A 131,703-nucleotide genomic window follows, 5' to 3' on the forward strand; every position below is an offset into this window, starting at 1 on the left:
ACAGTAGACATGGGCTCCAAAATCTTTTCCCCTCTGCACTGGTAGACATGGGCCAAAATCTTCTCTCACCCATCCCCAGAAGTAGACATGGGCTGCAGGCAAATCCATGATGGAACATATACAGTGTATCTGCCATGTGTGAATATACTGTTTTGGGGCCCGCATACAGCATAGCACGGTGGTACAGCGTGTCAAGGAGTTGATAACACACCATCACATGAGGCAAAGATAGTCAAATAACGCACTCAGCTGGCCGCAGTACACGGGAAACCAAATAATCAAACATCAAAAGCCCCCAATTCCATCGATGGTTTGCCGATGTACCGCCAATTCCATCGCATCATTGAATGTCACGGGAGCGGGATGAGAAATGAGTAGATCCTTAACAGCGTCAGACAGACCCAACAAAAACACATCTTTAAGGGCGCTATCATTCCAAGAGGTTTCACCTGCATATAGTGTAAATTTAGAGCAATAGCCCTCTACCCACTGCTGCCCCTGACGTAGAGACATGAGATGAGATACCGCCAACCCTGCATGGTGCGGCTCATCAAAAATACCTCCAAGTTCCCGAAAAAACAAATCAACTGACTGCAGGCAAGCTGGAGGAGCGGGGCCGCATCCGAAAATACAATCTACATGCCTGCTGAAAAACAAAAATCTTGCTCCTCTCCCCTGAAAATACCTCAGGAAGCGGACACTTGGGCTCAGGAATAGAAGGGGCGGCAGTAACATGCACTAACTCCCCCTGCTCCTGGGCCACAATACGACCGGACAGCTCTTGGATCACGACCACTAAAACTGACTTGCGAGGGCACTCATGGCCTCCATTGGAGAGCAATTTTAAGGACCAGTTATTATGTTACAGTATACTACCCTTGATACCCTACTTTCACTAGGGACCGAAAAAGGGACGCTGGCATACCTGGAAGAAAAGGGTAGGACACCAACAGAAAAGGCAGATGTAAATAACCAACATGAACAATACTAAGCAGAACTGAGGCAGATGGAAAAACCTGGCAGATAATAGCAAAGTATAGCAGACACGCTGACAGAAGCAGGAGACCAACAGAGGCAGACTAGCTAGCACACTGAGGGAAACCAATAACTGGCAGTGATTGCAAGTCTCTGCCCGACCTTTAAACAAAAGCCTCTGCCCAACTCCCAACAAAACATAATAACAGGGAGCTCGTGCATGGCAGCTGCACTCACAGGTGCACGCGCGCAGTGCCGCGCACCACCAGCACCACGCAGACGGACAACAAGCTGGGGGGACGCGCCCTGACCGTGGGACCCCACACACCGCCGCCCTGGGAGGACCAGCAACTGCCGCATGGTAACAGCTACGTTACTAGTGACGTAGCGTTCTCTGCCTAGCAGGGAATGCCGACTCCTATACCGCGCTATTGCCAAGATTGCTCATACACGCTGTCTCACGACAATAGTATATGAACACTCGCGGTGAGACAGCATGGATGAGCAGTCTCGACAATAGCCCAGCATTCCCTGCTAGGCAGTGAATGCTACGTCACGAGTGATGTAATGTACACTTACCTGCCAGAAGGAGAATGCTGAGAATGGATGTTCCAAAACAGGCAGAAGAGGATCTGGCTGGCTGGAGGTGATGTGACCCGGGGGACTGGAGGAGCCAGGAGAAAATCGGTGGGGAGAAAATGTGGTAAGAAGACTGATGGGGGAGGAATAGCTAAGATGTGCCCCCTGCCAGTCCATAGACAGAAAAGAAGATAGGTAGCTTAAAAGCTGCCAACTAGACCAATTATATCCAAAACATAACAATGTATAATAAAGGAGATGATCGTTCATTTTCCCTGGCTGTATACCTATAGTCTTTAGCTTATTTGGTTGAATGTGATATCTTTAAGGTTGAAAGAAATTATATAACAGAACTAAAATAATATTAACACCAAACTAACCAGTGCCTTGTGTTATATCAGTCATTGTCTCCCTATAGTAATTGATTGTACAAAGCCTGTCGGAGTAAGGCTCATACGCTGATGCCGAGTGATCCGAATGTGCCCGCTGAGGATTCTCTATAGTACCATGTTGTATGTTTAAATGGCGTGACCAAATGAATAATCTCCTGTCTGCACAGATGTGCGACAATAAACTGGCACCATTTAGAAAATAATTTATCTGTGCATTCCTCTTTATGGCGTTCTGCGTCTAGCCTATCAATGGCCAGCAACGCTTTCAGCTGGGGAATGATCTCAGATATCGCGGGGCCACTGGCTGTATCCATTTTACTAACAGGCTGCACTTCACCGCCAATAGAGATCTATGTATAATAGCAGCTTCATCCGGTCTAGATGTCTCTAAATGTAGAAGGATTGCACAGCACAATATCAATATTTGCAGAAGATGCAAAACTATTCAAAGTAATTAACACAAGAGAGGACAGAATATGGGTGCAAATGGATCTGGATAGGTTGGGGGCAGAAAAGTGTCAAATGAGGTTTAACACTGATAAATGTAAGGTTCTGCGCATGGACAGAAGAAATACATGTCACCATTACACACTAAATGGGAAACCACTGGGGAACACTGACATGGAGAAGGACTTGGGGGTTTTAGTTAACTTTAATCTTAACATGAGAAACTAGTGTCAGGCAGCTGCTGCCAAGTCAAATAGGATCATGAGGGCATCAAAAGTGTAAGGGCACATAATGAGAACATTGTTCTTCCTCTTTACAAGTCACTGCTCAGACCACACATGGAATATTGTGGCCAGTTTTGGGCTCCGGTACTCAACAAGGACATATCAGAGCTTGAGCGGGTACAAAGGCAAGCAACTAAAGTAATAAATAGAATGGGCGGACTACAATACACAGAGAGGTCATAAAAATTGGGATTATTTAGTTTAGAAAAAAGATGGCTGAGTGGTGACCTAATAACTATGTATAAATATATCAGGGAACAATACAGAGTAGAATCTGATAAAAACCTAAAAAGGATAGACTGTTTTACTTTCCAAAAACTGTCTCCCTAGATACCCCCTGAACTCAAAATGGCTCCATCATGACTGCGCCCAACCTGAAAAATTATATGACTTGTCTCAAATTTAAGTTACTGCACTATACGCAGACATGGTCCCTCAAGTCAATTTGTCAGCTGCAAACTGTCTAAAAATTCCATGTTCCTCACATAAGCATTTTCTTTGCTTCAAGGTCAAATGGCTAGGAAAACAGATAGCCTAAAAAAGTCATATGCCTCATCAGTTGCAGCATATAAGGTACTGTACAGTAGCTTTAGCGTCAGTACCGATGACTAGATGTATACCTATTTGGCTGATCCATCTGACGCAAGATTCATTAGAAAGGAGATCCTAAAAAAATCTCTGTATGTCATTAAATTTTTTTCCTGAGCCTTAGCCTCTTCAACGGTCTCAAGGAGATTGCTCCAGATAATGAAGTTGTCAAATATTCTTGTTAAAGCTGGACGTAATGGTGCCTTTCTGGGCGTATTGTCTAAAGATATGTTACTCCGCAAGTGGGAGTCTGAAAAAAAGAAGCAAATCTCCCTGCAGTTACACATCACTACTCTATGTGAATATCACAAGGTTGGTCGCATACCTAGAGGACTACGTCCACATATCCGACCGACACTTATGGCCGATAATAAAACTTTCTGTGCCAAGTTTGAAAAAATTGTAAACAAGTTCGCATTCGACATCATGATTTTGAATGTGGAGATTTTGCAACTGGAGATGGAGAAATTGCATGAGCAGATTGACCAGATTGAAAAAGAAATAATAAACATCATGTCTGAAACTGATTGGAATATTCATATTGATAGAAAGCAACACATTTTTCAACAACATCAGGAGAGTCTGGAAGATGTAAAGAGAACCAAGTGGTTCCGAGATATGGAGGACTATAGCTGAGGCCAGGTATTTAACTGGCAAAAAGTTAAAACCAGAATGAATGACTCTTATGAGTCTACATCTAAACAACGTAGACGATGGCGGCGAGCACCTCCAAGTCAGGCTCGTTTTGGTTTTTCATCTAGAGATTCCTGTTCAACTGATGAATCATGCAAAAATGACTATGAAGCAAGTGGCTCCGGGTTGTCTTCTTCCTCTTCTTTTTTAGGGCACGCAACAACGATGAGCACCAAGAGAAAGGGAGTTCCAGCTGGCGAAAGCGGAGAGGTGGGCAGAAACATCATAGGACCCTCAAGAAATCCGGGGACAATAACAACGAGAGCGACAAAGCGTCTGCCACCTCCTGACCTCAGGAAATAGCGAACTCAGAGATCATGGTAAATATCTCTTCTAAGAGGTTATCACCTATAGAGATTATGGCTTTATCTAAAGGGTTGTCATTTTGCCCTACAGTGACCATGAACTGGTTTGAACTTAACCTAGACTTGCATTGCTTCTTCAGAAGCCTTAGGTTAAAGGATTTTTTCTCGGTACAGAATTCTGGTGTGTGTACTGCTACTGTTGCGCAGACCAACTCCCGTGGGGGCTTTTCCCTGGTGGATGTTGGTCTGCACAACAAAAGCAACTTTCAACCTCCTGCATCCAATCATCATGTGGAGGTATTTGCGGATCAGGTATTAAGGGATGTGGAAAAATTGAGACATAAGATGTTAAGGCGCCCTAAAGAAAAACACCAAAATATGAGTAAATTGGAGCTGGAAGCAATCAAAAATCTATCTACTGACCAAACCCTTACAATAAAACCCGCAGATAAGGGGGGCGCGATCGTCATAATGGATGCTACTAAGTATGTTGAAGAAATCCAAAAACAACTTGGTAATATAGATGTTTATGAGAAGCTACATTTTGATCCCACAATGAAATTTCAAACACAATTGAGGATAATGTATAATGAGGCACTCATTGGTGGCATTATTGATGAAAGTATGGTGAAATTCTTTGATATTCCGCACCCAATTATACCAACATTATATGTGTTACCAAAAATACGCAAAGATTTGTTAAATCCTCCAGGACGCCCCATAGTCTCGGGGTGCAACTCTATTTTCAGCAACATTGCAAGGTTCCTTGATAGGATCTTAATAAGGTTTGCTGAAGGTGCTGGTTCGTATATCAAAGACACCACGGACTTTCTATGCAAAATTGCTCCACTAACTGTCACCAACTGTACCATACTAGCCTCATTGGACGTCACCGCATTGTACACGTCCATCGTACACTCTAAGGGACTGACAGCGGTTAGAAGCTTCCTGATGGATTCTGAGTTGCATCCGGAGTGCATTGGTTTTGCCCTGTCGCTGCTGGAGTACATCCTCGTAAACAACTATTTTGTGTTTGTGGGGGTGTACTACCGGCGGCGGCAGGGCACAGCAATGGGCTCAAATATGGCACCAAGTTATGCCAACATGTATATGCGCGCCTTCGAGGAGATGTTCGTCTATGTATCTGCCTACAGCACCCATCTTAGGTGCTGGTGGCGATACATAGACGACATCTTCCTCTTATGGGATGGGACCCTTGATGAACTACAGGAATTTCATTCCTTTCTCAATTCCATATATCCCGAACTCCAATTTACTTTGTACTATTCATATACGGAAATCCAATTTTTGGATACCCTTGTCATCAAGAGGGACAATACACTGCGTACTGATCTTTTTACGAACGTTACAGACCGCAATAGGCTCCTACAATTTGGTAATGACCATCCTCTTTCCACTATCAAATCCTTGCCGTGGAGCCAATTTCTTTGTGTGCGCCGCATCGCACACGGCGACACGGTAGATGTTAGACTACAAGAGATGATGAATAAATTTCTGAATAGGAGCTACACTGCATGCCCCAGTCAGACTGGGGTTCTTTAGAAGTGGACACATGCAGTTACAACTCCGTGTGGACCGACAGCATGGGTGGGTGCCAGGAAGCCACCGGCGGTACATAAATATATCCCATTGCAGTGCCCAGCACAGCTGATGTAACGTCAGCTGTAATGCAGGTGGGCTAAAAATTAATTTGATTACACTGTAGGCAAGGGCCCCCAAAAATTGGTGTACCAACAGTACTAATGTACCTCAGAAAAATTGCCCATGCCCAACCAAGAGGGCAGGTGAAACCCAATAATCGCTTTGGTTAATGTGGCTTAATTGGTAACTAGGCCTGGAGGCAGCCCAGTTAAAATAAAAATTGGTTGAGGTGAAAGTTTCAACGCTTTAATGAGCATTGAAACGTATAAAAATTGTTTAGAAAAATTATATGACTGAGCCTTGTGGGCCTAAGAAAAATTGCCCGTTCGTCGTGATTATGTGAGGTTTCAGGAGGAGGAGCAGGAGGAGGAGGAGGAATATTATACACAGATTGATGAAGCAAAAAGGTCCCCGTTTTTGATGGTGATAGAGAACGATGCTTCCATCCACGGGTGCAGCCTACGTATTGCTTAGGTATCGCTGCTGTCCGCTGGTGGAGAAGAGAAGTCTGGTGAAATCCAGGCTTTGTTCATCTTGAGCCTGTCAGCACTGTCGGTTGACAGGTGGGTACGCTTATCCGTGATGATTCCCCCAGCCACACTAAACACACTCTCTGACAAAACGCTAGCCGCAGGACAAGCAAGCACCTCCAGGGCATACAGCGCGCGTTCAGGCCACGTGTCCAGCTTCGACACCCAGTAGTTGTAGGGGGCAGAGGCGTCACCGAGGACGGTCGTGCGATCGGCTACGTACTCCCTGACCATCCTTTTACAGTGCTCCCGCCAACTCAGCCTTGACTGGGGAGCGGTGACACAGTCTTGCTGAGGAGCCAGAAAGCTGGCAAAGGCCTTGGATAATGGTCCCCTGCCTGCGCTGTACATGCTGCCTGATCTCTGCGCCTCCCCTGCTACCTGGACCTCGGAACTGCGCCTTCGGCCACTAGCGCTGTCGGATGGGAAGTTTACCATCAGTTTGTCCACCAGTGCCCTGTGGTATAGCATCATTCTCGAACCCCTTTCCTCTTCGGGAATGAGAGTGGAAAGGTTCTCCTTATACCGTGGGTCGAGCAGTGTGTACACCCAGTAATCCGTAGTGGCCAGAATGCATGTAACGCGAGGGTCACGAGAAAGGCATCCTAACATGAAGTCAGCCATGTGTGCCAGGGTACCTGTACGCAACACATGGCTGTCCTCACTAGGAAGATCACTTTCAGGATCCTCCTCCTCCTCTGGCCATACACGCTGAAAGGATGACAGGCAAGCAGCATGTGTACCCTCAGCAGCGGGCCAAGCTGTCTCTTCCCCCTCCTCCTCATGCTCCTCCCCCTCCTCCTCCTCAACGCGCTGAGATATAGACATGAGGGTGCTCTGACTATCCAGCGACATACTGTCTTCCCCCGCCTCTGTTTCCGAGTGCAAAGCGTCTGCCTTTATGCTTTGCAGGGAACTTCTCAAGAGGCATAGAAGAGGAATGGTGACGCTAATGATTGCAGCATCCCCGCTCAGCATCTGGGTAGACTCCTCAAAGTTTCCAAGGACCTGGCAGATGTCTGCCAACCAGGCCCACTCTTCTGTAAAGAATTGAGGAGGCTGACTCTCACTACGCCGCCCATGTTGGAGTTGGTATTCCGCAATAGCTCTACGCTGCTCATAGAGCCTGGCCAACATGTGGAGCGTAGAGTTCCACTGTGTGGGCACGTCGCACAGCAATCGGTGCACTGGCAGATGAAACCGATGTTGCAGGGTCCGCAGGGTGGCAGCGTCCGTCTTGGAGTTGCGGAAATGTGCGCTGACCCGGCGCACCTCTCCAAGCAGGTATGACAAGTGTGGGTAGCTTTTCAGAAAGCGCTGAACCACCAAATTAAAGACATGGGCCAGGCATGGCACGTGCGTGAGGCTGCCGAGCTGCAGAGTCTCCACCAGATTACGGCCGTTGTCACACACGACCATGCCCGGTTGGAGGCTCAGCGGCGCAAGCCAGCGGTCGGTCTGCTCTGTCAGACCCTGCAGCAGTTCGTGGGCCGTGTGCCTCTTCTCTCCTAAGCTGAGTAGTTTCAGCACGGCCTGCTGACGCTTGCCCACCGCTGTGCTGCCGTGCCGCGCGACACCGACTGCTGGCGACGTGCTGCTGCTGACACATCTTGATTGCGAGACAGAGGTTGCGTAGGAGGAGGAGGAGGGTGGTTTAGTGGAGGAAGCATACACCGCCGCAGATACCACCACCGAGCTGGGGCACGCAATTCGGGGGGTGGGTAGGACGTGAGCGGTCCCAGGCTCTGACTCTGTCCCAGCCTCCACTAAATTCACCCAATGTGCCGCCAGGGAGATATAGTGGCCCTGCCCGCCTGTGCTTGTCCACGTGTCTGTTTTTAAGTGGACCTTGGCAGTAACCGCGTTGGTGAGGGCGCGTACAATGTTGCGGGAGACGTGGTCGTGCAGGGCTGGGACGGCACATCGGGAAAAGTAGTGGCAACTGGGAACCGAGTAGCGCGGGGCCGCCGCCATCATGCTTTTGAAAGCCTCCGTTTCCACAAGCCTATACGGCAGCATCTCCAGGCTGATCAATTTGGCAATGTGCACGTTTAACGCTTGAGCGTGCGGGTGCGTGGCGGCGTACTTACGCTTGCGCTCAAACAGTGGCGCTAGTGACGTCTGGACGCTGCGCTGAGAGACATTGCTGGATGGGGCTGAGGACAGCGGAGGTGAGGGTGTGGGTGCAGGCCAGGAGACAGTAGTGCCTGTGTCCTCAGAGGGGGGTTGGATCTCAGTGGCAGGTCGGGGCACAGGGGGAGAGGCAGTGGTGCAAACCGGAGACGGTGAACGGCCTTCGTCCCACCTTGTGGGGTGCTTGGCCATCATATGCCTGCGCATGCTGGTGGTGGTGCCTCCCCAGCTGATCTTGGCGCGACAAAGGTTGCACACCACTGTTCGTCGGTTGTCAGGCGTGAAAAACTCTGTGAAAAACTGCCACACCGTAGAGCACCTTGACCTCTGCAGGGTGGCATGGCGCGAGGGGGCGCTTTGGGAAACAGTTGGTGGATTATTCGGTCTGGCCCTGCCTCTACCCCTGGCCACCACACTGGCTCGGCCTGTGCCCACACCCTGACTTGGGCCTCCGCGTCCTCGCCCGCGTCCACGTCCTATAGGCCTACCCCTACCCCTCAGCATGGTGTATTACCAGTAGTGCAGAAACAGAATGCTGTAATTAAATGTGCCGCTTATTGGCCTGTGGTTGGAGGCTGACTTCGCTTACGGAACGCCAGGAAATAATTTTGCGCAAGCCTGCTGTAACACTTAGCTGGCTGCGTATGAATTAGGAGGACTACTACACCCAGCACAGACCTAGAACACTGAGGACAGTCACAGGCAGCCCAAATAGATTTTTTTCCCCAAATGTTTTTGCAAAGGCACACTGCCTATATTCAATAAATAATATGTCTTCTGTCCCTGCCTCACAATATATGTGTTCTGTCCCTGCCTCACAATATATGTCTTCTGTCCCTGCCTAACCACCACTTGTGGCCCTGGAGTATTACTGCAGGGCGCAATGCTCTGCACGGCCGATATACAAAAAAAAAAAAAGTGCAACATTGCAAAAAGCAGCCTCCACAGTACTGCACACGGTTAGATGTGGCCCTAAGAAGGACCGTTGGGGTTCTTGAAGCCTAAAATACTCCTAACACTCTCCCTATAGCAACTCCACCAAGACAGCACTTTCCCTAAAGTATGTCAGAAAGCATCTGTGGCGAGCCGCGGGAGGGGCCGATTTTTATACTCGGGTGACACCTGATCTCCCCAGCCACTCACTGTAGGGGGGTGGTATAGGGCTTGAACGTCGCAGGGGGAAGTTGTAATGCCTTCCCTGTCTTTCTATTGGCCAGAAAAGCGCGCTAACGTCTCAGAGATGAAAGTGAAAGTAACTCGAACATCGCATGGTACTCGTCACGAGTAACGAGCATCTCGAACACGCTAATACTCGAACGAGTATCAAGCTCGGACGAGTACGTTCGCTCATCTCTAATTATAATATCTTATAATCATTAATATCTTCAAAAGGGTTGTTGATCAAGGGATTATTCTGATTACCAGATTCGAGTCAAACAGGGGACAACCAGGGGTCCATTGCTGTTTATTGAACACAGGAGCATAATGTCCTGGGCAGAACGCCATCCGATACAGATTTCAGCTGTACACACTCAGGATCAACTCAGTGTAACAGTAGACTGCACCAGTCACAACTTTCTCCATCCAGGGGAATGGAATCTAAATCCAATAATATTGAAACAGTACATAGATACATTCAGTCTTCCCGACATAGATGTCATGGCCCCTCAGGACAATGCCAAGTTGAAAGTCTTCTGTTCCCTCTTCCATTAGGGGCACTCATGGGCAATAGATGGATTGTAAATCACCTGGAACTATTGTATAACTTTCCCCCTCCACCACTGACTTAGAAGATAGTCAGGAAAATATTGGATAAACAGGTAGAAGCTATCCTAGTCATACTATTTTAGCCTTGCATAGCATGGTTTTCCCTCATACTTTCTCTATCAAGTAGGAGATGCAACAAGACCTGCTATCCCAGAGAGGACTGCTCAACCCAGACCTTCACAAACCTCACCTGATGGCGTGGAAGCTGAGTGGGAAAACTTAAATCAGTAAGGAATGTCAGAGTAATAAAAACATTGGTGGCCGACAGCAGAATTTGGCAAATATTCAAAACTTTCAGTACCACTGATGAAGTAGAAATGCAGTCTCTGTCAATTCAAATCTTCTAGGGGCTTAAATATAATACTTTAACCCTTTCCAATCCAATTTGTATCCTGGTTTTCCTAGAGGGCTTACTCTTTTTCTGCTGTTATACAACGGTGCTATCTGCTGGCTAAAGCCAGTATTGCATGAGGTGACACGTTGGATAGGCTCCGACAGCAGAGAGACTGGCAATATACAGTAAGAGAACCCCGACGGGCGTCTTCTAACATCGGAGCTGTACAGCCTTAAATCATAATGTTTTTAGACATCAGACAGTGGATTGGAAAAGGTTAAGGGCTCCGACCCACTAGCGATATGTTTTCTTGTGATGTGAGATCGAGTGAAAATGCAGGATTATAAAACCAATGATTTTCAATGGATTCATACTCACTTTCGATGTTTTCACTGAAGTCTTGCAGCACTAAGAAAAATCTGCGCTATCGCCCTTTGCTTCCAATGGGGCTGGCGGCAGGAGCGCTAGCCCCATTGAAGACATAGGGAGTACATTGCGCTGGATGTGAGTCTACTGAGACAAGACCTCCAAGATCTACGAGACTGGGTCACTGGTAAGGAGGACAGGATCTCTGTGCTGGACGACACCGTATCCCCAGAATTCTGAAAGCAAAAGGTGGACGACTTGGAAAATCACTCACGGCGGAATAATCTCTGTGTTGTGGGACAACCAGAACACACTGAGGGGCAGAGGCCTGAGGAGTTCATGAAACGGTATCTGCGTGAACTTTTCCCAGATGCTTACCTATCACTGGTCTTTGTGGTGGAGGGGGTCCACCGAGTGCCCATGAAACCGCCTATACCGGGTGCTCCTCCTAGACCCCTGCTTGCGAAATTGCTTAATTCCCACGATAGAAATGTGATCCTACAATCTGGCAGAAAAGGAGGCCCTCTTAGATACAACAACACTGCGATATCCATCTTCCCGGACTTTTCAGCAGACCTACAAAAGCAGAGAGCATCTTTCTTTGGGATCAGGAGGCCACTCAGAGATCTCCAGCTGCCATACTCTATGGCATATCCAGGGCGACTGCGAGTAGTAGATGGTGACAGCACCCGTTTCTTCTCCACCCTGTCTGAAGCTGAAGAGTGGCTGTCCACCAGGCGTCGACCAAGGGACTGTAATATATACTTAACTACCTTCTTCTTTCAGGCAGAGAGACTGTTATGTGCTGAGTGGACACACGTTCAAATTACCCTGTTGTACCACTGGGACTCTATGCTTAGAATATCTAATATACGCCCAACACCGGGTCGGCAGGCCCAGGTCATATATTGATGCCCGGAGATTGACGTGCTCCAGACTGTTGGGGGTCGCTGTGGGTGCCGTTCCCCTCCTCTTCCCTCCCCCTCTTTTTTTCTTCCCTCAATTTCCTCACTTTCTTTCCCCTTCTCCTTTTTCTTTTTGTGCTCTATTGCCGTGCGAAATGGTCATTCAGATAAGCTAGTGGGAAGCCCACTAGTGGGAAGACCTGGGGGTCAAGAATATTTCATAAGTTAAAGTTGGTCTCTATTTTTGTAATATTGCTAGACTAGACTTTATAAAATGAACAGAGTCCCCACCAACCAGTGTAATCGGTGCCAGGCGCACTTTTTAGTCACTTAATATGGAACTGCCCTGACGTCTATATGTACTGGAGGGAGGTCACAGAATTTCTAAGCCAGCTAATGGATATGCCAGTCCCACTCGACCCGGGCATCTGTCTGTTGGGAATTTTGGATGAGGAGAACTGGCAGTTTTATGACCGGATATTTCTTTTTAAGGTGCTGTTTCTGGCTCGCAAGGTGGATGGATAGGCATCCCCCAACACTCTCAAAGTGGCAGAACGATGTTAATTACACCCTGCCATATGAAAAGATAGTCTATAAAAATAGAAAGTGTCTGGGGAAGTTCAACAAGGTATGGGGAAGGTAGTGCGGCTTGTCAGGCACAACTCCTGGCCAGGATCTGCTTCAAGGTCTATTGAATAGGGCTGCACTTAGATATGCCCAGTAAAATGGGTGCCAACTGTCAGACCCTACTGTTATAGGAATCTAATGCACTAGTGTACTGTACTTATGTATCAAGTGTGGATAATGTGCCTATTAGAGATGAGCGAGCACGATCATTTAAGACAGATGCTCAATCGAGCATCGGTCTTGTCAAGTAACTGATTACTCGGCCGAGAACCATGCGGGGGGGGGGGGGGAATGGGGGGAAAGCGAGGGGGGGGGGAAGAGAGAGCGATCTCTCTCACTCTCCCCCCTGCCGCCCCCCCCCCCCCCTCATGGTGCTCGGTCGAGTAATCAGTTACTCGTCAAGACCGATGCTCGATCGAGCATCTGCCCTAAACGAGCGTGCTCGCTCATCTCTAGTGCCTATGTAATCTACCCCTAACTGGAAGTATTTGTGGTGTATGCAAAAGTTCTCATTCATTTGTATACTGTATGGTAAATTTTATTGTTCAATAAAACAAGTTTAAAAAACAAAAAATAGAACTGCTCTGGTCCTGGAATATATCTTCAGTCACCTCCACAAGGTTGAAGAAAAAGTATAACAAATCATATCATAGTATTTAGCTTTCCAGGCCAGCACTGTAAATTACACTTCTTCTTAGGCTGCTTTCACATCTGCAGTGGAGATTTCGTTTTCCTGCTCCTTTCAAGGAGAAGGAGAGGGCAATCCCCAGGCTGAACAGTTGTGTCTTATGACGGAACTGAACAGTGCTGAAAGGACCCCGTTAACTAATTGAGTCTATTCAGTTTCCGCTCAGCTGCCCGGTATTCTACCGGAGGAAAAACCAGTGCAGGCAGCGCTTCATGCCGGATCTGCAATGGAACCTCCGACTGGAGGTTCTAACGCAGATATGTACCCAGGCTAGTATGTGGCTCCTGTTGGCTCTGAGATACCATACATGGAGTTAGGATAGGTTCGGAGGTTTCCTTCCAACACAAAATACCGGAAGAAGAAGCGCTGCATGCAGAGTTATTACTCCCGGTTTTTTGTGCCAGATCTCTGATGGAGGTTCCAGTGCAGATGTGAAACCACCCTTAAATGGTGGCAGTGGCCTCTCTGCCGAACCCATTAAGGCACCACAAATAATGTATTGATTTTTATGCTGCCGCTATGTCTTATCTGCTGCACCATTACCGCCCCTTGTAACTTTACCCTTACAGTAATTTCCATTCATGAGTTTATGGGAGTCAGAACTATAAAAACAACCCTGGAAGTAATTAACTCTTAATAGAAATTGTACTTCTCTAGAGTTGTTGACACTGTAAAGGCGAGCTGTTTTAAACTCGATATATGTGTAAAGTCAAGTAACCCACAAGAAACATCAGCAACGTAATTCGTCTGTGACATTTTAAAGTTGGCGCTATTTTACTGTGAGCACCGAAATGTTTACTCATGTAAAGAAAGGTGTATTGAAAGCAGTGCCAGCAAAGGAAGCAAATCTGGCAAGGCAGGCATCTACCTCAAGGCATCTTGTTTAACTAGTGAATCCATCCAAGTCCTATAATATAGTAGAAATAATATTTATATCACCAGTCCTCTCATCGGCCCACAAACATCCTCCCAGCTGTAGGAGGAGAGTTCAGGAAGCATGATGCAATTTAAACCCTCCAACTTAGCTTTGAAACTGTACAAATCTACCTTTGTATTTGCTAGATATTAGGTATTTCATATTAAAAGATCCCAAAATTATTTGTTTTTTTTCTGATTTTAGAGTTTTTTTTACTATATTTCATTTATGGGAGTAGCAATTTTGTTTCAGCTGCTGCTTTGAGATGTGAATAGCAGTTCCGAAATTTGCTTTACAGTAGACACATGGACATAAAAAGTGATGACTTCTACAGGAAAGTGTTGTGTCCATGCTCAGTGACTTGTGAAGAGGTCAATTTGCAGAAATGAGAGAGGAATAAAGCTGGCCACACACATAACTTGTGTATGAGCCAAATCCACAGATTTCTACAGGAACGGCTAACCATCTAATGTACATGCAGGTATCTCAACTCTCCCGTGAGGGCAGAAGCAGAATGTACCTGTTCCGAAAAGATTACCCTTCTCTTCTCCCGTGGTGAAAGTCCCTCCAACTCGAAATACTCTGGCAATTTAGGGCTCCACCAGTAGGGGGGAGGTGTATATAGTAAATCCATCTAGTTGCACAATCTACTTAAATTTTTCCATAATTTATTAAATTAATTTTTGTATATAATCCCTTTTTTCCTCCCTTCATCCCTCTCTCACATACTGGTATTGGGAAGCTACAACCTGTCAGTTTAGAAACTAATTGACCATTCAACCCCACCCCATTTCTTTCTGTCCACCCCATGAACTGTTGCAATTGAGACGCAAAACAATATATCCAAAAATTTGGAATTGACAACCCTCCAGACTGTTTATCCCTTTGAATGGTCTCCAATTTAATCCTAGATTTCTTATTATAATATAACATAGTAACATAGTATTTTAAAATGAAAAAAGACATATGTCCAGCCAGTTAAGCCTATTACCCCTTTCATTGTTGATCCAGAGGAAGGCAAAAAAACATTGAGGTAGAAGCTAATTTTCCTCATTTTAGGGAAAAAGCTCCTTCTCGACTCCAAGTCTGGCAATCAGAATAATCACTTGTTAACAACCCTTCTGAAGTAATCAGTGACTATGATATGTAATATTGTTACACTCAAGATGGCGTCCATTATCCTCTTGGACTATTTTAGGGATGAACTCCTAAATATCATATGGAGTTTAAAAAAGTATTGTGATGGAATCCAAATCAGAGAGTTTTGAAGTATACAAAGGAGTTGTGGCATTAAAGCCATTTTAATAAGATTTCCCCTGCCAATTATTGACAATGAGAAACAATTCCAGGCCTTGACCTTATTCTCAAATTTTCGTATCATTAGAAGGACGAAACATAGTCTTGAGGCTTAGAAGATACCACAACTCCCAAACATTTGAATTTCTTCACTATTTGTAATTGCATATGTTCCAATGAATAGTCCACTGGCAAGAGATCTAAAGAAAGAATCACAGATTTCCCCCAGTAAATAGTGAGATCGGACATCTTACAAAATCTATCAAAAATGGACACAATAGGATTCATTGATCTACTCACATCCCCTGTATACAACAACAGATAATATACATATAGTGAGATACATTCCTCAATTTCTCTGTACTGCAATCCAACTATATCAGGTGATTGCCTTATCAAACCAGGCAGGGGCTTGATTGTCAAGTCAGAGGACAGGGGACACCCCTGCCTTGTTCCCCTCTCTAACACCATCTATCCAGAAATATGACCATTTACCTCACTCTTTCCCCTGGCATTGAAAACAGTATTTTAACCCTTGTCACAAATTTCTCACCAAAACCCATCCTATGAAGAACAGTCCACAAAAAATTCCTCTCAACGCTGTCAAAAGCTTTGACAGCATTGAGTGAAAAAAATAGTCCTGCTCCCACAAACTCTATGATCTGCCTCAAGATTCAGATATAACCTCCTTAAATTAATAACAGTTGATTTGTTTGGCATGAAACCATACTGATCATCATGTATTAAATGAGTCATTACTAAAAATAATCTATTCGCAAGTACCTTTGCCAAGATTTTGCATCAATTGTCAATCAAGATATTGGACGATAGAAATGAAGAAAAGACAAATCCTTTCAAAGTTTAGGAATTAAAACAATCATAACATTTCTCATTGTTGGTGGAAGTATGCCTTCATGCAATGACTCATTCAATACTGTTAATAATTTTTCTGGGATGACTTGGTGAATCCTGCACTGAGCAGGGGGTTGGACCTGATGACACTGGAGGTCCCTTCCAACTCTACCATTCTATGATTCTATTACTAAGTGTGGCAGAAGTATATCCTGGTAGCCCTTAAAAAAATTATTTGGGAGACCATCAAACCCAGGCGACTTTTCATTAAGAAGTATGGCTACTGTGTTCCTTAACACATTGAGTATCAAAAAAAGTATTTATTACCAAAGAATTATCAGGCCTTCTCAATGCTGCCCCATAAGATGGATGATTCCTGTGCCTTAATTATAGAAAGCAAAAAGTAACCCCCTGCTCCTCCTTCCTCAAAGATCTTCATAAAAAGACACATCTCAGAGGATCCACTTGTTCACAGTTAAGACTATACCACTTTCCAAATGATTTCTGCCTGATTAGTATATAGAAAAAGCATACATCTCCAGAGAGATTCAAGCTTCAGAGCATGGGAGTTCTGTAGAAACTGTTTGGGTAAGAATACAAGGAGAGAACAACAGAAAGGAGACCATTGTAGGCATTTACTAGAGGCCGCCTGGACAAGCAGAAGATATGGAGGAACTCTTTTTACATCAGATGGCCAAGCTCTCAAAAAAGCATAACATAGTGATCATGGGAGATTTTACCTATCCAGACATTGTTGGGAATCTCTCTCAGGTAAAAGTAATGGATCCAACAAATTCTTATCCGCTCTTGCTGACAACTTTATTTTCCAAAAGGTAGAAGAAAAAACAAGGTGATCTGTCATATTGGACCTAACTCTCACCAACAGAGAGGAAATGGTTGAGGAAGTAAGGGTGGCTGGGACCTTAGGAGGCAGTGATCATGGTATCCTTGAATTTTGGATAAAAAAGGGAAGGAAGACCTGAGAAGACTCAGACCTCAAGGTTGGATTTCAGAAAGGCCTGTGAGCCTGACTCCTGCACTGGGAAAAATCTTTGAACAAATTATTAAACAGTATGTATGCAAATACTTGGATGAGAATAGAGTAATTAACCAGAGTCAGCATGGGTTTGTAACAAACAAGTCATGCCAGACGAATCTAATTTCCTTTTATGGTAGAATCACTGACTGGGTTGATCAGGGAAATGCAGTGGATATAGTATATCTTGACTTTAGTAAAGCATTTGACAAAGTATCTCATGCTATAATTATTGAAAAAATGACCAAATATGGGATTGACAAGGCAACTGTTACGTGGATTTACAACTGGCTGAGTGATCGTACTCAAAGAGTGGTCATAAATGGCTGCACGTCCAAGTGGAAGAATGTATCAAGTGGGGTACCACAAGGCTCTGTCCTGAGCCCAGTGTTCAACATTATTCTCTTCATACATAGAGTGTGAGCCCTATACACTTGTATGGGCTGCATATGATACACTATCCATACACAATACATTGCATATGGGCAGCGTTTTCATACACATCCCCGCTCTGAACAGAGCGGAGAATTAAAAAAAATATCTAAAAGAATCACATTATGCGTGTAATACACGGGCATGAGCAGTGCCATACTGCCGGCAGAATGTACGTCTGCAAAAAAGGTAAACCACTGCGGGGAGACCCGCAGTGTTTTCTGCATACGCCTGCCTGCATGAGACCTTAGTCAGACCTCATCTGGAATACTATGTCTTTACCGACAAACTTTCACAAGTTAAGAAAAGAGTTACCAAGATGGTGAGCGGTCTGCAAATCATGTCCTATGAGGAATGGTTAAAGGCTTTAGGAATGTTTAGCTTGCAAAAAAGAAGGCTGAGAGGAGACTTAATAGCTGTCTATGAATATCTGAAGGGCTGTCACAGTGCAGATGGATCAGCCCTATTCTCATTTGTACAAGGAAAGACTAGAAGCAATGGAATGAAACTTAAAGGAAGGAGACACAGATTAGGTATTAGACAGTGAGGGGGATCAATGAGTGGAACAGATTGCCATGGGAGGTGGTGAGTTCTTCTTCTATGGAAGTCTTTAGAGGCTGGGCAGACATCTGTCTGGGATTATTTAGTGAATCCAACATGGAGCAGCAGATAGGACCAGATGACCCTGGAGGTCCCTTCCAACTCTACCATTCTATGATATATAGATGCTTGCTCTGCATCTAAAGCTCATCGCTGAAGGACTCCAATGACATCCCAAGATTTAGAATTATGTAAAATAATCTTCTGTATATAATGACTATGTATAAATGTCTTCAGAGAAATACAATATTAAAGCAATCCTCCGATTTCAGGACAAAATTTTGTTCTGGGATGGGAGGACGCAGTTTTACTATTTGCCATTGGTCTTCTGTGCTGATGCCCCTCTGATCCACCAGTTTTGATTCCTTGTTTCAGTTGTCCAATATGGCTGATGCAATCTTCAGACTACTTAATCCCCACAGTGTATAGGTAGTGGTTTTCTACAATGCACTTTACCTACTCTCTGGTTGGCCAGCACTACTCACATGATCAGTGCTGCGAAATCAGATAGCAGTGGACAGTCCACTAGCTAGCAAAAACATAGCAGTGGTCATCTGGACAGCTGAAAACAGGATCCTAAATTGGTGGATTGGATAGACATTGACACAGAAGAACGACAACAGGTAATATATTCTCTCCCCTTTTCATCTCTGTACAGAATTTTGTTCCGAAAGAGGGTTCTTTTAAAACAAAATGTATGAGATTCTGCAGGTTTTAAACTGGGTATTCTGAGAGTATGAATTTAGGGCGAATCTTTGTTGTTGGGTTTGTGAATAAGGCAGTTTTACCTTTAGCTACCTCTATGGCCCTGTCGCTCTAAGGATTGATGGTGTTCTTGGCAATCAGACCCCCATGATTAGTAGGTGATGGCTTACTATAGTTGTAAAACCCATTTAAAGGGCTTCAGAGGGGTCGCAGCAGCCAGACACATTGACTGCTTTTAGAAAAGGGGTTGACCAGATGGAACAACCCCCTGATAAAGCTACTATTATCCATCTGCAGCTTAGATGAATAACTCTGAGGCTAATTTCTTACGGGCAAGTGCGATATCGGGCTGGGAAATTCGGTTCAATATCACACTCGGGAATGTGCGATTTAACCACAGATGCGAGGCGTTTTTTTAAAAAAACTCTTCCCATCACTTCAGGTAAAGTAGGATCTGCAAGTGTTTTCCATTGTTTTCAATTTTTCCTGCAACTCGATGTAAGGAAAAAAAAAAAGCTCATTTAAATGAGCCCATTCAAAAGAGTGGGATTCATAATCGTGCAAGATTTGTGCGTATCGCAAAGCACAAATCTCGCATGATTTTCTCTACATTAAATATGCATTATGAACGGTTCCAACTATAAAGGTGAGTTTCTTCACTTATACGCTCTTGTACTCCATAGCTTTCAGTACTATAACCTCTTTGTCAGGGTGAATGCTAGTAATTATTAAGAAATTATAGTACTAGTGTGTCTGGTGGCACAATGCACCACACAGCTCTGCTACATGCACGTCTCACACACACAGCTCTGCTACATGCATGTCACACACAGCTCTGCTACATTGCTTTCGCATTTGAGCTGCATGTGATGTATGAACCTAAGCAGCTCGCTGAGGAGACATGTTGGCTTGTTGATTTTGCATATGAGCTGCACGTAATTTACGAACTTCAGCAGCTCGCTGAGGGTACATGTTTACTCATAGCATTCGCATATTTGCTGCAGGAGATTTACAAACTCCAGCTGGAGGCTGTGGTGAAATCATGGCTTGATGCTGTGTCATGTAAGTTGCATTAGCTTCACAGCGGTGTTGAACCCTCTGTGGTGACATATTTGCATGACAGTGAGAGTTTGTTTCAACGCCGCACAAGGGTTTACAATCAGATAAAGGTTCGGCTGGTTTTGGCGGCATTGGCACTTGAGATGACATGATATCACGTTCAGTAGACTGTGCAGATAGTGGGGAAGGACTATGCTTCAATGTTGCTGGTCAATATGCACCACCAGCTATGTATGTGGACGTTTGTGAGCTGTCTCACAACCAGGTACAAAAATCCAGACTGAGTACAGCTATATCCATAGCAACTGAGGCCACAGGGGTTTGTGGGGGATGCAGTCCGCCCATAATCCCTCATTCAGTGCACAAGGAGAATAAAGGACCTGTGATGACATCACCATCATGTAATCTGGGGCAGAGCTAAGAGACGATAACTGATTACATGATGGTGACATCATCACAGGTGCTTCAGGCTCTGCATGTAACTCACACAACACACACGGACTAACGGACAACTGGTTGTTAGCACTTTCATACATGTCAAAGTATGTCTTGAGATAGCGCCATGTGGCTTTATCCAGGCATTCATAGTGGAAAATAAAGCACCATGTGGTGCTGCTGCCTGCAAGACTTTTTTACTCACTACTTCGAGGGGTATGTCGACATGTCTGTTGGCTGCAAAGAAAGATGCTGTGTTCAGTCATAATATTCCTTGGTTCTTGCAGTTTTATTCATTGTAATGCAGGCAAAGTGCCCTTTATAGGTGCGAGCAAAAGTGTCTCGCAGGTGGCAACGCAAAGTAGCTTCATACAGGTGTTCGTAATGGCGAGTGGAGAGCCACGTGGCGCTGTCGTCTGCAACACACTTTTGCTTGCTCCTTTGAGGGGTTCTTTGACGTAACTTTTGGCCGTGAAGAAAAGCACTAAGTTGGGTTGTTAGAATTCTGTAAAAAAAGTGAAATATCCTTAGGAGTTGGGAGCAAAAATGTCTTGCAAGTGCTAGTGGTTCAATGTAGGCGTTCGTAATGGCGAATGATTCCTTGCCTAATGGAGAGCCAAGTGGCGCTTTTGCCTGTAAGACATTTTTGTTCGCTGTTCCGAGGGTTACTTTGACTGAACAAGTGCTGCTACAGAGGATGATTGACTGGATAATTGGATTCTATAAGGGATCATTTACATCAGCATTAGGGAATTCTGTTTTCCTGCTCTGTTCGAGGGACAGGAAAACGGCACCATTGGCCGAACAGCTCCACCTGATGACAGAACTAAGCAGACCCCCACTGACTATAATGGGGGTCTATTTGACTTCCGGTGAGCAGTCCGACATTTTGCTGCAGTTTATGGGACAAGATAGAATGCTTATTTTGTCCTGTCTTCTAGCGTAAATTAGTGATGGAGGTTCCGAGCAACCCCCCCCCGACGCTGATGTGTATGAACGCTAGTAGGTGTGCTTTGGGTTGGGATGTAGGATTTTATACTAATATCTCATAGATCTGTGATACTACACCAGTGTTTCACAAGTGTTGGTTTTGTTTTCATAGGGAAGTCATGGAGCGTGAAGAGTTCCTTAAGGATTTCGTTGAAGTCTACCACTTTTTGCTTTGCTTGTGGAAGGTAGCCAGCCCAGGGTACAGTAATCGATTGAAGAAGGCAGAAGCTTGGTAGTGCAATTATTTAATTTCTGTTGGCAAAAGAAGGAACTTTGGGTATAAATGATGGTAACAGCCTGCTGAAAACAATTATCATGTCTTTTATGCCACATGATTAATGATGTAAAGAAAGAAAAAAAAAACAATGGCAGATTGATGTATTTCCTATCCAGTTAAAAACGCAAAAAATGTCACTAATTGACAAAATCTACATCATCGCTATGTCCCCACCCTTAGGCCTCGTTCACATGAGCATGTTTGTGTGTGTACATAGGTGCGCATAAAACCACACGTCCACGTAAGTGCAAAAACACAGGTGAACACAAGTCCATGCCCATTGAAAGCAATGGGCTGCCGGCAACCCCTGCAGCGATTTTGGGGGAAGGGCTTTAAATAAAAACCCTTCCCAGAAAATCATCCCTGGTTTGTGTAAAAAATAAAAAAAACATATACTCACCTCTCTACCGCTGTAGGGGTCAGGCACGTCTATCCGTTTGGGTCCCAGGCACTGTAGTGAAGTTTTTTCAGCAGGCTGGGATGTAAATTTCCTGCCTGCTGAAAGGGCTGTATCTGTTTGGCTGAGCGTTTAGCCAATCACAGGCAGTGCTCAGCCATTCATTGAATGACAGCTGAGCGCTGCCTGTGATTGGTCACAGCGCCCAGCCAATCACAGGCAGTGCTTGGCCATTCATTGAATTCAATGTTCCAACCTCTGAATGAGAAATCTATGCACAAACTGCTGTATGTAAACATACCGTTAGGGTGAACCGCAGATAATAACGCAACACCAGCCCTTCTGCAAGTGTCACTGACATCTCTACTGATAAGCAATGACGTAACTGTAATTAAAAATATGTTTTGGTTACGTGCAAAATAATTCTTCCTTTTTGAACAGTAAAGTCATGCTGAATATAGAACATCCTCTGCAGAAAGAGGTCTTCATGATTCTTGCCAAGAAAGCCATGACATCACTAGATTTCACTTCAGGAATAAATTGGTTTTAGGTCGCAGTGTTTGTTCAGACATTCTAAGGACAAACAGTATGTAAGCATCACTCATAATTATCCTGTGATCTCTCAAAATGACAGCTGTCAGACCGCAGCGGAGATCCTTTTTTTCCATGGTCTGTCAAAATATATAAATCAGTTTTAGGTTAAAATTCAAAAAAAGTTAAAACTACAAAAAATTTATAAGGGGAAATAAAATGTGGAAAGATGTAGCCCACACAACGGAGCGGGGTTGTTGCACTGCAAGGACTGAGGATTGCAGTTTATAGTAAATATAATTTAAACGGACAGCAATCATAAATAAAAGACCGTACTAATGGTGATGGCAATACTCCCACTTTCCAAGCTGGATGGGAGCATAAATTGAACCACTGTTTGCAGCCTTCTGATTGGGAAGAAACACTTATTTTATGCTAAAAAAACTATTTTAGGGTGACTACCCACTAGCGTTTTTTTTTCTGCTGCGAATTTGCTCCTATTTTTTCTTCTAATTGTCAATGGGACTTCCTAATGTTAAAACCGCAACGCGACGCAACGCAACTTTGTGTTTTTAACATTAGAAAGTCCCATTGACAATTGGAAGAAAACATAGGAACAAATTCGCAGCAGAAAAAAAACGCTAGTGGGTAGTCACCGTTAGGCCTACTTCCCACGAACGGATTTCCACCGCAGAATTCCGCACCATGAATTCACCCGTCCTCACCCGCGGCATGCTCTATTTGCCGCAGGTGTACGCGCGGACGGCTTCCATTGCAGTCAATGGAAGCCGTCCGTTCACGCTATCTTCCGTTGTAGCACAGCGGAAGATAGCGTGGAAATGCTTCTCCGCCCACCGCCGGTGCGTCATATGTCGCGGCCGGCCGTGTCATGTGACACAGTGGGCATGTCACATGACGTGGCGGAGGTGGGCGGGGAAGCGTCATGCGGGAGCGAGGACGCCGGATCCGCAGGTAAGTATGGGGTCTCCTGGGGGGCGCCGTGACGGGCTCCGCCGCGGAATTTCGCGGCGGAGCCCGTCACGGCCGTGTGCAGCCGGCCTAAAGCGTAAGACACAAATTATAAAACCTTAACGAAGTAGTATCAAGTCACTGTCCTGCTCAATACCCCAAGGTTTCAGATCTTTGATGGCATTGCAACCAGGTTCGGAGTTTGACTGATTCACACATGGTCCAGAGATCTTATTTTAATGCTCTTAGACAAAAGTAGTGGATCTAATCCACCCAAAGCACAAGTGCTGCAGACAGGGGTAAACTCTCCCCCCAAAAAGTTCCAGGTCTCTCAAGTCTGAGGCCACATCGGTGAAGCTAGCTCCATGGGCAGAACTAGACAAGCATGAGATGTTCCCGACAGAACGTGTGCGGGGTGCATAAAAGCTAAAGGTATTTAATTAATAGAAGAAAATAATATTGTAACTGCTGTTCTACACTAATACAATAATACTCTTTTTTCTAAACTTCTGTGGATTACCCCTGGCCAGAATTTTAAACCAGTTTGCTATATTATGGCTGTAATTATATGAATTCCCATATGCATGTGCAACCCATTTAATTAAGGTGTACACTTTTTTGTCACACTATAGTAACGGAATCAAGCTTAAAGCAACTCCTCAGGCCTGGAGAAACAAAGATGGCCACATCGCTTCTCTGACCACCTGCTGCCGCTGTGCATAGCATGCATTGGTAGTCTAAGACACTTCATGTTGCTCTGACTGGTCAGCATTGATGCAAAGTGTACATCAGGTAGTCAGAGAAGCTGGTGTGGCCATCTTTGTTTCTCCAGGCCTGGAGGGTTGCCTTAAAGTTTAGAACTAAGCCTAGTGCATGGATACAGTAACAAAGCCAAGTTTAGTACAGAGATATAGCACCACAACTGAGCTCAGTGCATAAATAAGGAGCCAGACCCAGGTTCGGTGCATAAATATAGTACCACAACCATAGTTTTCAAATAAATACAATATGAGAACCAAGAAAACGACATAGATACAGCACCAGAACCAAGCCCAGTGAATAATTTTGGTTTCAGATCTACAACCAAGTTCAGTACATAAATGCAGTATAGTATTAAGCTTAGTGCATGAATACACAATGTCACTACTTCTCACATGCTCCCGGGTTGCGGTCGGACACGGCTGTCTGTTACATGATACAAGGCGCTCCCAAATCTCTGTGTATAGGGCTCATGCATACTCCCACTCCCTACCCTAACACAACAGGATGTACAGTTACATCTTGGGTTGCGTGGTTTAAATGGAGCCGGCTCGACAGCTGATCCCTTTCCATACAAGGCAGGTGCTGGCTTTCTGTGATAGCAGATACCCACCCGTAACAGCCGTGATCAGATGATTCGGGGCCTTAAATGGTCCCTCCGGCTATGAGATCATGGGGTGCTGTGCATTTCCCATGGCAACAGGAGGCCTTCTGAGGGCCCCCAGGGCTGCCATGAATAAATGCCTATCAAAGTGTGGCTGCGGCACCTCTTCATAGACTGCCTCTCAAAATGTGGTGTAATGTAATACTGTGGTATTGCATTATAATGTATGAGTAATCAAATGATCACAAGTTCAAGTTCGTTATGAGTAATAAAAAAAATGTAAAGATAAGTAAAAAAAGTTTTTTATTAATTATTAGAAAAAAATAAAAGGAAGTAATGTTTTTTAAAAAAAAAAAAAAAAAAAAACCCTTTTCCAATATTAATGAAAAAAAAATATTTGGTATCGCCATCGTAAAAATTTGATCTATCAAAGTAACACATTATTTGGCCCACATGGTGAATGTCGTCAGAAAAAAAAACATACAAAACCAGAATTGCCCTTTTCTTGTCACCCTGTCTCCAAATAAAAAATGTTTGAGCTCCAAAATGGTACTACCCTAGAAAAGTCGCTTCTGACACCCGAACACCAGTGTTTACTCTGGTTTAATTCCCCGATTAAAAATTATAAACGCATCCTTCGTCCTATTACCTATGGCACAACAATGACCCTACAGGGAACTCGCAAGACAATACCAGGCCCACACAAGCTTTTTCCTATGACCCCGGCCTCCCTGGTAGCCTCAATTTTAGCTAAAAAACCCTTGAAAGCACCTAAAATTTGGAATAATTTCAACTTTGACAGTTTATAACATGCTTAAAGATATAAAACCAGACACCCCTAACCAAGTTGAGACTCTCATATAAAAACGCCCACTCACTTTTCTGGAGAAGCTGGATATTTTTCAATCCACAAAAATTTTCAAACACAGTATAGCGACAAACTTAGAGACCCGCTCTGGTTTCAAACATACTTGTGCCTCCCATCCCACTCACATAAACTGACATTGAGACTTTATAAAGGCTTCTTACTACATTCCGCTCCCAATAAACCATGGTACTTTAGGGAATGGGAGAGAGACTTGAAGACCACCTTCTCCAGAGGAGACACCGTCAAAATACTTACCAACTCCAACGGATTTAGTAGAAGTGTTTGAATTCAGGAAAATTCCTATGAACTTCTAACAAGATGGTATAAGATGCCTGCTAGACTAGCTAGATTAAAACCTACGACCTCAGGCTGCTGTTGGCGTTGTGGCCTTAATAGCGGCTCTCTGCTACACATCTGGTGGGAATGCCCGATGATTACACCTTATTGGTCACAAATAGTAGAACTTATCAACAAAATATTCTCAACCCACATCAGATTATCCCAGTAAATATCCTCCTGTGGAAACCTTCCGCCTATTTGTACCCCTCTAACAAAAACCTACCAACGTTCCGGATTTCTGGTGCTAAACCCCTAATCCTGCTTATGGGGGACCTTCGTGAGGATTCCAATGCACCAGATCACATGGCCGCATTCCCGCAACGTAAAAGCGCCCGGCTGGTCCAATATAGCGCTGGGCGCTTTCACGCCGGGCAAAAAGATAGTCCTGGAACTATTTTTCCATCCGGACTACGTCAGCCACTGCATGGGTTCCTATGGGAGGCAATGACAATGACAGAACAAGGGAGGTGGGAGGGAGTTTAGCAGCGTGACTGCTAAACTCCCTCCTTCTTGTCTTCTACCCTCTGCCATCTCCCATTGCTTAGGCATCCTTTCCCCATGGAAGATGCCTAAGCAAATGGTCTCATTAGCTATTGTGACAAAGCCCCAGATAGGGTATGTTCACATAGCGTAATTCGCCACAAAAGTTTTCGCTTCAAACTCCGCATCAAATCCCGCATATTTTTGCCACAGTTTTTGGCCTGGGTCTGCACACAGAATTTGCCCTCCAAAATCCCTGTGCAGAATTCCACATCAAGACGTGGCATGTTAGTTCTTGATACGGAATCACAATTTTCTGCATCAGTATTTTGCAACTGGATTTTGCCCATTCAAAGGGCAAATTTGGTGTGGGGATCCACGCCAAAAAATGCTGTAAAAAACCACGGGCGTTACGTAATCCACCAAGTGAACATACCCTTAGGCTAACTTCACACTAGTGAGCGCGCTATGGGGCTGTGAGTCTCGCCCTTTTATGTCAAAACAGCCCCGCATCACTTCGGGGAAGAAGCAACCTTCCTGCCACAGCTGTCATGTGCGGCGGAGGATCGCAGAGGTTACTCCCATTGTTTTCAACGGTAGACCTTGCATTGTGTGCGCTTAGCATTTGGTACATTTCTGCCGCCAGAGCCATTATGCGATGTGAGAGGATGCAGAAAGATAGAACATGCTGTGATTTTTTCCTTCATCGCCTCATGGTGCCATGTAGGAAAACATCGCTCGTGTGCATGACCCCCTTCAATAGAATAAGGTTCATATTTGTGCAAGATGTGTGCATCTCGCAACGAACAAACCTTGCACGGTTTTGGCATCCATGAGAAGGCAGCCTTAGTGTGTTTTCTTGGTTCTGACGCTTTGCCTGTTTTTTGAGAATTCCATCTTCTATGCTCTCTGAGCTTGGCTCTGTATTTTGGACTCTGCTGTTGTTTGCTGCCTGCCATGAACTTTGGCTAGGACCTTGTTTACCCACCTGTGCTGCCAGCCCTGATTTCAGCTATGCCCCTGTTCAGACCTACAGGTACTGTGCCTCAGCCCAGTGCAGCATCAACAGCCACACAACCGGGACTATCTGTGTGTGTGATGGCTTGGGAACCCTGCAGCAAGGCCAGTATCCTATGTGGATGGGTTAAGCGTGAAACTCAGGTTCCCATGGTGCTGCTACTTTCGATATTCCAAAGCCAAACCGGTCTGTGGCAAGGCAGATTCACATCTGTCTGCCGGACAGTTTGCTTAGGCCATCGGTGTGTTGTTAGGACTTCCTGTCTCCATCTGCATTCTCCAGTTATCGACTGACATACTCGGCAAACCTGTCATTGGAGCACCCACTGCTGGCAATATACAGTAAGAGAACCCCGACGGATGTCTTCCGACATCAGAGCTGTACAGCCTTAAATCATAAGGTCTTCAGAGGTCAGACAGTGGATTGGAAAGGGTTAACCTCTTATCAGGCACATCTCCTCCTGATCGAGGTAGAGTATAGCCGTTATCTCTTCTGGAGACCCAATCCATGTCTGAATAAATCAAGGAGAATCTTGACAGAGGTTTCATCCTGAAGCTTTCCTCAATAGCTGACACAAGATTCTTGAAAAAAAGAAAGATGGTGCCTTGTCACCATATATATTTATTACAGAGGTTTGAATGCTGGCGCAATAATCATTGCCAAATACCCATTACCCCATATTTCTGAATTGTTTAACAGGACACAAGGGGTTTACCATTTTTACCAAGCTTGAACTCCATAGGGCATATAAACTTATTAGAATACGTGAAGAGGATGAGTGGAAAACTACATGCAATACAAGAGTTGGGCATTATGAATACCTTGTCATGTCTTTCAGTCTCTGTAATGCCCCAGCCGTGTTTTAAGAATTAGTGAGTGATGTGTTTCGATACCTGGTGTACTCCTCAGTAATTGTCTATCTATATGACATACTGATCTTTTCTAACCCCAAGAATTGGTCCTCTGAGGCTGGAGATGCCTTTGTCAAGCAGAAACAAATGTTTGCCAGTGCTCCCATCCTTTCCCACCACTTTTATCTGGAAGTCTACATTTCTTACCTGGGGGCAGAAGCCATTTTGTACCAAAAGAATTCCAAGGGTAAAAATACTACCTGTGGACGTTTTGTCCAGGTCCTTTAATGCATCAGATGACAGTCCTGAACGTCAATTCATCATAGATCCTGAAAAAAAATGTTTCTGCTAATACCGCATGCCCATACATCCAGGAAAAAAAATTGTTCCTGCTGCTCAGAATTCTTTCTTGGGGACATAACACTAAATTGACTGGACATCCAAGTTATAAATTACCCCCTACATCCAATCTCTCACCCGAAAATGTCAGTTGCACGTCAAGAACATCACAAGAACCCGCCCTTTTCTCCACTTGGACACGCTAAAAATGCTCACAGTTGCCCTCATCCACTCTCGGCTCGATTATTACAACTCACTGTTGATCGGCCTCAGCTGCACCAGACTCTACCCTCTCCAATCCATCCTGAATGTGGCAGCCAGGCTCATCTTTCTGTCCAGCCACTACTCAAATGCTTTTGCCCTGTGCTAGTCACTTCACTGATTACCTGTCAAATACAGAATCAATTTAAACTTTTCCCTCATCTCAATCCACCGCTCAGCCTGTGCCCTCCGCTCCGCTAATGAAATCCGATTAAGCGCCCCTTTAACCCGAACCTCTTATTCCCACCTCCAAGACTTCTCCAGAGCAGCACCAGTCCTCTGGAACGCACTACCCCAAACTATCCAGGCAATCCTTGACACACACAATTTCAGGTGTTGGATGTGTCGTGATGATCTGCCTTGTCTTTTGCACCAGACCCCTGTGTGTTAGGTATTGGTGTTTCCAGGGACCCTCTATAAGGGAGAGGTACTATTAGGGTGTGCTGGCTGGGATCTGTGGTTCTACATGGGTTTCCAGCAGCACAGCCCCATAGATGGGGGTTGATTGAGTTGGCTGGGTGTGGATTTCTCCAGCCATCCAATCCCCCAGGTCTGCTGCTCATATATACCAGCTCCTCTGCTAGAGGCTGCTGGCCTTTCCTCCGTTTGTTCAGTGTCCTGTTCCTGCATGTCTGGGCAGGGTGCTTGACGTGTGGTGTGAACAGTCCTGTTTAGGGTGCATGGTGTTCACTTTTGTATGCAAATGCCTGGCTTCTTGGTGCGAGCTGTGTTCAGTCCTGCTGTGTTTAATTTGTCATCTAGGTTTAGGTAGGTCCTTAGGTTCTAATACGGGGCCTTCCCTGTCGGAACAATCGCCCTGCATGTGGGCAGGTTCATGTAGAAGTTGTCTCGTTAGAGTAGGGACCCACAAAACAACGACGATCTTTGAAGTGTGCTTGCGGGCTTAAGTATCTTGGCCAAAATATGAACCAATACCTCACAATGTATCCATTTACATCTGTTTATGTGTGCAGGTATACTTGGTCGTGTTTTGGGCATTTGTCAGTCAGTGTGTTGTGTTTGTCGGTGAGTTATGCCCACTGTTTCCGAGTTCCGCCGGAGTTTTGCCAGTTCATGAGTGTGACTAGAGAAACAGAATGTACATGTACTCAGATAGGAGTGGCTAGACGTAACAACCAAGCTCGGTAGATACTGTAGATGCTCTGTGGTACTAGGACCAAGCTCAGCACAGACCAAGAAATGAATGCTCCAAAGGAGTGAGTGAAACTAGTCAGAGGCAGAATAAACAAATGCAATGCTTTACAGGTCTTCTTTGAATGGAGTCGTTGTTTTTCCCTTTTCTTTTCTCTGTCTAGCCCAGACCACTTAGACAACCTCTCTCAGTCATGGTATTGTAGAGTCTTCCTGTCCTCCTCATTTCCAGAGATCCAACATGGGGGGTCTGCAGGGGAATGGGTGAAAATTCCAGCAAGTTATTCTGAGTAGCTTGTGGAAGGCTACCAGAAACGTTTCATCCAAGTTAAACAATTTAAAGACAAGACTACTAAATGCTAACCGCATGTATGTAAACTTCTGGAAATGTTATGAAAAAACTTAAAGCTGAAATAAATCAATGTCTCTAGCATTGTTCTGATATTTCACATTTTTGAAATATAGTCATGATTCTAACTGACCAAACAGGAGGAATGTTTACTAAGCCTAAAGTGAACCTGTCACCTGCTACATGCTGCTCAAACCATGGGCATCATGAACCCAGGACAGATATGCCCATTCAGTCCATGTATGTTTTTTTCCGAAACATTGCTTCATTACAGAAAAAAACATACCTAGAAGTTTGACTTGGGGCGGAGAAGTGGGCCTCCCCAGGGTCCACCTGCCTACAGCATCAAAAGTGATAGCTCCTCTCCATGCTTGCGTATGGGAAGAGGGCTATCAGTCTTGGTCACATAGACAGGGAGATCCTGGCATGGCCACCTCTTCAACTTGGGAGCTCCGTTCCAGCTCAGTTCCAAGTCAAACTTCTAAGTATGTTTTTCTGAGACACAGCATCATTTCAGAAAAAAAATATACATAGGCTGAATGGGTATATCTGTCCTGGGTTCTTCCTGCCCCATGGTTTGGGTTCCATGAGCCTAGTGACAGGTTCCCTCTTAATACCAGGAATAGTAAAAAATTGAGTTTTAATGAATGTGGCTAAGGTGTATGTAAACTTATGACTTCAACTATATATATTAGAGGCATTGAGCCCAGTTAATAAGTAAGCAGGATATTAAAGTCAAATTATGGTGGATTAATTTGTAGTCATCAAATTCAACCTGTTAATCATAAGCAGTAATTGGACATCAGTGGCTTTACATACATAACATTTCTGTAGGGATGGTCGAGCGCTATATTTCAGAGATTTCATGTGATGTTATGTAGGCACCTACTGAGCTTTGCACAAGGTACTTTAGAAAGTACAAGAAACCTCTAGTAATAAAATAATTTATCCCAGCATTATAGAAAGTGTGTTGATGCACAAAATTACTGTTTCCTTTGACCTGTCGTGAAAGGATTGCACTTCACAGACCATTGCGTGTTATCACTGCAATCTATCATGACTATCTGTAATTCATGCAACCAGGAATTTGATGAAGGCAAGAAAGGTCAATAGCCAGACTCATGGTCGAGTTTGTCATTTTCCCCCGGCTGAAGATTTTGTGCATTATGACACAGGAATTCCTTTGGCACTATATAGGCTCCATATAGTGGATGTGCCCAACCTGTTATGTAGCTACATGGGTTGTCCAGTTTAAAAAAAACTATTTTACATATGCTATTAGAGAATTCAAAGCTAACCGGTTGGTGGGGGTGGTCACAAGCCTCAAATTTTGGCCGAAGTGGAAAGTGGTTATAAAGTGTATCTCACTTTGGAAGGTCTGTCTTGTCTAGCATTACACATAAGACCTATTGATTTAAATAGGCACAGCGTGATACTTAATTTTCCCTGTGGTGGGGCTGCAGCAAAATTGAACACTTAGGGCCCATTTACTCGCAAAGATAATCTTTCAAATTATTGAAAGATTGAAAGTTTTAGCGATATTTTTGCATAAAGTGTTAATGGACACTAAAGTTCATTAACACTTTATCATCTTCATTTGCATGCAAATGGGCCTCCACGAGCTGTTTGCAGAGCCCAGCATATGATTAATCACACGCCCAGAAGTGCAAACAGCTGCATTGTTCTAGTCGGGGCTGCCGGCAGAATACAATGTAATTTCCCGGCTTCCGTGGACAACCCAAAATTCGGTCTGTTAAGCAATACTTTATCTCTCTGTGGCTGAACGATGGATTTTAAGTTCACCTCAAAATCATCGTTCTGACGAAAAATGCACGATGCCTGCATTTACATGTAACGATTATTGCTCATTTTCGGTCATGTGAACGAATTTCGAGCGATAATTGTTCCGTGTAAATGGGTCTATACTGTGAATTTTCCCCAGATAACAACAGATGTGGTCTGCTTCATGTCAAGGGGCCCTTCTACCAAGTAGGGATTGTCTACAGCAGACAACACCTTTAGGGGGGGGGGGGGGAGTGTATAAATAACAGGGGTGCTGGGGAACATTGTACCTTTAATGTGTGGAAGTAATTGGCTAAAAGTTAAATTGTGTGTTTTCACTATATGTTAATTATTTAAGACTATTCTGCTTAACAATCATTCAATAACGGGGACTCCAAAAGGGGGCCAAAAAAATGTTCAAAGTCCTGTAAATACACATTTTTGTTACTTTCTTATTTCTATGTGTAGCTAGTGGGCAGGTTTGAAATGCATTGCAACTGGTGACATCAGACTCAGTAAGGAGGTCTGTGTAAATAGGCTAGAAAAGGCATCTGGCATAGATTGATGTAGGATAGAGAAATCATGCTCCAATGACGTTAGTAACTGAACTCTCACTGCCTTCCACTCGGCTGCTCACAAGGTAATCTCCAGGTATGCAGCAGTGGGACACAACTACCAGCACTCTACCTGCTCACTGACACAGGTAAGACATTGGCTTATTTATAACACTTTCTATATGATTGATAGAGTTATCTACAACGTCAGCAGAAAAAGGTCTCTTATGCCTGTCTGTAAATACAATTTTTTTCTCCTATATATATCTTTTAGTTGTGAGCTACATACTAATATCCATTGTATCTGTCAATTCTCTCTCTTTCCGACCCAAACACTTACAATAGGACACCTTCAACTCATGACATTTGCAAAATAAATCCAAATCTTTAAGGGTAGCTCCATCGGGGCAGTATGTTTTATCCTAGGCTACAAGGAATGACTTTAAATATCAATCCCCTACAATGCATTAATTCAAAAGTCACTAGTTCAGGATGGTTGGGTTTGCCTACTTGCTGCGATTTCAGACACTTCTGCCAGCTTCAGGCTGATATCAACTCCTCTTCTTTAAAATTCAGGACAAATAACCTTCTTTGTTGTTGCTTAAAGAGGACCTACTACCTCCCAGGTGTTGTAAAAACTGCTAATCTATACAGGTAAAAAACTTTTTCTCAACATGAGTAATTAAAAAAAATTAAGTGTTTTTTTGTACAGTAGAAATACCTTATGTAAATTGCACAACCCCTTGCAGAAGTTGGGTGGGAACTTGCTATCACTGCGGCTCCTGGCATGCTCAGTGATGGTGGCAGCATCCTCAGGGGTTCTCCCATAATCACTCCGAGATCTCACTAGTTACTGTACGATTCCGTGCCTCTGCTTAAACCAATAGCTTTAATACAGCAGCCAACATTACTGTCTGTAATGATGATCTGGACTATTAGTATTGTAGCCAGTGTGGTTTTAGGCAGAACAGCGAAATCTCGTGATAACTTGTAAGACCTCATGGCTCTGATGCAAGGAGTTTATGGGAACACCTCCGAGGAGCCAGGGACCCCACTAACCAGAAGATCACATCCAACTTCTGCAGGGAGTTGAATAATTTGCTTAGGGGCATTCCAGTGTTTAAAAAAAACAACTAAAAACGTGTTTTACTGTGTTTTTTTAAATAAATACTTTATTTATAAGTTTTCATTTTTCCAAAACAACAAGTTAAATCACAGTAATGCAAAGAAATTGACAACCTGCAACCCAAACAGTGGTACAAAATTCTCCAACTGGATTACGACAAAGTGCTAAACCTTAAAGCACATGCAATAAACTCCTGGAAGTGGGCCCATTCAGGTACTATGGTATTGCAAGTGTGAACTGCAATTATGCTTGGTCCCAAATTTTGCAACCCCTGTGAAGAGGGAAGAAGACCCTCATTAAAGGTCAATCTCCGACCAATTACTCCCCACACCTTTGCCCTTTTTAAGATGATGGATTGGCTGACTACTGACAGCCCAGCTCTTGCTCTGATCACCACACAGGTAGTGGAGAAACCTCTGATCCTGGCAATTCAACCCCTAACATGCAACAATTAATAGTAACTGCAGCAAATGAAAGGGGTGGGGGCGTTCCTTCTGTCACCCATCTACACCCCACAGTGCAATTGCAAGGTAACAATGGGTTCCCATGGCAGCTGAAAGCCTGACATTGACTTCCATGTCTGCCATGTTACTCAGTCAATTAGACCCAGTCTCCCACAGAGTCTCAGGGCTTATTCACATGTCAGTATTTTTTCATCAGTATTTTGTAAACCAAAACCAGGATCCAAAATACGGAAGAAATGCAAATCTTTCCATTATACTGTGTCTCTCTATGTTCCACTCCTGATGAAAAATACTGACGTGTGAATGAGGTCTAATAGGCTGCTGCCATAGGCTTGGTAGAATGCACTACATAAGTAATGCACTACAGTAGTCAACTGTTAGGTGGATTCACAACTGGCTGATCGGACTCAAAGAGTGGTCATAAATGGCTGCACATCCAAGTGGAAGAATGTAACAAGTGGGGTACCACAAGGTGCTGTCCTAGGCCCAGTGTTGGTCAACATTTTTAGAAATGATCTGGAGGAGGGAATTGATGGGAAACTGTTCAAATTTGCAGATGACACAAAGCTAGGAGGGATAGCTAACACTAGGGAAGAGAGAGGATTCAAAAAGATCTAGACAAGCTTGAACAATGGGCAGTGACTAACAGAATGGTATTTAACAAGGAGAAATGCAAAGTCCTACATCTGGGCAAGAAAAATGAAGAAAGCACATACAAAATGGGAGGAATTGGGCTAAGCAGCAGCCCATGTCAAAAAGACGGGTATAGTAATAGATCATAGACTGAACATGAGTCAACAATGTGATGCAGCAGCCAAAAGGGCAAACACAATTCTGGGATGTATTAAGAGAAGCATAGAGCCTAGATTACACGAGGTAATTATCCACCTCTACTCTTCCTTAGTAAGACCTCATCTGGAATACTGTGTCCAGTTCTGAGCACCCCACTTTAAAAAAGACATAGACAAGCTGGAGCAGGTTCAGAGAAGAGTTACCAAGATGGTGAGCGGTCTACAAATCATGTCCTATGAGGAACGGTTAAAGGATCTGGGAATGTTCAGCTTGCAAAAAAGAAGGCCGAGAGGAGACTTAATAGCTGTCTACAAATATCTGAAAGGCTGTCACAGTGCAGAGGGATCAGCCCTATTCTCATCTGTACAAGGAAAGACTAGAAGCAATGGGATTAAACTGAAAGGGAGGAGACACAAATTAGAGATTAGACAGCCAGGGGGATCAATGAGTGGAGCAGGTTACCACGGGAGGTGGGGAGTTCTCCTTCAATGGAAGTCTTCAAACAAAGGCTGGACAGACATCTGTCTGGGATGATTAAGTGATCCTGCACTGAGCAGAGGGTTGGACCCGATGACCATGGAGGTCCCTTCCAACTCTACCATTCTATGATTCTATGACTATTCTAGTGGTCGAATGATCGCATCTTCAAGTCCCCTTGAGGGAATAAACTCTATGGTCAAAAAAGTTCAGTAAAGTTTAATTGAATAAACAAAATCCAGTTTAAAAAAAAAACATATTTTTCCTCACAAAACACTTTTTAAATAGATAAAATACCAAAATTTTTTTTGAAAAAAAGCAGCGTATAATAGGTATTACTATGTTCATAACGACCCAGACAATATTTAGCTCACACTAGAGAGTAAAAAAGATCACTCGCAGATCTTCCACTGCGGATATCCGAAAAGCGGAATCCGACTCGTTCGTGTGAGCCCGGCGTTATGGGGCTCAGAATATGGCAACAAAATGCATTTTACATTTTTTAAAAGTAGTAAAACATAAAAAAAGCTATGGACACAGTCTCGCCATAATCATACAGACTCGTAGAATAAGGTTAATGTGTCATTTTTACCTCACCATGAACGCTGTAAGAGCAAAACCCCCTCAAATTGTAGCAATTGTTTTTTTAATTTCACCCACTTAAGAATTTTTAAAAGTTTTTCCATGCATACAATATAATACATTATATGGTACGGCTTGTCCCACGAAAGCAGGAACGATTATTACTATATCGAGGGAAAAATAAAGTTATGGCTCTTGAAAGGTGAGGTTGATAAGAACCAACACTCAAAAAAAATTATGGGGATCTTGTAAAACTGAATTTACATGGAAGACCTCCTGAAATCTAGAACTGTCTAGTGTATTGTAGCAAATGTTTTTATTATAGTAGCATTAGGCAGGGCGGTCTGGTTACCAACCATAAGCCCCAGAAAATACTGTAAAAAGTCAGAGCTAAGAAAAAAACCCTCCCTTTATATTTGCATTGTTACAACTCCATTTGTTTTCCAGTTGCAGATCACAAGAAACAGTCCAGTCTACAATGAAACGTACTTGGGCATTACATGTTCTTACAGTAATACTACTTATGGAGTCTACGTGTGGACAAGCTATAGATGATGATGAAGAAGATGCTCAAGCAGGTAGGCTCCCTCTAGTGATAAACTATATAGGTATCCGATACTATAAGGAGTGATGTCTGCTACTTTCATGAAATATTATGGAGTGCAGTCCAATAATAGGAATAATCTGGGCAAAACTGATAGACTGGGTTATGCCTAGTGCAGAGCCTGAGGAGGTGATGTAAATGTCTGAAAGTTGCTGGTTCCACTTTTAGGACTTAACTTCTCTAGGTAGTACTCCAGAAAGGAGGTGACCATGCATTCCATTGTAAATTATGGGTGTTGTGGTAACAGACCAGTATTTTCCACCTCCTATAAACTACAATGTAGAGAGCTGCATGTATAGATGGCCTTCTGTAACTCATCTAATCCTTTCTGGAGTGTCAAACAGTGGTGAAGGGTACCAATCTCCTCAAAAATGTGAGGCCCAGAGATAGATATGCAGTGTATATATTAGTATTTACTTATTCATGCTGTGTGCCACTCCTCTTCTATGTCATGGAAACTATATGTGAACAACCAGATACAGACAAATGTTTCAGTGTCCAGGTGGTTAGAGGCCACACCGAATGGCATTGGGGGCTGCATGTTGTTCACCCCTAATTCACCAGGTTTATTAGTAAATAGAAAATGTAAAAAGGAAGACAGCAGACATAAAGACCAGGAATTTGACCAACGTGTTACAAATATTATGATTCTTATCCATGCAATGGATAAAAATTAGTAATAAAATGTGGCCTAATTCTAATCTAGGTCACAATTCAACAGTTGTACCATTCATGTCTTTTATTGGGCACAGTGATTAAACATCCACAGTGTAGGGGAAAAAAAGGCAAGTGAACCTGTTTGTTAATGACTTCTCCAAGAGCTAATTGGCAAAAGGAGGTTCAATTAAAGAGATAAGACTGGACATGTGGATTATACATGTGCTTTGCATATTAAATAAAGGCAAACAAAGCCTGGTTACTGACAAACTCATTATTTTCAAAAAAGATTAGTTAGTGTTAATAGAGCCTCGATTCAAACAACTTTCATAAATTCAGTTATAGAGATGCATGAAGGAGAAAAAGGCTCTAAAAGCATTGCTAAAGATCTGGGTGTACATCAATCCACAATTATACAAATTATTTCTAATTGAAAAAAAATCAAGACTCTTTCTACTTTACCTTGGAGTGAGTGGCTTGTTAAGATAATTCCAAGAAAGAACTAACAAGAAACCCAAGATAAACAGCAAAAGACCTACAGAAGACTCTGTAAGTCTGTTGATATGTCTACTATTAGAGAGGAAAGAACAAGAATGGTGCTCATGGATGAAGACCATAAAGGAAATCACTGCTGCCGGAAAAACATTTTGCCTCAGTATGAGACCACTTGAATGTTCCACGATGATTCTTCTATGGACAGATGGGACAAAAGTGGAACTTTTTGCATAAAATGTGCAACTTTAAGTTTGGAGGAAAAAGAACCCCTGCACACCAACACCGAAACCTCATCCCAACTGTGTAGCATGGAAGAGGGAGCATCATGGTTTGGGGTGGTTTGGCTGCCTCAGGGCCTGCATGCCCTATCATCACTGAGGTAACAATGAATCCCAAAGTGTACTTGTCAGGCAGACGGATGTATTTGTGGAATCCTCATTCAAGTCAATGGGGAAAAAATGGATTTTTTTTTTTTAGTTTTATTTCAGTTTCTCTCCTTCAAAAATGGAATAGAGAGACGGAAACCCTGAACTGACCCCAACGCAGGAGTGAAAGCAGCCTAACATATACAAAATAGAAATGAGTTTTCCTCTTCTTTCGCCTTAAGAAGTTTAATGATAGGTGTAGGATCTAGCGAATTTCAGTGTTTTCTAAAAATATTTCATGAGCGAGTGTCCAGTTGTTTTTGGATGGATGAAGCCACTTATGTAGTAGGACTGCACAAAAACAAATAAGGCGCTCCAAAGCAAAAATTCTAAAAAATACTGGCAGAGGATACAAGTAGAACTTCAGCAACGGTGGACACGCTTGTCAATAGAATTACTGTTTGCTCTATTGGTTCTGGCCAGTGGCTTTCAAAATGAAATCATCTTGGGGAAATATGTTATTTTTCTTAGCACGAAAGAATACGGCCACACAAAGTAAGTACAAATGTCATGTGGTTATACCATAAATCTTGTGCTAGATTTCACATCTCATTTGTTATTTTGCCAATGTAAATATTCGGCGACATTACATTTCATATGGTTTAATTACTGTAAAATAACTAGATTTAGGCAAAATTCAAGTAGGTTCAGCTTCAGTAAACCAAGCCAATTAATTATGGTCATCGGGGAAATTTGCAGCTAATACCCCCTACAGTGGGTGTTGCAGTGGACATGTGCCACGAATGACCTAACATGTAATATATGGACACTCCAAGCCCGTCACAAAGGGGCTCCTCTTACCTACTTAGACCATACACAAATATTCTGACCATAGGACTGGAATCATTCCCAAGTAAGGTCAATCAATCTCACTTTCCCCGTACCTAACAAGCATAGAGGAACCATAACAGGAGCCCTCCATAGATGAAACATATTATTGGGAAGTGTTCAGTTTTGGGTCACATTAAGTACATTTTAGGTTACATTCTCTATAAATGAGTTGACATACATGTGTATATATGTTGACAGGTTGCCGAACTGTTATGAATGATTTGGTGTTCATCGTTGATGGGTCCTGGAGCGTAGGGTATGAAGATTTTGACACCGCAAAGAACTGGCTAATAAACATAACGAGCAGCTTCGTCGTTGGACCTGCTAACACTCAAGTGGGTGTAGTTCAATACAGTGATCGACCAAGGTTGGAATTTGACCTTGGCCAACATCGGACGAACCAAGAACTTATTAATGCCCTGAAAGACATGCAATACTTGGGAGGAAATACACAGACAGGACGAGCAATTAAATTTGCGACAGAGAACGTTTTTCCGTCTTCCCAGAGGGCTAATCTTGCCAAAAACAAAATTGCCATTGTTGTTACCGATGGCAAATCCCAGGACGAAGTGGAGGAGATTGCTGCTCAAGCCAGAGCAGCAAACATTACTATGTATGCAGTGGGAGTTGGCTCTGAAATCACCCAGTCTGAACTAGTGGCAATTGCTAATTCTCCATCCTCCGACTATGTCCTGTATGCAGATGACTACACCACCATAGACAGGATTAAGGAAGCCCTGCAGCAGAAGATATGTGAAGGTAATGTCCCACTATATCGTAGTCATTTGTGACGCTCCAAGTGCATTTACAATAAAGATTATTAAAACTAGCACACTCAATACTTTAGGATACAGAGAGGATCAAAGCATGTAGCCAATTTTTTAAATTAACATTTGGACATAATTGTTTGCGGACATAACCAAAAAGTAGGCAAATGTGGGTCTCATGTTCTGTGATATTTTGCGCCGCAGAGATATTGTTCCATATTCCCATTTGCATATTTCCCAGAGGAGCATGGATGGCCTTATAAGTCTCCTCACACCTTCTTGATGCTCTCCTTAAGGAGAACCGATACCCTTCCTGACCCTCTATAGGCATTTCACTAGCCATGCCAGAAATCTACTGCACACTGATGAGAAGCAATCACCCCGCAACAGCTGTCTGTGTATGGTTATTTTGGTTTTGGCTTATAATTTCCAGTCATTGTTACAAGGCTTGTTTAAAAAGTCTAACATTGCCTTGTAGGAATGTTGCCTTCCACTAGGTGGCACTGTGGAGGTATTGTTCCATCTTCCTATTTGCATATTTCCCAGAGGAGCATAGATGGCCTTATAAGTCTCCTCCCACATCTCCCTAAGGAGAAATGATACACTTCCTGACCCATTTTTCACCCGAAAATACTGTCAGCTAGATACTAACAGGTCAGATCTCACATACAAGGGTAAAATGTTGTATGCTCATAAGATAGGATTTGACAATTTATATGGCAACATTTGGTGATATTCCTAGTGTATATTTCACATTTGTTTGGCTTTGTAGGTTACTACATTTTGCCACATTGTTCTGGCAGTATGGCGTGTGTCCAGGCACATTGTTGCCATATATAATATATGATGGCAAACTGTTTACGTGAATTGGTTCATGACTGCATGGAGACTATGCTTCATCATACCGGTACTACATAGGATTAGTGGCTCATACTGTCTAATGTACCGCCACATTTCAGGGTCCACATCACAACCACAATATCTGCAATCACCCCTTCCCTGCAGTTCTAATGTACAGAAATTACAGCATCATAGATCGAGGCCTCATCAGTAAGTCCTCCCTCCGGCTGCAACAATATCTGATAAAGCATCATCACTGACTTCTGCTGTGCTTGTTTTAGTGTTACATTGAGCTCAGGAGAAAAAATTGGCAATATTTCAACATAGAGTTTGATCACTGATAAGGCAAAGTCTAAAGGCCCATTTAGACAGGATGAGTTTCGGGCAAACGATGCCGGACACTCGTCCCCGCAAGTACCCGCTCACATACTTTTGCACGGGAGTGAGGATCGTTGCTTCACAGCGGGGCAACTGGGGGAGATTTCACTTAACATAGCAGTTGTTCAGTTATGAACAGCCGCTATATTAGGTGAATGGAGAGGGGCGGGGGAGCCAGATGTGTTGTTTTTTTCATAGAATTGCGCATTTGCACCTCCCGTAGACTTCTACGCGCGCAATAATAGAGCATGTCTTACTTTTTTAAGTGTGTGCAAGAAAGGAAGATGAGAGCAAAGTCATTAAAATCAATGGATTCAATTCTCTGGGTACTGTGCGCACAATACGTACGCAAATACATTTATCTGAAGGAGCCCTAAGGGCAAAAACACATGGGCATATGCGCAACTACGCTCACTGGGTTGTTTTTTTTTTTAGACTACTAGAACACATCTGGCCCTTATTATGCTAAATAGACTCATGGCGAAGGTGTGTTCCGCATCCATGTGAACATGCCCTGCGTGCACAAAAAGTACGGTAAAATATACTGATACGTGCATAAAAGCGCCTTGTTCACGGTGCAAATGTGCTGTGCTGAAGTGTGTGCAATTGTGCCTATGTCCGTCTGAAGGAGCCCTAAAGTGTGTATCTGTTTCGGATTTTCCCTTCTCCGTGGAAAAACCCATCTCTATCACTAAACAATGCCCATCAGCTACTTCTAAGGCCCCCTTCACACGGATGTATTTGCACGCATGCGCCGAGAATAGAACCTTTTGATTTCACTAGGTTTGTTCACATGCACATATTTTCCCGCGCAATTTCGCACACAAAAGTCCTCATAGAAGTTAATTGGGGAAGTGCAAATGCACGCCGGCAGCTAGGGGCTTGACCAGGGCGTTACCTGCAGCTAAGGGTGCATTCACACGAACGTATATCGGCTCGGTTTTCACGCCAGGCCGATATACGTCGTCCTCATCTGCATTGGGGGGGAGGCTGGAAGAGCCAGGAGCAGGAACTGAGCTCCCACCCCCTCAGCACCCCCACTCCGCCCCCTCTGCACTATTTGCAATGAAAGGAGGCGGGACGGGGCAGGGCTAAGTTCCAAGAATTAGCCCCGCCCCGCCCCGCCTCTCCCCATTGCAAATAGTGCAGAGGGGTGGAGAGGAGGCAGAGAGGGGGTGGGAGCTCAGTTCCTGCTCCTGGCTCTTCCAGGCTCCCCCCCCCCTGCAGATGAGGACGACGTATATCGGCTTGGCGTGAAAACCGGTGGAGACAAGATGCACCATTACCGACGGGTGAAACCTTACATAAGGGTGGTTTCAGACAGCTGTAGGCGCAACTACGCTTGCCGATACAGAACATAGTTGCGCATCAACAAGGTTTTTTCTTTAACCTCATAAGCTTTTCAAACTCCGCGCCATAGCACAGGAATTTGAAAAAAATAGAGGCAAGATAGGTGCTGCCCCATCTTTCCTGCACATAGTTAATACTACATGTGGGAAAGATAGTGAAAACGAAACCACTGAAATCAGTGGTTTTGTTATGTCCTGTTATGCAGTTGTGATTATCACGGCCGCATAAGGGGCGAAAATCACGCTCGTTTGAAACCGCCCTAACTGTGCAGGAAAAAGAACACATCTGGAACTCCTTAGACTAATTGGCCATTTCAATTTATGTTTTTTTTTTCGCCGTGTGCAAATTTACATGCCTTGTGGATGCAAAAAGTACAGTAAAATATGCCAATGCTTGCACAAAAAAGCACCCTTCATTCCACAAATACGCATGCGCTCGTGTGAAGGGGGCCTGATATTTACTCCAACATTAAAAGGATAATATTTAGCAGAAGCACCCAATAAGGTCACCGTCCGCACAGCACAAGCACCTCTACTACATGTCCGTGGCTCATGTCTCACAGCTGATGTAATGCAGTTCACCTATTACTTCTATGAATGTTGAAATGCAGCTTATGTTTAACCTTCATAAGTCACGGACCTGGCGAATGCCAGACACGTCAAGAGCACAAGACATTACTGTAAAGCTGCTCTGCTGGATATATAGACTCTCACAAGTAAGCAGGTGTGACTCTGTTGGCTGCAATAAGTAAACTGGGCTTTTCTCTGTTGCAATCCCAAAAATTGGAGCAGGGCAACGGGCATTAGTTGTAATGTTGCAAGGTCTGAAATGTGGTGCAGATAGCGCCGTCCCTCCTCCTGTGTCCTTGTCTCTATGGTCTAGTTTTGTAAATTGTATCCCTATCCCTACATATATATTCCTGCACAATATGTGGGCGTTGTATACAGCACATATAAATAATACTAACATTGCATGTGAGGCCACATTACAAACATTAGTACTAATAAAAATCCCATTTCTAAAAGATCCATGGTCTACGTCAATAGCCTTATAGGCTATTATGGGTCTGTCTATGGAATATACGGACAACACACGGTCTCAAAATACAGTTGTGTGAATGGGCCCTAAAGAAGAGATGTGAATGCTTGGATAACCATTGTAAGAGTAACCTAGCAATTGTTTCTGCACATTATTCCCCAGGGTTAATATAGTTCACTAAAAAGACTCATAAAAGTGGTCAAAAGCAGAACGAGATGGCTAGAACTGGCTTATTGGGGGTGTAAAATAAACTAATGTATTGAAACATCATAAAAGACCTTGACTGGGATTTGAAACAAAATGCGATAAAAAGGCTACTTATGATAACACTGGTCAACAAATTTTCATAAAAGTCAGGTTACTGAAATAAAATTAGTCATTTCTTATCATTTTTATGTGCTCAACACAAATCTGACAGTCAAAATGCAAAATTGGCTCCATTTTTTTTGTAATCTGCAATAATTGTTTACACCACGAAATACATGCCAATAGTAATAGGCCTCCCGGTTAACACCTGTAAAGAATCAAGTCATAGACTGTCTTAGATTTCCTTGCCCGTCTCTTATACAGCTGCTCAGGACCATCTCTGGGGAGTGCCCAGCAGTAGTCAGCCAGCATGCTAGTGTCCAGCAGTAGTCAGCCAGCATGCTAGTATCCAGCAGTAGTCAGCCAGCATGGTAGTGTCCAGCAGTAGTCAGCCAGCATGCTAGTGTCCAGCAGTAGTCAGCCAGCATGCTAGTGTCCAGCAGTAGTCAGCCAGCATTGTAGTGGACCATGTTCCCTGGTATCTTTGTTCCATTGTTGCTATGCCTTGATGAAAACGTTCGCCATGTTCAGCACTAACCATACCACAGTTGTCTGGAAAGAAATTCCGATGGGGATGAAGGAAGTGGATCTTTAGAGACATATTGCAGCCAAGGTTCTGATACTGCATCAGCATGTCTTGTTCTAGTTCCTTGTAGTTTTCTGCCCTAACATTCCAGAGAAAGTTTGTAGACACTAGGAGAAAAGCATCCTATGCTTGTTCCGCATCACCCTGCAGCAAGTTGTTGGACCGGTCATTTTTGAAGAGCTTTCGAATCTGAGGACCCACAAAAACTCCCTCTTTAATCTTTGCCTCGCTAAGTCGAGGGAATTTTTCATGAAGGTATTGGAACACTGGCGAAGTCCGGTCCACAGCTTTCACGAAGTTCTTCATCAAACCTAGTTAGGGGTGGTACCAAGATTTTGTGAGCCTCGACCAGAGCTGGGTGCTAGATATTCTTCTCTAACTGCTGCATTTTGTCTGTGAGCCCATTCCTTGCGCAAGTAGTGCAATTCCTTTGCTCAGCTATCCCACTCACATAAGAAACAGGTCCTGTAAGCACATGGCTGTCTGGCTTAACCCTTTGCAATCCAATTTTGGATTGAGGGTTTCCTAGGGGGCTTTCTCTTTCTGTCATTATACAATAGCGACATCTGCTGGCTAGAGCCAGTACTGCTGTATGGGATATGCTGGAGAGGCCCCCGAAAACAGAGCGGCCAGTAATATACAGTAGAAAAACCCTGCGGGACGTCTTCCGACATCGGAGGTGTACAGCCTTCAATCAGAATGTCTGAAGATGTCAGACAGTGGATTGGAAAGGGTTAAACTGTTAGTGTAAGTGTAACTGTAAGGATGTTATTACAGTCCTACTGGATAAATTTACACGGTGAAGCACAGAAAATGAACTATATGAAATATCTTCAAGACCAGAGCCAATAAAAAATTTTCATGTTCATATTCGTGTTCAGCGCACCAAGATACTACAGATTAGGATTTAGGACCTTTTTTAAGTCAGTGACAATTTCAGTTTTGACCAGTAAATAATTGGATAATTGTTATCACTGCTTTACATTCCACTATACAATCTATGCAATAATAAACACACTTCAGAAGAGCTTAGTAACATCATATAAGTGTTTATCACTGTGTTCTTCTCCGATGCATCGCATATACAATTAGGTATACTTCATTGATAAGGCTACGATACCCCTTGAGTATTACCTGAACCAATACTCCAACACCATTGATTATGAAAACAAAGCTTTGGACTCATCTGTAGTCTTACTACACATGGCACCACTCCTATCAATGGGCTAGGCCTGATTTTGTAGCTTAGCTCAATTCACTCAAAATAGGTACACCATTGCTATCACATAAGTCCCACAAAAGTAGTATAGGCCCTAGCAGCAGGCTTACAGATATATACATATGTAAAGTGATGTGTGAAAGGAGAGAATCCAAAAAAGACTAGTTTCGAATACAACCAGTGTTGCCAACTATCCACAAAGTCCTCGAAGTTTCCAAAAATAGGGGGCTTGCATGTTCGTGAAAAAAATTAATGTGTTCGTAATATCTTTGAGGCTGGAGGTGCTTGAGCAACTCAATGTGATTGTGTTGTGTCAGTTTGAGCTTGACCGTGCATTTGGTCATCTTTGACTCTGATGGGTGTGTCAGCTGTTGGTGTACATCTGGGGCAGTTAGGGAGGGTTTTTAGTTCCCTCCTGGTTTGGGTTCTGTGCTGGTCAATTTCAGTGCAGTCTCCTTCTGCTGTGGACTGAGGACATCTCTGGATCCGGTTTCCGTGATTCTTTCAGCAGCTCTTCAGATAAGTTTAAAGATTTACTACTGAGATTTATTTTTTGAGGTTTTGGTTTACTCTTATGGTGGTTTTGCCTTTGTCATTTATCAGGGTTAGTGAGTGGCACAGGCAGGAGAGTGGATGTCTCCTTATCTGGGCAGGCCATCCACGAGTAGGTAGGGGTTGTCACCCTCTAGTTCCTCCTAGGGAAAGTTTCCCTCTTTTGTTTACTTTTTACTTATACTGCAGGGGGTTCCTGGTAGTATGGTGTGAACATTGCCAGAGAGTTTATGTGTTGGTTGGCAGTTATTGCATGCACGAAGCAGACGTGACAGATTGTTGTTCTGATTTACAGCTCATAGTAAATGCTGGTAATGCGCTTTGTAACAGTATACTGAGTTACAGACATTTATTATCTGTAGCATTCATTGTAGTTTTTCAATTCTTCTGTAAAAATGCTGTCTGCTTTGCCCATTCTGACTAATGCTGGCTCTCCTTGGAGAGTTGAGTATGCACTATAAACACTATATGGTCCATACCCAGCTGTCTGACAACAACAGATGGAAAATTAAGCACTATATTCTAACACAAGGACTTCAAACCAACTTTGAAACATGGTGGTGACCACGATTGGTCTTAGGGCTGTGCATCTGCACTAGGCACATCATCCTTCTCCAATAAAAAGAGCCATGTCAGTATTTGGCTACCTGGTGCCCGCACATAGCAGATGCCCGCTACAGCTTCCATGTTCCACACCATGCTGGCAGCTCCATATTATATCATTTTGTCTTGCTGTAGTCATGAGCGGCTTTTACCAGATAACTCTGTCAGCTCCTTTGCTTCCTTCTCTTCTTTCTTTTATGCAGGCTTCATCGATGAAAGAGAAAGTTCCTCTCCATATTATTGCTCACAACCAGCAGAAGCTGTGAGCGCTGCTTGATAACAACTTCTGACTGCTCTTGCAACTCATAGTAGAGAAAAGTATGTAGAAGTGATGCCAGTAGGCAGGGGCGTAACTATAGAGGATGTAGGGGATGTGGTTGCACCCGGGTCCAGGAGCCTTAGGGGGCCCATAAGGCCTCTCTTCTCCATATAGGAAGCCCAGTACTATGAGTAAAGCATTATAGTTGGGGGCCCCGTTCCAGGTTTTGCATTGGGGCCCAGGAGCTTCAAGTTACGCCTCTGCCAGTAGGGGATCATGGTGCATGCTGTGGAAGGGTTGAGTCATGCTGTAGCGAGAGATGTAGTGCTGTGGGAGTAGATGGTGCTGGGATGGCAGGCATGTACCGCTGAAGAGCGAGGAGAGTGGTTTAGTGGGATGGAAGGGGGACATGTAGATCTGCAAAGGAATAGTGCAATTATTTGAACAATAATCGTTCTGTGTAAAAGGAAGGGCCTTAAGGCTCTCTCCAACTTCAGGAATTCAACAGGACACCATCTAGAGCTACCACAGCTACAACAGTCCAGGTACTCTCTCTATCCACACAGGAGGCCCCAGGGAATCCCTAAGCACCCATGCTTAAGCTGCAGCCAGCCTTTTCCACAGCAGGCATCTCAGGGCTCCACTTGCAACATATGAAGACTAAAGCTCACACCCGCTTCAGCAAACGTTCAGCAGGAGGGCCTCCCACAACTTTCTTCTGCATCGTTGTGTCTCTTAAGAAGCCCATTGATGCAGCACTAGCAAGCGAGGGCATTTCTAGAATCTTAAAAGATTAGGCCGGGGATGAATGTAGGGGCCCCAATGCAAAATCTGTAACATGGCCGCTAACCATCCATGTACCATCTATAAGAAAACACCAGTTTTATATGACTGCTACCTGCACTCTCTATAGCTACACCCATGGTTCACACAATCTCCATTGCGGCCATAATAGAAACTCCCAGACATTCTAACTGCATGGTCAAACACAAAGCTCATCATACATTATACAGTAAGCATCAGTCGTCTTTTGGGTTTTCCTAATAAACCTGAGCATCAATGTCAATCAGAATAGCACTGAATGGCTGTATTGTCTTTGGAGTATATGGCAGTATGTGCTTTATTTGCATGATGAATATATAATTTGTTGTAGTCATGTATATGAGTAGGGGTAGGCACATCAAAAAAACCTTGCACAGGGCACCATCAACAAAAAGCCATCCCTGGTTGTGACAACATCATGGTTTGAGGCTGTTTGGTTGCCATAGAAAAATGATAAAAACATGAATTCAGTACTGTACCGTCAAATATTATATCATGTTATACATTTATCTAAGTGCTAATGACCACTTGTCTGTCTGTCCATGTGTGACATGTGAGTTGATCACTTGCTGGTGATGTCATTGCAGGTCCTACAGCATAATAAAGCATGCAGAGCCTGACAGCAGCCGTGTGCTTACTGGACCTGTGATGATGTCACCGTCATGTGATCAGTCACCTGGGCTTTGATCCCGGCCCCTGATGATCACATGACAGTGATGTCACAGGTCCTTCACTTTGCAGAGCTGTGCGCGTGACAGACGAAGCAGCAGAGCAGTGCGTGTGACAGGTAGAACAGCAGAGTCGTGCGCACGACAGGCAGAGCAGCAGAACCGTTCACGCGACATGCAAAGCAGCAGAGTCGTGCGCACGACAGGCAGAGCAGCAGGTGGAGCTGTATGTAGACTCAGTCACCTGTGTAGGAGGAGTCCGGGGTCACGTGACTAGGGGGTGATCAGTGTGTGCAGGACTCCGCTGTTTCGGTTATGATCTCTGTTGTGTGCGATGAAAAATGTATGTAGCAGAACTGTGTGTGTATGACGTGCATGTAGCAGAGCTGTGTGTGACACATGCATGTAGCAGAGCTATGTGTGTGACATGCTCTGTAGCAGAGCTGTGTGTGTGACACGCACATTTAGCAGAGCTGTGTGTGTGACACATGCATGTAGCAGAGCTGTGTGTGTAACATGTGCATGTAGCAGAGCTGTGTGTGTGACACACACATGTAGCACAGCTGTGTGTGTGCGCCGTGCATGTAGCAAAGCTATATGTGACATGCATGTAGCAGAGCTGTGTGTGTATAACACATGCATGTAGCAGAGCTGTGTGAGTATGTAGCAGAGCTGTGTGTGTGACATGTGTGTAGCATAGCTGTGTGTGTGATGTGCATGTAGAAGAGCTGTGTGTGTGCATGCCTTGCATGTATCAGAGCTATATGTGACATGCATGTAGCAGAGCTGTGTGTGTGTACCAGGTGCATGTAGCAGAGCTGTGTGAGTATGTAGCAGAGCTGTGTGTGTGACATGTGTGTAGCATAGCTGTGTGTATGTGACATGCATGTAGCAGAGCTTTGTGTATGTGATGTGCATGTAGCAGAGCTTTGTGTATGTGACGTGCATGTAGCAGAGCTATATATTATCTATCAAACACCCTAAAGATGTAATAACAGTGACATCATCACAGGTCCTAAACCAGCAGCCATGTGCTAACAACTCCAATGCCTTTCACTATATTATATCAGTCAGTGGCGCCACCAGAAACACTGGTACTATAATTTCCTAACAATTACTAGTTTGTAAAATGAAGCTGGGTCTTGTAATAAAACAATGACATAAGCACAAGAGTCATTCCAATAAACAGGAGGCACTTTTGATCAAAGGCAAGACTATAAACCAACAAAGATGTTTAAGCAGCATGTTCATGTAAGAAGCCCAGAAGTAGTCATATAAAGAAAACGGAAGTAAATGAAAAACTTCAACCAGAAAATGAGTCAGCTATCAGCTATCCTAAGCATTCCACCTAATTTACTGTAAATGTTGGGTTGGAGTCATTGCTGCTCAAAGGGGAAACACTAGCAGAGGTATAAGTAAGTAGAAGCTCCAAAGTCCCATTGCAAAATCTGCGGCAGGGCCCCTCAAATATCACATTTCATTTACAGTACTAGTTATTGTATATTACTGATTTTCTTATATGGGGAAAAATGCCCTGTTGGATTCCCTTATATCCGGGGCCACAGTGTGACCAACAACCCCCGCACGTGTTTTATGTTTCTACATATATCACTTTATTTATTACAGTAGGTGGAGATGTGAATGCAGATTCTGTCGAGTTTATACAGACATATGGAAAAATAAAAACATTCCACAAACATTGTAGCATTACTGTGTAGTCATATATAATTACATACGCACAAACGCTACAATTTTTCAAGAGTGTTTAGGATTTGTGTGTATATATATATATATATATATATATATATATATATATATATATATATATATATATATACTGCCTATATATTAAATACAAAGTTTCATTCAATTCCAACCACTCCTCCTAGTAAATGGATTTTTTTTTACAATCAGTATACATTCTATTGTGTATATATATGTACTGTATGGTCTTTCTTTTCATGTAAGTAAATATTTCTTCTGTGAATTCTAATAGATTTTGAAACTGTAAATTCAGCAAAACCAAATATTCCAGTATACTATTGAGGGATCGGTAGCCTTGCTTTTAAATAGGAAGCTCAGTCCATGAGTGACCTCTAGTGGTAATAATGTGGTACGTTCAGTTCAATCTCAATATTTTTCAAAAACAGATGTAAAAAGTGGATAAAATTAGACAAATGATTAATTAGAATGAATTCCTGGTTACATTTGGAAAAAGTGGAAATTAAGTTTACTCTGACAAAACGTGGATGCTATGAGCTCAGATATTTTAGTTGTACAGATCTAGCTATCCAATGACACCCAAGCTTCGGCTTCTTCACAAAAGGCATGATGCTTTCTCCTAGTACAAGATTGATTCCAACTTACCTTCCACATGTTGCAGGTTTTCAGTGTCGGAGGAAACAAAGAAGCCCCAGAGCATCACCGGGCCACCGCCATGCTTCACTGTAGGCATGGGGTTGCTTTCAGCACTGGCTTTATTCTTCCTCCTCCAGATATACTGCTGATCCATAGGCAGGAACAATTCTAGTTTTGTTTCCTCACTCCACAGAACAGAATCTCAAAACGTCTGTGGCTTATTATATGGTTTGAGCACCTTGGAGATGACTTCTCTTGCACTTTTGGGACAGTAGAGTTGTACGTCTTGGAGTTCAGGCATGAAGACCTACAGTATTTAGTATGTGGCTTACTATGCAAATGGAAACCTCAGTGCTTGCTACCAACAAATCTTGCTGCAGGTCTTTTGCAGCCACTCTAGAGTTTTTGACCACTTGCCTCCTCAGAAATCTGGCCAATGTTCTTTAAACTATGCTTCCAATGGTATCTCTAGGAGCCTTCAGTGCCTTCGCTGTCTTTTTGCATCCTTTACCTTGTTTGTGGAAGGCAATGACCTCCTAACTTTTTGAACCACTTTTTTGACTTAAAGGGGTTGTCCCGCGGCAGCAAGTGGGTCTATACACTTCTGTATGGCCATATTAATGCACTTTGTAATATACATTGTGCATTAATTATGAGCCATACAGAAGTTATAAAAAGTTTTATACTTATCTGCTCCGTTGCTGGCGTCCTCATCTCCATGGTGCCGACTAATTTTCGCCCTCCGATGGCCAAATTAGCCGCGCTTGCGCAGTCCAGGTCTTCTCCTGTTCTCTATGGGGCTCCGTGTAGCTCCGTGTAGCTCCGCCCCATCACGTGCCGATTCCAGCCAATCAGGAGGCTGGAATCGGCAGTGGACCGCACAGAAGAGCTGCGGTCCACGGAGGCAGAGGATCCCGGCGGCCATCTTCACAGGTAAGTATAGAAGTCACCGGAGCGCGGGGATTCAGGTAAGCGCTCCGGTGAGCTTTCTGTACGTCCCTGCATCGGGGTTGTCTCGCGCCGAACGGGGGGGGGGGGGGGGTTGAAAAAAAAAAAACCTGTTTCGGCGCGGGACAACCCCTTTAAGCTGCCTGTCCATGGGTGTTTTTGCCTTGCGTTCCCCGCGGTGATAAACTGGCTGCGGGGAACGCAGTGAATGCTTTCCATAGCAACGCTAGGGAAAGCACAGCCCCCCTGTCCACGAGTGGAGAATCATAGCGAATTGCTGCGATGCTCTGCGGTGAGCCTAGCTGTCAGATAGTCTCACCACGGAGATCCGTCAGCTGGCTCCTGCTCCCCAGCGTTGGCTGCCGCTGCAAACATCCACCGCCAGATATCACAACGCCCGTGGACAGGCAGCCTTAGGCCGCCTGCAGACGAGCGGGTCGGATCCGGCGGCGAGAATTCTTTCCATAGCAACCCTATGGAAAGCACAGCCCCCCTGTCCACGAGTGGAGAATCATAGCGAATTGCCGCGATGCTCCGCGGTGAGCCTAGCTGTCAGATAGTCTCACCACGGAGATCCGTCAGCTGGCTCCTGCTCCCCAGCGTTGGCTGCCGCTGCAAACATCCGCCGCGAGATATCGCAACGCCCGTGGACAGGCAGCCATAGGCCGCCTGCAGACGAGCGGGTCGGATCCGGCGGCGAGAATTCTCACCGCGGGACCCGACCTGAGCGCCTGCAGAGACGAGCGCGTACTCACCCGCGCCCGGCGGCCCCGATTCTTTCATGTGCCGGCTGCCGGGCAGCCGGCGCATGCGCAGACCGGAGCCGGCGGCCGGGTGAGTGACGTTTCTGTGCGAGTCTCTGCGAGCCCCGCACAAAAATAGGACATACCACGGTTTGTTTGTCGCGCGAGATTTCGCGTGGCCAAACCGCGGCCGTCTGCATAGGAGTGCGTATTGTAATGCACTCCTATGCAGGCTTTTAGTGGCGGAAATCCCGCGGGAAATCCCGCTGCGGGATTTCCGCCCGTGTGCAGGCGGCCTTAGTGTGACTAAATAACTACCTGTTATGTTAGTTATTTAAATTCTTCTTGTTAGATTGTTTTGGGGTTTTGCTTGTTAGTCAGTTTGGCAAATACATATAATTACGTATGGGAAGGGGTTCCTCACTTTGTTTTGTCGATGTTTATATATTAATTGTATAGCTTTAGATTACAGGGCGCCTACGGCAACAGTTTTGGTTGCCATCGGCTTTGGGTCATTTTCTTTTTTATGTATATATTTTTATTTTATTCTGTAATTTCTTTACTTATTTTTGTAACAATTTTTTTTACCATCAATGTAAATGTCCCCTATGACATCACATAAGACTTCTGGGGGTCATTTACACTGTATTTGTTTTTTATATCACATTTTCCACTGTAGCTGAAGCATCCATAGAAGCCCCAGTTACAGGGAAAAACATCCTAACAGAGCTGATCAGGGTCTGCTGGGACCCTGTAGCTTTGATGTAACAGGCGGCACCCGGCGGTCACGTGATCGCCTGGTTGCATAGTAGAAGTAATACTTCCACTTTCACTCTTTAGTACATAGCAATCATTGAGCACTACGTAGCCTGGGAAGGAGAAAACAGAAACGGTCAGCCAAAGACCTAACCTACAGGAGCAGAGGCTTTAATCCCATATCATATTTTTGCTATCAACAGGGACTAAAGCACAGGATCAAGTGCCGTATATTTACCCCGCTTGGTCCTTAACCCCTTAACACCACAGGGCATAAGTTTACTTCCTGACTGTGGGAGAATTAACACAACGAGACATAAGCTTACCCCCCTGTGGATGGGACGTGATCAGAAGCTGAGCTCGCATCATCCCGCAGTGGGAGCGTGTGGTTGCCAATAGCCGGCCTCCTGCTGCAACAGTGTGGGTACACAACAACAGCGACTCCTGCTGTTAGCCCTCTATATGCCGTGATCTATGTATGTTTTGCTCTTTTCCCCCTATTTGTATAAAAAAAGTAAAATTTATGAAAAACCCCACATATTTGGTATCCATAATAACCTATAAATTGAACACACTATTTATCCTGCACAGCAAAAAACATAAAAAAAACTGAGGCAAAAACCTTATTTTGTTCGTTTTTCCTCTCAAAAAACGCAACATTATGGGACTTTGAATGCAGCCATATAAAAATAATTTTCATTTTAAAAAGGGGGTTTATTGTGCAAAAGTGGAAAAACCTAAAAAAAATCATAATATTTTTGGTATCTTCAGAATCCTACGATGCACTAAAAAATGTATCATGTCATTTATGCTGTATGATTGATGCTGTAAAGAAAAAAATTTAAAAACAATGTCAGAATTGATGTTTTCTCTCCCTGCTCTCAAAAATAAATCATAACAGTTTTACGATACATTTGCACCCAAAAATAATACCTATAAAAACTACAGTTCGCCACACAAAAAAAAGCCCTTATACGGCCGCGTCGACAGAAAAAAAAAGGAGATAAGGCTTTTGAAAAGTGCGGATGAAAATCCCCCAAAAATCGTTGCATCCTCATGGCTAAAATAGGCCGTGTCCTTAAGGGGTTGTAGGAAGTCTGCCAGCTGCATCTAACATACAAGGGTAATCCCAATATACGGAGGCGTAACTTGAAGCTTCTGGGCCCTGGTACAAATTCTGTAACAGGGCCTCCAAGTATAATACTTTATTCATTGGACTGGGCTCCCTGTATGGAGAAGAGAGGCCTGATGGGCCCCCCGCACCCCCTGCATCCCCTATAGTTACGCCCCTGCCAATATATAATGTGCCAATGACAAATAACTTTACTTCTATTTTTTCTATGCTATCAGTTACAAAACATCCCCCTTTCAGCAGTACCAACATCTTCCCCTTCCATACTTGTAAGCACCCCACCACCCTCTCCCCCTCACCCTGATAATTGGCATCTCCTGCTCAGGAAGCTGCATTCCCAGCTTCAGCACATGTGCACTGACGTCCATTGCCTCAATGATGTCATTCTGAAGAGCTGAAGCTGAAGAGAGGTGCTGGCGCAGTTGCAAGGCGGTAGAACCCCCCCCCCCCCCCATCACTCGTGTTTGGAAGCCCCTTCACTTCGTCACACTTTGACAAAAATAACAGAAATTTCCTGCTGTGGCCCTAATACAATGTTTAAAGCTGCAGCGGGAAGACATGGATGTAAACAAGATTATATTATCAAAAAAAATTATAGTAAATAGTATAAATGGAATTTAAGAACACCTAATTAAAATTTACAATACGAAAGGAACGGTAATAACTAATGAAGCGAATCAGAAATTACAGATTATATTGCTGATCTAGCTTTTAATTATGAACTAATGTTATATTTACTAGCTTTTACAATATTGGCATTTCTCTTTGCGTTTTTGTCCTATAAAGAAGTCTATGGCAAAATGCTTCATAAAAATGCCATATCTAGAGCAGTCTGCTATAGGCCCCCGCAGAATTTCTGCCCGTGCCCGCCTGCATAGGATTGCATTAAAAAAACGCAATCCTATGAACACAGCCGCGATTTGTCTGCGTGAAAACACATGCGGAAAACAAATCGCGGCATGTTCTATATCTGACAGAAATGTCACTCCCGGGCCGCTGGCTCTGGGTGGCAGCCGGCACATCAGAGAGCCGGAGCCGCGAGAGCAGGTGAGAGCCGCACTGGTCCCTGCAGGGACGCGGGTCGGATCCTGCTGCGAGAATTCTCGTAGGGGATCCGACCCGGCCGTCTACAGGCAGTCATAGAATGTGCAGAAAAAAATACCACAATAAAAAAAACAGTTTTATAGTGTGTTTGATAACTTCCTATTAATCTACAGCTAACTTCCAGTGACACCAGTCAAAAAAAACAGTCAAAAACAATCAGGAAAAACTAACCCAAAAAGTGATACTTTTCCTAAAAACGTTATGTTACGTCCAAGTGGGACGCGCTTGATCCGTAAACCTGAAAAGCACACACAGTGCACCCAAACAGTGCTAAACAATATCGCTAACTGCACCGAAGGGAAACACTATCCCTAGTGAACCTTACCAGGGGAAGGACCTGCTTAAATGCAGGCAATCCGTCCTGACAAGGATGAACCTGACCACGTGCCTCGACCACTAGTTGACCCTACGTGGGACAGGGGAATAACACAGAAAACAAAAAGGAAAAGGATTGCAGTACTTAGCTTTAGGCCTCCTGCACACGGGCGGATTTGCAAAATCCAGAACGTAATTCTGCCTACGGATTCTGCAGCAAATCCAGCCCACAGCTGCTATAAGAAAACGCGATTTCCTGCCCAGGAGCAGAAATCAATTGTGATTTTCCACTCTCGGGATAAATCGCAGTATGCTGTGATTTTGTTCGGGCTATACACGGCTGGCTTTTATTGAAGTCAATGGAAGCTGTCCGTCCTGCGGCCATTCTGCAATTATCATTGCAGAATGGTCCCAGGAGCCGTCATTGCCATAGCAACGGCACGGCATTTTCTGAACTTGCCGACACTCTGGCTGGTACATTCACAGCAGAGGGCGGAGAGGTAAGCTGGAGTTAACAGCTGGGCAGCAGGTCGAACTCCGCTGTGGGAATCCCGCATGCCGGGTCCAATCCACCTGTGTGCAGATGGCCTTAGATGCCACAGGTCAATAGTAGATACAGAACCAACTCTGACTGTAGTCATAGTCAGAGGAAGACTGAAGAATTAACAGCAATTCAGCTGAGCATCAGGCCAGGCTAAATAGCCCAGACAATTACCCACAGGTGAGACCAAACATGTCTCACCTATTACCACTCCCACCAGAGCTAAGAGATGGAGAAACCTTTACCAAACCAGTCCCAGACTGTCAGACAGGGAGAGACCCCTGAACCGCTGCAATACCTTATCTGTGAAACCATCCTTATTCTGTTTTATGGTATTACTTTGTATTCTCTTGATGTGAAGAATTACATATGGTACTTTTAGTCAATATGTTTTCCCACAGAATCTGTGTGTCCGACTCGAATACCTGTCGCATCCAGGGATGAAAAGGGCTTTGAGCTGCTTACAGGAATGAAAATTCATAGAAAAGGTCAAAGTGCAGTCGGATCATTGACTTCAGAAAAAGCCTATCTTCTCACCCCTAAGGTTGATGTGACTGAAAATACAAGGTACTTAATCATATTAAAGATTTGTATCAATATGTATCAACTATAAGGAATACAGTATAAACTACATCAATAGTCAATAAAGACTGAACCACATAGAAAAGATTAAAGTCATTGAAAGTTCTATAAATGTTTAAAGAGTAGCTTCACTTTCAGCTAACTTTTGACATATCATGGTGGTCCCTGCTGCTTTTCGGGCTCCTTCCAGCAGCTGAAGATAGCACCATTGAACTGTATAGCAGACCTCTGAGGGGTCTGCCTTCAGCTTCCAGGAAGAGCCAAAAGCTAGCTAAGACAGCCAAGAGGGCACAGTGCTTGGGTGAGTCCTGCGGTCCTCTTGTTCTAGCGATCAGCGGAGGGTCTCACCAGCGGGACCCCCACTGATCAATACTTTTGACATGTCTCTATGACATGTCAAAAGTTAGTTGAAAGTACAGCTACTCTTTAAGAATGCTTACAGTTACAACAGCCTGCTACAGTAGTTTGGTACTGATCAAGTACCCACGTAAATGCATTCTTATCAAAGGAAATACTTGGAACTCTAGAACTCGCACCTATTTCTAGCCCCCATAGCCACCAGCGTGTCTGAATGTGGTTGCCAAGACCTACAGAAACAGCCAAGCAAGCTGTCTTATGCTGTTTCCGTAACTTCCATAGAAGTGAATGGGAATTCTGGAAATAGGATAGCAGCTATTTCTCCAACTTCTGATCACAGCCAGCCACCAAATCCAGGCAGGCTTTGAGTAGTGGGGTCCAGAACTACAGTACAGATAGGTGTGAGTCCCAGAGGTGGGACTGCATCCACCTGACTTTCATGAAACTTTGGATATACCATGAAAGTCTCGGATGGGAATAAGCCTTTAACCCTTTGCAATCCACAGTCTGACGTCTGAAGACATTATGATTTAACCCTTTCCAATCCACTGTCTGACGTCTAAAGACATTCCGATTGAAGGCTGTACAGCTCTGATGTCGGAAGACGTCCAGCAGGGTATTCTTACTGTACATTACAGGTCGCTCTGTTGTCGGGGGCCTTTTCAGCATGTCCCATACCTGTTGTATAACAGCAGAAAAAGAGTAAGCCCCCTAGGAAAACCAGGATACAAACTGTTTGGAAAGGGTTGAATATATAATATGAAAGATAGCTGTTCATATTACGAGTTTGGGTAGTGCTCTGTAGGCAACTTTAACTTTTTCCACCTCTATTCCACATGTTGGATAGAAAGTTGCTCTTTTAGATGGCGTAAAGAATCTATCCAAAGTAGCTGAAAATTATATCAAGGGCATACACTCCAACAGCAGATCATGTGCCTGTTATAAAGCACTTTGAGAGAGGCCTCAGCCCTGGTTGCTCTCATTCCCCTTTGCTACTAGGTAGCAAGAACCTACAGAGGACTCCTTTCTCCAGAGGAATTGGGTCATTAGTAAGCATGGGAGTCATAAATTGGCTCAAGGGTCATGGAAAGACCAATTCCTGACTCCCTTGCTTGCTAATGATCTAATTCCTCTGTAGTAAAGAGTCCTCTATTGGTTCTTGCTACCCAGAAGCAAAATTGATGGGACCAACCTGGGCTCAAAGTGAGAAACCAAGTCCTGGGTGAAAAGAACAGCACTATACTGTAATGGGGAGCATATGGACCTGTGCTCTGAGGTTGAATTTAATTTAATTGAATTGCTTAAATTCTGCATTTTTATGCCAAAGTACCTTCCATTTTGGCAACATAAAATACATGAATGGGTAAATATATAAGTAATGGGGTCCATATGTAATCCTCACCAATGCTGTATTTCTAGATGATACCTATAAATGAAGTGTATGACTTATTCTTTATATACTAGTATTTGTTTTACAGAGACATATTTCCAGAAGGCCTCCCTCCCTCCTACGTCTTTGTGGCAACCATCCGTTTAAAGGCTTCAGAGACAAAGGACGCCGTTGACCTGTGGAGAATATTGTCTAAAGCCGGAGAGGTCCAGGCAGCTGTGACTTTAGATGGTACAGACAGATCAGTGATCTTTACTGTCACACAAATGAATGGAAATAAGCAAGTGATAAAGTTCAAAGATTCAAAAGTAAAGGTAAAAAGTGGATGATGCTATATAAGAGATGACTGGGCTCAAATCAGGAAAAGCCATATTTCTTACTTGTACTTTGATCTTGTTCTTATTGAGCCTTGCCAGAGGAAGCCCATGTACATCAATGTCCACACATACGCTAACATAACCATGAAGAGTCAAGCCATTTACGATAAGGACATTGATAGTAATGTTAATCTGAGCCACACAATGTCTTTAAGACAAAAGTGAAGAAGGCAAGGCCGCTATGGACTGACCTGCTAGTGATAGGTCGGTCTCACACAACCAGACTTCTATTGTGGAATCCGCGATCGTCACCCGCATGGACGATCTGTAGTATTTTGGACACATTGAAAGAATAGAACATTCGCATATCTGCTAAGATGAGCACATAGTGATTGTGATTTCTGCAAGCAATTTTAGATCGTAGCATGTTCTATTCTGCAGAATCCGCGCGGACGGCTTCCATTGAAGTCAATGCAAGTCAACTAGCCCGCGGCCCATCCGCAATTGACATTTAAAAAAAAAAATCTGTACTGCGCATAACTGAGGGCTTATCCCCTTTAAACTACAGGATAAAATCTTACATCCTGGCAGGGCGGTACTTAATGCAACAGGACATAAATCTACGTCCCGCGGATGGCGCGGGATCAGAAGTGGGAGCCGGCTGTGATTGATAACCTGCCTCCCGCTGTAACAGCGGGGATTGATGAGAACACTGATCCCTCATGTTAACCCCTTACATGCCACTATCAATGTACATTGCATCATGTAAAGAATTCACAGAGGGAGTGGCACTGCTGACCCCGCCTGCCATGACCTATGATCACTATTGAAAGTAATAAGGCAATGTAATACAGAAGTACTGTAATGCAGTATCATAGCAATCATAGCTTTCATGGTACAAGTCCCCTAAAATAAATACATAAAAATACTGTAACCCCCTCCTTTTTTGCGCACTTTCCTGTTTGTATAAAAAAATTAAAACATTTGAAAAACCCCACATGTTTGGTATCATTGTATTCATCATAACCTGTACAAAAAAAAAATTGAACACACTATCCTCCACGGCAAAAGTTGTTAAAAAAAACCTACAAAACGGAAGCAAAATGCTTATTTTGTTCATTTTGACTCCCACAAAAATGAAATAAAAGTGATCAAAAAAAACGTATGTACCCCCAAATGATGCCAAATAAAACTACAGCTCATCACGCAAAGAACAAGCCCTCACGGAGTTTCATCCATGGAAAAATACAAAAGTTATTGGACTTTGAATGCAGTGATGTAACAAAAAAAATATTTTCCAGAAAAGTGGCTTTTATTGTGCAAAAGTGGAAAAAACCCCAAAATAAATAATTTTGGTATCACCGTACTTGTACCAGCCCACTGAAAAAAATGATCATGTCACTTATGCTGTGTGATTAACGCTGTAAAAAAAAAAACAATGGCACAATTGATGTGTTTTCTCTCCCTGACCCCCCCCCCCAAAAAAAAATACTAAAAGTTTTACAATACATTATATGTACCAAAAAAATGTTATCAATTAAAATAACTGTTTGCCACACCAAAACAAGCCCTCATACGGCCATGTCAACGGAAAAATAAAAAAGTTATGTCTTTTGAAAAGTGGAGATAAAAATCCCCCAAATTCCTTGTGTCCTTTGGGCCAAAATAGGCCGTGTCCTCAAGGGGTTAATGGTTAAGTAAAACTGCAGATTTTCTTTATGTATCAGTAGACATGTAGAGTAGGTGTAGACACAAAACAGTACAAATTGTTAAACAAGACTGATTGTAAATGTAGTTAGTCTGATGAATAGGTGTAATACAAAATGGTTACAAAAACATCAACACCCTGAAATACGAGTCTCTTATATTCTTGCTCAGGGATTATTTGATGAGCAGTGGCACCAGCTGAAGGTACTAGTTCGAGATAAAAGTGCAGCCCTATTTTTGGACGATTCTCTCATTGAAAGGAGATCCCTAGAAGAAATTGGACCAATATTTATCAATGGCGTTACCCAGGTTGCAAAGAAGGCGAAGTCAGATCGATCAGCTACTGTAAGTACGGTTCTAAACTAGACAATGTACTGTGTTGCTAATTACAGTGTAAGTCTGTCCTCACTTAATATGGAAATTATATATTTATGCATATTTGGTCAACCTACAGTAATAAATTAGGGAAATTAGGGGCTTATACAAAAATCATAGGACCCTAAGGCAAGGTTTCCACCAACAGATGGGGCTTGTCTAATTAAAAAGCCATAGTCTAGTAAATAGAGATGAGAGAGCGTACTCGCTAAGGCAAATTACTCGAGCGAGTATTGCCTTTTGCGAGTATCTGCCCGCTCGTCTCTAAAGATTCGGGTGCCGGTGGGGGTGAGCGGTGAGTTGCGGGAGTGAGCAGGGGGCAGCGGGGGGAGAGAGAGATCTCCTCCCCGTTCCTCCCTGCTCTCCCCCGCCGCTCTCCGCCCCCCGCCAGCACCTGAATCTTTTGAGACGAGCGGGCAGGTACTCGCAAAAGGCAATACTCGCTCGAGTAATTTGCCTTAGCGAGTAGACTCACTCATCTCTCCTAGTAAACCTTCACTTGGTTGGTCATTTGTGGGAAAGCAAGATATGATGTAAGTTAATTACATACAAAAGAACATTTACAGGTGGGACATTAATGGTCACAAGTATGGAGCACAGTAAGAACGTGAATGTAGAGCTCTAGGGGACACACATGTTAATAGATACCTGTTATCCAGGTAGTAGATCACTTTGATAATTGTGTAAGTAAAGGTCTGCTCATAATATGACTTCATTCACAAAGGAGCCCTGACAACTATGCCAGATGGATCTTGAAGAAACAAGATGGCACTGGGTTATAATGAAGTCTTGGATTCTGGCACTTTTAATGACGAGAAACCTAAAATTGTAATGTACCTTAGAGTAACTAAAGATAAAGGAAAAGTAATGAAGTCAGAAAATGAGCTAAATAAAATATGCTCGTCAATATACTGTAATTATCTCATTAGAAAACTGATTTTTTTTTTCTCCAATGAAATAATTAATGGCTGAAATCTGCTATATGCTTAGATGGAGATACAGAAACTAAGGCTGTACTGTGATCCGGAGCAGAGTGAAAGAGAGACCGCTTGTGAAATTTACTCCGTGGTGAGTGTTACATCTTAGTCTATGAAATAAGAAACGGCATATTACTGTTGTCGAGTTTTGTAAAAGCCACATGCGTATTACTTTATAATGTGGGTTCATCTATCGGTTGGCTACTATAAAAAGAGTATGGGGGGGGGGGGGGCTAATATTTTACAATAATTTTCTGCTTTAAAGTTTAAATATTAACTTTTTTTCATTTTGTCTTTCTTACCAGAATGATCCGAGGGTAAGTACAGCATGAGTAATTTATCAGAAACTGGAAACACTATGAAATCTATTTAGTGTTTAGATTTGAAATTGAATATGTACATATTTTATACATGCAATATAAATACATTGCTAATTACTTTTTAATTTTCTTAGTGCCCACTTGACAGATTGCCTATATCTGCTTGTGAGTGTCCAGAAGGTCAGCCCGGGCCTCCAGGAATTCCAGGACCAGAGGTACTCTTGTATTATTGATATGTTGCTGTAAAAATCTATACTATTAGTGATTAGTATATTATTTGAATCCCTCACTAATCCCAAGTCACACACTTTAGAAGACGGTACACTTAGAATACAGCACGCACACTCACTTATGTTTATATAGCTCTTGTCTGTAATACTTCAGATCCTTCTCTGTTTGGAAAGGACTCAGGAAGATGCAATTTATCACATCCTGTGTAATGTCTTACCGGCGCTGGATAGGAGCTGTGGGTGTAGTAGCCGTGCAAGTCAGTAGTTAAGAAAGCCAGGAGTCATTATCAGGAAATCTTGGTTGCAGTACAAATGGATGAGGCAGGTCACGTAGTCAGAGAGGAAGCCAGAAGTCATCAACGGGAAGTCTCAGTTCACAGTGCAAGGGGATGAGGTGGGTAACCGTGTCAGAGAGAAAGCCAGAAGTCAATATCAGGAGGTCTTGCAGAAATAACAGAGAAGCAGGTAATGTGGAGCTGGATTAAACCGTGCTGTGAAGCAGATTAATCACGCGCTGGTGCGTTGGCAAAGCAATGGAAGTCTAATCAAGAGCTGGGCAGAGCTACGACATGGGCTGGGTCAATAGGATTTGGGAACAAGGCAACAGGTATGCAAAGGAACTGTCCAAAGAGCTGATGGCTCAATAAGAAGGGCTACTGCGTCCTGACACCCTGATTGGGTAATCCCAAATCTACAAGCAGACTATATATGTTTTTAAATGTAACAATGTTTATCAATACAACCCTCTAATATACCTCTTCAACACATTTAACCTCTATGAAACACTGGTAATGACTAAGCCACCAGTGTTTCTGGAGGGGGGGGGGGGGGAAGAAGCTTGATGGCTCAGTGGATAGCACTGGGGTTCTAGGTCCACATCTGACTATGGATAACATCTGCATAACAGTAGCATGTTCTCATTGTGTTTATTCTTCTCCAGTATGGTAACTCAATCATTAGCACCATTGCTGGAACTGTAGGTTCAAATCTGACCAAGGGTGATGTCTGTATTGACTTTTTATGTTCTCGTTGTGTTTATTCGTCTTCTATATGCGGCAATGAAAGAACAAGTGTGCTGGCTTAGTTAATCGTGCAACTGCCTTGCAGTGCTGGAGCTGCAGGTTCAAATCTGCCCAAGGTTGATGGGTGTTTAGAGTTATTCAAAGTTGATGTTGCCCATGATGAGATTTCAACCTAGGACTCCAGCATTGTAAGACAACAGTACTGATCAACATTCTGAGCAGTCTGCGCTTTTGATCAAGTCTAAAAACTGGAACGGAGATGGAAATACAGAAATGGATTGAAACTAAAGACCTTCAATACATTTTACATTTCAGTTGGCTTAAAAAAGGAAATTTGTTCTTTCTGTCTTACTGTTCCCACTACGGAACAGCAAAACGGAAATGAAAGCGCTAGTGTGAAAAGGTCCTACCTTAGGAAAATAATGCAATATGAAAGCAAAAGAAACAGTGTACAAGTATTAAGGTATCTGTTGTAATTGAAGCACATTGTCTGAATTATTAAAAAGCATGCTCTCCATCGTTATCCAACAGGGTAAGAAAGGAGATGCAGGAGAGAATGGAGTCCCAGGAGCTGACGGAAAACCTGTGAGTATCTTCCATGTTTGTACAGTATGGCTATAGCAGGAAACTCCTACCAAAAAGACTGCTTGCGAAGATATTTGCATTATAAGCGGAATAGGGGTGGTATCACATCTGCCCCAATGGGCCCCGGCTTCCTGCTCTGTTCGGGAAGCTGGAAATGGGATTTTATGGCCAAACGGCTTCCTCTTATGACGGAACCAAACAGCCCCAAATGGACCCCATTGTCTATAATGGGGTCTATTTGGTTTCTACTAGAGATGGGCGAGTATACTCGATAAGGCAAACTACTCGAGTGAGTAGTGCCTTATTCGAGTACCTGCCCGCTCGTCTCTAAAGATTCGGCTGCCGGCGTAGGTGACAGGTGAGTTGCGGCGGGGAGCAGGGGGGAGCGGGCGGGAGAGAGAGATCTCCCCTCCATTCCTCCCTGCTCTCCCCCGCCCCCTGCCGTCACCCAAATCTTTAGAGACGAGCGAGCAGGTACTTGCATAAGGCACTACTCGCTCGAGTAGTTTGCCTTATCGAGTATACTCGCTCATCTCTAGTTTCTACTCAACTGCCCATTTCTTTACCAGAAAGAAAATAAGGGAGATGGAATAAATCCTCCACAGTGCCACCTACTGAAAGGCAGCATTCCTTCGAGTCAAAGTGGGACTTTTTATACAAGTCTTGCTACAATGACTGGGAATCAAAAGCAAAGCCAGACCCCATGTACATACAGCTGTTTCCGGGTTATTACACTGATGATGGGCAATAACCCGGAAACAGCTGTATGTACATGGGGTCTGGCTTTGCTTTTGATTCCCAGTCATTGTAGCAAGACTTGTATAAAAAGTCCCACTTTGACTCGAAGGAATGCTGCCTTTCAGTAGGTGGCACTGTGGAGGATTTATTCCATCTCCCTTATTTGCATATTACCCAGAGGAGCGTGCGTGGCCATTTGAGTCTCCTCACTTATTTATAGTATATAGTTGCTCTCCCTAAGGAGAAAAGAGCGTTTCTGACCCCTTTACCAGAAAGAAAAACGCTTCTTTTTCCAGTATTTTGAGCCAGTTCTATGATGGAGGCAGAGGCGTAACTTGAAGCTTCTGGGTCCCAATACAAAACCTGTAACAGGGCCTCCAACTATAATGCTTTATTCATAGTACTGGGCTCCCTATATGGGGAAGAGAGGCCTTATAGGACTCCTAAGGCTCCTGGGCCGGGGTGCAACCGCATCCCCTGGATCCTCTATAGTTACGCCAGTGGACAGAGGTTCCAACGCAGATGTGAAACCACTAGAGATGAGCGAATATACTCGTTTCGAGTAATTACTCGATCGAGCACCGCGATTTTCGAGTACTTCCGTACTCGGGTGAAAAGATTCGGGGGGCGCCAGGGGGCGGGGGGAGGCGTGGCGGAGCGGGGGGTAGCAGCGGGGAACAGGGGGGAGCCCTCTCTCTCTCCCTCTCCCCCCCACTCCCCGCTGCAACCCCCCCCCCCTCACCCACGGCACCCCCCGAATGTTTTCGCCCGAGTACGGAAGTACTCGAAAATCGCGGCGCTCGGGTGAAAAAGGGGCGTGGCCGAGTAGGTTCGCTCATCTCTAGAAACCACCCTAATAATTGCTGTTAGGTTATTAGAATAGTTTGAAAGAGGTAGTGAAGTGCATTGCTGTGAATGAGAATCTTGCACTATATAGATAAATCATTCTAATGTGCAAAATATTGTAGTAACTGATTTCTTCAGAACACACTTATATTTTCAGGGCTTACCAGGGTCTCAAGGGCCACCTGGCAAACTTGGAGCTGCTGGAGAGAGGGTATGTTTGTCTATAAGACCTGTATCAGAATAAATAATAACCCTTTGCTTTATATTTAGTTTGAAGGTGCAACTTAAAGCTCCTGTAAAATGTTGTACCAGCTCTGCCCAGCATGTGGGATGTATAACACCAACGTCCTCCTATGTAGTATTGGGTCCTCAGACTCCAGGGCTCAGGTGCGACTGCAACCTCTACATGATGTAGTTTAACCATGGGGTAGTAATTGGGGATGAAAAGCTGTATATTCCATTTGTATCACATCATGCATCGGACATTTTTGTAGTAGAATAAAGATTAAAATGTTTCCTAAATGAAAAAAAAAAATTTGAAACTTTTTCAAACTTTTTTGCTCAGTGAGCTTCGATGTAGTGAAATATATCTGTTCTTGCTTTGGTCTGTTTTAGGGTGCACAGGGGCATCCTGGAATAAAAGGCGATCTTGGTCCACCTGGAGCTCAAGTAAGAAGTATGAGAGTGTCCTTAGCCCTCTTTGACATGGGCCGCGCTAAAACATTGTGGCTATCTGAGCGTTAAATCGCGTGAACAAATACTAGCCGCAAGCATGTAGCGGCTAGTATTCGTGAGTATGCCCCTCCCTTTGCTGGCCGGCTCGCATAGACTCCCATAAGAGTCTATTGGGGCCTCCTGTGTTGTGCCATCAAAAGATAGGACAAGTCCTATCTTTTGAGGCGAGATAAATATCGGTGTTTAAAAAAAACGCGCTTATTGTGCTTTTATTTAACGTGCAATGTTTTTAGGTGCGTCAAAAAATCGTTCATGTAAAAGAACCCACAGGAAACCTCTGGCTCTTTTAGATGCGATTTTTTGACGCACCTACTCTGCGTCAAAATGATGCCCATGTGAAAGAGGCCTTATTATGCAGAATGATTGTATTACAACATATGTTGTGCTTAGAAATGATATTTTGTTAGGCAAAATTCAATCGACATACTCTGCTGGTCAGCGCAAAAATTTTTATGCTAAAAATATATAAAATCTATAATTTATCCATATTTTTTGGGCACAAATATAAGCTACGTATATACCAAGAACTACTAATTGCCATAGATCACTACCTATTACCGTATATACTCGAGTATTAGCCGACCCGAGTCAATAAATTTTACCACAAAAAACTGGGAAAACTTATTGACTCAAGTATAAGCCTAACTATACTCGAGTATATACTGAGTAAAAAAAAAAAAACCTCCATACTCACCTCGGGTCTGTGTCTGTGCTGCAACCTGCGTGAATTCTCCCTGCTGTCATCCCTGCCATCCTCTCTGCTCGGCTCTGTCATCTCTGTCAGCGCTGTGTAAGTAAGCGCTATGATTGGATTGAGCGCCAGCCAATCACAGCCGGCACTCGATCTAATCACAGCGCTTACTTACACAGCGCTGACGGCGGGGGATTTGAAAGCCAAGCAGGGAGATGACAGCGGGGAAAATTCTAAAGCAGCTTGCGATTGGCTGTGAATAATCAAGCGCTGGCTGTGATTGGCTAGCACTCGATCCAATCACAGCATTGACGGCGGGGGATGACAGAGCCGAGCAGAGAGGACGGAGGAGGATGACAGTGGGGAGATTTCCATCAGCTTGCCACTTCGCTCCCGGGAACATATGAATTCAAGCAGCTTGCCGTACCACCGCTGGGGACACAGACGCCGGCTGGGAGGTGAGTATGGAGGGTTTTTTTTAAATCCTTCCCTGACTCGAGTATAAGCCGAGGGGGGCTTTTTCAGCACAAAAAAATGTGCTGAAAAACTAGGCTTATACTCAAGTATATATGGTAATTACCTTACATTTACTCTGGAATAATTACTAAAATAATAATTATCCTTGATTTTTATAGGGACCACCTGGATTACTTGGCATGCCAGGCCAAATGGGAGCTAAGGTATGTAAGAAGAATGATCATTCATCAGAAATAATTGTCTTGTTTTGTTCCAGCAATCCCGGGCAAGTGTTACATCACACACCGAGCTCTGCCACATTATGCCCTGTAAGGTTTGGAGGCTAAAATGGCTTAAGTCAATGGTTTTGCTATTACCTATATACATAGCCAAAGACAGGTTTTTATTTTATTTCTTAGTCTACCCCCATTTTTTTCCTTAGGCCTTAGTCAGACGGGCGCTTTTTCACGCGATTTGCGCATGCCCATGCGTCCGGCGATTTTATAAAACCATTGCTTTGCAATGGTATCGGACACATGAGCGCTTTTTATGCGCTCGTCCGATAAATTATAGAACAAAAAATCGCAGATCGCACCTATCTGCGATCTGCGATTCCTGTTCTCTTCTCTATATGCGCTTAATGGGGCCGGCGGCAGCAGCGCTGACCCCATTGAGAACATATAGTAGACAAATCATTCTCCTCTGCAACAGCTGTAACAGCTGTGGCAGAGAAGAACGATGTTTGCCCATTGAATTCAATGGAGCCGGCAATACAGCCGGCTCCATTGAAAGCAATGGGCTGCCGGCGATCGCGGGATGAATTTTCGGGAAGGGCTTAAATATATAAGCCCTTCCCTGCAATTCATCCAGAAATGTGTAAAAATAAAAAAAATATATATACTCACCTGGTCCCGGCAGACGGAGTTCAGCTGCGGCCGGCGGCAGTTCTCTGAACTGCTCTCTGTAGTATTCAGCAGCCGGGGATTTAAAATCCCCGCCTGCTGAATGAGCTGCCTCTGATTGGTCACAGCTTCACCAATCAGAGGCAGCTCTCACTGACACCCATTCATGAATTCATGAATGGGTGTGAGTGAGAGCTGCCTCTGATGGGTCAGGCTGTGACCAATCAGAGGCAGCTCATTCAGCTCATTCAGAATACTACAGAGAGTAGTTCAGAGAACTGCCGGCCGGCCGCGCTGAACTCCGTCTGCCGGGACCGGGTGAGTATATATATTTTTTTTATTTTTACACATTTCTGGATGAATTGCAGGGAAGGGCTTATATATTTAAGCCCTTCCGGACAATTCATCGTGAGATCGCCCGCAGCGCATTGCTTTCAATTGAGCCGGCTGTATTGCCGGCTCCATTGAATTCAATGCACTGGACAGCTCCGGCCCATTTCTATTGAAACGCGGCTAGGAGCAGTTTTTTTGGGCGATTTTTCGGCGCCGGTCACGCGTTTTGTGGATGCGCATCCGTCATGCGATCCGCAAATCGCGGGAAAAAACGCCCGTGTGACTAAGGCCTCAGTTTGTGGAATAAGAGCTTTTTTCCATGACTAATATCCCTGTAATATTATTGAAGTACTGGACTCCCCAGAAACCGCCTGAATGCATAAGCACTCAATATGCTCGGCGGTTTGTCACAGTGTAGGAACGAGCTGTCAGTATGATTAGGTAAAAAAATTAGAGAACTACAATGAGGGATCTAAGACCTATAAAAGTCACCGGTCATAAAATGTAGATGACATGTTTATTCAATAGCATTACAAAGAAAAGGAATTGCGCTCACAGCTGTCTGTAATAAGGTACTGTTGCGTTTTAGGGCATAAGTACGGCGACCCACACGGACGTCACCAACACGTTAAACCTTGATGTGAATAATGTCCACACTAGACCAATATATACATGAATTAAGACACCAACACATGGGAAATACCCATGTAGGAGTAAGGCCTTAGTCAGACAGGCGATTTTTCGCGCGATTTGCGGATCGCATGACGGATGCGCATCCGCAAATCGCGTGACCGGTGCGCGCAAGTCGCCCGCAAATCGCCCGAAAATCTGCTCCTAGCCGCGTTTCATTAGAAACGGGCCGGAGCTGTCCAGCGCATTGCATTCAATGGAGACGGCAATACAGCCGTCTCCATTGAAAGCAATGCGCTGCGGGCGAGCCCGGGATGAATTGTCGGTAAGGGCTTAAATATATAAGCCCTTCCCTGCAATCCATCCTAAAATGTGTTAAAATAGAAAAAAATTGTATACTCACCTTCTCCCAGCAGCCGGAGCTCCGCGTGGCCGTCCTGCAGTGGGTGTGAAGGGGGTGTGAGTCAGACCTGCCCCCTGATTGGCTCAGCGCTGAGCCAATCAGAGGCATGCCTCACTCACACCCATTCATGAATTCATGAATGGATGTGAGTCAGACCTGCCCCTGATTGGCTCAGCGCTGAGAGGCAGCAGTCACTCACCCATTCATGAATTCATGAATGGGTGTGTGAGTGTTTTCAGCCTCTGATTGGTCAGGGCTGTGACCAATCAGAGGCAGATCATTCAGCAGGCGGGGATTTTAAAGCCCCGCCGGCTGAATAGTGCCAAGAAGCAGTTCAGGAGAACTGACAGCGGCCGTGGCTGGACTCCGGCTGCAGCGGAAAGGTGAGTATACAATTTTTTTTTATTTTAACACATTTTAGAATGAATTGCAGGGAAGGGTTCATATATTTAACCCCTTCCCGACAATTCACCCCGCACACGCCGGCAGCCCATTGCTTTCAATGGAGCGGCTGTATTGCCGGCTCCATTGAATTCAATGGGCAAACATCGTTCTTCTCTGTCACAGCTGTGGCAGAGAAGAATGATTTGTCTTCTATATGTTCTCAATGGGGTCGGTGCTGCTGCCGCCGGCCCCATTGAGCGCATATACAGAAGAGAACAGGAATCGCAGATCGCAGATAGGTGCGATCTGCGATTTTTTGTTCTATAATTTATCGGACGAGCGCATAAAAAGCGCTCATGTGTCCGATACCATTGCAAAGCAATGGTTTTATAAAATCGCCGGACGCATGCGCATGCGCAAATCGCGCGAAAAATCGCCCGTCTGACTAAGGCCTAAGAATGCTCTCCCTAACCAACTGCGACTTGGCGGGTCCTGCCTAAAAGCAGGGTAATCATTCCGGTAGGGATGGCTCCTCGTTTCGAACCTAAGAGACCTAGCCTGTCCTTAGTTGGAGGATAGGGAAGGATATATAATAGATGGCAATGCAATCTGTATGTAACATAGCTAGGCAAAGGTAAAAAGTATCAACACTGGTACGTAGCTGCAGACAACTGCTGTCACACCAGACACCTCAGGCGGGAAACTAACCAGCACCCATATAGAGGCAGGTCCAGAATAAATACATTTCCTTTGTGGGTGATTGGCTGGCCAGGGAAAACACCTTCCTGTTGGCCAATCAATCCACAGACCACTGGAGATATTGCAGCAGGGAAGAGAAGAAGGGAGAATTAAACACTGAGGGATTCCTGAGAGATAACACCTGGAACTTCTTTAGTGACAGAAAACATGGAGGGATTCCTGACAGACGACTCCTAAGGGAACCTCTGCACTGACAGGAAAGAGGCATTCATTGGTCAGTCATGCTCGGAAATGTTTTATGAGATCACTTTGTGTCACACAGAATAATCATTTTTTTAACCTTTTTTTCTTCCATATTAGGGATCAGTTGGCCCAAGGGGTCCACCTGGAACTTCAGGGATTCCAGGAAAGAAGGTACAAAATATAGAAACATTATCATTATTATTTACATAGCACCATGTTATTCTGTAGCAGTGTATAATGCTGTGAAAAAAACTAAATATATATATCCAACTTGTTGAATTCTATAAAATCACATATTCATTTAGTCAAATCAGTTTCTGGTGCATTCTGATGTTGGTAATACAATGAGGCTCATTTACATGCAAAGACAGTCTTTTAAATTATTGAAAGATTGACAGTTCTAGTTATCATTTTGCATAAACTGCTAATGGACACCAATGTCCATTAGCACTTTATCAGCTTCATTTGCATATAAATGAGCCTGTTTGCAAATCCCAGCATGTGGTCTGCACATTGCACTCAGCTGCATTGTCTTCGAAGGGGCTGCCTTGAGCTGTCAGCTGAATACAATGTAATCAGCTGCTCCTGTGGAGAACACAGCATGCGGTCCCTGTTATCTCCCTCCAGCTGAATGATGGATTTTATGCTCACCTAAAAATCATCGTTCAGCTGAAGAGTGAAAGATGAAAGCATTTACACACAACGATTATCACTCAAAAGCCATCATTTGAACGAATTTTGAGCGATAATCATTGCGTGTAAATGAGGCTTAAGCAGATCACAAAGAGCACCTCCAACTAGGACCCCCAGTGCTAAGCTGTTTTCCGTATGGAAATCTTGGAGTAAATATTTAATTTCATTGTGGTGCGATAAAAACAAATTTCTAATAAAAAGATTGAACAATACAGTGACCACTTAAATCAATAAGTTATCTGTATAAATTAGGGAAGGTCCTTCAGAGCAAAGGTCCACCCTTCATAGCCACCCTTCACTCTGGAAATGAGCTGAGAATTCTGAACAGATGATTAACCTTTGAAATTCATTATTTCCCTAATGGGGTATATGAGAATGGGTATTTGAAGCTCGACAAGGAATAGAAAAAGAAGTTTGGATTAAGTTTCTGGTGCAGGGAGATATATGCTGTGAAAGGGGACAGGCAGCTGAGAGGTTAACTCTTTCCAATCCAATTTTGGATTCAGGGTTTCCTAAAAGGTTTTCTCTTTTTGCTGTTATACAACGCTGCCATCTGCTGTCTAAAGCCTGTGTGTGTGTGCGCCAGAGAGGCTCCGGCAGCGGAGTGGCTGGCAAAAGACGATAAGAATACCCTGTCGGATGTCTTCTGACATTGGAGCTGTACAAGCTTCAATTAGAATGTAGGAAGACGTCAGAAAGTGGATTGGAAAGGGTTAAAGCTCACAGTACAAGTCTCAGACATAGAGACTATGAGATGATCCCCCTGTCTCAAGGTCAGAACCAGTTGTAGCACACATTGACATCGTATGCAAAAAGCAAGGCCGGAGCATAGTCAGGAGAAAGCCAAGATCAGGATATGGATGTAGTACACAGGTATGAGTAGAGATATACAAGGGGATAAGTGATATGTAGAATCCAGGAACAGAGGTAGATTATACACAGGCAATCAAAATAAAAGTATATCAGCCTAGAGGTAAAGACTGAACACACTAGACACTCAAGCACCAATTAAGTGCCCCAGCTGGACCTTTGAGTCATTAATAGTTAAACATTGGGGACCCACCGCTCTGGATTCCAAGCAATAAGCTGATAACCCGGCCCGTAGGGCTGGACATCATCATAGGGGACAGCAGCAGAAGTGCCATAGCTAGCTTCCCTCCTGTTGAAATCCATGGGCACCTATTACACTTCCACATCCGACCCCAGTGTCAGAGCCGGAAGTGCCATAAGTGAAATAGCTAGCTTAAGCTCCCATTGATTTCAATGGGAGTGAAGCCAGCTATGGCACTTCTGCTGTCATCCCCTATGACAATGTCTAGTCCCGCTGCATTGCCGGGGATCCTTAGTGGTGGGTCCCTGGTGATTAACTATTGATGATCTATCCTTTTGCCAGGAAAAACCCTTAACTAATATTAGTTGAAAGCAGAAGGTTGTGGTCACATGCCCAATTCACTTAGGATGCCTGTAGGGTCATAGCTGTCAATGACATCAGTAGTGCACTTCAATCACCTATGACACAATGCAACCTCCGCAAAAATATGAGAGAATGGTGTTGTGATGAGTAACAGCGTCATGTGTGACAGAATGCAAGAATAGATAATGCACTTGACATTGTATCTAGTAATTAATGGAAACCTTTGGGAGGAGAAAGGTGGAAAAGAGCCTGAGTGTTAACAATTTTGCACCATAAGTTGCTGGGCAACTGCTGAGTTATTGAGATCCAATGGAGGGATTAATAAAGAGGATGGGTATGAAGAAAGATGGAGTAATTTAGTTTGGATAGGCATTGTGCCAGCTTGATTGATGGAAGGTAAAGAGGAGGAAATTACAATAATCAGGTTGAGATGTCAGGTCTTTATCACTATTTTACTACTGGCATTGGTAATGGACAGTGTCAAGACAGCAGATGTGAACCCACTGTGCCACAAAACTAATTGGGTTGGAGGTGGATCCAGGGGGATGCACCTGGGTCTCCTGGTATTCACCCTTTAATTCTACTAATAAAGATCCGATCTTTGCTGCAGGAAACCCCAGACTATTACTTAAGAAATAGTCTCGGTTTTGTGGCAGCTGACGCAAACTGCTCAGGATTACTGTATCATAGTACTGGATAAGCAACATAGACATGGTCATAGAACAGAGTCGAGGTCAGGACAGAGGCAATTTTTGCCTATAGTCAGGGCAGGCAGCAAATAGAGTAAGTGTGGCTAATAAACAAGCTGAGGTCAGGAATGAAGAAGTTGGGAAAGTTTAATGGAACAAGCACGGATCAAAACCAAGAAACAAAGACAGGAGAACATAGCAACTTTGCTCACTAGACAGACTAATTGCTCAAGCACCTGCTAGCGAGGGAGGGTGCATAAAATAACCAGAGGCTAGTCCGGATGGCTGGGACAGAAACGCTGTCATAATTAGTATGTGAAGATGAGAGGTAAAAGAGAGAACATTACAATTTTAAAAAGAGAATCTAATAATAGAAATGTTTAAGCTCTTATATTGTCATATTTTCTTTTAATTTTCTCTTTTAGGGTAGTAAAGGGGAAAGTGGAGAAATTGGCCCTCTAGGCCTACAGGGACCACCAGTAAGTACTATGCTTAAATCGTATGCATGTTGTAGAAATACCTAATCTGCAATCCATAATACAATAATTAACATTAGCTGTAAGTAGAATATGAAATGGAACCTGTCATCAACTACAAGCACCATAAGCTAAGTTATGGTGCTTAGAGTTTAAGTGACATGGAGTCCAGAGAGCCTCTTTTCATATTCACCCGGCCCCCTGTTCGTCCAATGTCCCCCACCAAAGTCAGCACATGAACACCAGATTGACTCTTCAGAAAGCTGAGTGCTTGCAGTTCCATAGAGATCAAAGGCATTGCACATGTACAGCCTTTTAAAACGAGTTAAGCTGCTGTATGCGTACTAACTTTGTTGGGGAACACCGGATGGACCGGATGGGTATGAACAGAGGCTCCCCGAACGCTACATCGCCTAATCTATAAGCACCATAACTTAGTTTATGGTGCTCATAGCTGATAAACGGGTCCCTTTAAAAATCCATAAAATATTAGAAACACTGAGAAAGTAGAATAAATATACCAACTCATTGTGACATTCAGCAGACCTTTACAAGCTAAATGTATCAGGAGAGATGCTAACCTGCAAATACTCTAATATGAAGGGGGAGGGGGGGTAAAACACCATCTACCTTTTTACCTTTTTTTCTCTGAGGTTCCCCTATAGTGTAATACCTATGAAAGGCAGGCAGGGGTGGACCAGCGTACAGTGGGTCCATCAGAGGAAATCATCCAGGGCTCATACAGAGCCATACAGAATATCTGTAAATCCACTTTGAATGGCATTGCAAAATTTTTGCACTCTTGGTCAAACTAACAGAATATAACATTTCACAGAGACACAAAACTAAGAAAATCACTATTAGGAATGAAACATTTTTTATAAATTAAAAACCTACTTCTTGTTTTAGGGTGAACCTGGATTCCCAGGAAGAAATGGCGCTATCGGTCCAGTAGGATTAAAGGTGAGTTATGTCATATGGACTATATGTTTCATTAGCCTCCAATATGTATACTGCATATGGCATGTTAGAGGAAGTACGAAGGAGATACCAAATAAGCAGGAACTTTCTTTAGGGGTATATTTTCAAGAATACAACAGGATACAGATTAAGGCCGGGCTCACACGGCATGACATGCGTACCTGCTGCAGGTCACCAATCCCATCCATGTCAGCATGTATGCACATGTAATATGCACCAAAATGATGCATGCTGTAATTTTTCTTCGGACGAGTAATATGCATACAAAAAAAAAATGCTGGTGTGAGTCACCCAATAGAAATCAATGGGCTATTGGCATTGCATGTCTCACAGAAAATCTGATAATATGCCAGTATGAGGGCGGCCTTACCATCACTGAATGAATAGAAAGTGAAAAGGATGACATAAGGGCTGTTTTATAAAGAGTTAGGACGGCTTCCTTGGGTTCTATTCTCTGTATTGCGCAAGCAAATTCCGTGCACGCAAATATGCCCCTTTTGGAGCCGGCCTTACTTTCTACTTCTAAGCTGGCTGTTAGGAAATGCTGCCTGCAGTCTCAAATGAAACAGCTGTTCCTGCAGAAACATGTGTATATTTTTGGGGCTGGTTAGGAATCTTTATTTTCCGATTACCCCTTTCCAATCCACTGTCTGACGTCTTCGGACATTCTGATTGAAGGCTATACAACTCCGATGTCAGAAGACGTCCGGTAGAGTATTCTTACTGTATATTACTTGCCACTCTGTCGGGGGCCTCTCCAGCATGTCCCATACCGCAGTACTGGCTCTAGCCAGCAGATGGCGCTATTGTATAATGGCAGAAAGAGAAAACCCCCTAGGAAAACCCTGAATCCAAAATTGGATCGCAAAGGGTTAAAAATAGAGATGAGCGAGTATACTCGCTAAGGCACATTACTCGAGCGAGTAGTGCCTTAGCCGAGTATCTCCCCGTTTGTCTCTAAAGATTCGGGGACCGGCGCGGGTGACAGGTGAGTTGCGGCGGGGAGCGGGGTTAAGCGGGGGGGAGAGAGAGAGAGAACTCCTCCCCCTCTGTTCCTCCCCGCTCTCCCCCGCCGCTCCCTGCCGGCCCCCGAATCTTTAGAGACGAGCGGGGAGATACTCGGTAAGGCACTACTCGCTCGAGTAATGTGCCTTAGCGAGTATACTCGCTCATCTCTAGTTAAAAACAAAGCCTGTTGTGCTGTATGTTAACCCCTTAGTGACGAAGCCTGTTGTACTGTATGGTAAGAATATATCTCAAGGTCATCGGGGTTTGTAGGAATCACGCTGACACAATAATTGTTCATAATTGCTTTTTCTGATTGATCTCTTTATAAAGTTGTGAATTGTACATATTGTGGTCATTTAGAGGACGCTGATTTTTCATTCCTCTTGTATACATTTCTGATCTTTCTAATGAACATTCCTTTAAAAAAAATAAAATTACAAATATGTAGTGATTACATGAATCATAGGAAACTAATGAATATAGTTGCTGTAATGGTTGGCCATAGTGAACATGGCGGGATGGACTGATCATACAATCATTTTACATACTGTATATGTCTTATGTACTACAAGGTGTGGACAGTTATAATTAAGGAATATACAGAGTTTAACTCCTTCATCCCAACTTTCAAAAATCCTAACTCTTATTTATCTATTAATGTAGATGCTGAAGGCTTGTTGTTTTTTGCAAGACGAGTTTTATTTTTCAATGGCACTATGTAATGTACCCAGAGGCGTAACTTGACGCTCCCGGGCCCCGATGCAAAACCTGTAACAAGGCCCCAATTATAATGCTTTATTCATAGTACTGGGCTCCCTATATGGAGAAGAGAGGCCTTATGGGCCCCCTAAGGCTCCTTGCCCCGGGTGCAACCGCATCCCCTGCATCCTCTATAGTTAAGCCCCTGAATGTACCATATAATGTACTGAAAAACCTTTAAAAAGTGGAGTAAATGGGAGAAAAATGAAATCCTGCCATGTTTCTGAGGAGGTCTTGTTTTTATAGCGTACACACTGCAGCGCAAATGACACATAACTTTCTTCAATGCCTCATTTTGATTACTACAATATCAGATTAATATAATTTTCATTTTTTAAAAGCAATGCAGCCCCCCCCCCCCAAAAAAAAAAATATTTGGAAAAGAATATTATTTGATTAACATACGTTAATACGTTTTTTAATTTTCTATCTACATAGTTGTGCGAGGGCTCCTTTTTGTGGGACGTCCTGTAGTTTCTGTTGGTACCATTTTGGAGTACATACACTTTTTTAATTGCTATTTATTAAATTTTTCTTGGAGACGGGGTGACCAAAAAAAGCACAATTCCAATGTTGTGTATTTGTCTTTTCTGGCAATGATCATCATGCAGGAAAAACAATTTATTACTGTGATAGATCAGAATTTCACAGATGCAGTGATACCAACTATGGGGTGTTTTTGTTTTGATTTTTTTTATTATAAATATGGGGAAAAGGTTTTTCTTTAACATTTAATACTTTTTATTTTTTTCTAATTAATAAAACTTATTAAAACTCAATTTTACATTTTTCTTTCAATCCCCATTGGGGACTTGAACTTGCAATTGTTTAAATCGCTCAGAGAGTATAATACTATACCATTCTATTGAATTATACTGCATTCTGAGAGGCAGTCTGTTAAACCATGCCACAGGCATAGGGCTTATTCACAGGAGCGTATATCAGCTGCCGTTTTCACAGCCGGCCGATATACGCTACCATCTAAGCTGTCTTCTTTCCCTCGCCGGCTCTCTGCCTTTCTCTTCCCCTCCGGCTGCTTGCAATAACATAGTAACATAGTATGTAACATAGTAATGGGAGGGATTGGGATTGGGATGCTCTGCCCCATCCTTCCCATTGCTGGCTATGGACAAGGGGCAGGGAGGGGGCGGGAGCTTAACTCCGCCCCACCCCATTCCATTGCAAACAGCCGTAGGGTATAATTGGCAAAGTGAGTATAATCAGGGGTGGAGTGGGAAAGAAGGGAATTTTCTTTCAATCTTGTGGCTACCAACACGATTGGAAACCCTGCTTAAGAATATATTCATGATTACACTGAAGACACAAGTTTAACTTTTCATCTTATTTTTTTGTAGGGAGATAAAGGTGAACAAGGTCTGCTTGGACCAGATGGCCGCCCAGGAATGCCGGTAAAAGCATATATGTATCATCACAAATAACAGTGCCTTAAAGGAGATTCAATGATTTAAGCCAATTGTACTACATATTGTGTCTGGCTAAGCTGTCCAACACCTTGAAAAGGAAATATGATGAAAGGTAGTGTTACAGTACTAGCAGTGTGCACAGGTACGCACGGCGCGGGACTCCCTGACCCTCACCCACGCCAATGTCCCTTCCTGGAGGTAGCCCCAAAGGTGGACAGGTCCAGGCCGCCAACACTGACCCTACACTGCCTAGTGGCAGGACAGGAAGGAACCGCCGTACCTATGCAGATGACAATTTACTAGAACCGACAGGCTAGAGCAGTAACTTAGATCAGATTGCGATGTTATACAGCAATACTGCGATCTTCAGCTGTGTAATCTGTGTTGCAGCTAGAGCCGTTGTGCAACCCTAGCCTAAAGTGAGAGGTACTGTGAAATTCAAGGATGTAATGAAATGATACTGGTAGATCTTCAGCCATCTTTGCGTGTTAATCTGCCAGCTTTCTGGTCTGGGAAAAGTTGAGTGGATCTAGACTGATGTTTAAGTGTATTTCATGCCAAGCAGAGCTTATCAATATTTATTCAACTGCCTTTCACACTTGCGCCAGAGGGGACTTTGATGTAATTTGCTCCTTTGGAGACCAGCAAGGAAGCCCTTTATAATAGTAAATAACAAAATTAGTCACTTGCAGGCGATCTTATCGTCTCCCTGCCCCTCCAATACATATCTCCCAGACTTGCTGACTGCGATTTCCCACCACTGAGATGAGACAAAGAAAAAAATTAGTAACGGAGCTTATGGGGCATTCGAAGGTCCCAGCGCAGCAGCAATTATATTTTTGAGACCGTTATTTTTGAGTGCGCATTCACTCCCATCGCTGTGTGACCCTTAGAACCCTCAGAATCACATACCTGTGAAGCAAATCATCTGTCGCATATCATGTTACTATCCACAGGTAGGTAAAGTCATGGTATGAAACATGGCGACCATAACTTCCCTATTGGAGTGCCTCCTGGGGAAATATGGCAGAAATATTAAATTGGGTCTCTATCAAATGATCTGCGCATCTACTTAGCCAGACTTCGGTCATTTCATCAGGAGGATGGCAGAAGTGGGAACTGAGGGACTTTAAAACTAAAGGAAGATCATCCCCCATTGTCAGACTCAGGAGCTGCATCTAAATGTTGAACTGTCCAGTGCTCCTCGCAGCCAGGTCTACTGAAACAACTTCATAGACTGGGATTTTGTATTATTTCAGCCCTTTTTGATTTCATACTGTTTTGTGTATACTTGTATGCTCCTTGCCCTTTTGTAAAAATCTAATTTTTTATACTTTTACCTAAGCACCGCTAACCCTTTTTAGAATAAGGCTTAAAACTTTATTTAGTCAGTTTTCTTGATGCCTTAAGCAACCCCAAACCCTCAAGTGTGGTGATTTTCTGTTGATTGGTGGAAACTGAGGTGGCTGACCTGCCTGTCAGAAATGGTCAGTGGTGGCAGCGAAGTGTGTCGGGTGGCGCTGGGCTATGCAGGTAGCAAGTGCAGGATCCGGGAAGCTGGAAATAAGTTGATCATGTGGTCTGCTCCTGGGTGCCATAAGTCACGGGTTGGTGACTGTCGGACCCGTAAACCCTGACAAGCAGGTTTTATGAGCAATGATGGCATATCCTTCATTTTCTTTAAAGGGAGCCTCTCATGTCCTTTATGCTGTCCCGAGTGAGGATAGCATCAAGTAATGAAAGACATGCTAATTCCAGCAGTCTGTCACTTATGGTATAAAGTTCAGTGTTTCTTAAGAACTTACTGCTTGTTCCTGCAAGTCCCAGAAAGAGATGAGTACAGTTTATTCATGAGGTGCTGCTAGCCCGCCCACCCACCGTGATCCACAGATTTCTAGCTGTTCCACTGCATACTCAGAAAACTGCCAATCACAGATGGTGGGCGGGGCTAGCAGCACTTCATAAGTAAACCAGACTCATCTGTTGTTGGGAGCTGCAGTAACAAGCTGTAAGTTCTTAAAAACCACTACACATTACTCCACAAGTGGCAGACTGCTGTAATCAGTGTGTCTGTCACTAGTTTATGCTGCCCACATGGAGGACAGAATAAAATACAGGATCGGTTCCCTTTAAGAAACAATGTCAGTCCCATCTAATTTCTGTATTGGGAATTGCAGTTCATCCTCATTGAATTGTTGAGGCTTTCTTGCATTCCTTACAAAGCCCTGGATCTACACTGCTGCTCTATAATTAAATAACCAAATGGCCTATTGTGCTAAATATAACATTGCAGCCCCTTCATTCTAGGCATTAGTGGAGTTCCAGTGGTCTGACCTCCACCAGTTAGACCAGAATAGCATATTTAATCATTATGCAATTCATTTTTGTGGGAAAACTCCTACAAAGGATGGATGCTGACATGGCACTAGCCTCTACATCACAAAACGTGTCCTTTCAATACTCGTGTACACATTTTATTAAGATTCTACTGTACAGAAATGTGTTGGTATACAATACTTAGTGATCGTTATTTGTCTGGATACATGTCAGGTGGTCCTTTACAGTGCAATGTTATCACTCTATCAGCCTAAACAAGGTTTCACATGCAATATGTGTCTTTTTAGGGTTTTCGTGGTACTCCTGGTCTTCCTGGTGCCATAGGATTAAAGGTACTTTTTCACTATAATCAAAGTTTTAATGCTACTATAAATGATGCAGTTACCAAGTTTTTCTTAAGGACTTCTCCCCACCCCTCCAAAAATGTGTCCTCGTCTGTTATTAGAAATAGCACAAAGTGGAAGAGACGGAATAAATAGATACATCGATGAAGAACGTTGAATGTAACAGCACTCAAGCAAGCAGTAGAAGCTATAATACAACTCCTTAGGCCTCATGTCCACATACCTGCGGATGTCATTTTTCCCTGCAGGCACGGGTCCCGCGTGCAGGAAAAAATCCGGACATGCTCCATTTTCGTGCGGGTGTCCCGCGGGGACGGCTCCCGCAGGCTTCTATTGAAGCCTATGGAAGCCGTCCGGAGCCGCGGGAGACCCGTACCAGAATTAACTCCCCTGCTCCGGATGCTGCGGTTCTTCCCTTCTTTACGGCCGGATCTTCTTTCTTCGGCCCGGCGGATGTGCCCGGCGCATGCGCGCGACACGCAGCCAGCGTGCTGAGCACATCCGCTGGGCCGAAGAAAGAAGATCCGGCCGTGAAGAAGGGAAGACCTGCGCCATCCGCAGCAGGGGAGTTAATTCTTATTTTAATGTCTCATGTCCGCGGGGCAGGAGGGACCCGCTACGGATTCTACATGGAGAATCCGTAGCGGGCCTGATTTTCCCCGTGGACATGAGGCCTTAGTGTACCAAAGGTTGGATAAATAGCTGTTCTCATTAGTATATACAGTAGTTTACTGATCAGCTTATTTGAGTTCCTACACCTACATATACAAATTCTTTAATTTTCATCTTTAACCCCTTTATGACATGGCCTATTTTGGGCTTAAGGACGCAACAATTTTTGGCGGATTTTCTTCTCCGTTTATCAAAAGTCATAACTTTTTTATTTTTCCGTCGACGTGGCCGTATGAGGGCTTGTTTTTTGCGTGGCGAGCTGTAGTTTTTATCAGTGCCACTTTTGGGTACATAGACTACATTGTAAAATTTTTTTTTTTTTTTTTATGATAGCAGGGAGAGAAAACGCATCAATTCTGCCATAGATTTTTTTATTTCTTTTTTACAGCGTTAATCATGCAGCATAAATGAGACATTCCATTTTTTCTGCAGACCGGTACGGTTACAACGATACCAAAATTCTTACATTTTTTTTAGGTTTTCCCACTTTTCTGCAATAAAAACCCTTTTTTTGGAAATCTTTTTCTATTCTAAATTGCTGCATTCAAAGTCCTGTAACTTTTTTACTTTTCAATGTACGGAGCTCTATGATGGCTTATTTTTTGCGAGACGAGCTGTAGTTTTTACTGGTACCATTTTGGGGTACATACGGCTTTTTTGATCACTTTTATTGCGTTTTTAGTGAGGCAAAATGCTAAAAATTAGCATTTTGCCTCAGTTTTTTAGCGTTTTTTTTAGCGTTTTTTTCCGTGCACAGTCAAAAGCATGTGCAACTTATTGTACGTGTCGTTACGGACGCGACAATACCAAATATGTGGGTCTTTATTTTTTTTTTACCTTTTTTTATGCTAATCTGAGAAAAAGCATAAAAAAAGTTTTTTTTACTCTTTTTTTACATTTTTTTAAATTCTTTTTTTAATCTTTGTTTTTTTTTACACTATTTGTGTCCCTCTGAGAGACTTTAACCACTGCCCTGATGATTGCTGTCATAAGGCATGGCAGAGCTACTGCTCTGCCATGCCTTATCGCTTGTACAGCGATTATAGGCACAGGCAATACAGGACGCCAGTGTCTGGGGTCCTGTTGCCATGGTGACAGGCCGGGCTCTCGCGATGATATCGTGAGTGCCGGCCGGAGACACAGAGGGAGTCCGCTCCCTCTGTGAACTCTTTCCCTACCGCGATCTACTTAGATCGCGGCAGGGAAGGGGTTAACAGCGGGTGGCGCATCTCCGATGCCCCCCCCCCCCGCTGTTGCAGCGGGACGCCGGCTGTGACTGAGAGCCGACTCCCGCTGCGGGATAGCGCGGGATCACATATGATCCCGCGCTATCTCCAGGACGTAAGTTTACATCCTGTTGCGGGAAGTACCAGGCTCCTAGGACGTAAACTTACGCCCTGCAGCGGGAACGGGTTAAAGGGGCACTAACTTTTCAGAAAATGTATGCTCATCTGTTAGCTTGCGTTAGTCTCATTATTTCTGTAATATACTTGCATTAACAATTTTGTTGCTTTACCACTGTAAAGACCCACTGGGGGTCTCCTTTCCAGCTTCTCTGCAATCCACTCTCTGTTGTTGAGTACAGAGTTTCTTAGTTCCAAGGACACATGGATGTTTCCATAGCAACAGAGTGAGGGGCTATCTTTATAGGTGGCTCCCCTGCACTTACAGGCTGCAGGCTGACAGATCTGCAAACATTTTGATAATCTCCACGGGCTCTGCCTCTCCTGCTGTTACAGCATGTGAGTGTGTGCCTGTGTGCACACATTACACACACATTATAGTGGGTTTACCAATCATTTGTCCAGAATATCTCCAATTACCTGATTGTTCTGGGAAATCATAGAGGTGGATATTCACATGCTGCCTCCCTGCTGATTGAACCACAGACTCTGCAATGCAGCATGGGAAGTAAGGGCAAGGAAGTGCAGGACAGTGAACTACTGACAGAATGCTAGGCTTGCTACTTCCCCTGTCCATGAAAGTGCATTGCAAACAGCAGAGAAACAGAAAGACAAACTGAAAATCAGAGCTTGCAGACATGAAACAGGTGCAAATTAGTAGCTAAGGAGAACCTGTTATATTTTAGAAAAGGTAGGTACACTTTTGTACTTATGATTAGAGATGAGCGAGTATACTCGCTAAGGCACTACTCGCTCGAGTAATGTGCCTTAGCCGAGTATCTCCCCGCTCGTCCCGAAAGATTCAGGTGCCGCCGCGGGGCGGGGAGCTGCGGGGGAGAGCAGGGAGGAACGGAGGGGAGATCTTTCTCTCCCTCTCTCCCGCCCGCTCTGCCCCGCTCCCCGCCGCAACTCACCTGTCAGCTGCGGCGGCCCCCGAATCTTTCGGGACGAGCAGGGAGATACTCGGCTAAGGCACATTACTCGAGTGAGTAGTGCCTTAGCGAGTATACTCGCTCATCTCTACTTATGATACATCCACCTGTGGTGCCTTCACCTATTAGTAGATTTGTGGTCCCATGACTCATATTTGCTGATTCACACTAACTCTTAACTGCTTGCCTGGTTCTTTCCATAGCTTATTTAAACTTCAATGGAGAGGGCACTAGGAAATCTCTCTATTGACTTCTATGGAGAAAGGTAGTTGAATGATATAAGAGGTGGGGCCTGGACTTATGGCCATTTATGCCCTATCCTGTAGGTAGGTCTGAAATGCTTAAGATGGAAATACTCCTTAAATATGTGCATAGACAAGACACTGGGAATTTTACATAACTCTTAGTATTAGTTCTTTGGATGTGGGTAATTTACTCTAGGTTGCAAAACTTCAGTTCAAATTTAGAGAACTTAGTTAAAGAAGTGATCTGGTCTGGCAGACATCCCCTTTTAAAATCTGTGATTAAGGAAGGACTTATTGAGTTAATAAAGGGGAGTTTCTGATTAGGACAAACTTGTATTTGCCCAATTCTGGAAGACCTCTGATGTCCATTGATGTTGATATTTGTCAATAGATTTGTATGGATGTAGTATAATGAGCATTCAGATTATGGGTTTCCAAATAATTACAGCCGATCACATAGGTGGGATGCTTATTAGCCAGACTTTCCACAATTAACTTAATTGGTTATGCAATAGAGGGGAAACAAGCTGAATACGGCTGGCCCAACAAAGAACATTAATTTAATACCGCCATTAAGGTTAAATTCATGTCTGCGGTAGGGATTCCACTGTGCAAACAGGAAAATCCCCTTGATAAACAGATCCGTCTCATGATGGAACCAAAGTGTGCTGAAGGACCTCATTGCCAATAATGGCATCCATTTCCGGCATTGTTACAATAGGAAAAAGTTCTACATGCACAACTTTTTCATCCTGCATTTCTTGCTGGATCTACAATGGAGTCTCCAAAGCAGATGTGAATAAGGTATAAGTTCTACTGTTTTCACAGATACCATGGGAAAAGCACCAGTTTTCTTACCAGCATGTTACTATTTTAGCTCCATATTACATGATACTGTACACAGAGGTATATGAGATTCATACATGAGGTACATTTTGATTATAACATTACTTATTAAACCCATAATTTATTTTTGCAGGGAGAAAGGGGAACCCCAGGACCAAAAGGTGCCCTTGGATATCCGGGCCTTAAGGTAATTGTTATTAATTGATAGAAACTCTTTGATACAAAACTTATTAAAGGGATTTTCCCACTAATGTAATCATAGTTAATTCATTGGATCTTGAAAGGTTATATCACTCCCTTATTTACTTAATATGTAAAAAATGCCTGTATTAAACTATATCAAAGGGTATTCCCCATGACAAGTGGCCCATCTTCAATTTTTTTTATGAATTGCATTGCCAGGGAAAACATTCATCCATGGGTCTTGCAAAAGGTGGTCAGGCATGTGCAGATCACTTTCTGCCTCAGGTCCATGCATGGATTCCCATGATGCTTGGAGTTCACATCAGAATACTACAGGAATGTACAGTGTGATATGGACATTAGCAAGAACACAGGGAGTCCATGCTTAACCACTCCGGTGCCAAGCGGTTCTTTTTGTCCAAGGCCGGGGGGGAATGTGGAGAATGCCTACCTCACGGATCAGTGACTTCTGTGCCTAGCATCTTCTCATACATTGAAGGGAGGGGAAGAGGGTGCAGAAGAAGAGCGCATCATACATGTAAAGGTTTTGGATTCCCCTTTACAAGAACGATTACTAAAAATAGTGACAAAGTATTGACCTGGAATGTTGTCTATTGGGAAATATTTTAATTACATGCGCTAGAAATGAAAGAAAAGCCTGCAAAGGCTTAGGAAAAATTCTGTAGTTTCTCCGAAAGTAGGGCAGAGGGGCAACACGTAAAGGGTCCTCCATGTTGGTTTACCCTGAGTATTTTGTGTATTGGAAATAGCTGATGCCTTAGTACTATAACTGTTATTCCTAATTCCACTAAGTAATTTTTATGAGCATGGATATCTATCTATATAGATTGCAGTCGGTGTTCTTAGACAAGAACTGTGCCCTTAAGTGGATGAATTTTCTATTACAGTCACCGCCCTGGGACGGGCTATCTAGTAGTTTTATAACAATGCCTACTGTTGAAGAAAAAAATCAGAAAACCCCTTTTGTTTTACAAACCCTAACTTAGAAATATTGAAGAATAAGACATTTCTACTACTAATCTGCCATGTATGAACCTTAACTGTAGAAAGAATTTGTACGGCTGTATGGAACTCGCATCGGACAGCACACGGACAACCGTCCATCCGATCTCGATGGACCTTGCACATTGCATTTCCTATTCTTATCAATGAAAACCATTGGTTTGTGTGAAAAATCATTTGTCTGAAAAGTCTCATAGGCTATATTTTGGGGCCATGTGAATCTCCAAAAAATGCATGGACATCACACGGCCCAAAAATGTGGCTGTGTGAATGGGCCTTTAGACTAAGACCGGAAAAATATACCTATATTACTACTTCCAATTTGAATTCTAAAGAGCTCCCAGGACTGTGGCTTCTATTAGTCTTTGACTGCTAGAATAGCGAAGCAATTTGTAGTACTCTATACAATATGAAAGGCAGACATTTGACAGACCCATTCTAGGTCAAGGAAATTCGCTATTATGGCTCCTGTTAAAGAGCTCTGGTGGAAACACATTTTTCCATCCCTGCCCTCTTACCCGATTGCCTGTCACACTCTGGAGGTCTCCTTTGTGTATTGCAGCCACTTCCTTGCAGTGCAGCCCCCTGTCTGATGCTGATCAGCCTCCATCTTGATGCTGAGATTTTTTTTACTTTCACTTTCAAATCTATCCCATGATGCATTAGCACAAGATTAGCTAGATGCTATACCATTTTGCCTGCTGGGTGAACAGTTTATCATTACTTTTGTATTTTTCCTCTATATAAGCTGAAGTATACCTTCAGGAGGGTGAGCTGTGGTCTCCTCTATTATAGCCGTGTGACAGGGTCTGTGTGATCACCACCAGTAACAGTGACAGGAATGCCTGTGTCCTTCTCTGGGCCGGTGTCCTTCTCTGTGCAGTTTCTGGTCATGTGATCCATGGGCAGTTTCTGGTCATGTGATCCATGAATCCTACCATGGAACAGCATCACTCAGACTTCACTAGTTTCAGACAGCATATCCCTAAGTAAATCTAAGCTGGTCTGAATTGAGATCACATGACCTGATAATAAAGAGACCAGGAGTTTAAAATAGAAAGGAATAACTAAGGCAACACTAGCTCACTTACATATTCTGGGGGGCGAGCTATATAATGATTTTTTTTTTTTAATTATCTGAGTGGCCCTTTAAAATAGAACCCATGACGCCAGTGAGAACAGAGTCTGATATATTATCATTACTACTGCATGTTTTCATAGAAAAAAGTTATTACTTCTTATCATTCTATAATTTAAGAAATAATATAGTCCAGGCCCTCATCCACCAAGTTACCTTCAATTTCTATAACAATCACATCTTTTACCAACCAGTATAAGTAAAAGGATGTGGTAACAGCACTCACGCACATTGAATATCTGAATAAAATTGTATAACTATATACAAACCACATAAAAAAACAAGGTTTTTAGCACATATTTTGACCAAAACATGTTGGCCCATCTGCCATGTTCAGGTGAACTTTGTTTTTGGACATGTCTAAACACTAATAGATACCTCGCATTGGGCCTAAGCCTCCAAATGAATTCAGGGAAAGTAGGATACCAGGCTACATGGTTTAATTAAAAGACTTAGGACAGATGGGTTTTCTAACTTTAACAGACAACTCTCTTTGGGCCTAAGCTTGCCGAAGTTGGCAATAAAACTTCATAAGTGTAATGGGCCCACGTGTTTTCGTTCAAAAAGTTTTTATTGGAGCAATACTTGTTACATACAAATAATGTATCTGGTTGCTTTACAGCGGACATCAGATTATTCACAACATGACATGCCATATCGACTTCTCTCATCCGTCTTTTTTATGGGCCCACGTGTTTTGATCAAAATATGCACTTAAAATATTGCCTTTTTAGTAAATATAAGTGATGCAACTTGATCAGATATTAACTGTATGAGTGACGTTGCCACATGTTTTTGCTTATACTGTATTGTCACAGTCGTAGCTTACATGCTTTTGGAAGTACTGATTTTGCTTTTTGTAACCTTTACCAGCCAGTCATCACATGATCACTTTATTATTTATTTTCCATTTGTCTGTTTTCCTAATGACTTTGTCTTCACTCATTGCAGGGTGAACAAGGGGAATGTGGACTTCCAGGAGCAGATGGACTACCAGGGCCAAAAGTAAAATGCTGCATGTTTAGGTTTACTTTCTGTGTTCCGGACAATTTTTATTTGTTAATTACTCTTCTGCATGGCAGGGTATGCACGGGGACCGAGGGCCTCCAGGGCCACAAGGATTTCCTGGAATGAAAGTAAGCGAGCAATTATAGGACCTCCATAATAAGGGAATTGTTTGATTTAGAAATCTACTTGTTATAAGCCCTACAGGGAAGTATGTTGAGGTGCATTTCTAGATTATGCTGTATGGGGTACATGGTTCACATATTCCCGCAGCAGTCGTCTCTGAGACACAGGTTATTGGAACTTCAGTACTTGTTGAGTATGTATATTACATGCTGTTTAGCAGCTAACTGAGAATGAGCTGCTTATAACCCCTTAAGGACCGCCCCTTTTTTCATTTTCGTTTTTTTCTCCACTTTTCAAAAATCATAACTCTTTTATTAAATCATCAATGTAGCTGTATGAGGGCTTGTTCTTTGCGGGACGAGTTGTATTTTTCAATGGTACTATTTAATGGACTATTTAAAAAAATGGAGTGAAATGGAACAAAACGCTATTGCGCAATCTTTAGGTGGGTCTTGTTCTTAAAATGTACACTGCGGCAAACATTGTATGATATCTTTATTCAATGGGTCAGCAGGATTAGGACAATACTAAACTACATATATTTATATTTAATATGTATTTTGCTGTACCACTTTAACCCCTTCCCGCTCCAGGGCGTAAGTTTACGTCCTGGCAGCGGGGTACTTCCCGCAACAGGGCGTAAACTTACGTCCTGGGGATAGCGCGAGATCACATATGATCTCGCGCTATCCCGCAGCGGGAGCCGGCTGTCAGTCACAGCCAGCGTCCCGCTGTTAACCCTTTCCCTGCCGCGATCTAAGTAGATCACGGCAGGGAAAGAGTTCACAGAGGGAGTGCGTCTACAGTGGGCATTCCGCTGCAGATCATCAGCAGAAAGCCTGCCTACAAACCCACACCATTTTGAGAATAGGTGAATTCCGCTGCGGAATCGGTGATATTCACTGACATTCTGTGACAGCATGTAAATTTACAAGCAGGTTTTGTATAGATTATTTTCGCAGCTTGTGGACGAAATTAACAAAATCTCGTCTACTTTGCCGCGGAATTTCCACGTGGAGTGTCTGCATGGAGATTCCGCAGCAAATCTATCCCATCTCCAACAAAATGACCTAAGGATAGGTCATCAAGAGTATTCTCCCCAGAAAACATCTTTAATGCGTCCAAGTTCTGACCAAGTGCTGTCAGTTGCAAAATTGGACGGAACTTGGACATTTAACGTACCCGTGTGGATAGACCTTTACTGAGAGCAATAACATTTGGATTTTATGAGCACGGCAACTATTTTCTTTAGAGGAACTTGGTTTGTAAACGGATTTATTTATGAAAACCCTGTAAAAATAACTGATGTATCTTCACAGGGGCAAAGAGGCGATCCAGGTTTGCTTGGATTACAAGGCTTAATGGGAATCCAAGGACTAAAAGGATGCAAGGTAAATTATAAAATAATGACTTAATCTAAAGTTACATTTCAGTATTCCGTAAAGTTTCATTTAAGCTTTTATTGGTTGCTAATAAAACCAGTTAGTATTTTATCTACAGATTAGCTGAGCATGTATCATGCAATGAAAAGGTAGTTTTTCCTGCATCAGATTAGGCAATGCCCACCCACATAGAATTATAGGTGCAAGAAGTGAGAAAGTCTCCGAATACTCTAGGATCCTTTTACACCACAGGTGTCAAACACAAGGCCCGCGGGCCGAATCCGGCCCGCCGCCTCATTTTCTGTGGCCCGCCGGCTATGCAGTAAGTTCCCTCACCTCCGTGCTGAAGTCAGTAGGCGATCTTCACTCAGCTTGTTTTGTCTAGTGCAGACAGTAATAGAGGAGTGCCGATAGCAGACTGACAACGGCCGCGGAGGAGGGAAGAAGAGTGCAGAGAACATGATCTGTGCAGCAGGAGAGCGACGCTGAGGAGGAGCAGCTCCAGGGTGAGAGCCTGGTCAGCGCTGACCTCCTCTCACTGGTGCAAGAAGGACTGAGAGCAGCCAGTATACCAGCCAGTGGGACCATATTGGATGCAGGTAAGTATAAATATGTGTATCAAAATGCAGAAGTGTCCTTGTGTGCATATGTGTATGTATGTATATATGTGTGTGTCTGTATGTATATATGTGTGTGTCTGTATGTATATATCTCTAATAGCGTGCGTATATGTTTAGAATGGTGTGCGCCTGCGCGTGTGAATGCGCAGAATGGTCTGCGTCTGCGCAGAATGGTGTGCGTCTGTGCGTGCGTCTGCGCAGAATGGTGTGCGTGCGTCTGCGCAGAATGGAGTGCGTGCACCTGCGCAGAATGGAGTGCGTGCACCTGCGCAGAATGGAGTGCGTGCGTCTGCGCAGAATGGAGTGCGTGCGTCTGCGCAGAATGGAGTGCGTGCGCCTGCGCAGAATGGAGTGCGTGCGCCTGCGCAGAATGGTGTGCGTCTGCGCAGAATGGTGTGCGTCTGTGTGTGTGTATGTGCAGAATGGTGTGCGTCTGTATGCGCAGAATGGTGTGCGTCTGTATGCGCAGAATGGTGTGCGTCTGTATGCGCAGAATGGTGTGCGTGCGTCTGCGCAGCATGGTGTGCGTGCGTCTGCGCCGAATGGTGTGCGTGCGTCTGCGCCGAATGGTGTGCGTCTGTGCGTGTGTATGCGCAGAATAGTGTGCGTCTGTATGCGCAGAATGGTGTGCGTGCGTCTGCGCAGCACGGTGTGCGTGCGTCTGCGCCGAATGGTGTGCGTGAGTCTGCGCCGAATGGTGTGCGTGCGTCTGCGCCGAATGGTGTGCGTCTGCGCCGAATGGTGTGCGTGCGTCTGCGCCGAATGGTGTGCGTCTGTGCGTCTGCGCCGAATGGTGTGCGTCTGTGCCGAATGGTGTGCGTCTGTGCGTCTGCGCCGAATGGTGTGCGTCTGTGCATGAGTATGCGCAAAATGTGTGCGTCACTGGCCACTATGGAGGACCTTACTACCAATCAGGCCACTGTGGGATTCACTTCTACTTTACTGTCTTACAGTTAGAATCGGCCCTTTGAAGGCACCCATAAGGCTGATGTGGCCCTTGGTGAAAATGAGTTTGACACCCCTGTTTTACACGGAACACTGAATCTGAATGATAATCATTCATTATAAATGCTACTGACTGAACGATGAATGATGATTCTCTCTTACTGTTCGTCATTCAGTTTGTGCAGACCTAAAAATTTTATGACAATCAGACTTACAAACAGGCAGTCGTTCATCTATGACTGACTTCTTGTTTACGGTGAATGCAGGCGATGCCCCTGAACAGATCTCCAACCCACTCCGACTCTATTTACTGAGCCATCACCGCTTCTATATGTGTTGCGTCCTAAGAACGTGCAACCACAATAACATAAATCAAAGGCACAACTGTGCAAAAGGAAACAAAAACTAAAGGGGAATGCTCTCCCTATCGTCCCCTAACCCGGGAGGGGACCCAGCCTACTCGACAGACCGACCGCGCTGATAAGTGCGAGCCTACACTCGAACCTGGGCCCCTAACCAGTCCCTAACTGGGATCCCTAGCGCAAAACAAAAGGAGAACAAAACCAAACCAAACAGCAAAGAACTTAGCTTATCCAGCAGAGCTTCCACCACACTGTGTTGCTCCGTCGCTGTCCAACATAGAACTGCAGTGAATCATTGACCAGCACTGGAGTAACAGTTAGCACTGCTTAAATAGGAGCAGAGCTACTTAGCACCAGGTGCTGACTGACATTAATCTTGCAACCTCCACACCTCTCAGCTCCAGGAGAGGTAGGAATGCTGCTAAACCCTGGTCTGGCCTGAAGGCAAGGTGGGAACCTCAGAACGGCTGCAATAATATGAAAGCACAGGAGTGATATTCGCTGGAATGTTAAGTGCCCAACAATTGTAGGCGGGCGCTAACTGAACAAAGCAGCATGGCCAACACTGGGGGAAAAAGTCAACTGCCTGATTCAGCCACTTACAGACAGTCCTTAAGCTCAAACAATCTATAGTACAATAGTATATAACTGTTCTCTAGAAGAAGAGGCGCAATGCTTGCATTACAACTGAAAAGAACAGTAGTTCTCGGTGATGGTGCAACTCAACGTTTCCAATACAGTTCTTTCCATCACTTGGCGCTCGGTTGGTGGCCTCTCTCTGTAGCTAAATATCTCATATACATTGTCCATAGTCTCAGTTATAGTCCTGATTGATTTGGCTCTTCAGCTGTTACAGACCTAGTCTCAGTCACAGTCGTCTACCTAACTGATTGTGCTCATCTTGTTCTTCCAAGGGGAAGGTGCACATAGCAAAGGCATATGCCTGAAAACCACTCCAGCACCAGCGAACCCTCCGGGGTCAGTGTGGCACACACTTCTTAGAAGTTCTTACAATAACTGTCTGACTACCACTACTGTTCCAACACACTCTCCGAGTGCGAAAGAATATTCCTAACTACAGCTTCACCACAAGTTCACATAAGTAACTTGGTCTATCCATATCCATGCTTCCTCATACTGGTTAGGGCTAGCTACTGTCAGATTTCTCCGCCATCATGGCGTCTGTTACTGTTACTCGCAAGCACCATGATAAACAGCGCATGGTTGACCAATGTGAATTGAGGATCACAGCCCCCTACCCCCCCCCCCCCCCCCACCACAAAGTGAAATCATCCACTCATCATCCAGGGAGAACACAGTGCTCTTACATAGAACGATTATGGTTTGGATTCCCATGATGTAGTGAGAATCTGAACAACTATCCTTCAGTGTAAATTCATGCAGCAACTGAAGGACGAGCGAGAACTCGTTCGCTTCTCGTTCATTATTGTGTGTCTGCATGCAGAAAACTGAATGACTTATTGTACCGTGCAAATAGACAATCATTGACTTATGAACGATGGTCTGTTTACTGTGAATGGAGGTGGGAGGGCCAGAACGATCGCCAGTCCGCTCCGCCTCCATGCAGTCAGCGATGTTCATTCCTGTCTAAAAGCACAGGAACAATTATTGCTGGGACGACTTGTCAGGCATCTGTGCCCGACAGCTCATCCCGTGTAAAAGCACCTTTTGGCAAAAGGGAGGGGATGAATCATACAGGCTGCGTATCAGTGCAGAGAGAGAGGAGAGTACCTACAGCAGACTCTGCCTAGGAGGAAGGGGGAAAGACACTTTCCGCAGCATCAGTGTTTGTCAGCACAAGGGATAAGAGATCACTGCTGGGCTGTAAAAGGGTAAAGCTGATACTTAAAGGGGTTGTCCCGCGAAACAAAGTGGGGTTATACACTTCTGTATGGCCATATTAATGCACTTTGTAATATACATTGTGCATTAATTATGAGCCATACAGAAGTTATTCACTTACCTGCTCCGTTGCTAGCGTCCTCGTCTCCATGGTGCCGTCTAATTTTCAGCGTCTAATCGCCCGATTAGACGCGCTTGCGCAGTCCGGTCTTCTTCTTTTCTGAATGGGGCCGCTCGTGCCGGAGAGCGGCTCCTCGTAGCTCCGCCCCGTCACGTGCCGATTCCAGCCAATCAGGAGGCTGGAATCGGCATGGACCGCACAGAAGACCTGCGGTCCACCGAGGGTGAAGATCCCGGCGGCCATCTTCGCAAGGTAAGTAAGAAGTCACCGGAGCGCGGGGATTCAGGTAAGCACTATCCGGTTTTTTTTTTTAACCCCTGCATCGGGTTTGTCTCGCGCCGAACGGGGGGCTATTGAAAAAAAAAAAAAAACGTTTCGGCGCGGGACAACCCCTTTAACGCTTAGTGACAGGCTGCAGCAACCCATGAGAACAGTTATAAACTAGGCAGAGATTGCAAACAGAATTTTAGGGGCTCTGAAAATGAAGGAAGGATTGCAGCTGGAAACTTAGCGCAACTCAGCCTAACTTCTAACATACTGAAAAATCAGGTTCTCCATGTTAAAGGTGTCCATAACCTTAAAAGTGGTAGTTTGGTGCAGAAAACAGGGGCATGTGATAAAACTACTACAAAATGTCCAGCTACCGCTCCAGCGATTCCCTCGGTCTCTGTTGCCCTGCAGTGATGATGATTTAACTACCCACACATGACAATTGCAGCCCATCATTGTCCCCTGATTGGCTGTAACAGTCACGTGTGGGTAGTTGCAACGCTACCGCTGCAAGACAGAAGGGACTGGCGATAGGACGGTTGTAGTACTGTTCTACTATCACATCCACTGTATCAAAAACTACAAAGTTAAGGGAAAAAACGCATGTCAAAAAAGCTTTCTTTTTTGCTGCTTCTGTAATTTTCCGTTTGTTTTGGAGAAAATAAAAATTTTCTAAATGTTTTATAATATTTTTTGCATTTCTTAAAAATAAAAGTTTGATAAACTGTGTTACAGGGCGATAGTGGATATGATGGAGCGAAAGGAAATCAGGTAACCTATTTGTAACGTATTGCACTAGCTTGTTTACTGCCAAGGTAACAATATACAAAATACATCTACGCTTAACTTGTAGCTCGTTCACACTCGCGCTGTTTAATTCCTAGTTTGTCTCTGTCCTGGGAGCTGAGTAATGGTAAAACTGGAAGTGCTGGATCCGGCACATGCTGGATGCCAACTGCTATGGACTATGGACTATGATGGGTTCTGTCCGGCTGCCATTATACACTCTATTATTTTCCAAGATGAAATGGTGCTAAATTTGGTTGGAGTCTTGTTGCCACTTCTGGAACTCAGACTCCGACTAACCCCGTATTGCATCCATAAATGGGAGTGATGGCAGCTCATGTTCATGGTGCTCTCCACTGAAGTCTACACGTGTTGGGAATCTATGAAGATTACCAAACCAGTTACTACCTTAGGGCTTATTTACACGAGCATATATCGGCCAGTGTTTTCACGGCCGCCCGATGTACGCTACGATGTGAGGTGTAAAACCTTGTGAACGCGGGCGCACAAATCTAACGTTTGTGGGTATTAGTGTACCTTGACGCCACCGGAAGCTAGGGGTTTAACAGGAGGAACGCCCCTGTTACACCCCTAGTTTCTGATAGGGTGAAGGGACGAAGGTCCTAATCGCACAGTGTGGGTTTCTTACTGCCAGCATTTACATGTCATAAGTTAAGCCTAAACAGAATAGGAACTCTCCGTGTAGGCCGGCAGCGCTAGCAGTAAGAAATGCAGACGCTGCAGAGTGTGTGCTTGCTCGTGGGCGGCATTTCAGCCATGGCCTCATAGGCGGCTGCCGGCTCACCCCTCCGTCACAGCCGCAGGCTCTCTGCTGCGTTGTCCCGGCCACATCACTGCTCGCTGTGGGTCGCTCCCGGAAAACCACTGTGAGTTCGGCCGGCCGCTGGCTCTCCGCTCACTTCCAGCACTCATATCACTGATCCCTCACTGCCGCTCCCGGCAAAGTGACTTGCCTGAAGTGGCACTGTGCTTGTGCAGTCAGGGAGGGGGTCTGCCTTGTGGTCTGCCAGCGGGGAACTCACTTGCTGCTGTATGGCTTCTCTACAGATCTGAACGCACGTTCCAGGACCTGCTGCCGAGAACTCTGTCCAGCCAATCCAGCTGCAGGGGCCGTCACCCCCTGTCAATCCTGACTCTACCAGGAATTCCTGGTGGCGTCAAGATACACTAATACCACGTTTGTGTGCCCGTTCACACTGCATGGGCCCCGACGCATAAATGCAGAGGCTGCCATGCCGTTTAGCCTTCCCCTTCCCTCCCCCTTGCCGGCTCATCTACTTTCTGCTCCTTTCCGGCTGATTCCAATGGGAGGGGGTGGGATAGCTAAGCACTGCCCCATCCCACCTCCTCCCATTGTTCGCTGTGGACAAGGGGCGGGAAGAGGGCTGGAGCTTAGCTATTCTGTTTAGGCTTAACTTATGCCCCACCCCTTGTCCACAACCAGCATTAGGAAGAGGCGGGATGACTCTTAACCCCACCCCCTCCCGCCCCTCTCATTGGAATCAGCCGGAGGGAAGAAGAGAAGAGGGAGGGAGTTTAGCAGTCATGCTGCTAAACTCCCCCCCACCTCCCTTCTCTGGTCGCTGTCATTGGCTCCCATAGGAGCCCATGCAGTGGCTGATGTATTCCAGCCCAAAAGACAGTTCCAGGACTATCTTCTGGGCCCGACGTAAAAACGCCCAGCACTATATTGGCCGGCCGGGCGCTTTTACATCACGAAAATACAGACGTGATCTGATGCATTGGAATACAATTCCAGTATTTTAGGGCTATGTAACATAGTAACATTGCATGTTAGGCTGAAAAAAGACATGTCCATCTAGTTCAGTCTATTTCCCCCCCCCCCAATGTGGATCCAGCATATGGACCACAATAAACCATCAAGCTATCCACACAAACATTTTTTCACACTGATTGATAGTCTGTGTTAGAAAAATAGCCATATGTCCTACTGGTATTCTTGTCCGTGAGAACAGAGAATAGCAAATGCAATGTGCGGGATCCATGCACAATGGAGAGGTGTTGGTGTGTTTTCCGATGTGTTTTGCATCCGATTTTCACGGATGGAACATAGACATCGCTATGTGAATATGGCAATAAAGTTCTAAAAAGTGAGAGCTGCACATTTTCTTGGCTGGATAGGATTGCCGAGCATCCATCAGGTTATCCCCGTTTTCCTGAGAGGTGGAGGTCCTAAATGTATAAAATAGCCATGTAAATAACGACGCAGAATACCGGGTTGTATAGCCTTTCAAATCCCTACTTTCCTTTAAATTTCGAGGGGCTTTTACATTTTGCTAAAGTCCTTCCCTCAGTGTTATAGTACAATACTTTTACACCAATAATAACGGACTACTGCGCCTTTAAAAACTATTTACAAGTTCAGATGTTCTATCTGGTTCATTTCTTTCATTCAGATTTCTATGCTACTTGCTTGCAGGGGGTGAAGGGTGAAGCCGGTCAAGCTGGACCTCCAGGAATAAGGGTAACCGTAATGCTTTTTGCTAATATATGCATAAAATCCTAAAATACGTGGACTGATTTTAGTTATTTTCTGTTTTGCTTACAAAATGTAGGGTGAAGACGGAAGCCGAGGACCTAGAGGAGAGGTATTGTAATGCACATGAACACCCTTCAGCTTCATAAGAGAGCTTTCACACGGACAGAATTTGTCTGCAACATGGAGTACAGTTGTGGATTTTGTCAAATAATGCGGATTTTGTAGCATTTTTAATAGTGGAATGTTTTCTGTGGAACATGTTTTTGTGGAATTTCTTGCATTTTTTCCCTTAGACTAATTGCGGAATTACATCTCCTGTAGGTTAGAAATCCGCGACAGCCGTTCCGTAAGACATTGTTAATTCCGCAGCGGTAACCTTTTCCACTGCAGTAAAAAGACATGCAGAAAAGGTTTGAAATGTGAAGATTTCAAATGATGCGTATTTGAAGCCTTATAGTATAACATGGGGATGCAGAACTGTGTGCATGGATAAACTCCATCTAGTGTGAAGACCCCCTTAGAGACTCTTTTCATTCCTCGGATAAAGGGGTATTTTGAGCTTTTTATCAACTGATGCCCGATGCGCTGGATAGGTCATCAATAGTTGATGGATCTCCCACCATCAGGGACAGGGCTAGAGATGAGCAAGCACTCTTGGAAATAGCAGTTACTCGAGCAAGCATCGCTCATCTCGAGTAGCTGCTTACTGGTCCGAGCGTGCTCGGGGGAACGGTGGGGTGAGCCCAGAGCACCTTGGTGACTTCTTCCAGCCATGACTTGTTTCTGCAAGTTTGCAACACAGACATCTTTGGCTTTTTTGTTTTTCCAGTATCACAAAGACCTTTACCAAAATACACAAAGCCTTCATCCTACTGCTACCCCCAATTCTGTGTCTATTACTGCCCTATCTGCCCCTGTTAGTGAACCTGCTGTGTGGCACAGTGCCCTCCAATGCCATGCTTCAAAATTAATAGTATCCTAGCTATTATTACCCATAAACTTGCATCACAGGCTTTATTAGTTCACCACACAGTAAAAGTGTGACTGTTAGTACCCCAAAGAATAATATTGCTCTCCTTTGTGTTCCTTTTGTTCTTCTACATAGTAATAAAACCCACAGTAGTCCTCCCTTAAAAGTAGTAATACCCCCTGTATACCTTTTTATAGGCAATAATCCCCCTCTTTGAGTGCCCACCTATAAAGTAAAAATGCCTCACTTTGTGGCGTGACTACAGCCTAGCATGGCCGGATGCACGGAGTAGGAGCTCCTGCGTGTAACCAGCTTTAACAGACATCCTGTACTTATCCTAAGCTTCTAAGTGCCCAGGTTTGCAGCAGAACATACCTGGAAACAGGCTGCGGTGGTTAAAGGTAAATCTGGCGGGAGTAGTGGTCAGCTGTGCTGGTAAGCAAGCACTGGGCAAGTGACCGCCATCTTAACACTTGGCCTTCATCCTTTGGTTGCAGCTTGGAGGGAGATGCAGGGGGAGTAAGGGGAGAAGAGGACATAGAAACCCTGTAGTTCCTGTAGTAAAGTCCATGGCATGTCCACTGCCCTCCCACTGCCTTTACATCTTCTTGGAGGCCTCTCTTGGATGCACACACTTGGAGGAATATGGTGGCCTACAGACATGTGGGAGCTGTGCCAGCTCTGTGTGGACTGTCCTGGGGAGTGGTGAGTGGCTCTCCATTCCTATACAGAGAGACTTTGTGTCCCTTATAGAGAACTACAGTTTTGTCAGTCATTGTGTGCTCCCCCTGGAGATAGAGTGCAGCAGCGCAACAATTTATATACTATTCTACTTCCTGACCTCTTAAGGGGACCACATATCTATTTTCGAAATCCCCTCCGAAACTAAAAAGCACAGGGGCCAAACTGATATTGGTCGAATGGGGCTTACTCAGCAATCTTCCATCATGGAACGACTCAAGGAGTTTGGCAGACATGACCTTGGAGTAAAACTGGGATCCCTGACTCTTCAAGTGCTCTTTCTAATAAAACACCACTGACTCCAGACCCAGCAACTAGGTCCACAGAACAAGATCTGACATTAAAACAGGTATTCGATCAACTCCTTTCAGCCATCCAATCATCTACTGCTGCCATCATGGGTAAAATTGATGAGGTCACAGTAGATGTTGGTCTCGTACATCAAGACCTGCAGAACCTGTGAGACCGTGTCATGCATGTGGAGGACATGATTTATACCTTGGATGACTTTGCGACTCCACTTCCTGCTGCAGTGGATGACCTAGAGCAGTGGTTCTCAACGTGGGCGTTATTGCCCCCTGGGGGGAGTTTTTATTTCTCGGTGGAACGAAAAGGGGTGGCAGGGAGGTGTTGGAACATTAAGGGGGCGGTAGGGAGGCATTCTGTGTTTGCTTTGTTGATTTTTTTTTTTTTGTCTAGCAACTACATTTTTCTAAAAATTAGTAGTGATACCTCAGTTTTCGTCTCTAATAATCTGTCTGAAAACAATCTGTGAAATCTGAAACTGACAAAAACAGCAGCAATTATTTTCATATGAATCATTTACATGTAATGGGAGTTGTGTGTAGCCTGCGCGCCTCTATCATATAATGTATGACTTTTTATAACTCAATGACTCTGCTACAGATCAATCACACTTCATAACACTGGATAACCAACAGCACAAACTAACCCGCTGTATTCCATAATGCCGCTGATTGGCCTGAACCGCTTCAAACTTTCACTTGTGCGTGTCTCTGGGAGTTGTAGTCTTAGTGGATGTCAAGTGTCTTTTCAGAACACTGATATAAACTACAACTCCCAGAGACCCACACAATTGAAAGTTTCAGCCAATCAGTGGCATTATGGAATACAGCGGGTTAGGTTGTTTTTTAGGTTATCCAGTGTGATTGATCTGTAGTGGAGTCGAGTTATGGAGTTCTAAAAGTCATACATCATTATATGAAAGAGCAACATAAGCAGTGCATTCTTGAAGCATACTTTTAAAAATGGCTGAGAAGAAGAAATGCTGTCAATATGCAATTGAATACTTGAAATACAGATTCATCCCTTCTATAAACGGACAGCTTCCCTTGTGCTTCGTTTGTTAGAAGGCATTTTTGAATGAAGCTATGAAGCCTTTGAGACTGAGTGATCACCTTGCAAAAATGCATTCAGACAATGTGGGTAAGCCTATTTCATTTTTCCAAGGTTTAAAGTCAAAGTTTAAGAACCGCAGCACTGTAGGCAAGCTATTTGGAAAATCTGCTCTCAGTGCTGACAAAGGCCTCCTTGCTTCCTATAAAGTCTCTTTATTAATAGCGTAATGTGGCAAATCATATACTATTGGAGAAACACTTGTATTACCCACAATTAAAGAGATTGTCAGTACTATGCTGGGGCCTGACGAGTGTGCCATGGTGAAATCGATTCCCTTGAGTAATGACACCGTTTCAAGAAGAATTGATGAGATGGCTGCTGATGTGGAAGAAATGCTTTTGGATGTGGTAAAGAACACAGGATTTGTAATGCAAATTGACAAGTCAACGGTTGTAGACAATGAAGCTTTGCTGCTAGCTTATGTTCGTTTCATTATTTGGAATGAAGAGGTAGTGGAGGAACTGTTGTTTACCAGATATTTAACCACCGACATGAAAGGCTCCGCTATATGCAAAATAGTGGAAGGATTTTTCCCAGAAAAACACATACATTTCACAAATGTACTTGCTTGTGCAACCGACGAAACTACATTCATGATTGGTCAATATCGTGGATTTACAGTCCATTTAAAATTTGCTATACCTGCCATAATGGCAGTCCACTGTGTGATTCATCAGCAGCACCTTGTTGCTAAACATTTATGTGAGAGATTGCATGATTCTTTGCGCTACATAATTAATGCTGCTAACAAGATAAAAGAGCACTCTTTGAATGAACATCTTTTCCGTAAGCTCTGTCAAGACCATGACGAAGAATTCAAATGTCTGCTGCTACACACCAAAGTGAGGAAAGTGCTGACTACGCTTCTACGAACTCTAACGAGTTTATTTGGCTGATTGACCTAAGCCTTTGTGATGCAATCGAACTGCAAACTCAACGAGGTGAACACAAAGCTACAAGGGGACAAAATGAATTTCATTAATGCTAAAGGTATAATCTCTTCCTTCATTGACAAACTGGACCTTCATACCAATAACGTGAATTGACGCGAGCTCTGTAAGTTTCCGAGTCTTTAAGAAATTGCACGCAAAGACGGAGACAAAATTCAAGATGCAGACTAAAACGTATTTTGCTCAACCTCAAACAAGCCAAAGAAGACATGCAAGCTAGGTTACATGATCTATGTACCCTTGAAATACCAACGTGGGTAATCAATCCATTTTGAGCAGACACAGAAGAATTTTATTCCAGATTACAAGAGCAGTTGATCGACTTGAAACACGATAGCGAAGCCCAAGCACTTTTTCAACAATGTGGCTATAAATGTTTTTGGGTGAAAGTGAAGAATTCCTATCCTGTCCTATCCTGTGGCAGGAAGATAAGTTGCTCGTGTTAGCTTTTCCATTTACGTACTTAGTGGAGAGGGGTTTCAGCGAGGTTCAGCAGCTCCTGACAAAAGCGAGAAACAAACTTCAGATATGTGTAAGGGGCGACTTGAGACTGCAGTCGACGAAGATAGAACCAGATATCGTGAAATTGGTGTCCGCTCATCAGGCCCAAGGCAGCCATTAATGACACAGATTGATTGTGGCAAACATTATTATTATTAGTCATATTTCATTGTTCTTGCATGTTAATTAGTCTTCTGACCATTAAGGATTAAGGTGTATATTGCATTTTCTTTATAAATTGTACGTTTCTATGGAATGATAATTAAAGATGGTATTATTGCTTGCTTCACAAAAAAATTATCTTCTGCAATAAAGCCTATTATTGTATCCACAATTAACCTGTTTGTAAATATTTAGCACCTATATTTTAGCAGCTAAAATTTAGCTGACTAAAATACTTCTTTGGTAATGATAGACACGTTTTCACAATTAATGCTAATCTGTTAAACACTGTCAAACTTTCCAAAAAAAAATATTTAGTATTTTAATTTGCACTTTTAACTTTGTAAACAAGGTAAACTTTGAATGAGTTTAAACTAGTAAGGCTTGGGGGGTATTGGCCACCATCCCAACACCTAAAGGGGGCACTGGGCTAAAAAAAAGGTTGAGAACCACTGACCTAGAGAATTGCTTTAGAAGAAACTGTCTCTGCATCGTGGGCATGCTGAAGAGAGTGGAGGGGCAAAGGATAGAGGAGTTTGTCGAAAAGTGGCTCCGTGAACTTTTTCCTGATGCACCTTTTTCTAGAGCCTTTATAGTGGAGAGAGCCCACAAAATCCCAGCAAGACCTGTTGTTTTCAGAGGCTCACCAAGACCCCTACTGGTATGCCTACTGAATTGTAGAGATCATGACATCGTTCTGCAAGCTGCTCGCTGCCATGGTAAAATTCGATATGAGAATTTAGCCATCTCCCTCTTCTCTGACTTCTCGGAGGATCTACAAGAACAGAGGGAAACCTTTATTGGAATCAAATGAAAACTTTGTAGACTTCAGTTGTCATACTCCATGACAAATCCTGCTTGACTCCGAGTGATTGATGGAAGACTGCACTGGGTTCTTTGCCTCTCCAGCCAAGGCGGAGGAATTGATCTTGACCAAGCCCCGATTGGAGAAAATATGATTTCCTCTTTTCCTGACTGCTGCATCCCTATAACATTTATGTAAGTGGAATGCTCATTAGATGGAAACTGTTAGAAAATAATTCTCATCTATGTTTAGCCGAGAGGGGGTTCATGTAGCCTGTATTTTATCCTGGGTAGACCCCTGAAACAGGCCCCATTGCTTATCACTACTCTCCCCCTATATATTTTTAATCTCATAATACCAGTATGTTAGTGCTATAGAATTTTTATAGAGAATTCTGATACGCCCATAAAAACCAATATGGGGCGAAACTATTCTAAAACGGGTCAATGGCAATAGTATGCCTAAAATTTCATTACCAACATACCACATGTGTAGCTAAGACCCAACTAAACTACACAGGAATCCACCAAGTTATTTGACCACGTAGAATTTATTTTTTTATGGTTCAGTTGGTTGCCTATTATGCAACTGTTTGACCTTGATCTCAATTATTCCTGCTCATCATATTTAACTATGCCACATAGTTCGTATGCAATGCTGAAAATGTTTCCTGTAACCAAACTGTTACACAACTTTGGTTTTCACTCAGATTTATTACTTTGCGTATCTGAATTTGTATATGTCTGGAGTGATAGATAAAGCCCTAGATTTCTATATAATTGAATGTCCTTAATGGTCGAGTGACCTTTATGTCATGGAACATTCAGGGCATGGGCTCCCCTAGGAAATGTTCCAGGATTTTTTCGCAGAAACGATCATGAAGGCCACATAGCCTTTGTTTACGGGAGACTTACCTCACCCAAGCAACAACTCTACTACTAAAGCCATGGGTACAGTGGTCATACCATGTGTGCCATACATCATATTCCAGGGGGGTTTCACTCTTAGTCCAAACTTCTTTGCAGATGGGAACACAAACATACCCGAGCGGACCCAGAGGAAATATTTGTATTTGCAAAGGCAAGGATAAATAACATATCGTATGTCCTTCTTTGTTTTTATAACCGTTCTCCCGCATCTGTAGCTCTCATACCAGAAGGTATCTCCTTCGCTGCTTCTTACCCATATGCTACTGTGATTTGTATGGGGGGACATAAACATGATCATGGACTCCAAGCTAGGCAGATTTGCAAAAAGAAGGGCGCCTCGTCCTAAAGAGAAAGGGCTTTTCTAGGTTCACTGCAATAATCTCTAAAACAGGAAGATCTATGGTGTGTCTTTCACCATAATTTACAAGACTACTCATGCCACACTGCCCACAGACATGCCTTAAGCTGTATTGATTATATTTTAGACTTACCATCTCTATTTTCCAACGTCTCAATTATCATGCATCTGCTAAGAGGGGTATCAGACCAATCCCTGATTTGGTTGAAACTCTCCATCCACCCTATGACCCTCCGGCAGATGGATGGTACACCCCTTCTAGTTGTCCCTTCTGGGAACATCTGACCGTATCCCAGGTCGGTTACTCAAGTTCCTCATGGCCCATACCCCGTATCCTGATAAATCTCTTGATGTGGGACACTTTTAAATCCTATCTACAAGGATGTTTAAAATCCTTTATTTCCTTAATCAAAAAGGCCACGGCTAGATTGGAGGAGGAATTGGGGATGCAATGTACTGATCTCGAACGAGCTTATATAGATGACCCCATGGACATTAATAAAAATTGCTGGTTGGCAGCCAATAGAGAATATCTACATCTCCTGAGCTGGGTAACCAATCCAGTAAATTGCTGGCATATATGGTACGTTAGCACTCCACCTCTCCCCTCCATTCTGAAGATGCAATCACTTGATACTACTTTACTTTCTGATCCCCTTGATGTTCTTGTTAAATTCAGGCAATTCTATGTTAACCTATACAAATTGCAGATTACCTACACTATTAAGGAGTTGAGGAATTATCTGGCGACCATTACCTTCCCATAACTCACACCTATGTCTAAAGGGAGAGCGTCAGGACCAGATGGCCTCCCAATTGAAGTATACATTCAGTATAGCGATATAGTAGTTCCACAATTGCTCTTCTTTTATGAAAGGGTATTTGCGGAAAGCCACTTTCCAGATTCATTCAATAAAGACACCATAGTATTAATATTAAAACCCGATAAGAATCCTGAATATTACAGCTCATACCGACCGATCTCATTACTGAATGTGGACTACCAGATAATCTCCAAACTTCTAGCATGTAGGCTAAACATAGTTATACTTGACATCACACATTCAGACCAGTCAGGCTTTATGCCTGGAAGATCTACTTCTGACAATATTAGGAGGGTCCAAGTCGTCGCTTAAATTGGATGGAAGCAACTGAGCGATTGGGCACTGAGCTAGAAGTTAGCGAGAAGTGAGCCTGTCTAAACATTCTGCATGAGTGCAAACAACTAGCGGTGATGTCACCCGCTTGTGCGCCCATTTAGCTAACATTCGTCCCGTGTAAATGAAGCATTACTTTCTAGATGCTCCTTTGCTTTGGGCTGGGGGACATGTCTGGGCTGTCCACTCTCACCCCTGTTATTTGCAGTGGCCATAGAGCCATTGTCTCTGGCTGTACATCAAGATCCTCAATATACAGGCATTAACATAGGATCTGGGGAGGATCGCATTGGCCTTTTTGCAGACGACGTGATTTTATTTCTGTCCAACCCCGAATAATTGGCATACCACTCCCCAATACTCCTAATATTTGTCTAGTGGCTCTTCTTGATAAGGAACAACGGCAGCAGCATTCTCGCATTTTTGTCAATGAGACCCTATTTCTTGCTCAAAAAGCTGGAACTGGATGGACGCCTGTTGGGGAATTCGGGGCACTAAACTAGAGATCCGGGGTATATACCTCTAATATTAGTGATGCCCTTGATGTATCATTACATTATATGAACATGTCATCACTTACTGGCAACATGGCGGAGCGTATATTGCCTGTGGTTGTTCTTCGCTGTCTTCCCTCCAATCCATTAGTCCTGGGCACTGTTTTTGGCCATCCAAGATGACCAACACAACCTTCCAACCGCCACAGTGTATTTATAGTGTTAGTAGGTATAGTGCATTAGAAGTCTTTCTGATAGGCCAGATCTGTTCATGTGATCAACTCCGGCCAACCAGAGAGCAATGCACTGTGTATTGGGTAGTTAGAAAATTGCTGCAGCCAACTTGGACAGCTGAAAATAGGGATCGAAACTGGCAGATCGGAGGGACTTCAGAGCAGAACAGCAGATAATATACTCCTGGAACAGAATTTTTTCCTGAAACTGTAGGGTCACGTTAACCCTAAATCATAACCAAAATACAGGTACATATATTTATAGTAATTATTGCACTTCTCAGATGTGCCTATATTAAGATAGATCTTGGTGTTTTTGTGAATTTCAGAAAGGTGAACATGGTGAATGTGGTGAAAAAGGGGAAGAGGGCAAAAAAGGTGAGGCTGGTGTATATGGACTACAAGGGCCTCGTGGTTTTCCAGGTGATATGGGCCCACAAGGAAGATCAGGAATACCTGGTATCCCCGGAAAACCGGTTAGTATATTCCATCATTAAGGCCTCATTCACGTGGGGACCTAGGCACGCAAACATCACGCATGTAAAAAACTCGCGGCTGTTAGAACCAATGGTTTCCTATGGAAAAGTTCAGATGAAGGAATTTTAGACATGCAAAAAACATCGCAACGTTCGTATAGGAATGCTGCGTTTCATTTTTTTTTTGGGGGGGGGGGTGACTAAAATGAGCAGAAAAAATACATGCATGTGAGCAAATCCATTGAAACCAATGGGTTATATTTTCTATGTATTGCGCATACAAATTTTGTTTGCGTAAGTACGCCTGTGTGATGCCAGCCTTATTCTAAAGGTGCATTTACACACAAAGATGATCACTCAAAAGATGGCTTTTGAGCGATCATTTTGCATAAACTGCTAATTGGTACTAATGCCTATTAGTACCAATTAGTAGCATGTGAGCCACTGTGAGCTGTATTTAGAGAACAGACCACCCGCTGTTCTCTGAATAAATTCCCTTTGTTCTGCCGCAGGGCTGACAGCTGAAACAATGTAATCAGCTGTAATCAGTGCTCCCTGGGCAGAACACAGCGTGTTGTCCGTCTTATTAGCTCTTCTGCCGAACGACGGATTTCACGCCGAACTCAAAATCATCATTTGGTGGAAAAGTGAAAGCTGGACCCACTCACACGCAACGATTATCGCTCAAAAGATGGCTTTTGAGCTAATTTTGAGTGAATTTTTGTGTCTAAATGGGCCTTTAGTTGTTACACTAATGAGCAATATTAATCATACATGTAAAGCCTGTACAGCTAAACACGGACCCCAATGGTAAAGGTATCCCCAAATATCTTTATTGAGAAAAGTGATCAACCTACCTGCATTTTTAATGGTCACCCATTGACCTCAGGGGTTAAAAAACTTATGACAGAATTGATGAATTGATGGAAAATGATTAGTTAAACATGATCATTTTTTCATAGGCTCGGTTCACCATTGCATTGGAGGCGAGCCTCAGCCAAAGAGACTTTCAAATTTGTAAAAAAAAAAATTGAGTAGCATGCTACACGTTTTTTTACCGGTAAAATGATGGGCACTTCGATGGTCCCCCCAATGATGGACATCTAGCCTTAATCTGCTCCAAAATCTGGATCTATGTGCTCCATCACACGGGGGCACGCATTTTTGTGCACACCTCAGTGCAACATATTTGCCCTATGAACAAGTATTTTTTTATTTTTTGCATACCTATCAATGCATTTTACTGTACTTTTTGCGCTCGCAGGGTGTTTTATGTGCGCACGTCAGACGAACATGCCCAGATTGAAATGCCTATTACGCAAATGAGTTGCAGATGTGTTCTTTTTCCTGTGGAATTGTGCCGCTTGAGCATTGTGAGCGCATTTGCGCATCCCCATTGACTTGGTGGGCAAATGCGCAGCAAGATAGAACATGTTCTATTTTTATGTACACGCAAAATTGGGAAATGTGTACAAACCAATGGGCATCAATGGGCTCTATTCTCTGCATATCACACATCTAAACGTTGTGTGCGCAAAAACGCCCATGTGAATGGGCCTAAACATGGGTTTTGACAGGGGTTTTGGTGTAGATTTCACCTCAACAATTGACATGCTGTGGATTTGCGCGTGCATCCGCATTTTTTACTGCACTTTTTGCATGCACGAGGGCGTGTTCATTTGTGTGCGTGAAAAAAAACCGCACCAAATGAAACGGCTAATTAGTACAATGCGTTCCCGATGTGTTCTTTTTCCTGCACAATTAGTGTTTCGTGCATCTCCTTGCATATATTTTGCGCGCATTCTACATCCTCATTGACTTCTATGGCGACTCTCGGTGCACAGGAAAGTAGAGCATGCTGCTGGGTTGTTTATGTACGATTTTTCCGCTGCGGATTCCAAGCCCAATTTTTTGCATTCCGCTGTCATGATTTGTTAAGTCCCATCCACATGGCTCATCTGAATTATTTTCCAGAGCGTTTACACCTCCTGCTAACATACCCTTGTGGCTCTGCTCACATCTGCATTCGGGGTTGTGCCTGGACTTCAGTCAAACTTTCTGGTATTTGGGCTCATATCCACAGGCGTTTTTCCACTACATATTCTTTCATGCCCACCAGCGTGTGGACACTGTATCCACGCAAGAGAAATAAATCACAGCATGCTCTGTTTCGCCGCCGGCACACGGGCGGATTTGCATTGTGGAATCTGGAGTGGGCGTCCACCGCCAGATTCCTCAGCCAATGCCGCCCATGGCATGCAATGGCAAAACACGATTTCCTGCCCATGAGCTGAAATCAATTGCGATTTTCTACTTGCGGAGGAGAAATCGTAGCATGCTGCGATTCTGAGCGGCTTTCGTGTGAACGGCTTCCATTGAAGTCAACGGAAGCCATCTGCCCCACGACCCTTCCGCAATCATCATCATTGCGAAAAGGTCTCGGGATCTGCGTCATTCCTTGTCGACGTCACGGCATTATCTGAACTGCGCATGTGTGCCGGCTGGGACATTCGCAGCACAGACAGGAAGACGACGGCGAGGTATGCTGGGGTAGCCGGCCAGGCACAGGGTTGGATTCCACTGCGGGATTTCGCATGCAGAATCCGACTCAGCCTTTCCCTGAGTACGATACGCTGCCCATACGCAACACATTGGAATTTAAAGCAGTGCCATGCTCAGCCGATGGGCTGTAATGTATGTTATATTGCCCTATATGCCCATGAGCCCTTCTTGACAGCAAATCTATCACAGTCTGCAGCTCTGTTCTTGCTTATAGAAATCCTGGAGCCCGTGTTATAAATGTAAGCCATGATGCTAGTCTAAACCTGGGAATGGAGGTGGGTTCTGTCCATTACTAATGAACGCTGCTGTCATATGATGATCCCTCCACCATCCACTGGTTTTGTGTAACATGCAAATAGTTTTCGTGGTTTTTAAAAACTGAAAATGTGCCCTTCTTTACTGCAGGGGAGATCGATGACTGAGGACCAGGTCATAAAATTATGTAGTAGTTTACTGCAAGGTAAGACATAACATTTTTGGCCCAGATCTCATATCGCTTTAGTCAACGGATGTTCTATCACTTAAGGTCAGAATGGGTCTGGCCACAAGAAGAGGACTTTCTGCAGCGGAATGCAGATTTGGTGTTGAGTTCCGTGGCAGCCGTGCCTGCAATGCTAAAGCTGTCTGCTTCGAGCTTTGTTTATTATGACAGCTAGGCCAATTGATAAAGATCACAAGCCTCAGATCCCTGCTGGTAAACTATTGATCGTCTATAGTAAAGTCCTGGGAAAACACTTTAATCCCTCAACATTTGAGGACGTGCCGTTACATCCAGAGCGTTGGGGTTTGTATGGAGGGGGATCTGGTGCCAATTCTGCTCCATACAGTGTGGGAACCAGTTGTTTTATGGCTGTGCACCCTGTAAATACTGCCGCCAATTCTGACAGTGGGATTTAAATGCCCCAATTGTTTGGGGATTTGAATGCCCCCCCCCCCTCGCCCCTCCAAAGAAATCGCGTGGGCGGTGGTGGTGGTGGGGGGGGGGGGGGGGCGTTCAGTTGCCACAGCAGCTGGGTGCCTTCTGAAAGCCTTCATGGCCGCTATTGCAGATTGCCTATCAAGCCATGCCTGTGGCGTGGCTTCATAGATTGCCTGTCAGATCGCGGTATAATGTAATACTATGGTATTACATTATACTGTAGAAGGCAACAACCGATTGCAAGTTCACGTCACCTCTGGGGACAAAATAAAATCAGTTTAAAAAAGTTTTGTTACTTAAAAAAAAAAAAAAAAAGTTCTAAGTTTAACCCCCTCCTTTTCTTTTCCCATAATTGTAATGAAAAAACAACAACACACACATATGGTCTTGCTACGTCTGTAAAAGCCTGATCCATTAAAGTAACGCATTATTTACCCCGCATAGTGAACATCGTCAGAAAAAAGTACACAACGTCAGATTTGTGCTTTTTTGGTCACCAATCTCCAAGACAAAATTTAATAAAAGGTGATCAAAAAGTCATATGTACTCCAAAGGAATAGCAATAGAAGCTACCGAACGTCCCACAAAAAATGTTTCTCAGTCCATTAGTACCATTGAAAAATACAACTCATCTCGCAAACGGCAAGCCCTCAAACAACCACGTTCATAATAAGAGTTATGTCTTTTTACAAGTGGGGTGTAAAAAAGGGCCACGTCCTTAACCCTTTCCAATCCACTGTCTGACGTCTGAAGACATTCTGATTGAAGGCAGTACAGCTCTGATGTTGGAAGACGTCCGGCAGGGTATTCTTACTGTAGATTACTGGCCACTCTGTTGTCGGGGGACCTCTCCAGCATGTCACATACTGCAGTACTGGCTCTAGCTAGCAGATGGCGCCATTGTATAATGGCAGAAAGAGAAAGCCCCCTAGGAAACCCTGAATCAAAAATTGGATTGCAAAGGGTTAAAGTGTTAAATTATACTTACCTCCTTTTATATGGAATATTTCCGTTTACATAGATACAGACTGTATTGGCTTCAATATATTTAGCTCCTGTTTAATACTGCATCTTCTTTTTTGTTTTTCCATGAATTCCACATTCTCTTTGTAGAACAGTTACCCTCTCTGCTTCATAATATGAGCCCAAGATGTTCAATATGTGAGGGAAAGCCAGGGGTGCCAGGACTGCCAGGCATCCAAGGAAAAGCTGGCGACAGAGGACTACCTGGGTACCCAGGAAGAGGAGGAAGAATTGGCTTTCCGGGAATTCAGGGATTACCGGGACTCCAAGGCATGCAAGGTGACATAATGGTTGATCCGAGATGATCTACCTGTGTTATACAACTCACGGAACTGTTCTAGATTGTCTGATGTGTTTAAACATTTACATGTATTTAACCCCTTGGTGCTGCAGCCATTTTTTGTTCTTCATCCCTGCCTCTCAAGAGGCACATAACTTTTCTACTTTTCTGTCAACATACCCTGCTTTTGTGAGACAAGTAATAGTTTCTAGTTTTACCGCTACTTTTTGAGTTTCCTAGAGCTCACTTCATACGCTTTCCAAGCACATGTGATGTACACTTATGTCATTAAGGGGTTAAATGACCTTTTTCTTATAAATATTACTTAACGCATTTTAGCGCAGTCTCAGCGCTTTGTTTTTGCCCAACGAATGATGCTTTTTTGTGCGTATTTTACTGTACTTTTTCAGCCCATGAGGCATTTTCATTAGCACCCGCAAACAAGACGCACCGCTTGAAATAGCTAATTAGTTCCAGACTAGAGATGAGCGAGTATACTCGCTAAGGCACGTTACTCGAGCGAGTAGTGCCTTAGCCGAGTATCTCCCCGCTCGTCTGTAAAGATTCGGGGGCTGGCAGGGGGCGGGGAGCGGCGGGGGAGAGCGGGGAGGAACGGAGGGGAGATCTCTCTCTCCCTCTCTCTCTCTCTCTCCCCCCCGCAACTCACCTGTCACCCGTGCCGGTCCCCGAATCTTTAGAGACGAGCGGGGAGATACTCGGCTAAGGCACTACTCGCTCGAGTAATGTGCCTTAGCGAGTATACTCGCTCATCTCTATTCCAGATGTGTTCTCTTTCCAGCGGAATTACGCAGCGTACTGTGCATCCCCTTGCATATTAGCGCACCCCCTATTGACTTCTATGGGGATCTCTTGTAAGCAAATGCGGAGAAAAGCAGAGCATGCTGCATTTTTTTTTTGCGTGACCTAAATGCACACGCAAAATCTGGAAATGTGAACAAACTCATTGAAATCAATGGCTTCTATTCTCTGCGCATTGCACATGTAAATTTAACATGCACAAATACGCCCCTGTGAAGGAGTCCAGAGTGCATCCAATTTATATTTCATCTGATCGGGGTGGTTCAGCACGCTACATTTTCTAGATTGCGCCACTGCAGCTCTTGATACAATGTTATTTAAGTCAAAACCTGAAGTGGATCCAGGAGGACGGAGAAATATAAGTGGCTCCTTTTATATTCCCCATTAACCTTGAAACCACTTCTGGCTTTGGTTCAAAAAACTGTAACAAAAAGTCAGTCTTTTTACCAGAAAATGCTATGTGTGAAAGCACTCTAATAGAATTGTGGGAATCTATGCTGATTGGACGTGTAATTCTGTCTGCATATTTGCTTATTATAGGAAATATAGGACTAAAAGGAGATAAAGGTTGCAAAGGAGAACGCGGTACAGGAGAGCAGGGTCTGCCGGGAGCTCCAGGTAAAGAAAAACTGAATGACAGGCGTTAAAATGCACTGGGGATGAAAACCATGAAATGAAATACACTGCTAATTCAGGGGGACTATCCACTAGCGGTTTTTTTTCACTGCGAATTCGCTGCGTTTTTTCCCCCCAGATGTCAATGGGACTTTCTAATGTTAGATTCGCAATGCACCAAAAACGGCAACTTGCGGTGCATTGCGAATTTAACATTAGAAAGTTCCATTGACATCTGGAAAAAAAAACGCAGCGAATTCGCAGCGAAAAAAAAACCGCTAGTGGGTAGTCACCCTAAATCAGGGGTCAGTACAGAGATCTCTTGCATCCATTTATACTGTAACAAGGGGGCATCATCAACGTCTAGAGCAGTGGTTCGATGGAACCCCAGGGGTTCGGTGAGTCAGTCTCAGGGGTTCAGCAGAGGTCAAGACACACGGAGAGTTATATCCAGCATGGGTGAGACAGCCGCTCACATTTAGTGTTGCGACCGCAGATGTCAATGATGAATACCTTGATGAAGTCACTGAACTTCAGCAGAGCCAGGTTCAACAGCAACTCTTCTGAAAAAAATTGCCCTCAATGTTTTGGTGTCACCAAATCGTAGCGTATCCCCTAATTGCTTTGAAAGCCCTTGAGATACTCATACAGTTTGTTACAATGTATCTTTTTGAATAATCCTTTTCAAGAATAGTAGACATTAAAATGAAGAAAGGGAACAGACTTTGTTGCAAAAATGATATGAGAGTGACACTTGCCAAAGTGAAGCCACACATTTCTGAACTTGTCTCTGAAAGGCAACAGCAAAAGTCACATTAAGGGTGCATTCACACGAGCATATGCGTGTGCCGTACATAGGTGCACACAAAACATTGAATTCAATGAATGGCCAAGCACTGCCTGTGATTGGCTGAGTGCTGTGACCAATCACAGGCAGCACTCAGCTGTCGTTCAATAAATGGCTGAGAGCTTCCTGTGATTGGCTGAGCGCTCAGCCAATCAGATACAGCCCTTTCAGCAGGTGGGGATTTTAAATCCCTACCTGCTGAAAGAGCTTCAGAGCAGGGCAGGGAAAAGATAGGCTAGAGGCGCCTGAGCCCCGGCAGCTGAGGAGAGGTGAGTATATATTTTTTTTATTTTTAGCACATTCTAGGGATAATTTTCAGGGAAGGGCTTATATTTAAAGCCCTTCCCTGAAACTCCCTGCAGGGCTTGCCAGCAGCCTATTGCTTTCAATGGGACTGCAGAAGTGCCGGTCCCATTAAAAGCAATGGGAGAACATTGCGATCCTCTGCCACAGCTGTCAAAGCAGTGACAGGGGATTCTTTACTCCCTGCGAGGAGTCCCCTTGTCACTGTCATATTGTTCAGTGACAAGAGGAATCCCTGCTGGGGAATATTGACGCGCACCAGGGACCTATGGTGCAAGCATGTCATATATTTTGCAGATATGTGCGTTTGCATGCCTGTAAAACACGGACATGTGAACACACCATAGGGAACCAATGGTTCTAATAGGCACGTGTTTTTGTGCACACAATTCTACACACATAAATACGCTCGTGTGAATCCACCCTAATTTGCAGTAAATATTGTTATAGTAATATTATATGTATTCTATTGTATGTGTATGTACATATATAATCTTCTCATATGTTTCTCACATCAGCCTATGCAAACACATATATATTGGTTTATCTTCCTTTGCAGTAAATAACAGCATCTACATGGTTAACTTGTTCAATTTTATACGATGGTATGTGCAAGCGAGATCTTTCCCAGGCTTAGCAATGTCCTGAGTTAATAGTTTCTGACCCCCTCCATTCGGAGTGAAGCTACTAGAACAATAAACACAGAATCAGTTTCCTTTATAAGAAATCACTTGTTTTAGTATTAGCATAGACCTTAATCCATTAACATATGTTTAACCATTAACACCTAGAGCCAATCATGAGTTCTTATAATTTTGGGGGCATGTACTTCTATTTACTATGTCATTTGGAGTATATATTTGTCAAGATGCTATTAATAACTCAGAAGCATACTGATCTTGACAAACATTGTGTCATTGTCAGCTACTTGGCATGCATGCCATTCTCATTATAACCAATTTGGAGCAGTACAGTGAAGTCAGAGGGAAACCATTTATTTTCCCATTACAATATTTATTGAGTTCATTGCGTACAACTCATGCAGGCTTCATTTTGCGCACTAATAAAATATATACCTATGTTTTGAATTTGAAAAAAAATCATATATTTTTCCAATTACAGAGGGTTCGGTGAATGCACGTATAAAACTTACGGGGTTCAGTACCTCCAACAAGGTTAAGAACCACCGGTCTAGAGAAAATAATGTTTCTACACCAACATAAAAGGGGGTTCTTTACTTTAAGAGCAGTGAGACTATGAAAGTCTAAGGAAGTGGCGATGGCGAACTCACTTTCTTGGGTGCTACAATATTGCATGTCATACTCACTGATTACTTCAGAAGGGTTGGGATTGTTATGATTGCCAAATCTGGAGTCGGGAAGGAATGTTTACCCTACAATGAGGAAAATTGATTTCTACCTCATTGGGGGTTTTTTGCCTTTCTTTGGATCAAGATTGCAGAATAATAGGCTGAATTGGCCAAACTGTGTTTCTACTGTATGTTAGTAAGTACGTTTCAAAGTTTTTTTTTAGAACTTTTGGGATAATAGGTGACAACAGTCTGCTACAATAACCCAAGCAGGGGGACATAGGAATAATTATACCTGTGAAATTGCAAAAAAGATATGATACAACATTAAAGGCCCATTTACAAAGATGATTGCTCAAAATGTGTTTAAAAGATAGGGAGAATGACTGTTTGAGCGATCATTTTGCATAAACTGCTAATAGGTACTAATGCCTATTAGCAGCTTATTACCTTCATTTGCATGTAATGAGCCTCCAAAGCTGTATGCAGAGAACAGCAGGTGGTCTGTTTTCTGCATACAGTTCCTTTATTCTGCCAAGGGGCTGCAAGCTGAATACAATGTAATCATTGTAATCCCCGTGGAGAACACAGCATGTGGTCCCCACTATAAGCTCTCCAGTCAAACAATGGATTTTATGTTTACCGAAAAATCATCCCTCAGCCAAAGAGTGAAAGATGGGAGCATTTATACACAAGATTACCGCTCAAATGATGAGATGAGAAGAGCTTTCATAGAGACCCACAAAGGAGCTTGTGAAATTTGGGCTGAACAAGTGCAGTGACCGAGTAGCAGACCACAGCCTAGGAGACAGAGGGGTATAGTTTGGGCCTTGTCTCGGTGGCTCTACTGTCTCTCACCCAGAGGGTAACCAGTGACACGTCCAAGGGCAGGTTAATGAAGTGGAACCCAAATAATGGATTACCTTGGGTCCTTTTTTTTCTTGTGATGTCACAGTTTCTTCCACAGCGGGGGATTGTGGATGATGTATAACAAATAACAGATACAACTTGTCTTTGTAGGGTTTGAATAGACAAAATGGAGACAAGGCTAGGGAGTGTTCGAAACAAATATAGAATCCTGACACAATGAGTCCTACCTAACCAAGAAGGGCAGGCCTGTTTGATCAGTGAAGATGAGGGGTTCCTAATAACATTTTTAGATGGTATTTGAACTCTTAGTCAGTTTAATCCAAAGATACGGATATAGTGAGTACAAGTATTAAACCCCAAATGAAGGTCTATGAGCAGAATAGAAGTTCAAGCTAAGGGCCCATTCACACATACTTTCTGTCCATACTACATCCGTATTTTTTACGGACATAATAGAGACAGCGCACAACACCAATGATATGCATTGGTGTATTAAGATGATTGCTTTCTTTGTGGACTGATCATTTGTATAAAAAGCAGCACGTTTTATTTTTGTCCTTATTTACAGACTAAAATCCCCCATAAAAGACTACGGAATTGGATAAAAACGCAGCAAATACGCAGTTGTATATGTATTCACTGCATTGTTATGCATGTTGCCATGAGGCAGTGGGAACAAAAAGTTACATGAATTGGGCTTTTTTTTCTTTCTTTTTTTTTTTTTGCGCATGTGAAAAATGCAGTGTACGGACACAATACAGATGTAAGAAAACATGCATTTTTGATGCGTATGCATGCAAATTGCATATACACGGGCAGTGAAAATGGTGCATTTTTCACAAACTAAGGCTTTATTCACATGAGTGCATATAAGCGCCTACGTCGCTGCGTTTTCATGGCCAGCTGATATACGCAACCATCTGAGCCATTGCTTTCCAATGCATTCGTTCATAGGGACAAATTTACGCCACATAAAACCGTTGCACCGTAAAAAATGAAACATACGTGAACGAAATACGCGCCATCTATTATATGGTGGGTAAAAAGATAGTTCTGGTTCTATCTTTTGTCCGATATTTGGTGGCGGCTCCCATAGACTCCTATGGGAGCTGAAAGAAAAAAGGGAGGGGGAGGCATATTAGCAGCGTTCAGCGCTGCAAAAAGCTTACAGGTGCCTTTATTTAGGCATTTCAAGGCATTCCGAGGATATATGTCGAGCGGACGAGAAAAAGTTAAAACGAATACGCTCGTGTGAAGGAGCCCTGAATTTGTGTACGCCCAGACGTGTCTACTTTAAGAACTGAGGCCTTACTACATTTCTATAAGATAGTAAGCAGGTTAGGTAATGAAGTAAGTCGGCTGGTCAATGTCAACAGAAGGTATCCTGCAAGAAGGCCAATTTTAGCGTGAGAGTTGCTTATTGCTATTGGCATTATGTATTGGGTTTAAGTGAGCAAAGGTAATTTTTCAATAGGCAGTAAGAGCGGAGTAGACTAGTAAGAGAAAAGCAGACCCGAAAAAAGTAGCCAAAACCCTCAAATTACAAAAATTTAAATCTTTATTATGTTATTATTAATACAAAAACACTCAAATCACAAAGTTTAAAAGCATTAAAAGAAAGAGACAGATCTAACTGGACCCTCACAATGTACAATGCTGTGCCTGGTATGGGCAGCCATAGCCACATCAAACAGCTGATTGCTTGGAGTCCTGAGTGGTGGACCTCCACCAATCAAGGATTGGTCATCAATGGTTAAATTCCAGAAAACCTTTTTAGGAGGTCGATGGGGTCTGAATCTAAATTATCTTATTCATCTCTATGTAGAGCGACGTCGAATGCGCATCCTGATCTCTGGTTGGAAACTTGGAGCCCAGTATTCTCAGCATACGGTCAGACCTCCACCCAGCTTATTTTTATGTTGTACGTACCAGTAAAAAAGAGCTTTGTACCTCTTCTATCTAGGACAGCTAAGGCAAATCTTAAAGGAAACCTGTCACGTCCCCACAGCACCATAAACTAAGTTATGGAGCTGTCAGGGGACATGACTGGGAGCTGGGTGATGTAGTTTTTATACTCGCCCGCTCCCGTGATCCAGCTCTGTCACGCGGTTGGAGATCGCGTGGCCAGGAAAATATGACTTTTCAGAGTCCCATGTGTGCGTTCTCTCATACAGGTCTACAGATAAGGCATTCAGGAAGGGGCCTATGGAACCCATCTTGTGAAGGAGTATTTGGAAATAAGGTCACGAGAGACTCTCAAGGGTATTTTAGATGTCTTGTGCAATAACTGACAGAGGGCTGTTTGAGGAATTGGCAATTCGGATTGCATTTAGAATTTTCTGGACATTGTCCGGTACTTGTCTTCCCGGTATGATGCCAACCCTCCATGAGGATAGCGTAAAGAACATGACAGGTTTCCTTTAAGTTCAGCATTGAAAGTTACAACGTGTCCCACAAAATAAAAAGGTTAAGGTTTGTGGAATGCCAAAATGAAAAGCAAATTTCAATTTCAAAAGCAAAAAAATGAAAGCAAATCGCTGTGCCTCAAAAGATCCGAGTCTTTAAATCACACCTGAAATTTCAGGTGACTTTTCAGATTCAGCTGTCATATGTGTGTATAGGAAGAATAACACTATTTCTGGCCATTATATGACTTGTATATTACATTTTTCACTAGTTTTTCCCCTTTCTAATTCTCAGTCTACCCTGAGCTGGTGGGTGGAGACTAGCTGCTATGATGTTTTACATAGGAGAGCAGGATATCTTCTCTGTAGCACACCATCATAAGTAACAGGATTAAATAGAGGACATTATATAACAGTACTGGGAAGTCTAGATATGATTTCAGTAGTTGTAAATCACTTAGCTGTAGCCATGTCTGTGTGAGACTCACTCTGTAGTGACTTCCTCTTACCCCATCCTGCGCATAGACTTCTATGTGCAGCATGAAACATTACCCACTTCCTGTAATCTTTCTTGATGTCACTGTTACTAGACACTGGCATTACATGACAACAGGCAGTGGCCAGCAAATTAGATGGGGAGACCCCTAATGGCTAGTACATTAGTGGGATTTTAAGCGCAAAACAACATTTTAGGCAAATAAAGTGATCTGCACTTTTGCTAGTTATTACAGTGGCTATCACTTAAGCATAAGTTTGTTGAAAAGTCAATACTAGAGATGAGCGAGCACGCTCGTTTAAGGCTGATACTCGGGAGAGCATCGGTCTTTTCGAGTAACTGCTTACTCGTCCAAGCAACATGCGGGAAGAGGGGGGGAGCAGCGGGGGTGGGGTGGGAGAGAGAGATCTCTCTCACTTTCCTCCCCGCCGCCTCCCCCCCCCCCCCCCGTATGTTGCTCGGACGAGTAAGCAGTTACTCGAAAAGACAGATACTCTCCCGAGTATCAGCCTTAAACGAGCGTGCTCGTTTAAGGCTGATACTACGAGTGTCTAGTCAGCACCACTTTAGGGGTTATAAGAGTCAAACCAGAATACATGCTAGCTTAATAATTATGTTAATTGATATCTTTGCAAATAATAAAAAAAATCTGCAATTCTCAAGTAGAGTTTAATTTTATGCAAAAAAAGAATATTTGAAGATTAACACGCAGACAATTTCTACTAGTATTGATAAAGTATTTTGCATTGGTATCTGGCAGGATTACCTGGAACTAATGGAAGGAACGGAGTAGGACTGGTTGGATCTCCAGGAAATCCAGGAAATAGTGGAACACCTGGAATTCCAGGAAAGCGTGGATTCCCTGGAACTGCTGGAGTTTGTGACCTTTCTCAATGTCTTTCTGTATACGGAGCTAGGGATCATCCATTCAGAAAAGGACCAAACTTCTGAATCTCTCAGGAAGGGGATGTATGTGATGTGTTACTATGTACAGTAGAGGCTTTGTACAGAACTCACAATACAGTCTTGCACTGATGTTGTCATGTTTTATTTCTTCTACTTTCATCAAATATACGTTTACTTTCCGATCTAAGGGTTCTTCTAGATGGCTCAATCTGAGCCATTTTATGACTGTCGATCAACTAGATCTGCTCTTGTTTAACTACCCTTCGCACAAGTCAATTCAGACAGCATGGCGGTTCATGTGATAGTTTGTCCCCATAGTATGTCATAGCTGTTAGCATCACATCCCCCATTTACATGGGGGATGTGCTGCATACAACGATGATTTTTGATACTGATTGAAAAATGCCATCACCTAATGAATCGGAGGCACCTTCATACTGGTAATTGATTGGGTGGACAAAAATTTTGGACACGATCATCTGCTCATGTAAATGGACCTTTTAGCAGCAGTGTTCTATTAGCGTTATTTGGGCCAATTCACACAGATGTATTTTTGGGCTGTTTTGCACATGGTCCCATTATAGCCTATGGGGCTATATGCTAGACCGATGGTCTGTGTGATAAAAAATTGCTGCACGTCCTCTTTAATGATGATGTAGGACATGCAATGAGTAGTATCCATGCAGATCGGACAGCACATAGATAAGTGTCTGTGTGCTGTATGAAGCAAGTTGTGCCCAAGTTTTCACAGTATAGGTGTGTGAATCCAGCCCTAAAGGGAACCTGTCATGACCTTTGAGCCATATAAACTACGTTATGGTGCTCAAAGGTGAGGGAACGGGAAGTCCAGGAGGTTGTCATTTATACCTTGTTCCTGTGCTGGGGCCCCCCAAACTCTGAGCACCATCACTTTTCACTACGCTCTGTGCGGGTGTTCCTCCATTCATCATTATAGCAGAGCGAGCGCACAGAGCAGACTGAAGAGCAGCGCTGCTGGCACAGTGCAGGAACAGAGTGCCCAGTGAGTATACAAGATACCCTAACCATAGTTTATGGGGCTCAGAGGTTATGACAGGTTCACTTTAAAGTAGTTGCACCCTTATTGTTTTCTAAGTGAGAAATTCTTACATTAAAAAATATCTGATATGGAGACATTTGATCAAAGTATGCTAAATTAAAGGAGTTGGCCACTTTATGTTTATTTTAACGAATGTGTAGAACACCCAATAATGTTCAACTTAGTAATATATAGTATTAGTATCAGGGTCATCTTCTTCCTCGCCATCATCAATACAGCCTTCACCACGGACTGCCCATTGCTTGTATTCTGAAAATTTGCCCCTGATCACATGACGGTGACATCATCACAGGTCTTGTACGCACACGGCTGCTGTCCGGCTAGGTGTTCGTTAGTATTCCATAGCAACTGAGGATGCAGGGGGTTTGTAGTCTGAAATCTGCAGAAGGATGCTGGATCTTTGATGACATCACCATCATGTGATAAGGGGGTGGAACATGTAACTCCCTCACTGACTATGAAGGACCTTTGATGATGTCACTGTGATTAGGAGCATGTAAGTCATTCACTCGGGATGAGCGTCACGGTCATGTGATCAGGGGTGGAGCATGACAGGGACGTCATCAAAGGTCCGTCACCTGCAGTGCTGTGCTGCTTCTGATCCCTGTTGTATGGGATGAACAATACACGTAGCAGAGCTGTGTGGTGCATTGCACCACCAGAAACACTGATATTATATTTTCCTAATAATTATTATAATAACTATATATTAAGTTTCACATCATCGTTTTTCCAACAGATTTGTTGAAATAATAATAATCTTTATTTGTAGAGCTCCAACATATTCCGCAGCGCTTTAAAAATAAAGTGGACAATCCCTTTAAGGTCTGCTACTTTGAATGAGATACATAGCGTAAATATTTTTGAGCCTTCAAAATGTGATCTTCTGTAATACATTTAAACCCCCTGCACACGGGCGGAAATTCTGCGGCTGGATTTCCTGCAGAATTTCCGCCCGTGCCCACCTGCTTGGATTGCATTACAAAACACAATCCTATGCAGTCTGTGTGAAAACACAGTAGTGACGGCCCGGCTCCGCCAGGTAGGCGGCAGCCAGCGCATAGCAGAGACTGAAGACGCCAGGAGCGGGTGAGCCCTAGGGCTGTGCAGGGGCACGGGTCAGCATCCCGCTGGGAGCATTCTCGCAGCGAGATCCGATCCGGCCGTCTGCAGGCGGCCTAAGAGAATGATTTGCTGTAGGAAACGAGTCCACAAAGTATTTTGCAGCCCCAAATCCATCTTGGTTCAGATTCGCTTGTGGATTTGCCACTGTGGGTCAATTTAAAATAATACTCGCTTTCCGCATCTTCTCATCGCTCCATATAGTCGCAGCTGTTTTCCGTCCTTCTCTCCTGATTTCCTCCGATGACATCCTGACTAGAGATTCGGTGGGCCGCGGGGGTCGGGGGCGGCGCGGGACAGTGAGGGGGAGCGGGGGGGGGGGAGTGAAAGAGAGATCCCTCTCTCTCTCTCCCGATCCCCTCTCCAACCCCCACTCACCCTGCGTACCCCGGAATCTTCAGGGATGAGCCAGCAGGTACTCGAAAAAGGCGATGCTCTCTCGAGTATATCGCCTTACCGAGTATGCTCGCTCATCCCTAATCCTGACCCAAGTGACCGTTGCAGCAGTCACATGTCTATACGACATGTCATCACTGGAGCCAGAAGGCAGAGACTGGTGAGAAGGCAGGCAAGCCTCTGTATGGGGCAGGGAGAAGATGCAGAAGATAATTATAATGTTTTTTTTAATTATTTTATTTTAAAGGGCCACTCTGGCACAAACACATTTTTCCATGCCCGTCCCTTTACTTGATTGTCTTCTCTTTATGTTCTAGCCAAAATACCATTTCTTCTTGCAGGAGAACAGTTTAATTATCATTACCTTCTATATTCACCTTAGGGCTCCCACACACTTAAGTTTTTTTAACGCGAATGTCAGTGGGACTTTCTAATGTTAAAAACGCATTGCAAGTTGGTGCTTTGCGAATTTTGTGCGATGCGTTTTCAACATTAGAACGTCCCATTGACATTTGCGTTAAAAAAAATGCAGCATTAAAAAAACGCAAGTGGATGGGAGCCCTAAATAAGTTACAGATTATAATTATACAGTCAGGAGGATCAGCTGTGATCTCCCCTATTATAACTGTGTGACAGGAGATTCTGTACGCACCTATAGACAGTTTCTGGTAGATCCATATAACAGCATCACACAGACTGAGAAACTGACTAGAAAATGAATCCATAACAAGTAAATCTGAGCTGGTCAAAACTGAGATCACATGACCATCCGAGGAAAAAGAGGCTGGGAGATTCAGACAGAAAGAAAAAACTAAGCAAGGTAACACTAGCTTATGTATATACAGTATACTGGGGAACAGCTACATAATGAATGAATTAAAAAAAAACTAAAAAAAACAAAAACGTAGTGGCCCTTTAAAGTTTTTATTTTTATTATACATATCCCTACCCATAAATTTTCCTACAGATTTGCAGTTAATCTGCATCAAAATCCACAGCAAGTTGTAAATTTTCACTTCTTCATTGAACTAATGGGGAAAATCAGTAACAAATATGTAACCAATTTGCAACTATGTTAACATGCTGCAGACTTAAAATACGTACAAGAGGTGAATTGACGCTGTGGATTTGTTCCGCAGTGTGTGAATGAGGTTCTGTAAATCCCAACCACATTGCTGCCACTGTGATAAACTAAGTAGTTTCTGCACACAAATCCGCGGTGGGAAATATATAATGTATCTGCTATATGTGAGCATTTATTCTAATAAAAGTTAATGTTTTTAGAGGTGCTGTACACTACAAACGTTCCTGGCCTGTCACTGCTGCATCGGCGTCTCTCCATGTTTCTCCCCCACTCTCCTGTCAGGCTACACTCACAGGGGCGAACGTGATATTGGGCTAAGAAACTTGGTTGCCAATGTGTTTTTTTAACAGTGATGAGTAGCATTTCTGATTCCCATCTCTTCTGTGACATTGCGATCCTCATGTGTGTGTTAGGGTCGCAAGAGTTTCCCGTTTACTTCAATGGGAAATATTGCATCACGCTTGCATGCACATTGTACAACATGCGAGGGCCATGTCAAGGCTTTTAGGCCTCTTGTCCACGGGGAAAAGCAGGCCCGCCGCGGATCCTTTATGTAGAATCCGCAGCGGGTCCCTACTGCCCCGCAGACATGAGGCTCAAAAATCAGAATTAAACTCACCTGCTCTGGACGATGCGGATCTTCCTTCCTTCGCGGTTGGATCTTCTATCTTCGGCCCGGCGGATGTGCTCGGCACCCAGCAGCGTGCCGCGCGCATGCGCCGGGCAAATCCGCCGGGCTGAAGAACGAAGATCCGTCCGCGGAGGAAGGAACGCCTGCAGCGTCCAGGACAGGGGAGTTTAATTCTGGTGCGGGTGTTCCGCGGATCCGGACGGCTTCCTTAGGCTTCAATAGAAGCCTGCGGGAGCCGTCCCCGTGGGACACCCGCACGAAAATGAAGCAGCATGTCCATTTTTTTTCCCACACGCGGATCCGCACCTGAAGAAAAAAAATGACATCCGCAGGTATTTAACTACCTGCGGGTGTCCAATGCATCCCTATGGGGCACGGATCCGCATGCGGGAAAAACGCTGCGGATCTTAACCCCGTGGACATGAGGCCTTAAGGTCCCATTGAAAACAATGGATGACACGTTCCGCAGGAACGCCCAAAAACAGAACATGCCGCAATTTTTTTTTTCCTCGCAGCAATGCTGTGAGGGGGAAAAAAATGACCTATATAAATGAATCCATTTAAAAGAATGGATTTAATATTCATGCCAGTTGTGTGCGCATTGAGAATATTGTTCGCGTGAATAAGCCAGTGGGCTGGATTCACATGAACGTATATCGGCTCGGTTTTCACGCCGAGCCGATATACGCCGTCCTCATCTGCAGGGGGCGGGGGAGGATGGAAGAGCCAGGAGCAGGAACTGAGCTCCTGCCCCCTTTCTGCCTCCTCTCCACCCCCTCTCCTTCCCTCTGCACTATTTGCAATGAAAGGAGGCGGGACGGGGGCAGGGCTAAGTTCCACAAATTAGCCCGGCCCCATCCCGCCTCTCCCCATTGCAAATAGTGCAGAGGGGTGGAGAGGGGGTGGAGAGGAGGCAGAGAGGGGGCGGGAGCTCAGTTCCTGCTTCTGGCTCTTCCACCTCTCCCCCCTGCAAATGAGGATGACATATATCGGTTCGGTGTGAAAACCGAGCCGATATACGTTCGTGTGAATCAAGCCTTAGTGTGAGATCTATTGCAATCACCCATACTATTTAGTTAGTAGAGGTGATTGTATAGTGTAGCATTCATTTTTAACAATTTATCTAGAAAAAAAATTTAAGGCTACGTTCACATGTAGCGCATTTGGGTGCAGATCTGCAACAAAATTTGCATAAAAATCTGAACCAGTGGTGTAATGCAGGATTAATTCCGCTACTTGTTTACATACTCCTAAATGAATGTATTACATAAATTAATCATCAATTAAAGAAAATTAAAAACAAGATACGTCAAAAAGGTAAAAATTAATGTTAAATCAGTAAGTATTTTAGTCTCCTAAATTGCTCAGAAAGGTTCAAATTTTTTAAAAATGTGCTTCCAAAATAAACAAGCGAAATTTATATCTTATGAGAAAATTGTACAATATCTATGTAAATATTTGACATAAAGCAGAAAATTTTAAAAATCTTCCTCAATTTTGGCATTTTTTTTTATAGTTAAACACAAATCGTGCCGCTCTACTTTTATACCTAAATCAAGTACAACATGTGACGAATTACCAATGTCAGGATTAGGGTGCATTCAGACGACTGTATATCGGCTGGGTATTCACACCGGCCGATATACGGCGTCTCTCTCTGCAGGGGAAGAGGCTGGAAGAGCCAGGAGCAGTGCTCTGAGCTCCCGCCCCCTCTCTGCCTCCTCTCCGCCCCCTCTGCACTATTTGCAATGAGAGGAGGCGGGACGGTGGCAGGGTTAAGTTACGGGAATTAGCTCCGCCCCCGTCCCACCTCCCCTCATTGCAAATAGTGCAGAGGGGTGCAGAGGGGGTGGAGAGGAGGCAGAGAGGGGCGGGAGCTCAGAGCACTGCTCCCGGCTCTTCCAGCCTCCTCCCCCTGCAGAGAGAGACGCCGTATATCAGCTGGGCGTGAAAACCCAGCCGATATACGGTCATCTGAATAAGCCCTTAGTGGGATCTGTAATGCCGCTTTCACACGGGAGACAAAATTGTGCGATTTTTCTCGCGATGCTACAGTGTTACAAATCACATGTATGTGAAGCCCATGCTTTCCAATGGGTTCCGTCACATTAGTAATGTTTTGTAGGCTGCTACATTGCGAGAAAAACAATGTGGCATGTTGACTATTGCGGCGATTTGCGCTGTTTTGTAGCCCATGTTTCCCTATGGAGCCGTCCTCCCTGTTGCATCGCAGTATATATAAACTGTAACATGCAGATATAAGATAAACCATCGCAATGTTTACATGAACCTTAAATGATCATTATTATAACTCTTATATATTACTTTATCCAAGTCCTTGACAAATGTGATCCTCCTCATACATCTTATCAACTGTTATTGTTTTGTTTGTGATAATTAAACATATTTTACCTGTCTTGTGTGTTTATATATTTACATTCACATGTATAGAAAATAGTACTAATACAGTGTACTAACCTACATGTAAGACTGAATGCACACAAGAGGAAATTCTGCGTCGAGATTCCACATGGAATTTCCGCCCTTGCGCGCTGCCATAGGATTGCATTGGTTTATACAATCCTATGCAGACAGCCGTGATTTTGATTGCGGAAAACTAGCATGATAACAAAATCGCAGCATGTCCTATTTCAGTGCGAGCCTTGCATATGCGCAGAGCGAAGACGCCAGACAGGTAAGTCACTGCAAGGCCACGAGTCGCATCCCACTGCGAGAATCCGACCTGGCCATCTACATTCACCTTAAGGCCTCAGTCAGACGACCGTTTTTTGCCGCATATATAGATCCATTGCTTCGCAATGGGATCGGTCACATGTCCGCTTTTTCCGATAAATTATAGGACACGACAAATCGCAGGTCGCGCCTATCTGCGATTCCTTGTGTTCTATATATGCGCTCAATGGGGCCGGCGGCAGCAGCGCTGACCCCATTGAGAACATATACCATAAAGATCATTCTCCTCTGCCACAGCTGTAACAGCTGTAACAGCTCTCAGCGCAGGAACCAATCAGGGGCAGCTCTCAGCTGAATGACAGCTGAGAGCTGCCCCTGATTGGTCCCTGCGCTGAGCCAATCAGAGGCAGCACTCACTCACCCATTCATGAATTCATGAATGGGTGAGTGAGAGCTGCCTCTGATTGGTGAGGGCTGTGACCAATCAGAGGCAGCCCATTCAGCAGGCGGGGATTTTAAATCCCCCGGCTGCTGAATACTACTCAGAGCAGTTCAGGAGAACTGCCGGCCGCCGCGGCTGAACTCTGTCTGCCGGGACAAGGTGAGTATATATATATTTTTTATTTTTACACATTTTTGGATGTTTTTTTAGGGAAGGGCTTATATGTTTAAGCCCTTCCCGAAAATTCATCCTGCGCTCGCCGGCAGCCCATTGCTTTCAATGGAGCTGGCTGTATTGCCGGCTCCATTGAATTTCAATGGGCGGACAGCGCTCCTTTGATTGGGCCCATTTCGTCGAAAACGCTGCTAGCTGCAGATTTTTTGGCGAATCGTCGGCCCCGGTCACGCGATTTGCGGATGAGCATCTGTCATGCGATCCGCAAATCGCGGCAAAAAACGGTCGTCTGACCGAGGCCTTAAACGTATTATTTTTAGTTTGCAGATTTATTGTGAAATCTGTGGCATAAAAGGAGTTCTCCAGGTAGCGCCAGCTGCCAGTGCCAGGCTGCATCGGCGCTGGAGAGGAAGCTGTTGCTCTGACCCCAGTATAGTGGTTGGCCTTTGTAATTGCAGGCGCAGCTCTCATTGAAATTAATGGGAGCTGCACTTGTAAGTGCAGGCTGGGGTCCCATTGAATTCGATGAGAGCTGTGCCTGCAATTCGAGCACCGACCATTACACATGGGTTTGGGCAGCGGCTTCTGCTCCAACCCCGGTATAGCCCAGCACTGACAGACAGAACTGTCTGGGAAACTCCTTTAAGTATATTATTAAGGTCTTATTCACATGGGCTTATATCGGCCAGGTTTTAATGCCCGGCCGATATACGCTGGACCTCTGATCCATTGGCTTACAATGTATCAGTGCACAGGGCGGGCGGGAGGGGGAGATTTCTGCGGTGAAAAAAGCGCCCGACTGGGCGCTGTCACGCTGGCGGAGGCAGCTGCATAGATTCCTATGGGAGCCTATGCTGGTTGCTGGAGAAGGGAGGTGGGAGGGAGTTTAGCAGCGTGACTGGTAAATTCTCTCCCCCTTCTCCTCTCTCTGTCCCTTGCCGCTGTTTGCAATGGGAAAGGGCGGGGGCGGAGCTAAGCTACTCCTTAACCCTTTAGTGACATGGCCTATTTTGGACATAGGGACACAACAATTCATCTCCACTTTTAAAAAGCCATAATTTTTTTGTAGTGCATGGTAAAAAAACACAATTTCTGCTATTTTTTTCCCCCCATAGCATTAAGGGCTTATTTACACGAGCGTATATCGGCGGGCCGATATACACTTCCATCTAAGCAGTTCCCAACTTCCCACCAACCTCACCGGCCCTCTGCTTCTCTCCTCCCCTCTGAGCGGTTTGCAATGGAAGTGGGCAAAACGGGGTGGAGCTAAGATCCAGCACCCTCCCCTTGTCCATAGCCAGCAATGGGAGTGGGCAGGACAGTTCTGAACTTATCTCCACCCCTCCCCCTCCCATTGCAAACGCCGAAATGGAGAAGAGAGGCAGAGAGACGGTGAGGGGGAGTGAAGGGGGGAACTGCTTAGATGGAGGGGTATATCGGCCGGCCGATATACACTCGTGTAAATAAGCCCTAAATCATACAGAATGAGGGCTCTTTGACATGAGCGTAGGCGTTTTTACGTTTTCTCATCCACACCGTTTATTGGCCTGCATGGACATTTTTCCACGATCACAGCCAGCATTTTCTCGCCCATTCACACTACCGGGAGTGACGTTTTTAGTGTAAAAATACGTTGCACCTCGGTTATCCCTCGCTCTGCAAAAATGGGATGCCTTCCAATGCCTATGTAGAGGCACCTGTAAGCTTTTCGCACCGTTGCACGCTGCTAAAATGTCACCCCTCCATAGGAGTCTATGGAAGATGCCACCATATTTCGGGCAAAAGATAGTTCCAGAACTATCTTTTTGCCCACTGTATATGCGTCGCCGTTCATGCACTCTTGTGAAGATATTTTTTTTCTGCAGGTTGGTATGATTATGACAATACCAAAATTGTATACATTTTTTTGTTTTTTCCACTTTTGCACAATATATTTCCACTTTTGAAAAACATATTTATTTTTGTATCGTTGTATTTTTTTATTTTTCGATCACCTGTGCTTTATGAGGTCTTGTTTTTTGCATTACAAGCTGTAGCTTTTATTGGTACCATTTTAGGGTACATATGGCTTCTTTTGATCATTTTTACTGCATTTTTTGGGAGGTTGAATAAATTAAAAAGCATTTTGACTCAGTTTTTCAGCAGTTTTTTTTAACACTGTCTGCCGTACTGGATAAAAAGTGTGTTCAATTTATTGTATTGGCCATTACGGATGCGACAATACCAAACAAGGGGTTTTCTTTAAATCCTTTTTACAATTTTTTTAAACGAAAAGGGGAAAGTGTGCAAGAAAAGTTTTTTATTTTATTTTTTTACTATTTTAAATTTTTTTTGTCTCTGTATGGGACTTGAACCTGTGAACCAATGATCACTACGATAGTACACTGCAGTATTTCTCTTTTGCAATGTATTATTTTGTAATTATAGCAATCATAGGTCATTGTCTGGCATCCTGTTGTCATATAAACCCTCTGCAAATACACAGCCAAGGGCTGATGATGTTACAGAGGGAGCACCCTCCTTCTGTGAACCCTTTACACATTGTGAGCAACAAGGAATTTCATAAATTGTATTGACAATGTTTTTGTTTCTCCACCCGCTTTTTGAGGATTGACCTCAGGTTTTCAATGAGACTTAGATCTGTCTGGGTAGTTTTCTGGCCATAAACCCAAAACGACAGCGTTTTGTCACCGAGCCACATTATCACTTTTGCCAGGTGCGTAACTAAAGGCTCAGGGGCCCTGATGCAAAAGGTGAGTTGGGGCCCCCCCTCTATCTGTACCTGTACCCATACCTAAACCATGCCGCACAGAGACATAACTTGAAGCTTCTGGGCCCCAATGCAAAACCTGTAACAGGGCCCCCAACTATAATGCTTTATTCATAGTCCTGGGCTCCCTATATGGAGAAGAGAGGCCTTATGGGCCCCCTAAGGCTCCTGGGCCCGGGTGCAACCGCATCCCCTGCATCCTCTATAGTTACGCCCCTGACTTTTGCCTTGTGACACGGCGTTCCATCATGAAGGAAGAAGCAATTCGCCAAATTGCTCCAGGGAGATGTTGCTCTCAGAGGATGTATAACTACCAGTCTTTATTAATGGCAGCGGTCTTAGGCCGGCTACACACGAACGGTTCAAATACCGCATGCAGGAGCCCGCAGTGGAATCCAACCCTGTGCCC

General features: G+C 43.8%; 1 protein-coding gene across 1 annotated transcript; it reads left to right on the forward strand.

Annotated features, from left to right (window-relative positions):
• Nucleotides 1-4,275: 4,275 nt before the first annotated feature.
• On the forward strand, nt 4,276-121,003 carry LOC136578646 (collagen alpha-1(XXI) chain-like). The gene is made up of 30 exons (XM_066578838.1): nt 4,276-5,429; nt 37,015-37,145; nt 39,778-40,338; nt 57,266-57,431; nt 59,282-59,507; nt 61,389-61,562; nt 62,583-62,660; nt 62,875-62,886; nt 63,024-63,104; nt 64,673-64,726; nt 66,468-66,521; nt 66,926-66,979; nt 68,372-68,416; nt 71,904-71,957; nt 75,008-75,061; nt 75,968-76,021; nt 79,162-79,215; nt 81,855-81,899; nt 86,143-86,196; nt 89,305-89,358; nt 89,436-89,489; nt 90,804-90,875; nt 95,783-95,818; nt 98,295-98,339; nt 98,431-98,463; nt 107,403-107,549; nt 110,517-110,571; nt 112,144-112,332; nt 113,693-113,770; nt 120,758-121,003. The coding sequence occupies exons 1-30, from the start codon at nt 4,276-4,278 to the stop codon at nt 120,946-120,948; spliced, it is 4,059 nt and encodes a 1,352-aa protein (XP_066434935.1). The 3' UTR covers nt 120,949-121,003.
• Nucleotides 121,004-131,703: the final 10,700 nt, after the last annotated feature.

The sequence above is a fragment of the Eleutherodactylus coqui genome, chromosome 9 (assembly GCF_035609145.1).
Source record: "Eleutherodactylus coqui strain aEleCoq1 chromosome 9, aEleCoq1.hap1, whole genome shotgun sequence".
Taxonomy (NCBI): domain Eukaryota; kingdom Metazoa; phylum Chordata; class Amphibia; order Anura; family Eleutherodactylidae; genus Eleutherodactylus; species Eleutherodactylus coqui.

What these genes read in the sequence shown, in the direction of transcription:
- LOC136578646 (XM_066578838.1), top strand. Translation starts at nt 4,276, where the DNA reads ATGGTAAATATCTCTTCTAAGAGGTTATCACCTATAGAGATTATGGCT. An exon ending in TTGGTCCACCTGGAGCTCAA is followed by an intron (nt 66,980 to 68,371) that starts GTAAGAAGTATG and finishes TGATTTTTATAG; the next exon opens with GGACCACCTGGATTACTTGG. An exon ending in TCGGTCCAGTAGGATTAAAG is followed by an intron (nt 76,022 to 79,161) that starts GTGAGTTATGTC and finishes ATTTTTTTGTAG; the next exon opens with GGAGATAAAGGTGAACAAGG.